This window comes from Malaya genurostris, chromosome 1 (assembly GCF_030247185.1).
Source record: "Malaya genurostris strain Urasoe2022 chromosome 1, Malgen_1.1, whole genome shotgun sequence".
In the NCBI taxonomy this organism is placed as follows: Eukaryota; Metazoa; Arthropoda; class Insecta; order Diptera; family Culicidae; genus Malaya; species Malaya genurostris.
The window spans coordinates 117,175,136-117,319,314 of NC_080570.1; the positions used below are offsets into that span (position 1 = coordinate 117,175,136).

The 144,179-nt window shown below is 37.7% G+C and overlaps 2 protein-coding genes across 3 annotated transcripts; one reads left to right on the forward strand and one right to left on the reverse strand.

Moving 5' to 3' along the window:
* Positions 1–1,308: 1,308 nt before the first annotated feature.
* On the reverse strand, positions 1,309–72,178 carry LOC131425573 (obg-like ATPase 1). 2 transcript variants are annotated; one of them, XM_058587564.1, is made up of 6 exons: positions 72,018–72,178; positions 66,689–66,874; positions 65,607–65,663; positions 17,799–17,926; positions 16,855–17,030; positions 1,309–2,219 (listed from the first exon to the last, which is right to left on the reverse strand). In XM_058587564.1, the coding sequence occupies exons 2-6, from the start codon at positions 66,871–66,873 to the stop codon at positions 1,569–1,571; spliced, it is 1,197 nt and encodes a 398-aa protein (XP_058443547.1). In that variant the 5' UTR covers position 66,874; positions 72,018–72,178; the 3' UTR covers positions 1,309–1,568. The 2 variants fall into 2 exon arrangements, with proteins under 2 accessions (XP_058443547.1, XP_058443546.1); XM_058587563.1 differs by having other exon boundaries at positions 66,689–66,878; positions 72,018–72,177.
* A 59,267-nt stretch (positions 72,179–131,445) lies between these two features.
* On the forward strand, positions 131,446–139,760 carry LOC131427912 (uncharacterized protein K02A2.6-like). Its single transcript, XM_058591498.1, has 2 exons — positions 131,446–132,433; positions 139,573–139,760. Exons 1-2 carry the CDS (start codon positions 131,446–131,448, stop codon positions 139,758–139,760), a joined length of 1,176 nt encoding a protein of 391 aa, XP_058447481.1.
* The last annotated feature ends 4,419 nt before the right edge of the window (positions 139,761–144,179 follow it).

Below are 144,179 nucleotides of genomic sequence, written 5' to 3' on the forward strand. Positions count from 1 at the left end.
TGCTGACTAAACCTGTGAAAATTCTAATATTAATACTTTAGTTGAAGTTATTTCCAGTGGAAAATAAACCCAAATAACTTTCCGTCCGTCAAATTTTGAAATGGGCCACAGTTTTAGTCAAATTTAACTACTCGACACCAAATAACCACTCAAGTGTCAGATTTTAACCAAAAGTTAAAATTAACCGTGAAATGGTTCACAGCCTAAGATAGGACTTTTTGGTTCATTTCTAGCGATTTCCAACAATTTATGGTGGTTATTTACTAATTCTGTATATCCGAAAAAATTGAAGATTTAAATTGAAATATATCAGTTATATAATATTTTTTTATTTAGAAACAAACTAAAAATCAGCGCGAAAACAAAAAAAAATGGGAGAGAATAAAAAGAAAACGAATTGACAATTCAGTCCGCACGTGGTCCGCATCTTCTCACTCAATTCCGACAGATTTCCGAATCAACCGGTTGTAGGCGAAATTCATTCGGAATCGGTTGTTGCACTGGAGGTGGAATTTATTCGGAATTCCAAATGATTTCCACATGGAATTTCGAATGAAAATTTCTCGTCGATTCGGATCTGGTTATGTGGGTTTTAATGGCGTGGCATTTAGAAGCTGTTCAATGCAAAAGAGTTGTTATTTAGAATAGTGGTTGAAGTCGCATGGAGATTTTCATATAAATCAATAGGATTCTTACCATGAAAAAATAAACATTTATTCCAGAAAAAACGGCATAGAAGTTCAATGTCTGAAAAACCGCCAGCAACGAAATTCTTTTTACTTTGTTGTAAAAAATTGTAATTAAATAAAATTTCTAGCAAATTTTCAAACAACTCGCACTTTAAGGACTGTTCGCCATTTTCAAAATCGATAAAATTGAAATAGCAGAGAAAATTCAAGGGCGCGAAGATTTTTTTTATTATCGATAAGCGAAATTTCTATTTTTGACATTTGTAGTCCAGTGGGTTCTCCTAAACTGATCGAAAATATTTGCTTCTACAGTAACTAGTAAAATTTCGAGTATTAGCATGCTTAAAAATCAACAATAGTCTTTCTTTACGAGTTTAAATTGGTCTCAGTACAAGAAAAGACATGGTAAAGTCATTCTCTAAGCATGAAAATGCTAAACCCCTCGTCTCAAAAGTTTTCACAACATATTTAAAAAGACAGTTCCTAGATCTTTCGTCATACTTTTCGGATATTGTTCCATCTGACTATCACGTGCTCTGACCGATGGTACACGCTTTATCTAATGAGCACTTCTGCTCGTAATTCTTGATGAATTTCGAAGAAAAATTTTCACCAATGCTATTGCACAAAACAAAGAATTTATTAGCATCATCCCTTGAATAATTCTCGATTACATGTTTTCTTTATCAATGGATAGTACAATTGTGTATGTCCTGTGTAATGGGCATTTTTGAAGTAGATGAATGCGTGTCTGTCCTGTCAACCGATCCTCGAAAATGCATCCACAGTTCTTCACTGGAGCTGCGGTAGAAACATTTGCGAGTAGAGTATCATGTTCAGATAGAGCAACACAAAGATGACCGTGGCAAATTGCTGATATCACTTTTTCTTGGGATCCTTCAGTCCAGCACCGGCGTTAAACTTGAAGAAAATGATGTCTCCGTCTTCGACCACGTAGTTACGGCCCTGCTGCCGATACTTGCCGGCAGCTTTGGCACCCGCTTCACTGCCCTCCTCCTTGAAGTCATTGTAGTGCATCACTTCGGCCATGATGAAACCCTTCTCGAAGTCGGTATGGATGCGACCAGCCGCCTGCGGAGCCTTGGTACCCTTCTGGATGGTCCAGGCTTTTACTTCATCCGGACCGGCCGTGAAAAAGTACTCCAGATGCAGTGCCTTGTAGCCGGTCGTGATGATTCGTTCCAGCATCGAGGTGCACTTGTGTTCCTCCTCGAACGCCCGCCGTTCCGCATCCGTCTCCATCTCGGCCAGCTTGTGCTCGAACAGACCGGAGAACGGAATCAACGATGCGCCCGGATCGTGTTTGTCGATCCACTCCTTGATCTTCGGCAACCATTTGTTCTTCTTGCGGATGAAGTCCTTCTCGGAGAGATTCGCAAGGTAAATGCACGGTTTCGACGTCAGGAAGAGATATTTGTTCAGCACTTCGATGTCGTGTGCGCTCCAGTCGGCAAATCGAATGTGCTTCTTTTCGTCCACCAGCACCTCCTTGACTTTGACCAGCGTGTCCTGTTGGATGTGATAGAAATGAATTAGAAAGTGTTTATAAATTTGTTTTTCTATTTGTAATGATGACCAAAGAAAATAATAAAAAAACGGTAGGTCAGAGTTCACATTTTCAATCGGTTTAAAAGAGAGTGATTAACGATCTCCGGGATCGATTCAATTTAATGATTTTATTTTCTTGTTCCTGTTTCGTCATCACAACCCACGACAACTGACTGAAAAAAAGTCGCCGGACAATAAATCACCGATCGATGGAATCGATCGATGATCGTTGATAGTGGCCCAACCCGAAGTCGCGTTCGTACGCGCTCAGCATGAATGAATGGATGAATGAACCACGCGCTAGGTTTAACACGTTTTCGATTGGTGTGACGGAACAACGCCGTAGGTTTTCAACCACCGACTCATGGCTCATAATCAGCCTATTGTGTTGTCGTTTTTTTTCGCGTCCGCGTCCGACGCGGTGCCACACCAAAGAATCGAAGCACACGTCACGTCAATATACGATATATCATGCACCAGGGACAAGTATTTATAAACGATACAGATAGGTATCTTTCGAACCTACCGGCACAACCCCCCCGGCTTGCCAATGATTAGCCGGGAATGACTCTCGGGAACCGGCCGGGGTGGGTGGTCTAATTCAATAATCACCTCTAATCAAAAACTAAATATCTGCTGATTGAAACTCAATTGTGAAAGGTGCCGTCTCATTTTCAATTTTCATGACAATCCCGGCAATCTCTTGACCCCCCGCCTGTAGGAACTCTGTAACCATAAAATAAGCCAGAACCGATGGAGGTGGCGTAGGTTGGTATCGTTCCAGGTGTCGAGTCGTCCATTATTATGTATGCATGATTAATGGGTTAAACTACCATCAGGTTCACTTCGCTTTCTTTCCCAAAAAAAAAACGATGACGGAACCGAATTGAGCCATTCAAATCGTTTTACAGTGATTTGAAATTTGAATAAATCATATTTGTTAGCATGTTTTACAAAATATCGATTTTTTTCTGAGCAATAACATGCTTTGAGAATCCTTGGTTGATCTAGTAGTCAGTGTGAATTATTACTGTATGATACCTGTCAAATAACATTGATGTTCCATTTTGTGGCATTGAAATTGACTTACAGCTTAAAGTTAGTAGAACACTGTGTTTTTCTAGTGATTTTGAATATAACTGAAGTGAATCGGACGAAAAACTATTTTTCACATAGTCACTCGGAAGGAATAATGAAAAAAAACTATTACTCGACTGCAGGTTTCCGAGTGCTCAATATATTTGATTGACAATAGCGTTTTAAATGTCGTAAACTTATCGCTTTCATTGTAAACTCTATACAATTTCAGCTAGAGAAACGAATGATGCATAAAAGGTAAGTCTTTTTCGACTGATTTCATTGGAAAACTGACAGCAATTCAAATTGAATTCAAGAATAGAATGGTCGTTACTAGTTGCACACAATAAATCTATAGGAAAGTTTCCATTGTCTTGGGCCATTGTCAGAGCGAAAGCGAGAAGCTGAACCGAGCTGAAGACTAACTGACATTACAATGTGATGCGCGAGAAATGAACTTACAGCAAATCAGGGCAGAGTGGATAAGATTTTTCGCTTCCTTTCTGACATGACCCTTTAGATTTGATGCAGATAGGTTTCTCGCGTTTCACATAATAATGTCAGTTACCAGCTCGGCTCAGCATCTTTGCTCTGCTATTGGAATGTCAGAACATGAAAATTATTCAGGCTTCAATATGACGATTCCCGAATTGTGTATAGGAACCGTTCATTAATGTGTAGAAACCGTAGATCGAAATTTGGCACTTTTGAATTCCATTCCAATCAGTATTATCATCAATAGAAGCAGCAAGGGCTGTGATTTAAAATATTTATATTGATAATAAAAACATTTATAAAAACCTCTTTTAATCCACCTAGTGGTGCAATCATTCCATTTTCATATTACTAATACCATCTGTTTACGCCAAAGTGTAAGTCTCAGGAGACAGTTTAAGTGAGCTATACTGTATACACAACAGAAACCGATTAGTGATAGGATTCGAGCAGTTATACAAGCAGCAGACAGTATTAAAGATTACGATACATACTTTCCGGTACATCTTACGATATGTGCTTTCCGGTAGAGACAAATTGTGTTCCTATAATAATGTACGCAGACTATAAAAGCGTAATGCAGATCAGATCAGGCGCGATCGTGCGATCGTACGAGAGAACGATAGTACGATTAAACGTTAATTCATATATGTTAGTCAGTCCAAGTCTTATAGTGATCGTTGTAATAAATACAGTTAGTGTTAAATAGTATCCGCGAGTTTTCACTTCGTCGCGAGAATCCGAACACTTGTCCGACAAAACCACAAACGTTAATGTGCGCAAACATTTTGGTCCTTCGAACCGGATCGTCGGAATAAGTAACGGAAATCTATCGCGCCGGTCGAATTGCGGAATCAGAAAAACATTGTCAGTGCCAACATGAAACGAACCATCAGTACCATCCGTGTTCGTTATACTTTCTGTGAACATCAAATCGATTGTTAGAAATCATGCGCGATCACGTTTAAAATGAAGAACCTTACGGTCACTGTACGGCAAAGGCAGAAATGTTAAAGTGAAATCGCCATTGCAATCCTCACAACGACCTTCATTGTCGTTACATACAGTTGGTTAAATGTTGTCTGAACTGGTAGCAACTCGTATCAGTCTGTGTTTTGTATGTGTCTTACTGTCCGTCAGAAATGCGGCGAAATTAATTATGCTCGATAAAAACGGCAATTCTAAAACACTCAAATCTGTGTAAAAAGTGTTATGTTACATATGAAACATCGAAAAAATAATGTGTGACATGTGATCAAGCAGAACAGTAATGGCGGCACAACCATTTTGCTGTAAAAATAACTGAGTGAACCGACATCCAAGTGCAGATACAGTAAAACTGATGAGGCTCCATTAAGAAAAATCTAATCTAATTTCGGATCACATTCTTAAACATCAAATGTGTACACCTCTACTTAACCGTCTTGGGTGAAGTACAGATTCCATCTCCGCCCGAAGTCAGTGTGGCGCGAGCGAAAGAAGAAACGTCATTTTGTTGAGTCGATCCTCATTCATTTCGGTAAAGTGCCAAACACGTGGTCAGTGTCGAGCGAGAAAAAATCAGTTTTCGGAAAGTAATGTCGGTCGAGCTGAGATTTGAGCACCATCGATTTATTGATGGCATCACACAATACTGCCTGTCTCTTGGCAGCGATGGTCAACTGAGTGAAACGGAAGAGAGGTTCATGCGGGCCACCTTCGAACATCTACAGGAGAGATATCGGGAGTTTGAGAAGCACCTCATCCAAGAAGGAGTGTCACGTTGGGATCGCACTAATTTGCTTGCTCCCATCGAAGAAGCTGAGCTCAAGGTACTACAGCATCTGCGTCGTAAAAGAACAACAGGTCAAACATCGAAAACGATTGAACCGACTCAATCAAAGCAGCGAGATGAAGGTAAGACCATTATGCCACCTTTGTGTCACCTGAGCAAGGAACGGCATTTTCTCTACTATTGCAATACTTTTACGAAATGGAATCCTAGCAAGAGATTGGAGTTCGTGAAGCAAATTAAGGTGTGCTTCAACTGCTTTAGTGGACGGCATGACACAGTCAAGTGTCCGAAACCAGCCAGATGTATGAAGTGTCACCACCATCACACACAACTTCACGCAGCAGTTACTCTTCAGAAATAACACCAGTAAGTCAGTACAGTTCCCGCGTGCGTTGAATTTAGAGATCGTTCGGCATGAAGCCATGTTTGTTTACAAAATCAATTGAAAAATAAATCGATCTGAGTTAGGTGTGCTTTATCATTGTCATACTGAGCCCTGGGTTTGCGAAACCTTTCGTGTGGTTGATCAGCGCAGTGCGCCCTTTGTATTGCGAGTCCAAGCAAACCGAACCTCGAATTGGTCCAGCAACTCAGTCGTTAGATTTGAGTTCGGAGAAAACGATGGGATTTAATGGCAGTGCGTACCAATAAGTTTACAGTTACGTCATACAATTTCCTCTGATCATTCATGAATGTCTTCTTGATTACACCACTGAAAGCGAAGACTGTTCATGTGGCACCTCAGTCTGCACACTGCAGATGAGGAAACAATTTATTTCATCGGCTACGCTGAAACACGGCGTACAATCTCATCATGAAGTATTAGATGAGAGACTAGCAGCAGCTAGTAAGTGAAATCCACTACGGTCAGAGAAGACAAACTTATTCGGCTAAAAGTACTACAGCGGTGATGGTATTCGTCCTCACCAATCTCAGGTGCATTCACTTCGGGTTGAATTGAGCGCCATTCAACCAGGTTCAACAGTGAACCATCAGGGCTGACAAAGCCACTACAGTCTGTTGCTTACAGGAAGCAGCAGAGCTGGATTGAGATTCAGTAATTTCGCGAATGCACCTCCATAACATCATCGTATTCATCGGATCAACAACCAAGTTGTTGATAATTCCAACATTGAGGAAACGTTGGAATTCCAGTCCGTGGGTCTGAGCCCAGCGGAACCTTTCGGAAGGCAACACAGCAGCATTCCAGTAATTGGAACCTTCACGAAATTCATCGTAGTACCAACAGCGCGAATAGGAATTTCGTCACCAGTCAACAGTTCATCATTACGTCGAATTAGTTATTCGAATTCTGAGAGACAGCCTTGTCTCATATCATCGGGAGTATCTGTATGTCCAAGGTACTCAAAACTTCGTCCTATCGAAATTGAGAGCTATTCATCCAAGTTCGGCAGTCAACCATCAGGGCTTGCAGAGCCACAACAGTCTGTTGCTTACGTGAAGCAGCAGAGCTGGATTGAGATCCAGTAATTTCGCGAATGCTAATTACAGCATTGAGGAAATGTTGCAATTCCAGTCCGTGGGTCTGAGCCCAGCGGAGCTTTTCGGAAGGCAAAACAGCAGCAGTACAGAAATTGGAACCATCAGGAAAATTCCAGTGGTACCAACAGTTCTATTAGGAAATTCGTCGTCAATCAACACAGATTACTATTACGTCAACGCATTGAAATTCTGAGAGACACTGTTGTATCATATCATCGGGAGTATCCAAGATACTCGAAACTTCAACGGTCCAGTAATAGTCGGAGCAATTACGTTAGCGTCAACCATCATACTTTAGAGAAAGCGATCCTGTCAGCGTTACAACACAAGCAGTTGCGACGATTATCAACTTCATCGATCATCAGATATACGTCGCCGGTTGTGAATCCGGTCCTTACTCGGGAGAAAGAGTCGCCAGACGAGTTCCTGGCCCAAGCTCGGGGGAATCGAGCAGTTCCTGTAGCATCTGTAAAGAGCACAAGCCTCGTCGGTGGGTTCGTAGAACCCCCGGCTGGGACTTGACAGTAGTTAAGTACCCATTTTGTTTCATTTCAATCGCCAACGTGCTCGTACAGATTCTTACGTTTCAGCTACTTCACATAATAACCATCAGCACGGTTCAAGGACATCGGGACACAATGGTTGAGGTTCCCAGATCGTCATTAACGTCAAACAGGATGTTCCCAAGCACATCGAAAAGCGTGTCAACATCATCGGAGCATTTTTTGGCTAATCGACAGCCAAGAAGAGAGGATATTTTCGGAAGCATTTGTCATCTGACATCAAACAGCTTGTCGCCAGTCAATGATTCATGATCGTTGTATATTTCCAAGTTTTCATCTACCTCACCAGTCCAGCAGCATAAAATCATCCTCGGTCTAGGAAGCAATTCAGCAACAACAGTGAAGTTACAGTTAATGGAGTGCACATCGCCACTCTACCTCTTCACCTCCTGCAGTGAGTCTACGATGCATTCTTCTGCCAGTTCGATCTACAGCAGTCAATTCAGCGATTGATAACCACATAACAGAAGTGGTTTCGAGGTCCCAGCAACGAAGCAATCAGGGATGGCCCAGTTTTGGTCAAGGTGATCGGAACTACCATCCCAACAATAACTCAAGTTAAGTACGCTTTATAGTTGGAAAATGCAGATATTTATCCGGTTCCCGTTCTAGTGCAGGTGCTATGTGTGGCACCATTAAAACTTTGCTGAGTGACGTAGCTCTGCGTCATGATACGGATTGTGGCATCAAGTCTACGAAGGGTGGAGGAGGTCAAAGGAACGAATACAGAACATGAACGTTCGGCAATTTAAGTAGTTTCGTGGAGGAGGTCCACGGAGGAAATCCAGCCAACAAATTCTCAACAATCCAAATAGTACAGCATAGGACTTCAGTCAACGAGATCATCAGTTCATTCATCGTTCAGAAACAACATGTCTTCGTCTGAAGCAAGGCATGCTCAGTTCTTCAGGACATCTCGTCAGAAACAACATCTCGTTCATCAGTCTTGTTTCGGTTAGCGGAGTCTTCGTCATGTGTTCACGGCGGAAGATTCAGCATCGGTCTTGTTACATCGTTTATTCAAGGTCAACGTTTTGAGTCACTCTGACTCGGTCAACAGTCAACAGCAATTGTACCAGCATTACCAGAGATGGAACCAGCGGAGTCGCTCGGGTCTTGTTTTATCGACGCCGGCTGCATAGCAGTTGACGGAGTCGACTTCAAGTTTCCCGTCCTCGACGCCCATGGTTCATCAAAGGATCATCGAGCACCAGTAAGCAGCACACCAAAGTTATTGTGAATAGAAATTACAGAGAATTTGCAATGTATAGGATAGTCAGGCAAATAGAACTCGTGAAATAATTCTGGATATATGATAACAGCAGCCAGGTCAATAATGGCTAACAGCAGTACACACTCTCAATTGTAACAGGAACAGAGCAGTTTGCTTAGTATCTCAAATCAGATTAGTTTGTTGAAAGCATAGTCTTTCAAGGCGGGCGGTATGTTTACGCCAAAGTGTAAGTCTCAGGAGACAGTTTAAGTGAGCTATACTGTATACACAACAGAAACCGATTAGTGATAGGATTCGAGCAGTTATACAAGCAGCAGACAGTATTAAAGATTACGATACATACTTTCCGGTACATCTTACGATATGTGCTTTCCGGTAGAGACAAATTGTGTTCCTATAATAATGTACGCAGACTATAAAAGCGTAATGCAGATCAGATCAGGCGCGATCGTGCGATCGTACGAGAGAACGATAGTACGATTAAACGTTAATTCATATATGTTAGTCAGTCCAAGTCTTATAGTGATCGTTGTAATAAATACAGTTAGTGTTAAATAGTATCCGCGAGTTTTCACTTCGTCGCGAGAATCCGAACACTTGTCCGACAAAACCACAAACGTTAATGTGCGCAAACACCATCATAAATATTACTATTGAGTTCTATCTTCATCTTGAGTTCTAAAAACATCTCTTCATTAAAAAGAAACAGGAAAGATTGTTCGAACGTAATCTAGCGAAATCTACGAACCAAAACACCCTCTAGTTCCGGAACTGAAAGTACTAACCACAACGAATTTAGGGATTCTGTATGAAATCGTAAGCCTTCTATAAGTTTGTGAAAATTGATTCGTCCATCTAGAAAAAAAAGTAAGGTAGATCCTTTTTGCAGCTTTTGACCACTATACTATACTACTCCAATACTTCCGAAACCTAATTTCGAAAACCGGAATAGCCGTTTGTGACACCAGCAACAAATAAGGCCTACAAATTGGGACAGACCTCTTTTGCTTCGTCGCTTTAGGAACCGGAAGTAGGATTCAGATGAAATTTTTGCACATTTTCCCCGTTACTACCGAACCGGAAGTTTGATTTGGATAAAATTCAATACCAAACCTATGGGACCAAGAGACCTTCTATTTGAATCTAAGTTTGTGAAAATCGGTCCAGTCATCTTCGGGAAAATCGAGTGCACATATTTTTTTACATACACACAGACATTTGCTTAGTTCGTCGAGCTGAGTCGAATGGGCCTCGGTTCAGAAATCGGTTTTCACAGTGATGACATAGCCTTTCTATATAAGTAAGACAAACACAATCACAAAGCATGTTATGCAGCTGATCGAAAAAAATATTATCCAATTTCCAGTTACTTCTACAAATAAAATTCATGCTAAATAGCATTTTATTTAATTTAAACTAAACAGTGCAGTGTAATAAACCAAAAGGGCGATAAGCTAGACTGCTGCAATTACCGCGCAATCACATTGCTGAACGCCGCCTACAAGGTACTCTCCCAAATCCTTTGCCGTCGTCTATCACCAATAGCTAAGGAATTCGTAGGGCCGTACCAAGCGGGATTTACTGGAGCCCGCACCACTACGGATCACATATTCGCGATAAGACAAGTACTCCAGAAGTGTCGTGAATACAACGTACCCACGCATCACCTATTCATTGACTTCAAAGCGGCATTTGACACAATCGATCGAGAACAGCTATGGCAGATAATGCACGAATACGGTTTCCCGGATAAACTGACGCGATTGGTCAAAGCAACGATGGATAGAGTGATGTGCTACGTCCGAGTATCTGGGACGCTCTCGAGTCCCTTCGCATCTCGGAGAGGGCTACGTCAAGGTGATGAACTTTCTTGTATCTTTTTCAATATTGCCCTGGAAGTTGTGATTCGAAGAGCGAGGATCGACACGAGTGGCACGATCTTCCGAAAATCCGTATAACTTTTTGGCTTCGCTGACGATGTTGATATTGTGACACGTAACCTTGAGAAGATGACGGAAACCTAGCTGAAGCTAGGCGTATTGGACTGGCCATAAAGGCGTCAAAAACAAAATAAAGGGTGATTTTTTAAGAGCTTGAGAACTTTTTTAAACAATAAAACGCATAAAATTTGCAAAATCTCATCGGTTCTTTCTTTTAAACGTTAGATTGGTACATGACATTTACTTTTTGAAGATAATTTCATTTAAATGTTGATCGCGGCTGCGTCTTAGGTGGTCCATTCGGAAAATCCGCTTTTTTATCGACAAATTTTGTTCAGCGATGAGGCTCATTTCTGGTTGAATGGCTACGTAAATAAGCAAAATTGCCGCATTTGGAGTGAAGAGCAACCAGAAGCCGTTCAAGAACTGCCCATGCATCCCGAAAAATGCACTGTTTGGTGTGGTTTGTACGCTGGTGGAATCATTGGACCGTATTTTTTCAAAGATGCTGTTGGACGCAACGTTACAGTGAATGGCGATCGCTATCGTTCGATGCTAACAAACTTTTTGTTGCCAAAAATGGAAGAACTGAACTTGGTTGACATGTGGTTTCAACAAGATGGCGCTACATGCCACACAGCTCGCGATTCTATGGCCATTTTGAGGGAAAACTTCGGAGAACAATTCATCTCAAGAAATGGACCGGTAAGTTGGCCACCAAGATCATGCGATTTGACGCCTTTAGACTATTTTTTGTGGGGCTACGTCAAGTCTAAAGTCTACAGAAATAAGCCAGTAACTATTCCAGCTTTGGAAGACAACATTTCCGAAGAAATTCGGGCTATTCCGGCCGAAATGCTCGAAAAAGTTGCCCAAAATTGGACTTTCCGAATGGACCACCTAAGACGCAGCCGCGGTCAACATTTAAATGAAATTATCTTCAAAAAGTAAATGTCATGTACCAATCTAACGTTTAAAATAAAGAACCGATGAGATTTTGCAAATTTTATGCGTTTTATTGTTTAAAAAAGTTCTCAAGCTCTTAAAAAATCACCCTTTACATGAGAGGAAAAGGCTCTAGAGAAGAAACACTACGTCTCCCACCACGAATATTGATAGACGGTGACGATATCGAGGTGGTTGACGAGTTCGTGTATTTGGGCTCACTGGTGACCGCCGATAATGACACCAGCAGAGAAATTCATAGACGTATTTTGGCAGGGAATCGTGCGTACTTTGGACTCAGAAAAACCCTTCGATCGAGAAAATTACGCCAACGCTCGAAATTGACCATCTACAAAACACTCATTAGACCGGTGGATCGATCAAGTGGAGGGTAGCAAGGTGGATCGATCAAGTGGAGGGTAATCTACGAAGCATCCGTGCCTTGAGTGCCTGGCGACGAGCAGCCATGGACCGAGTTATGTGGAGACGTATGCTTGATACAGCAAAGGACACCCCAGGCCTATAGCTGTTAGGTAAGGTAAGTAAGTGCAGTGTAATCAGCCAACTGGAATTAAAAAACCCTTTTGTCGCTACAATCCCTATTTGGAATGTGGACAAAATATAGATGTTCATTTTGACCACCCTACATGCATCGAAAATATTGCAGTCATTATTTCTCAGTTGCGGATTTAATCAGCAGAGATCTTTTCTATTGATGGAAATATAATAATTAATTCTTGCAAGAATTACTTCGGTGTCGAACTGAAGCGTAGTAAACAATTCTGCACCGAAATATCATCGGAAACTCCTCTCCATCTCGATTATCGCTTTAGCGATATTTCTGTGGGTGAAAATTCGTCATCAAACACCTCTATTCGAGATGTGGCTAAAAAGTTGCATGAGCAAGACTATTCTGCACGATACTCAAAACTCGACCTGGAATACGAATATGATATATGATTGCAAAAAGTCGTAATCGAAGTTGTATGACTGAGAAATCGCACCGCTGCGTTAAGGATGACGAGACATATGTGAAGGAGGAGCTCAACCGGATTCCAGAAAACCTGTATGATGCTCCCTGAGATCCTCAGAAGATGTCGAAATTCGCCAAAAGGTGCTGAGTTTGGCAAACGATTTGTACTTGCGAAAAGCAGAGTACACATTTCGTTTCCGCAAATCATCATGAAAGGACGAGTGTATTTGGAAGTATCTCCAAAGGCGACTTCTCTCTGTCTGCGTAATCGTGCGTCCAACGACCGGAAAAAGACTTCGGAACTGTGTTCAATAGAAAAATACTGGGGCATTATGAAGAAGAACATTCTAAAACAGTCTAAATTTGCGAAAAATGTAGTTCAGTAATTCCCAAACTGGTGCCTAGTGGGCATTAGCTCATTTTCAATGGGTAGCAAACTTAAGATGGTTAACAGGTGGGCAATGAGTCGCAAATAGTGAACTTCGATACTAAAAAAAATCTGAGAAAGGCCCTGAGTACAATGTATTCATGACAAGTTTATATAGACATGTGGGTTATATATCATTGCGAAAAACAATTCCATTCCAATCTATCAGTTGCATAAATAATGTGATTAGTGTATCATTCAATTTTTGTGAGATGTGTGAGAAAGAAAACGAAAGTGAGAAGATAAAAATTTAACTGCTGTTACGACCAAGAATTGATCAAATAAGAATGAGTATAAATAGTTTCAATGTGTCACTAGAAATTCATATCATGTCTAGATTCCAAATTCAATTCATACATAATACAGAAAAAAGTGCAGGTCCAGGTTTAGAATCCAGATAATCAGAATGATTTTGAGAATTCCAGTCCAAAATCTTGTTCAGAATCCTGAGGTCGGACCCAGGATTCAGATTCATGTTGGGAATTCAGGTTCAGGATCCTGCTTCCCGGTTCAGATCCAAAATTACTGTCAGGAATTCAGACCTAGAATCCTAGGTCTGGGATCAGAACTCACGTTAAAAACACACGAAAACCTATATATTTCTGTCAGGTTTTCAGGTCTATAACCCAGGTCCAAAATGCAGGCCTAGAAAACGGATCCCGATTTTCGCCCAAGGTACATGTTCTGAAACCAGGTCCACAATTCAAGTTCGGAATTCAGGTGAAGAGTCAAGGTTCAGGATCTAGTTTCAGGTTCAAAAACTCTGTCTGGAGCTGATCATGGGTCAGAATTCTGGCCCAGAACCAAAGTCCAAGTCCATGTGAAAAAATAAATTCCAAAATCCAGGAGTAGAATTCAGGTTTAGCTAAAAAATCTCTTTCAAGAATTTTGGTCCAGCATCTGAGTCCAATTTCAGAATTCATATTCATATATCCAGAATTGAGGTCCAACATCCCGTTCCAGAATTCAGATCCAGAGTCAAGACTGAGAATTCCGCTCCAGAATCGAAGTCCTGAATTTAGGTTCAAAATTCAGATTCTTCACTCAGATCACAAATTCATGTTCAGAGGTTAGGCCAAGTTAATCAATTCAGGTCCAGGTTCTGAGTTCCAATTATAATACACAATCCTGGTCTGGAATTCAGATCTTGGCTTAGAATCACCCCCCTGCTATGGAACCTGGTTCCTGAAACCGACGCATTTTGTATTGGTGGCGTTGTTGTCAACAATATTTCAAGCTACGTTCATACCATACAATCAAACCACACTGGTGTCAAAAGTTAATTTATTCAAACCCAATATAAATATAACTCTTGTCTAGTATTCTCTGCAAAACAAGTAATTTGACCTCTTTTTGAATAAGAAAAAAAAAGTGGTTTGTTATGGTTTGATTCTATTTCATCGAAATCATTTCCTTATGTTGGTGTAACCGCATGAAGAAAGATGTGAACACTGCTTAAACACAGCATTTGACAGCGAACTAGAACCAAAAGAACCAAAAATTTCGGGTTCAAGCCAATTGTATGCAGATGACAATCGCACAACCGGGGTGCTTAGAATCCATGTACAGAATCCAGGTCCAGATCCAGAATCTAAATAAAGAATACAGAATCAGGATCCAGTGTCAGAATGCAGGTCCAGAACTCAGATCCAAAGACCAGGTCCTTAATCATGATTTAAAATTTTAGCCCAGAATTCAAATCCAGAGTTGTGTTTCTGAATCCAGCTGCAGGTTCAGAGTAAAGATGTAGATTTCAGAAACTCTGTCAGAATTCTGGTACAAAAACTGTATATAGTATAACCGAATGTAAGTACTGAATTCTTCTTCAAGCTCAGAATCCATATTCGGATAAAGAATCTCTTCCAAGAATCCAGGTTCAGATTCAGTATTCTGATCCAGAAACCTTGTTCGATAGTGTTCTGATCCAGAAACCTTGATCCAGAGTTCAGGGCCAGAATCCAGATCTAGATATCACTTAGCTATTACTGGCTAAAAGGACCTGTGAGTTTTTCTCATCTCATTCTCATGCACATCTTTATCACAAAAACTTAATTTTGGTCATAATTTCCTCTGTGGAAAGTCGCAAATAAACTGTTTGACTTAAAATGTTTTCGTTTTTGTCGCTCACACAAGAAGTAAAACCAGAATTAGAAACGACTCGAAAATTAATAATACGGAAAAGAACTTGGTATTTGCTCTGACTGTGCACGGTCGGTTAAGTTGACATTTTAGTTGATACCCTGTGATCCAATTTCGCACTCGAAAATGTTGATTGTCGCAGAATTGAAATTTTTTTTCTGCTTAGGGGGCAGTAGAACGAATAATATATTTAAAATGGGCATTCGACCAAACAACTTTGGGAACCACTGATGTAGATGAAATGAAGGAAGCATGGGTTAATATGCAAAAAAATCTGTCGATTCTGGGGTAGTACCGAACCCTATGGCGAGGGTTAAGACTAGGGTTAAATGAATGATGTCACAAATAACTCTCTGTCTCTCTTTACTCCCTTAAAATTCGGTGATAGTCAGATAATACCTTGAATTTTAAGCATGAATTTGGGGTATGCGGATTTGAAACGGTACACCCCCTATGCATTAGTTTTGATTTGAGCTCGACAGATGGCGTCATACTCGCAAAAAATCATGCCACGCAATAATTTGTTTGTAGAATCTGAGAGTCTAGAGTATATTTTCAGTATTTCATTGTATTGCATTGTTCTGAAACGACTCGGAGGCAATTCGTGATTTTTTTAGCTAACGTGTTAGTTATTGAAACTGCTGTTATTATGTAGTGTTAGTGACAGTTGCATAGCACCAATTCTTCTAATTTGGACCACATAAAACATAAATTGTTAACGAGAATTTCGTTTCCAACGATAACTGCTTTTGTGTACATTCAACTTGAACGGTTAGGAAGTCAAAAATTTCATCTCCACTTGAGCGAAATCATCAAAAGTGTTTCACTCTTTCCATCCGAGATCCATCAGTGCCAAACACAAAACACTATCTTTTTCGACCTGCTGTTTCCGTGAAACTGTTATAATCTATTGAATCAATCAATCAGCAAATGGAGCGGTTTTCACGGCAGAGGATCACCCGCTGCTGGGTTCGATTATTCCGAGCTTATTGCAATCATCACTTCCACGGGCAAGCAAAAAAGCACGGTGATCAACTGGTGCTGCACTTTACCCTTTTTTTCTAGTGATAATAATAATAATAATATTAATAACGCCCCTTCTGACTGAGTGGCATCAATTTTGCCAGACACTGCAATCGATTGCCGGAGGAGCAAGCAAGACAAGAACTGGCAGACTGCGTCCGGTAAATGTCACCCTCCAGGTGTTAACAAAGTGTGCTATTTGAACCCGCATCCGCAGTCTTTTTTTTTGCCCCGATTAGGATCTCGCGCATTTTCTCCATTGTTTAATGCGATGATGATGATGCTGGTTGTATCTGGGTTCCACCGTTGCACAAGCGATTCATAAACGGAGATATAAAATTATTCGACTCTATCATTACCGACCGACGTCGTGACTGACAAATAGACGGTAGAACAATTTCCTAGTTGAACAAAATTGATTCTTTTCGTCGGTCGATCTTAGAATTAGATAAACGAAAACCCATTAAATGAATTAGAATCCTGGAACCCTACGCGCTACTCACATATTCCGGCTTGCTTTTCTTGTCCCCACCGCGGATCACCAGCTTTTCCAGTTTGTCCAAATTGATCATCAACCGTTCTTCGTCCTTGAGCCGTAGTTCTTCGGCGATGATCGATAGATCGCGTACCGGATCCACTTCACCCTCGACGTGGGTCACATCCGGATCGTCGAAAGCGCCTGAAAAAATGACAAGGTAAAAATTAAAACAAATGGAATCCAACTAGGGTAACAGAGGTATTTTGGCCACTTCATATATTTTGGCCCACCTAACAAACTTAATCGATTTTATCGGATTTAATTGATGTTAAGTAACTCATGTTACATAAATTTGAAGGGAAACACATTAAATTACCTATTGCGGAAGGGTTTTTCAAAGATATTACAACATTTGGTGGATATTTATTCAAAGTGGGCCAAAATAAAATCAATCCTAAAGTGGGCCAAAATACCTCTGTTACCCTACAACTGTTACTGTTTGTTGCATGCGATTCAAATTTAAATAAAAGCGAAAGAGCTCATTGCGAAGGAAGATCAAAGACCAAAGCCGGGTTCGCTGGCCGACCACAAAAAAAAAAAGAAACCGGGAAAAACGGCACGCTTTTTCTCCGCCTTGATCTCGAGAGCGATAAAGATGTAATCAATTTGAAACGATGTAACGTAACGAAGAAGATTCCGCGCGGAAATCTCCATTACTTTGCGGTCGAAGCTGGAGGGCCTATCGCTAGCTAGGTCGGAGGCGAACTAATGAAATAAAACAACGAAAACCACCGGGGGAAATTCCGCAGGTTTTGCAGGTCAACCGGAACCGATAATGGCTGTGAGAGAAACGTGCTACGGTTTTCTACGTGTTTATTTCAGGCTTGGTCCGTAAAAGAACAGCAAATTCGCAGTTCTCCGCGGTTCGAGCTGGAATTTGAACAACAAAAATGAAATTATTCTACTTACGACACAGGTGAAAGATGGCATCACAAGCGTTGATGTGCGACAGGAATGCGTTGCCCAAGCCTTGTCCTTCGGCGGCACCCTTCACCAGACCGGCAATGTCCACCACGTTCAGAAAGGCCGGGACTTTGCTGGAGGGAAGATAAAGAAGAAGAAGGAGTTATTATGCGGTCGTAACTTCGCACCGATCGACGTCTATTCAATAATACACCGCCAGGAAATGGGATATCATTATCCGCGTGATTATTATTTAGGTTCGAATTTATTTTTTATCGAATGACAAAGGCAATGTATTGACTTTTTTTTTGTTTTGTTTTAATTTCGTAGTTCGTTGACTGCTGCTTATCATGAAAATGATCCGAAACCGAGGCAAGTCGTGCCGAGCACTTGATTGATGGACATTTGCATATGTCCCGACCGGATCCCGGTCGGTCGGTCCAGGCAAAGGTGAGAGAAAATAATTGCCTTCCACGAAACAAATCTGGCCAATTTACCAATTATAATAATTATTCACTACCCTCTCTCAATGCCGGGACAACAACATCTTCATAATTTTAGCCGGTAGCCGAACCGGTTTTTGCGAAACCTACAACACAAAGTGTACACATATTATGGTGTGTTTGGTGAAAACCTGGTACGCACGCATTGTATATTGTTTCAAATTGAAGTCCGACTCCGTTCAATGTGCCACTAATGGGCGTGGTCAGCGGGTGCCTGTTTTCGCGAACTGGCGAACTTCTTACTTCAGTTTTTTTATCGTTTGATTCGCCTGCCTCGGACTTCGTCGTTTCGTGACTAATTGCGGTGCCATTATGATGAACATTTCGATTCGTTTCTTTCGTTGGCCATCGACGTCCACAAATGCATAATGGCTTTGAGTTGCATGGTGGAAACAAATGCAAAGACAGAATTCAACAGATATTAAAAGTTCATTTTGAAATTTCTTCGAGTTCTTCTACGGAGATAGCAACTAACAATTGGCATCAAACTGATTTGATTTAAGCAAGGCCCGGTTGTCGGTTCAATGCATAGGGCACTGGTCTTACAAATCAGTTGCCGTATGTTCGAGCCCCGGCCTGGAAGGATTCGTAGTGTCAGTAGAATCGTAGCACCAGCCATGCAATGGCTCTGTACACTCTGAATCGGCTGCGAAGTCTGTTGAAACAAAAGGTCAAATTCCACTACAGGAATGTAATACCAAGGCTTTGCTTTGCTAAGGCCCGGTTTCTCTTTCGATTATTGTGCCGCGATTAAAAAGATTTTCATGGGATTTCCAATACCGATCAAAAATCTCTGGTTTCGGTTGAGTGGTTAACGTGGAAACCGGTCACGTACCCAGAGGGTGGGGTTGGAGTTGATTTATTTATTTATTATTGTAATATCCTTCGGATACGAAATCTACATGGATATGAATGGAGAAAAACCCTTTTGAGTTGAACATAATATTTGTCATTCTCAAACGGGCGCAAAAACCACCATCTTTTTTAAATAATAAATTTAAATAACAACACAAAATAGCTTTAGCAATACATCTAATAGTCACATGACATTATTAAAAACAAAATACAAAGACTAGAAAAATATCAAAACACAGCAGATCGTTTGACTTTACTAGCGAAGCGGCTGGACGATTTTCCAAATTAAAAACGATCTTCTACAGTAGTGAATGATCGAATGGCAGCGGTTATCGGTTCATTACATCCAAAACTAGTTCTATGAAATCTTTGATGAAGTAGAGTTCCATTCCGCAAGTTCTGTTCGGTGCTCGAAAATTAATTTCGGATCGCAATTCCGGTGCATCAATTTCTCCGTAGATCAGTTTTTCAATAACTACTGCCTGTTGTATTTTACGGCGACGTAAAAGCGATTCAATTCCGATTATTTGCCATCTATCCGGATATGGTGGCAGATTCGAGGGATCTCTTCACGGTAAGTTCCGTAATGCTCAACGAACAAACCGCTTTTGAACTCGTTCAATTCCAAACTGATGAAGCGTTCTCAAGAATATGTGAGCAATACAATGTCTTCAAGCAATGAGGATCTTTAAAATCCTTAGAGATTTTTGAAATAAATCCCAACTGACGTGATGCTTTTGAAATGATCAGAGATCGATATGAATCAAAGGTTAGTTTTTCATCCAACAATACTGTAATTAAATTTCACAGGATTCAAAATACGGTGGAACGTAATCACCTGACATTTTGCCACGTTAATGATTAGTTTGTTTCTGTGACACCAATCAACGAACAATTCTAGTAGATATTGTAACCGCTCTACGGTACGAACTACGAGGTACAATTTTAAATCGTCTGCATAGATCAATTTGCAGTCATATTACAAAGCAAATGAGACATCGTTGAAAAACAGTACGAAAAGTCCCAAATTACTGCCTTGAGATAAATTGAGATGATGTGCTGGGTAACTGCCTCGTAACCTCACTCGTAGTACAGTATCAGTCAGATACGATCTTAACCAGGACACGAGCTGCGCAGAGAAGCCGAGATGATATAATTTACAAAGAAGTATTTTGTGGTCGCTGCTTTTAGATCAGTGTAGACAACATTCATTTGAGTTTTTTCCTCCATGCTAGCGATACACTTAGACGTGAATGTTAACAGATTCGTTGAAATTGATCTTCCTGGTATTAATCCATGTTTAATAAATGGAACGTAATTCATCACTCGATCTAATATGGTAATCCCACGGTAATTAGCAACATTTCGCCGATCGCCATCTTTAAATATGGGACAAATGCACGGGAATTTTGCCTGCTCAAAAGAGCGACTAAAAATTGTGCTCAATGGTCCAGCCAATGCACCAATACATCGATTTAAAACAACTGCTGGTAAATCTCAGAGGTAACGGGTTGATGGTCAAGGATCCCTGGCCCCTTCCGAAATCGGGCACGTTCTTCGATTGGTTTGTCAACTTACATACATATTATAAAGCTATATATATAAAAAAAATTTCTTTCGTTTAATACCATTTTTGAGAGGCAACAGACGCATAAACATGATGGGGCTAGTGCTCCTTCCAATTACACCGTGGAATATTGATTTCGAGAGTTTTCTGGTGATCGAAACTCCACTACCAATAGAGCGGCAGGCTTTCCGATGCGGCTACAAAGGGCAACGTCAAAACTAAATGAAATTGTGCTGGAAGACTGGAAAGCGAAGATGCACGATACCATAGTTCAAGCAAGATTCGACATACGAAAACGATATCTTGCTGTTGGGCACCGCATATGCATACTGAGGACTAAAACGACGAACGCGAGCACAATTCGGAAGCATTTTTGGTTATGCTGATTCAGTCCAGATTGGACTTTAAGGTGAAATGTAGCGTCATAAAATGCGCGCAAAATTTTATCCGCTTCAGTTGAACGAACCGTCGCACAAAGCATACCAAGAAAAACGGACACATAGAAACAAGAACTTTTTTCAATGATTGAGCGCAGTGGGTTTACCTCTCGTTATATTGGCTTGTAAAAAAGACTGGACGTAATGGATTTTTGAATCCTTCACACTTTGAATGTATGCTAATTTAATCATTATTGTTAGTGATTACTCTTACACTAGAGCTATAAATCATGAGTAATTATGAATGACTAACATGAGGTTATATGTATATGTAGTGACCAACTTGCTAACCATGTATATGCCTAAGTTTAGTAGCAAGCATGGATTCTTCTTCAAAAGAACGATTGAAGACGAGATAACATTCAAGTATTTTCGATATCTTTGCCAGTCGTTCACCAGGCCCTTCCCGCCGATGAGATAGAATTTACGTAGAAGTATTTACTTGACTCGCATGATAGAGCGCGGTCGAATTTACTTATCGAATACATTCAATGCCAATATATTCCATTCTAATTGACTTTCATTATCATCTTCGAATAAGTAAAAAGTATTATTTCTGTTGTGTCAATAGGATCGTAGCACTAGCCATGTAATCGAAGCTATGCTATGAGTCGGCTGGGAAGTCTGTTGAAGCAGAAAGGCCAAATTTCTCAAAAGGAATGTAATTCCGAGACATTCACACCCAGACATTTTCCGGGTGTGGATTCAGTATTCTCCCAATACGGTTCCACCACTCCTTGTCTGCAAAGTCTGTTGAAACAAATGGTCATATTCAACAATAAATGTAATACCAAGACCTTGCAATGCATTGAACTCAACAGAATTGGACATTTTTAGCATTATAAATGACAGTTACTTAGAAAATAAACGATTTCTCACAATACCCATTTTATTGTATTCAACTAGTTTTTATTTCAACACAAAACCCAATGCTGCATAAAATGCGTCATCATTTCATATGTAATTTTTGCTCACGATATAATGCCACCGTGCCCACCGTGCATTTCTCACACCACTTCAATATGAAACAGCAGCGCGCAAGCAATAAAAAAAAATGCAGAAAAGTTTATGTAAACTTTTTCAATTTTCGGTTGTTTTCGCTAAAATTTTATAATTTTGAGTTGCATTTTCAGATTCTTTGTGAAATTCTGCTACAAACACTACTTTTCAGTTCTAAAATCATCCCCGTGGAACGGAACAGTAACCGTTTATACATTTCAAAAACCAATTACGGCTCGGCAAAGCAAAATTTCAAAATTCTAAGAATACTTAGTTATGATAAATTTGATTTCGAAAACTTAAGTGTTTTTGGTTTTTCGAAAATCGGTCTAGTTTTTGAATAATTGATCAAAAACGCAATTTTCGCATTCCGCTACATTTCACCTTAAGTGTTGGTTGGTTACTGTTAACGAAATATGGATCCATTACTATAAACCAGAGAACATAATGATTACCCGACAATGGACAAAAGTCGGAACGAGTGCTCGTAAGCAACCCAAGGTGGCTAAATGGAGTGGGAAGGCCATTAAGTTAGTTTTCTGGAATTGTCAGTATTGGTGTGCTTTGTTGAAGCGATTGATGACCGAAAAAAATCTCTTTTGTAGACAATGAGCATCAACAAGCGCGTGATTGGGTGCTAATCAGTTATAGGATGTGCGTATTGAAGATCAAGGGTCGTTTCTTCAATTACAGCATCATCATATTGATGATGCTGTAATTGAAGAAACACATGCACTGCCCACATGAGACAAGACCCGATGGCGAGAAGGAAGCATTTTACGCGCAGCTGGAACGAACCTACGACAGCTGTCCACGGCGGAATGTAAAACTTGTCATCGGCGACATGAATGCCTCAGGCAGGCCGGGAGGCAATGCACAGGCCTGTGATCGGGCTGGAGAGCCTAAACGAGGTAACAAACGACAACGCCCAACGATGCGTGAACTTTGCAGCCTCCCGAGGAAGTTCGAAGCACCTTCTTCCCCCGCAAAGATATCCACAAAGCCACCTGGAGATCACCTGATCAACATACGGGAAATCAAATCGACCACGTTATCGGTTATCGCTGAAACTGAGGTCTATTTTAGGGCAAAAAATAAATCGTTCTACAAAAATGGTATTGAAATTAATAATTAGGCAATATTAATGCTCTCTAATGATATTTTCAGTTGAATTCACTTAAAGTCACTTATTAAAATACACTCGTGAAATTGAAGGTTTTCACATTCATCACTCTGTAATTCCGAAATCGGAGGTCGAAGAGAAAGATAACACGTTTTACTTCAAACCCTCGTAATCCCATCCAAAATATGTGACTATTCACTTAAATTGCAATTTGTAAATGCAAATTCATAAATTCTATTTCATAGATTCGTACTTTTGAATCTGTTCTCGCGTTTTCAAGAACTATTTGTTTCGTTTATTAAAGTCCGGCTTTAGCCTAATTGAAATCGTTGTTTTATTGTCATCTGTGGGCCCCTCTCGAAACGAAATCCTGAGTACCGTGAAGAATTTCGCGCAAACTCTATTTGTTGTTCCGAAAAGTCACTTTGCATCCTTTTTTCAAAATTTATTCTGACTGTCTTTTGTAAAGGACTAAACATTGTATTACCATTTTATTTTAACGGGTTATTGTCGAAAATGATAAATCCTACAAAAACGTGTAGTACTGGTGATTTTCACAAAATCAGTCAAATTTTTTTTCAATAAAAATACTGAAAAAAAATCCAACACTGAATAAAAAAGGATTTCAAAGATTCAAAATCGATTTACAAAACCAAGATAGATAGTGTTTAAGTTCCCTACCAACCAGTCATACATTGCACGATGGGCACATTCCAGGTTTTCAAACATAAACTAATTTTTGTCCGAACTAATTTTTTTATCCAGTGTCTTTTTATTTAAATCTAAACTGAACTGAATGTCATAATCATCCAAGATTCCAATGAATCTTAATTTGTGAGAAAATTTTACCAAATACCTATTGGTAGTTGCTCGATATTTACAGAAAGTATCAGTGCTGGATAAGAAAAACCGTTAGTTGTAAAAAAAGGGCGTTCAGGAAGAAGTTGTAGGGAATCGATTGGGTACGCTACGCTGAAAAAAAATCTCAATAATTTCAAATGAATCAAAAAAATTAAATTAAAAAAAAATCAGGGTTTCGATTTTTTTTGATAATTTTTATTTTAAAGCTCTTATTAAAACCTACACATTGATGGCTATCCCATCCGTGTCTTTTGAAAAATTAAGAAGTTACAGCTAAAACAATTTAACAGATCGACTGAAAAGTTCGTATCGTTTCTATGAGAGGGCGCCACTAGAATTAAATCCATACCATTTTCAGTTAGTACCAACCTTCAAAAGATACGTGTATAAATTTGACAGCTGTCTGCTTATTAGTTTGTGAGATATTGCATTTTGAGTGAAGCTACTTTTGTTATTGTGAAAAAAATGGAAAAAAAGGAATTTCGTGTGTTGATGAAACACTACTTTTTGATGAAAAAAAGTGCCGCCGATACCAAAAAATGGCTTGATGAGTGTTATCCAGACTCTGCACCGGGCGAAGCAACAATTCGTAGGTGGTTTGCAAAATTTCGTACTGGTCATATGAGCACCGAAGACGATGAACGCAGTGGACGTCCAAAAGAGGCTGTTACCGATGAAAACGTGAAAAAAATCCACAAAATGATTTTCAATGACCGTAAAGTGAAGTTGATCGAGATAGCTGACACCCTAAAGATATCAAAGGAACGTGTTGGACATATTATTCACGAATATTTGGATATGAGAAAGCTTTGTGCAAAATGGGTGCCGCGTGAGCTCACAATCGATCAAAAACAACAACGAATTGATTATTCTGAGCAGTGTTTGGAGCTGTTATATAGAAATAAAACCGATTTTTTTCGTCGATATATAACAATGGACGAAACATGGCTCCATCACTTCACTCCGGAGTCCAATCGACAGTCAGCTGAGTGGACTGCACGCGATGAACCGAACCCAAAGCGTGGAAAGACTCAACAATTGGCCGGTAAGGTTATGGCGTCTTTATTTTGTGATTCGCATGGTATAATTTTCATCGACTACCTTGAAAAGGGAAAAACCATCAACAGTGACTATTACTAAGCGTTATTAGAGCGTTTGAAGGACGAAATTTCAAAAAAACGGCCTCATTTGAAGAAGAAAAAAGTTTTGTTTTATCAAGACAATGCACCGTGTCACAAGTCGATGAAAACCATGCTGAAGTTAAACGAATTGGGCTTCGAATTGCTCCCTCATCCACCGTATTCTCCAGATTTGCCCCCCAGTGACTTCTTCCTGTTCTCAGACCTCAAGAGAATGCTCGCTGGTAAAAAATTTAGAAGCAATGAAGTGTTAATCGCTGAAACTGAGGCCTATTTTGAGGCAAAGGACAAATCGTACTACAAAAATGGTATCGAAAAGTTGGAAGATCGCTATAATCGCTGTATCGCCTCTGATGGCAATTATGTTGAATAATAAAAACGAATTTCGGCAAAAAATGTGTGTTTCTATTAAACGATACGAACTTTTCAGCCGAACTGTTACAGATATATTCGAAATGCCAAGTTCTCGTTGAAAAATCAATCGATTCCCTACAACTTCTTCCTGAACGCCATTATTGTACAATTGTAGGTTTCCGAGTTACAACGATTTGAAAAAGGCAATTTTTGTGAAATGCAAAAATACATACGCCCTTTCTAAAAATCAGTTGTGAGTCGAATTGACCTCTCCATCGGTTCACAACTTTTGGTTTGCCATACTGAAGCCATGTGCAAAGTTTCATCCAAATCGGAGAAGGTCGATTCTGATTTTGTCACTTTTTCGTCTACTCATTCCTGGCATTGGAGTTAATATTTTTAGGATCGTTTTTTTTCAGTGTGAAGTTCGATTAGTATTTTTTTCAGTATTTTCATTCGATAGTTAGACTTATTTTGAGAAAATCAACAACACAACAATTTTTTTTCATGATTTGTCATTTTTCTACTTTAATTTTTGGCAAAATTTGGAACAAATGACTAGTTCTTTTCAAAAGAGAGTCTAGATTAAGTTTGGAAAATGAGTGAGCAAAGTCGCTTTTTGTGATAAAGTCTGTATGCTGCCGAATACGATTTTTCGCGAAATACGTCTATTCGAATCCTAAACTGAATGAATGAACTGAAAATTTCACACTTAACACTACGCACGTAATTGATTACTTCCTGCCATGATTTGCTGTTTGAAGTAAATGAAGATTGAAGCACTTGTTTTGTTTAATTGAATTGCTTACACGTTCATGCTAGCTCGATATACATTTTACAAAAGATAGCTCATTTTGGACTGTAATGATTGAACAAATGCGAAAAAGGTGTCTCCATGATATACTAAAATGGAACGGGCTGTGCTTTGTAAAAGTGTAAACATTTTGCTGACTAATGATTTCGAAGTCCGTAGAGACCATATTTACTTCGGCTTTGGCTTTTACTTATGAAAAGTGATCGGAGCCAATCCTTTTCCAGGTAAATTTTGATGAACGATAAAAATCGAATAGCGTAACCATCATCAGCAAAATCGTGATGTTTGTTGCTTGTTAGAAGATGCTGCTGTGTTTCGAAGCCTACGTCTTATCTTTCGCACACGAAGCACGATTTCCGAAGCCACGGGAAATTTTGCATATCAGAATTCAGCTAATTACGATCCTCAAACTAATAGTCGATGTAAAAAAAGCAGAGTTTCTGATTTCGTCTGGGTCTGGCCCGACCGGCAATGGTTGGTGGGAAAGATCTTCCATATCACGTAGCAGGTCTTTTGCACCGACCCTCTGCTCTGACTGTTGGTTATTGTCCTTTTTACGCACGAGGTGGCGGCCACTACCACAATCCTCAATCCTCTCATCCTTATCGCCATCGCCGCCGTCGTCGTCGTCGTCGCCGTTTTTTTGCAGACATTTTCAACGAAAAAATTTGAAGCAATTTGACGTAATTTTGACCAATTTTCTATAATTATGCTCCCCCATTTTCCCAACCGGTGGTTCACCCATGAGGAGTCACCACCGTACATCACGTACCTACAATGCGCTGTGGCAAACGATTTCCACTTCGGATGCCGTGAGAGAAAGGGAGAGAGAGAGATAGAGAGAAAGAGAGGAAGGGGAGTAGAGGGCGGTTCATTTCGCTGATTTCGATTTTCGACGCAGTACAGAACAACAGGCAAAAAAAGTATGCGCTAGTGCTGATTGCAGGTTACAATCACCATTTTTTGGTGAAATAAAAATTTTTAAGCGTACACAAAAAAAAAGAAATAAACGGAAGACATGCGCTGACGAAGAAAAAGGATAACAATCGGGCAGCAATTTTCTTAGAAATTTTGCGATTTGAATAAAAATACCATCGAGACAGCCGCGAGCTCTGTGTCAGGAATACAAAACAGGCAACAGCCTCTGCCCAATCGGGGAGTGTGAGAGGCCGGGCGCAATTTTTTCGACAGTGTTTTTGATCTGGTTCGCCGCACCGTGTAAAGTCGGAGTTGGATTTGCATACAAATGAAATGCAGCAAGAACTGCACCGGAAGGTAAACTTCAAAGGTTTCCAATGCTCAAGTGCATGGTCGAGTTCTACCGGGGTTTTAGTGGGATTGAGCAAATAAAAAACAAACTTAGCAAGCCATTTTTTACTCATTTGGGTATTTTTTACATTTGAGTAATAAGCATTTGGCGTAGACAGTTACAGCACATTCATTTTTTCTTTCATGAGAGCGGTATTCATTTCCAGATTATTAAATCATGATGAGTTACCAATCCTTCATATTAACCCATGTTAGCGTGTTTTGTCAGTCACCACGGGCAAAAAACATGGTTAAGATTTGTTATCACGTTGCTGCAAAAGTTACTCTTCCAATCGATCCTCGTGTGAGCCGCAGTACGAGATGCAATCCACTTCTCCTTTTTTGCCTTCATCAATAAACACGCCATCTTTTGCACATGTCGGAAAGTAACTCACGAAGTGCCTGCACCTTTTTTTCTCGACCACTTTTAGCCGGCAGCAATTTGGCCCAGCAAACCTGGCGAGGTGCGGTTGGAAATAAAATAAAGTAGCGAAAAAACACCAACAGCAACAAGGAAACTAACATAAGCACAAACAGCAGAACGGCACATTAATTTATGTATAAACGATTGAATAAAACAAGCAAAGGCAAAAGAAAAAAAACACACGAACGCTACTACACAGAGGAACTCCGCTGCTGCCGGGCTACCACCATTCATTATCGGCCCTTATTCGGCCCGGTTTTGTTTTTTTTTGCAGCGGCTACTGCGACTGCCAAATGCAAAATACAAAGATGGACGACATGCGAAGAAAGATGGCGTACGTCCAGCAGCGATAATTCACGTGCTAGCACTGTATCGGGTTGATGGTTTGGTTTTGTCACTGCCGGTCAGTGTGACCGATCTAACGGGACACCATTCTAACGGGAAATTGTTGGTATTTTGAATCTGATAAATTGTCTTTCTCTAGAGAAAGGCTATAGAATTGTTGGACAATTGGAGTTGATCGGAGCTCAGAAGAGCTTTAGTGTTATAAATTTTTATGATATTAACATTTTGTGGAGTGTTAAGAGCAAAGTGGTACTATTTGGCTCAAATGACAAGCGCCAATTTGTTAGAGAGCCGTCAAACACTCAATTTATACCACAATACACAAGGATATCGGATAAAAACTAAAATCGTGATATATGGAGTGTTTCTTTTTCAGCGGAGTAGGGCTCATTCTACATATCTCGGGCATCATTAGAAAGGAATTTTTGATGTTATGTCGACAAATAAAGGATGATTTTTTAAGAGGTATAGGATTTGATTTGTAAAAAAAAACAAAAATTGAGAAAATTGATGAAATCTTTATAGGAATCGATAGAACGACCAATATAATTTAAAGCAGAGGTGGAAATAAGCCCATTTTGCGCACGAAAATGTGAATCAAGATTTCCGATTGTGAATCAGAAAACCGACCACCGTGAATTTAAAAAACTTAGTAACAAATCTAAAATTGGTATTAGTTTTTATATTGTGTGAACTGTATAATACACAGAGTAGCAGCAGACCTTATCCATACGCGCTCTGTTTATTGCGAGAGAAATTTGTTCTCATTCTCAGAAGACAACCATGCGAAGAGCATTAGCTGCTTTCACAAACACTCGTTCAATTCCCTTTGAGCATCGTATTTCTCTTGTACTCTCTCGTATATGAGCAAACTGTACCGGGTTGCCAGCATACATTTTATTATTTTGATGAGATGTTTTATCACATAAATCTATCGTATGGGTTGGACATTACATGGATTCCAATGAACCATGAAAAAATATTCAGTGTCAGTGTGACCGACCTAACGGGACACCATTCTAACGGGAATTTGTTGGTATTTTGAATCTGATAAATTGTCTTTCTCTATAGAAAGGCTATAGAACTGTTGGACAATCGGAGTTGAACAATGAAAAAGCTCAGGAGCTGTATAGTTTACATTTGATTCAAACTGTTTGAAAATCAGGATAGACAACTTTGAGAAATCGTAGTGCGAATTAATTTTTTGGGTACCTTCCGAATCAAAAACTGAAATTAGGTTATTTTGGTTATGAACTATCCAAATCTGCAAACCCGATAAGCCTGATTAATTTATGTGAAATAGACATTTTTATACTAATCATGAGTTACACAATTTTTAATTTTGTTTCACATATCATCCTGTAGTTCCGGAACCAGAAATCGGATGCAAACATCATTCAGGTACCCTGTTTAGGAGCATACGACTTTTCATTTGAATCTGAGTTTGTAGAGCACGGTTGAGTCATCTCCGAGAAAAATGAGTTAAATTATTTGTCACACACAAAGATCACTACTGATCTAATCTTTTTAAGATCAGTTGATCAGTGATCTTTGAATCACATCGATCAAAATCAATTCTGATCGGTGGTGATTTTGACCTACTATTATCACCGATTACTGTAAGATCAAATCACTGGACGATTCGATCAGCTGTGAGCATTGTGGAAGAAAATCACATATGAGCAAGATCAGCATGATTTACATCTAAAATCGTTGATCCCAATGAGGAGCGCGAAAATTAGTGACAACAATAATTCTACAGTAATTTTTAACTAATGATAACGCGTGGCAATGAGACAATGAGTCATAGGAAATAAGGAAAATTAAAGGAGTTTGTACATCAATGATTTTTGTCAATCATATGCATGAGGGTGCTCAGATTGGGGAAAATTGTCAATTTGTAACTTTCAGGAATGCTCCTTTAACAGTTGGGAAGAAAACAGGCTTCGTTACGGCACGGTTTACGAAGTTTCAACACATCTTCTCCTTTGATACAAACCGTATTCGATTTTGCAACCTGTTGTATAATTCGTAATAAAATGAATACTAGATGAAAGGAAACAAATACTAGATTATGGTTTTATGAAAATAATCAGATTGAATCGTAATCCCATTGATAATGTGAATTCTACAGTTTTCGTTGCGCAATATCAAAACGCAATGCAAAATTAGTAAAACAAATAGTGATTATAGCGACAAAAGACATTGTTTTACTTCCAGCTGGTTGATGGTAATGATGATGTTCATGCTCTATTTAGAATAAACCCAATGAACCGCTATTTGACATGAGATTGATTGAAAGAAGTAACAGAATCGCAGTCTTTGGCTCAGCGTTTGAATTGACGTAGTCAAATTCTGCACTCCTGTTACATCTGTGTATGATATTCAAGCTAGTTAGGGTAATATTAATCAACTCCACAGCACGCATGTTTTTCTTATAGTTATAATTATTATTCATCGCATCGCATGTTTGTTAATATCTGATTTTATTATTGTTTTTATTGATGATAATACTCGATCACGACGGTATTTACTGAATAAATTTCAAATACATCATGAAGCATGGAATTTCGATGCGACCGACCGTTTAATGAACACAGTAGCATTAAAACGAGCCGAACTTTGTTGAAATATTGATTCCGAATCATACAGTAATACTGATAACGATGAAGAGATTTATAAATTCTAAGTAAAACCAAAATTTGTCTTATCAAAAATCATTCGTTGCAAAATTTATTATAATATTCACAACAAATATGTGATATGAAAAGATAATACTAACTATTTTTATTTACTGTGAATCAAAAACTTTTCTTATTTCTACCCCTGATTTAAAGTTTGAATATGATTTCATGCAAATGTTGGCCGCTGCTCCGCTTTAGATGGTCTATGCGCAAAGTCCAAACTCTCTCCAACATATCGGCCGGTATTTCACGAATAATGCCATCGGCCCCTAATCTACACCAAACAGTGACTTTTTTGTGGCGCTCCAGATGCAAAAATTTTGCTCGTTGACGTATCCATTTAACCAGAAATAAGCTTCGTCGCTGAACACAATTTTCCGATTAAAAAGTGAAGCTTCCTCCAACTTTGCCAGTGCCCATTCTCCAAATGTTAGAAGTTGTAAGTCGATGCATGATTAAATTACAGACCAAACTGAACAAGTTTGACAATGATACAAGACACAATTTTCGCGTGATCTGTCAAAAACAGTGTTGCCAAAACATATCAGCAAAAAATCACCCTTTACGAATCAAGTATGGGTCGTAATTTTCCGTCCCTAGTATGAAATAATGATACCACAAAACGTCAGTTCAGTTATAACACATCACTCACTAAATCGTGTGAATAACTAAGAAAAAATACATATTTTTTTCTTGTCAAAAACTGATCTTTTTCATCAATGTATTCTCCTTTAATGATATGCTAAATCCAATGCTTTTTGATGGCGTGCTTTTAGAAGGATTTGTCTTTTGCCTCAAAATAGAACAGAATGCTATTACATTCAGCAATTGATTCTGCAGGCGAGCATTACTTTTTTTTAGATCAGTGAATAGCCAGTAGTCACTGGGACCCAGATCTGGACTATACAGTGGATGAGGAAGCAATTCGAAGTCCTAGTCGTTCAATTTAACCATCGTTGACAACGACTTGTGAATCAGTGCATTGTGTTGGTGAAACAGTGAATTTTTCTTCGACATATGAAGTCGTTTTTCCTTGATTTTTTGATTCAAATAGTCTAACAACGCTATGTCGCTGTTGATTGTTTTTCCTTTCTTAGGATAGTCGATTAGAACGCTTCGGACGTGGTTTGCCGGCTGCAGTCCACTCTGCTGATGATCGTTTTGATACTAAAGTGAAGTGCTGGATCCTTGTTTCATCCATTGTGACATATCGATACAAAAAATCTGGTTTATTACTTGTTTTTAGCCAAACACTGCTCTAAATCATATTTTTTGTCGTCAACCAGTACGAACGCGGTTTTACCTTACTCCAAGTGCCGCGGTGCTTGAATTTATTTAATTAACATTTTCATCAAAACAGTTACCCTTATTGCCGTTATAACTAAACGATGAAAACCAAGTGAAGTGATTTCGACTTTTATTATTGGTTTCAATTCATGGCGAAAACACGGCGTTGGTCTTTATTACAGAAATCACGAGAGTGAAGCAATTACTAGGATGAGCTTAATGTAATTATGAGCATCTTGTCATCAACATTTTATTGGAAAAAATATATTTTTCTTTACAGTGAACAGTGGTTCAAAAGTGCAATTTTACGCTCTCAACACATGGGCTGAAAAGTCCCGGGCCGAACACATAGATGGCACTAGTTTTATTGCAGTCACCTTTTTTCAGATATTACTAACCTTTAAAAGACAGTTGTTAAAATTTCATGATATTCTATTCATGTAAGTTATTGTGCTAAGAGTGACGCTACTTTGTTATTTTCAGAACAATGGATCAAGAACAATTTCGTGTTATAATTTTACACTACTTCTTGATGGGAAAAAATACCGTTCAAGCGAAGCAATGGCTTGAAAAGTGTTATGGAGACTCCGCTCCATCAGAAACAACAATAAAACGTTGGTTGGCTGACTTCAAACGTGGTCGTAGTTCAAATGAGGCGATAACACCAGAAAACTTAAAAAATATCCACAAAATCGTTTTGAATGATCGAAAAGTGAAGTTGCGTGAGTTAGCTGACATCGTAAAGATATCAAAAGAACGTGTTGGCTTTATATTGCATGAACATTTGATTATGAGAAAGCTCAAAGTGGGTGCCGCGTTTGCTCACTGTTGGCCAAAAACGAGAACGTGTTTATCATTCTGAGCAGTGTTTGGCCATGTTTAAACGTAACAAACCGGAATTGCTTCACTTCACTCCGGAATTAAAACGATCGTCATCTTAGTGGACAGCAACTGGAGAACCTCGTCCAAAGCGTCCGAAAGCCCAACTATCGGCTGGAATATCTATGATCTCGGTATTTTGGGATGTGCTTGGTGTAATATGTAAGGTGTAATCACCCCGGGTTGGCGGTTCAATGCATAGGAAGCTGGTCTTACAAGTCGGACCGTTTGAATGCTAACCCACCGTATTCGCCAGATTTGGCTCCCAGTGACTACTGGCTGTTCGCTGACCTGAAAAAAAAATGCTCGCCGGTAAGAAATTACACACGAATGAAGAGTTTATCGCTGAAAATGAAGCCTATTTTGTTAGGGTAGGAACTTATCAGCCCATGTGTTAAGTCACAAGAATAGAGAAAAAAGTATACCAGTTTATATGGAGGATAATGCAATAGAAGTGCGTATACATGATCTTCCCTCGATACATATAAAAATAAGAAAGTCGTGTTTGTTTACCAATATAAGTAATATTACAGAAAGTTTATCCAGCTTTATCATCTGATGATAGAGGAACGTGATCAATCGGTTCTTCCGGCCGACTAATTTCACTGGGTTAAATTATTGCAGGTTTTCAAGTAATTTATACTGAAATTGTTAATTAAATTTGTAATGTATACTGAAATTGTGTCAGATTTTTTCTACGATAAATACGAGAAAAACTTACAGAAAAATTTCATTTATGATAGTACAATAATAATAATAAGGAGTGCATCGAAAATAAGCTATCAACAAATTTTTCTTTCAAATTATGATCAAAAACGACATTTTATTCAAACTGAAAAGTTGATCCTTTATTGTACGAGGTTAAACTTGAGCATAATGAAAACCGGATGAAATTTAAGTTATTCCTTGATGAATTTTCGAACTTTTGATCGAACGCTCTTTATCAAGTTCCGGACAAGTGTTGCATCGCATTTTTTGGACGCTTGAGCCCAAACTTTTTCGAACTCCTGCATGCTCTCAGCTGCTTTACCAGTCTTCTTGAAGACCCTCTTCACGATTGCTCAGTAACGTTCGATGGATCGAAGTTGAAGGCAATTTGGTAGATTGATGTTTTTCTCAACGAAATTTATACCCTTTTCCGCAAGCCAATTGAGAGTGGATTTGACGTAGTGAGCCAACGCTAAATCCGGCCAAAACAGTGGAGGTGTACTATGCTTCTTATATAAAGGCAGCAAACTCTTCTGGAGACACTCAGATCGATAGATATCTTCATTTATAGTTCAGGTAGTGTAAAAAATGGTTGACTTCAAACCACAGGAACATATTGCTTGCTATACCAGTACCTTTAGACTGAATTTCTCCACTTGAATTGACCTGTCCGCAACGCTTACATCCTCCCCAACGACGACAGTAAAGTTTTGTGGACCTGGAAGGGTTTTTGAATCCATCAAAACCCATGCATCCGGACACTGCAAAACACGCGAATACAATTTCCGGGCCCTTGTTGCTGCTCGCTTCTTCTGTTCTATACTTTGTTTAGGGGCTTTCTGCTTCTTGTAGGTCTTCAGGTGATTTCGTCTCTTTATACGTTGGATCATTCCGACACTCGTTCCTGCTCTTGTGGCCAAATCGCGTATTGTTATAGATTTGTTTTTCATGATTAGAGATACCACTTTCTGGTCCAATTTAGGGTTAGAAGAACCGGGTTTTCTGCCTCTTCCTGGTAGCTCATCCAAAGAATAGTGTTCCCCAAAACTGGCATGATGAATTCCAAACTGCTTCGACAATTTTCGCATAGTAATACCATTCTCACTTAGCCATGTGTAAGAATCTTAATTTTCACTTCCTTTTCAATACGCGACATTTTGAAAACGCAGAATTTTAACCGCACAAACAAGTAAACAAACGTAAGCTGACAGCCAAATGCACAGCATGCTGTGATCTGAACATAAAAAAACCCTTCTTAATCCGCCTAGTGGTGTGATAATGCCTTTCTCTTTTTTCATAACAGTCGCATGAAAATATATTTCACACTTTTATTAAATAATTTCGTAATAATATTTGTATGAGAAGAGTGATGCTAATCTAAAAAAAAACCTTCTTAGTCTACTTAGTGGAATTTTCATAGATCTTGAAAAATCACCATAGGGGGGAGTACATGAAATTTCTGAAATAGAAAAAAAATTTTGATGCCAAAAGTCTTAGAATTGCATGAAACGTCGAGATTTAGTGTCATCTCGAAAAAATTTTTTTTTTCAAAAAATCGACTTTTTGGGACTTTTTTTTTAAGTCTCGAAAAGTCGTTTTTACTGAAAAAAATTTTTTTTGAAATAACACTAAATCTGGACGTTAGATTTTTGGCATCAACAAGAATTTTCGATTTCGGAAATTTCATGTACTCCTCCCCCCTATGGTGCTTTTTAAAGATCGAAAATTTTCAAACTTTAACCACTGGGCAGCACCCCTTACTCATGTCCGATTTAGCTCAAATTTTGCATGAGGACTTCTTTTGAGGTGCTTAAACTTTTAAACAATAGCGCTTTACGAAATTAGAAGGAATCCCAAAATATTGGCACCCTTGTATACATTAGAGCGGTAAAAACAACGCGTTTTGTCGGTTACGTCACTTATACCATTATATCTCCGGAACCGAAGTTCACATCTTCGAACTTGATCAATGGCCCGACAGTACCTTTCAAACGAGCATAGTTTTCTTAAGTTTACGTTTCGTCTTCGACTCATCAGTGCGTCAGCAGACTATGCTGACGCAAACCCCCGGATCAACATAATCCGCTGAGCAGACGTAAAGTTAATGCTATTTGCAAGACACTTTTTTATTACACAAGAAGTGTAACGTCTAAACTGACGTCTCGAACGAAACAAGTTTTACTTACTTACTGGAGCATAGTTTTGTTAAAATCGGTATATAACACTATGGGTCTCCGAGGCTCCGTTCAAAAGTCAATTTTTCCAGCAATTCTAATACCTTTCTATAGAGAAAGGTAAAACATCATAAATACACGCGTACAACACAAATGTACGAGGTCTGTTCAAAAAGTACCCGGAATTCTCATTTTTCTAAAAAAATATTTATTTATTCGTCTACATCTATATGGTCCCCTTCAAAGTAATCCCCCCTAGATATAATACACTTACGCCAGCGTTTTTTCCAGTCTTCGAAACACCCCTGATAGTCACTTTTTGTAATGCTCTGTAGCACTCTCAGCGATTCTGCCTTTATCTCTTCAATCGATGAAAAACGCTGTCCTTTCATGGGTCTCTTCAACTCTGGGAACAGGAAAAAATCACACCGAGCGATATCTGGTGAATAAGGAGGTTGGGACATGATTAAAGTCTTGTTTTTAGCCAAAAAATCACGAATAAGCAACGATGTTCAACGTCTTTGCGGCCATCTTGGAAACGCTTATACCACTCGTAAACACTTGTTTTTTTCATAGCAGACTCACCGTAGGCTCTCCGTAACATTTCGCACGATTGGTTACACTTTATTTCATTTTTCACGCAAAATTTAATACAAATTCTTTGACTCTTCAATTCTTCCATTGTTTAAACTAACAAAAATCGCCGAGCTCAAAAAAACACGTCTACACCAGCCGCTACAAGACAGAATGTAAACAATGAATACGGCTGAAAATTTCACCATACATTAGGGACATATGTACCAACACAATAAAAAAAAATTTTGACCGCCGGACTCTCCAGACGCTCGCAATTAAAAAAATTCCGGGAACTTTTTGAACAGACCTCGTATGTGAATAGCTTATTTTAGATACACTCTTTAATCCTAGAAAAAAAGAAATTTACGCTTGACGTAAATTCAAGCATGCCGTAGTTTTTCAGTAGTGACAAAATATACCAGCTATTAACATGTAAACATAATTTTTGTATCTGTATTGATGTAAACTTCAGCTAAATTAACTGTGAAGCTGAATTACGACGCTTCTTTTATGTGCATCTATAAAGACGTAAATTTACACGATCTTTCTTAATTGTGTATTTTATACTTTCTTTCATCGATCGTGATGTTTTCTCCTGGATGTAATCAAGCGCTTCAGTGAGTGCAATAAAACCAAAGATAATTTATTCTGGATAAAACTACAATTTTCGTATGAAATAATCAAATTTCCTTTAAACACCTAAAAATCGCCATTACATAAATTACGCAATAACTGATGTAAAAAACATGTAATCAATGTAAAATAAGTTATATAGGATTTATGCTGATTTTTTTCCTCATCTAACCAGGATCTGAGGAATGATGAAATCAGTGAGCAATCCACCGAAACACTGCGGATCGCAATTTATACAGTATTACTTCTGCAGTTGTCGGAATAGCAGAGTAAATCTACCGACTGAAGAAAAGGGGCTATTGAATGAAAAAAAAATTTTTTTTGTTGCATTACATTACATGGTTCAATACATAGAGCGCTGGTCTTACAAGCCAGTTGTTATATGTTCGAGCTCCGATCTGGAATGATTCATAGTATTAGTAGGGTCGTAGTACTAGCCCAGAATCGGCTGCGAAGTCTGCTGAAACATAAAGGTAAAATTCCACAAAAGAAATCTAATGCCAAGACTTTGCTTTTTTTACACGTATACATTTTGCGATCTCTACTAAATAACATTGAATCGAATGGTATATGACACGTGATTGGAAAATTGTATGAAAATAGAATGGCGAATATATTAAAATATTTGATTTACTCATACTCATTTGAAATTTGATCTAAGATTGAAAATAATTACAAAACAGTTGAGAATAAATATGTGCGTGAGAACGAGGAAAAATTACTTGATTAGTCCTTCCTGTCTCTTGCTCTCGACATTATGTAAAATATCTTGCTAAGCAAAATGAAGCATTCTGCGATTGTCAGCCATTTGTGTGTGTGTGTGTGCGCGCTGCCATCGAAAGAGCAACAATTAGTGCACGTTCCGGGCTACCGTGTTTGGTGCGCACATCCAAAGCTCGCAAATCACTAGGCGCTGTTGGCCGATGCTGCCGTGGATCATGATCATCATCACGTTCCCTGGTATCCATGCTGGTCCATGCCACCATGCTGCTTCTGCCACTATTCCGATCGAAGGTGTATACTTTAAAGGTAGCCTCGATACGCCCTGCAATTGCATCATGATGCACTTGATGCACCTCTTCTTTCTGTACCTGGGTACCTCTCTACTTTCTGCCTCGGCACTGATGAGGCCGCAGTGCACGGATCGATGATGATAATGATCGTCATTCGGCAGGATCACGCAGAATGTATTAAAACGTTAAGCGAACGGGGAGACGAGCCGAGCCGAGCCGAGCAAAAAGAGTGCGACCGATGGGATGGAATTCAGCGACCCCAGGAATCCCGGCTCCCTGCAATGCAGACTATCATTATCATTATTGGGAATTATGACGATAATCAAAGTTATTAAGTATTTAAATTCACCATCAATAGCTGGTCTATTAACAGGCCCAGCCAGGGAACGATTTGCGGATTCTTCCGAGAGGAGTCTTCATTTTTTATTTTGCTTCGTAACGAGTGTTTTTTTTTTGTTTTGTAAATCTACACCGACTGCTTTTCAAGGATTGGCTGCCCCGGAGAACCACCACGGAAGGTTCGGTACGGCGGTTAAATCGTTTACTTAGAAGAGCGGAAAAAAAATTCACCATCGTTTGCGGTTTTTTGTTCGTCCTGGGATGCAGATATATGCAAATTCAGGCTCACCGCTGCTGTGCAACACGGGAGGGGGGGAAACAACTTTTACGAAATAATGGCCCTGTTATTACCGATAAAAATGGGTTCGATGAGCGGTGATACTGGAAAAGTGGAAAAATTGCAAAGCATTTTTTTCTAGCGTGGTTTTTGATTTTCCTTGACACTCACTTTTTTAAATAAAGATTCAATTGAATAGAGGTCTGTGATAGTGTTTCTGGATGATTGAATATTAAACACTTTCTTCAATGAAAGATGTTTAAGTTGGAAGATAGTCTGTTGCTATGGTTGCACTTTTCTACAAAAACCGCATAGGCTTTAGTCTACGTAAAAAAATCATAATAAATCCCATACAAGCTTTTATTAGTTTAAATCCGGCGTGAAAGGTTCGCCTCTAATCAGGAATCGGAGGTATTTTGGCAAAGCAGGATTATAGCACCAGCCATTTGAAGATTCTTTCTTTACAATCGGCTGTGAAGTCTGTTGAAACAGAAGGTTAAGCAGGTGTCGACAAGATCGACAATATTTGAAGCAGTCCTCTGTATCAATTGTATATCATTTACAAAAGACTCATTTTGCGTAACACAAGAAGCCATTGTTATGCGTCCAAATGTTTTGGGATTCATCTGAATGTTTTTAAACTGCATTCACGTGGTTTATTCGTTTGAAATGTCATATGAACCACATATGAGACAAGACAAGATCGTAATTTTTCATCACGAATCATTTAACATTTTTGCCAGGAATAAGTTTTGAGTTTTTAAGACAATGAGAAAAAGTTTATCGCTTCAACCGAAATCGCAGAATGTTAGTACCATAAGGGACAACAAATCGCTATGTTACACATTCACAAAAGATACTTGACGCTATACAAATAACTGCATGCATACAAAACTTTGATTTCAATTCTCTGAAACGGCTCGACTGATTTTCACAAACTAAGATTCAAATGAAAGGTCTTATAGTTTCCTAAATATTTGCAGAACATTTAATCCGGATCCGACTTCCGGTGGCGGACTAAAGCGTGATAAGTGGAAAATGTCCAATTTCATTCGTATTTTTTCACAAACGATGGTCAAAAACAGGTACAAATCCACCGAAAGTAGTGAAGAAAAACTCCAAACATACAATTCACTTGGATTTCTCTTCGATGCTTGAAACGTTTTTTACAAATCTTGATTAGAATTAAAGGTCATTTTATCTTTAAAGCTACTGTGAAATTTCACCCGGTTTCGCTGTTACAGGGCGATGAGTGTCAAAGTTTTCAAATCGCCATGTAGAATGACAATATATACAACTCCAGTACGCTATAAAGAAAACGAAACGGTACGGATGTCTGCTACTAGTTTGCGATATTGGTAAAAGACGGTAAAGATTAAAAACGGCAAAAAGGATGTCACTCACTTTTTTTCAAGATGGCCAAATCGATTTTCACAAACTTATAGGTTGAAAGAAAAAGTCTTACAGTTTCACACGGAATTCCTACATTTGATGTGGATACTACTTCCGGTTCCGGAACTACAGGGTAATCAGGATTTTAGAGTTTGTTAGGATAAGTCCGAACAAACTTTCCTATTTCAATTCAATATGTTTCTTCATAAAAAAGGATTTGTATTATGGACTTCCGTTGAACGTTTTGATGCCTTGGAGGGGAAACTTAAGGTTCTACAAACAATCTCAGAAAATAGCCATTGTTGAGAAACGCAAAAGCAGTTTTCTCCACTATTGGTTGATGAATCTTCAAGAAAAAACATCAGTTTATTTAGAAAAATGTGCCAAACAAACCGATTTTTCTCTTTTGAATTTCCACTAAAAGACAGTTAAGATAACTGCTTTTGCGTTTTTTAACAATGGTCGTTTCCCTGAGATTGCTGGGCAAATTGCCCCTTAAGTATCGAAATCCGTTACACTAGTAAGCACATGGATAAGAAGTGTATCGAAAATAAGCTATTCACATACATTTGTGTTGTACGCATGTATTTGTGATGGTTGTGAGTACACCTCCACTGTTTTTGGCCGGATTTAGCGTTGGCTCACTACGTCAAATCCACTCTCAATTGGCTTGCGGAAAAGGGTATAAATTTCATCAATCTACCAAATTTTCTTCAACTTCGACCCATCGAACGTTACTGGGCAATCGTGAAGAGGGTCTCCAAGAAGACTGGTAAGACAGCTGAGAACATGCAAAAGTTTGAAAAAGTTTGGGCTCAAGCGTCCAAAAAATGCGATGCAACACTTGTCCGGAATTTGATGAAGAGCGTTCGATCAAAAGTTCGAAATTCGTGACGAAAAACTTGAATTTCATCCGGTTTCCATTATGCTCAAGTTCAACCTCGTACAATAAAGGATCAATTTTTAGTTTGAATAAAATGTCGTTTTTTATCATAATTTGAATGAAAAATTTGTGGATAGCTTATTTTCGATACACTCCTTATAATTGCATATATTTGGGCAATTGATATAATTTCGCCGGATATAAGACAAATACAAATCAAGGCAAACAGAGTCTGTGTTTTAAGTGTTCGCGTGTTCGATGTTGATTCCTAATATAGATCAATCTAAGGAGACTCTTGCGCATTCAAAAGTATGACGATTGATTGAATTGTTTGAATGCAAATATCGATCATTAGAAATTTTGGTTGGCTTGTTCCACACCGATAGCTCGGACTACCCCATGGGGCTGATCATTGTAGTTTTTTTTGCGAATTGCGAATTTGTGAAGTTATGCAATCGTTAATAAGACGTGAATAATATAGATATGACTCTGTTTTGTTAGCAAATTTCAAATAGAATATAATTAAGATAAATAATCTCCTTTCTATGTAGTTTTGTGAATATATTTGATTTTGCAAGTTAAAATTAGACTAAAATTCTGAAAACTTATCACTAGTGACATTATAAATGATTTAAAATATTAAAAAAAACACCGCAGGTCATCGCGATAGATTTAAAGTTTCTCAACAATGATTGTCATACATAGGTCTTTTTACAGTACTTGCTCCGACATTTTCAGTTCGACCAAATTGACCAATTTCCATCGTCTAACAGAAGGCCTCCAAACCCTTGGTGGGACAAAGAGTGCTCAGATGCTAAGCACGCGAAACAAAATGCTTTCAAGACGTTTTTAAAGTATAAGAGCATACTTCGGGCCAAGAAATGTAGCTATTGGAGACATTTTGTCGAAGGTTTGTCAAGAGAAACCTCAATGAGCACTCTTTGGAATACGGTCAGACGAATGAGGAATCGTAACGTAGGAAATAAGAGTGAGGAATACTCGAACCGATGGAAATTTGATTTTGCGAGGAAAGTTTGTCCAGATTCTGTTCCTACGCATAGCATTATTAGGGAATCTTTTCCAAATAATGGTTCCATTGATAGCCCCTTTTCAATGATGGAATTTTCCATAGCACTCATGTCTTGTAACAATAACGCTCCTGGGTTGGACAGAATTAAATTCAACTTGGTGAAGAATCTGCCCGACCTCGCAAAAAGACGTTTGTTGGAATTGTTCAACTAGTTTCTTGAGCAAAATATTGTTACACCTGACTGGAGGCAAGTGAAAGTTATCGCCATTCAAAAGCCGGGGAAACCAGCTTCCAATCACAACTCATATAGACTCATTGCAATGTTGTCCTGCATCAGAAAATTGTTCGAAAAAATTATTCTACGACGTCTCGACACTTGGGTCGAGACGAACGGTATGTTGTCAGATACTCAGTTTGGCTTCCGTAGAAATAAAGGGACGAATGATTTCCTTGCATTACTTTCGTCTGACATCCAAATTGCCTTCGCTCAAAAACAACAAATGGCCTCTGTATTTTTAGACATTAAAGGAGCATTTGATTCAGTTTCCATTGATGTTCTTTCAGACAAGCTCCACCAACATGGACTTCCAGGGGTTATAAATAATTATTTGCACAACCTTTTGTCAGAGAAGTGCATGTATTTTTCACATGGCGATTTGGCAACAATCAGAATTAGCTACATGGGTCTCCCGCAAGGCTCATGCCTAAGTCCGCTCCTGTATAATTTCTATGTAAACGACATTGACAGCTGTCTCGTAACCCCATGTACACTAAGGCAATTGGCAGATGATGGCGTGGTTTCAGTTACTGGACCCAAAGCTATTGATCTGCAAAAACCATTGCAAGATACCTTAGATAACTTGTCCGTTTGGGCTGTTCATCTGGATATCGAATTCTCTGCGGAGAAAACAGAGCTGGTCGCAGCTTAAGCTTCATATGATGGGAAGAATGATCCAACAGGTTTTGACTTTCAAATACCTTGGGGTGTGGTTTGATTCCAAATGCACGTGGGGAAAACACATTAGGTTTCTGATAACAAAATGCCAACAAAGAGTAAATTTTCTTCGAACAATAACAGGATCTTGGTGGGGTGCTCACCCGGAAGATCTAATAAAATTGTATCAGACAACGATACTTTCAGTGATGGAATATGGATGCGTTTGCTTTCGTTCCGCTACAAACTCTCATATTATCAAATTAGAGCGAATTCAATATCGTTGTTTGCGAATTGCTTTAGGCTGCATGCATTCGACACATACAATGAGTCTTGAAGTTCTGGCGGGAATTCTTCCATTGAAAGATCGTTTTTGGGAGCTTTCATCGCGACTGCTAATAAGATGTGAGGTACTGAATCCCCTGGTTAGTAATAACTTCGAAAGGCTAGTTGAGCTTCAATCTCAAACAAGATTCATGACAGTATATTTTAACCATATGTCACAGGAAATCAACCCTTCAAGATATATTCCTATCTATGTCAGCCTCCTAAATGTCCCTGACTCAACTTTAATTTTCGACACATCCATGCAGCGCGAAGTGCGTGGAATCCCGGAACACCTACACTCGATGGGAATCTCAAAAATATTTACAAGTAAGTTCAGGCATATTGAATCTGAGAATCACGAATTGAAGAGGCTACTGGGTTTGGTATATTCAACAATAATGTTTCGGTCTCATTTAGGCTTCAAGAACCTGCATCTGTTTATATAGCAGAGTTAGCAGCAGTTCATTATAGTTTGAGTGTAATCGTCACATTATCTTCAAACCATTATTTTCTTTTCACAAATAGTCTGAGTGCAACTGAAGCCATTCGCTCAAACGCTGCTGGCAAAAATGAACCTTTTTTCTTGGGCAAAATAAAACAGTGCCTGAACGACATATTGAATAATAATTAACAAATCACAATAGTTTCGATACCGGCTCATTGCTCCATTCCAGGCAATGAAAGAGCCGATATTTTAGCCAAACGTGGTGCTATTGAAGGTGAAATTTATGAGAAACCGATTGCTTGCAACGAATTCTATAGCGCGTCTCGCCAAAGAACACTTGCCAGCTGGCGAGCTGCTTGGGATAGAGATGATCTGGGTCGGTGGATGCACTCAATTATTCCTAAAATATCGACAAAGGCATGGTTCAGGGGACTGGATGTGAGTAGAGATTTCATTCGTGTGATGTCCAGACTCATGTCCAATCACTACACGTTAGATGCACATCTCCTTCGAATTGGACTTTCCGAAACTAATCATTGTGCTTGTGGCGAAGGTTACCGCGATGTTGACCATGTTGTTTGGTCATGCGTGGAGTATCTTGATGTCAGATTTCAACTAGTAAATTCCTTGCGTACCCAAGGTAGATTATCCAATGTCCCAGATCGCGACATTCTTGCTTGTCGTGACGTTTCTTACATGAAACTTCTTTATTATTTCATTAAGTCCATTGGAGTTCCAATTTAAATTTCATTTTATGTTAGACTGTTCTCTCTTCCATGAGTTCAACCAATAGCCAGCTATCTTATATTAAATAAAAGTGATGAACTGATACAAATAAACCTGAAATAGTTATAAGATCATGTACAAAATAAATGTATTTCATTTAATGTAATTTATAATAGCAACTCGCTTGATAAAAACAGTGTTTAGATTAACTAATGAATGCCAACATACTAATACGATATTCGAAATGTATTAGGTTTAAAGTACTATGTATTGTGGATGCCACGGCGAAGAAAAATTTATGTATATTGCCTATGAAATAAACGTACTTATGGAAAAAAATTGACCAGTGCTTCAATCTAAGTCAGTACTAATTTTACATTAATCTAGACATTCAAAAAAAATCCATCGATACAAAAATTAGCCAAATCGGTTCAATATTACCGAAGATACAGCAATTCAAAAAAGCCGTTTCGACTGGTCTGCCATCCCCTATAGAAATAGTGTTATATAACATTAGAATCAGCTCGACGAGATCGTCTGTGTGTGTATGTCTGTGCACTTATCAAAGATATTTTTACCGCTCAATTTTCTCAGAGATAGCTCAGAGAGACCGATTTTAACAAGGTTTGGACCTGTTAAAATTACTGTTTACTATTGCTATTGAACTAATTCGAAGATCAAATGGCTGTCACTTTCGGTTTTGGAGAGATAATGGTATAAGTGACGTAACTGACAAAACGTGTTTTGCCTTTCTCGTATAGAAGTTCGTTGAGTACGCAAAATGTCTGTGTGTGTATTAATGTTTTTTTTGCACTAACTTTTTTTGGCGAAGGCTGGAACGGGTTTTACAAACTTAGGTCTTGTGGATCAATAATTCCTGAATATTATCCGGATCCGACTTATGGTGTAAAATGTGCAAAAAAATGTGAAAATAAGTGCACCAACTTTTTTCAGAAATGGCTTAATCGATTTAAACAAACTTAAATTCAAATGAAAGCTCTCTAGGTCCCATATTAAATTCCTGAATTGTGTTCGAATCCGACTTCCGGTTCCGGAGTTATGGGGTAAAACATGCAAAAAATGAAAATATGTGTACTAACTTTTCTCAGAGATGGCGTGACCGAATTCCACAAACTTGGATAGAACTGAATGGTCTTATGGTCCTTTACGAAACTGTTGAATTTCATCTAAATCCGATTTCCGGTTCCGGAATTACAGGGTAATTAGTGTGCAAATTGAAATTTTAAAGTATTTACTAACTTTTCTCAGAGATGTTAGACCAATTTTTACAAACTTAAGTTCAAATTAATGGACTTATGGTCCGTTGCAAAACTTCTGAATTTCATCTGGATCCGACTTCCGATTCCGGAATTATTCGGAAAAGTATGTCAAAAATGGTATACCGTCACTTAGAGCGGTGTAACAAAATACGAAAAAAAAAATCTAAACTAGCCTCAAGACTACTTCAATCGGTAGTCATTATCAGTAGATGGCCAAACAAACCGATTCCGGCTATTCTGGTACCCGGTTTTCGATTTCGGAGGCACCGGAAATAGTGATCATGTTTTTCCCAAATGGATCTCACTTACTTTTTTTAGCGATGGTTTGACCGATTTTTACAAACTTAGGTTCAAATGAAAGGTCCTGTGCTCCCATACGGAATTCCTGAGTTTCGTCCAGATCCGATTTCCGGAACCGGAAATATAGGGTTGTGTGTTGAACCATCACTTAAAAGGGCGAAAAAGTGAAAAAGATTCTGAATCGGCCTCAAAACTACTCCAATTGATAGTTTTCATCAGTAGACAGTCAAACAAACCGATTTCGGTTATTCTTTCAACAATGGAAGAAAAATGTTTTAAAATATTCGAAATCGGAAAAAAAATTTGATGCCAAAAGTCTTAGAATTGCATGAAACGTTGAGATTTAGTGTCACCTCTGAAATTTTTTTTTTGAAAACATCGACTTTCTGGGACTCAGAAAATATATCAAATTTTTTCCCAGAAAGTCGATTTAAAAAAAAAAAAATTTTTTTTTGAGATGACACTAAATCCAACGTTTCATGCAATTTTAAAACTTTTGGCATCAACAGAAATGTTCAATTTCGGAAATTTCATGTACTCTCCCCTATGGTGCTTTTTCAAGATCGAAAATTTTCTAAACTTAACCACCGCCGGCAGCACCCCTTACCTGTCCGATTTAACTCAAATTTTGCATGATGACTTTTTTCGAGGTGCTCAAACTTTTGAGCACTAGCGCTTTACGACATTAGAGGTGATCCCAAAACATTGGCACCCTTATATAAGCGCGGTAAAAATCAGCCTTTTTTGTCGGTTACGTCACTAATACCATCATATCTCCGGACTTGGAAGTCAGCCATTTGATCGTCGAACTTGATTATTGACCTGAAAATAGACCTAGTCATCTCCGAGAAACTTGCGCGGTAAAAAAAACGACGCGTTTTGTCGGTTACGTCACTTATACAATCATATCTCCGGAACCAAAAGTCACAGCCATTTGATCTTCGAACTTGATCAATGGCTTTCAAACGAGCCTAAGTTTGTTAAAATCGATTCAGCCATCTCTGAGAAAATTAAGCGGTAAAAATATCTTCGAAAAGTGCGCACACAGACATTTTCCGATCTCGTCGAGCTGAGTCGATTGATATATAACACTAAGGGTCTCCGAGGCTCCATTCTAAAGTCGGTTTTTAGAGCAATTCTAATACCTTTCTACAGAGAAAGGCAATAAGAAATGTCGGAATTTGCATCGAAGTATCTCATTTGGCAGGCTGTTCGAGTCTAGAAAGCGAAGTTAAATTTGGTTAAATCCCAAATTTGTCGACTTGAATCTACCGAACTGCACTGAACTGCCATCCAATTGAAAACTATTGGACAATGAAGAGACAGGAATTCAGAAACACTAAGGAGGAAGTAAAAAATGCAAATGAGTTGAGAAACACTGATTGATCGAAGGAAAAATTGACAGGTATCATTCCCGCGGCTTGTTCAACACAGAGAATTCAATATTTACATGATAACCAGGATTGACTTGATGATGATAGAACGCTTGAATGCTTCGCCGTCTAATCAAACAGCAAACGTCGATAAACACACGCCTCCGTTAAGCCCAATTGAACTGTGACGAGCCGGGTGAACTCCACGGCGCATCCAACTTTGGCCGTAAACTGAATATTCCCACAAACTCATCCTTTGGAGAAGTACAACCGCAGTCAATCAAGTGGCGTATTCAAAATCAAGAAAAAAAAATACGGAAAATTACTATCCGCGAACCAGTGGACAATCAAGTCCAGAAGCTGCAGCAAATTTCACGCTTTACAATTATACCACCGCGGTAGCGGTAGCGAAGAGAGCGAGAATGAATCGACCATTGAAAAAGAAAAAAAGCAAGCTCGATTGACTGTGCAGCAGCGCAGCAGGGTTGTTGCGGTTTCTGTTGTTTTTTTTTTGTTTTTGTTGCTATGGTTGCGGAGCATCGCTTCTCGGAAGCTTTCCGCAAATGTGTCCTGCTGTGCAGACCGCGACCGCACAGCAAACTACCAATTGACCCACCAACGAGAGACACGAACCAGTGCGAACCGTAATTGAATCCATATTATATAGAATTACAGTTTTCGCTTATTTATACGATCCATGATAATGATAATAATAAATTTGCAACTCGACATTCCATTGCCGTACTGGCGCAGTTGGCGTCCTTGTGCTAAGCAAAAAAAAACGATGAAACGCAAACTTTTAATTTGCTTAATTTGATGTTTCCCCCCCTTCGATGATCATTGGGTGCAATATGAGCCAGTGGATGAAAACATCGCGCTTTCTTCGCCATCTTTGAATGATGATTTAATGTAGGGAGGCAATTGGCTGCTCAGATTTGTTGGTTCGTCCACTACAAATAGCCAAGCGTCTCCATCGAATTTGACGTGTTTCCTAAACTATAAAAACGAGTTCTGTCATTCCCTGTGACCTTTTTCTTTAAGCCTCTAAGCAGTTCTTCGACTGATCGACTGATAAGAATCTTCGATCCTCCCTTCTGTGACGTGTATCATTTTAGCGAACTAATGAACCTTCCGCTCAGCAAAGAAACACTAGCCGAGGATGGTTACCCTGTTCTGCCCTCCGGATCATGGCCGATGACATACGTAATGAAAGCTAATCACACACTGTGAAGGAATGGTCGTTCCGCGGGCATTTTCTTCCGCAGTGCGTTAAAGAACCTGCAAGCTATTACAGTAGGCTGGTGAATCATCTAGCCGATGTCGAACTTGTATCAATCACGAGTAATCCTGAGGTCTAAATTAGAACTTGAATAGTTGACTGATATATTTGTTATTCCTGTAATTCGCGCTTTTTTGTGATCAACAAACCTATCTGTTAACCTTCACTTCAATGAGGAATTCCGGTTGACCCGACACTCGAAATAGTAATGATAATAAAAGGAAAATGAATATTTTACCTTTCGTCTGATGTTAGAATAAATACTTACTCATTGGGATTCTGGTTGCGTAGTAACAGGATAAAATGTGCAAAAAATGGTAAAAATAGCGCACTATATTTCTTTGAAGATCAGAGCTGCAATTTGTCAGTCATGTCAAATGACCTTGACAGACGGACTAAAATCATCGTCAGCTGTAATCGGTACGGTGAAAGTGACTGTCAAATAAGATACTATTATTCTTCCCACTTGAGATGACACCGATTGATGGCACAGCAACTTAGCTATATTGCCAGTTAATTTTCGTTTATAGTCCAATTGCCTTTCTTTGCACTGGACTACAAGTGAAAACCTCGCTGCGTGACAACGTGGAGTCGCCAAAGTACGGATGAAAATTCTTTCTTTTTCGCAAAATACTACAATTTCTTCCGCACTAACACGATACAACGTGTTCACTCGTTGAGGGTTTCACTGGAAGTCTGAAATGAGCTAGGGTAACGGCTCCCTATTTCATCTGAGCTCCTATTTCCATCTCATCCCGTCACCTCATTATTTTGAACATGAATATTATTTTACAACCTACCTGAACCACACTGTGAATTGTTTTAAAATGATTATAAAAGCTATTGTCACACTTTCCCATTGAAAGAAATGGTTTTAAATTCTTCGATGATCGTTTTTTATATAAAATAAAATCACTTTTCAATCTAGGACACATTTTCGTCTCAAGATCTACAGTTCGTCATGTTTCTGATTATCTACTAATCGATTCGTCTCAAAACATGATCACTTTTTCGCACAATTACACTACCATTGAATGCTGGATGACTTCATAATTAGTAATGTTCAGTTGCTACTTGTTCAATTAACGATCTAATACTTCAAAAACTACTCAACAAACAATAAAAGTCTTTAAAAATATGAGATGAAAGTTTTTCACTTAATTCACTTGATTGCGCTTTGTTTTCATCTCATTTGGTTTCGCAAAGTTGCCATATTATCTCATAATGTTACAAAACAAAACATTAGTTTAATTATATTATTGATATTAATATTTCAATAAAACTGTTTTGGCTTCGAATATTACCAGGAAGAGCATGTAAAATACTATTGAAATAACCATTGTGGCAAATCTAGTAGCACTGGTTTCATTCCGCTATACGTCAACATAACGCTGTGAAGTGTGTGTGTTTCATCGGCTGTGCACAGAGATGCCAGATATTTTCATAGAAAATATGTATTACTTTGCATAGAAAGTCTAAATCTGCTCTATCTGTTTTCACTAATAAAATGGTGGTAATCATAATCATCTGCATAAAAGATTTCCATTTTAACATGTGATTTGTCCGTTGATTATTAAACGGGGAAAGAATCACTGCAATCAAATACTAATAGATACTCAGAGAGAAAAGTGTAATTATTTACTTCTCACTTTTTATGAACCTGTACAAATATGTATTAAATTTAGGAAATCTGTATAAAATCTCTACATTGATTTAAATCAGTATGCGAACGCCAAAATCTATACAATACAGATAAATCTGTATAAATGGCATCTCTGACTCTGCATTTTGTTTTAAGAAGGGCTAATGCCTAAATCAGGGTGGCAAGTGAATTGCCGATTTCAATTTCCCGATTTTTTCCCGGTTTTCCCGGTGCGCGAGACAATAAATTCCCGGTTTTTAGAACAGGTTCCAATCGCCTATGTTCAGTTTTTTTAAATATTTCTAAAAATCCCATATCCAAAAGAACATCGAGAGTTGAAAAATAAAGTATTTTTTGAGTATCTCGATTTAGAAATAGGAAATATTCATAATGCCAAGTGCACATAACAATGGGAAGAAGTCGTTCTTGGTTTTCTCATATAGATAAGTTATACAATCACTGCGACAACCGATTTTAGAACCAAGGCCCAGAGGGCTAAGTGTCATATTCCATTCGAATCAGTTCGTAAAGATAAGAAATTGTGTATGTTTGTTTATGTATGTAACGTTTTTGAGCGATCAATTTTCTCAGAGATAGCTGAACCGATTTTCTTGTGGTCCCATACGAATTTCATCCGGATCCGACTTCCGGTTGTGAAAAGGGTGAACAGGTGGAGATCAGCAGAGTGAAAATATAAGCTCTAATCTTGATTAGAAACTGTTTCTTCGGTTCGACAGCCTCCTTGTATTGATTATATGATTTCGAGTGCTGTTTTGTTAATTACGCTCCCAGCATTCAATATAACATTATCAACGAAACGCTGAGCCACAAGACTTTTCGAAATGTTTTTTGTTTAAGTATGAGAATTTGCTTATTAAAAGATTTATGATTTGAAAAATCCTTGGAACGACGTTTAAAAACCTCATCTACAATTTGTCCAAATATTCATCTTTAGAACCAACAGTACCACCCAGCTCAATGTATTCCATCTTTATTTCGTCTGTTACTTTGCTACTAATGTTTTTAGTATGTACTGTCTCTTCAAGATAAAAGCTCAATCTTTTTGACTATTTCAAATTAATTCGAGGTAACAGTAGGATTAAAACATGAAACATAGCTGGCCAGCGGATATGATAAAAGAAATAATTCTTGCATTTCACGAAGGAATACAGCATTAAAATTCTTGCCATTTTGTCTAAAAATCAACACATTTTATTCAGACTTCATGCTCTCTTCAATAATTCTCTTATGTGCAGCTTTTACCCCAAAAACGATTATTGTTAGTGTTTTCTGGGTAGCCAGAAATACCATCAGTCGTTTGAAAGCCAAATAATAAAGAATAAAATTTAAAGCTTTATAATTAAAATTGAAATTGTTATTATCCGAACTATTCAGTCTTTTGTAAGACTACCACTAAATAAGTCTTGTTAAGGCTTTCTGCAAAATCAGTAGTTCTTAAGACTCTTAGGATTCAAACTAGGAGTGTATTCTAGAGATGGGCAAAACCGTTCATTACAAAGAATCGCTCAAAATTTAATAGTTCTACCGAAAGAATTAGTTCTATTGAGCCGTTCTTTCGTTCTTCATTTTTATATATCATTTATTTCATCCCGGTTTTAACCATTTTGGTTTCGTTCTTCTGAAACTTTGTATGTTTCTTCGAAAATAATATGAGAGCTACAGAATTCAAATTCAATAATAGTGAGTAGTTTTTGCATGTATTTCTACCAACAATCATTCTTTTTTATACGTAATCAAAGGTCACGAATGTGTGTAACTTCTACCCCATTCCTCAAACCAGCAAACATTCCGAAAAACGCAACTAACTTGTATACATCCTCTAAGAATTCGATTTTTTTTTCATTTCTATATAGAGAACTATTATTCTTAAATAAAGAACTAAAATTCGCTCATTCTTCGAGAAGAAATAACTCGTTGAACTGTTCGTGAACGGATTGCCCATCTCTAGTGTGTTCCAATACTATATTAGCCTAGTATAGTCTAAAAAATGTATACCTAAAGTTAAAAATAAACAAGAAACAATTTTCCTCCCGATTCCATCTAACAACATATACGATATTCTTTCAAAATTGAATTTTGGCGAAACAGATCAAAATCCTTTTCAATTCTTAAAATGGACTCTTGTCGCTCTGGAAAACAAAAACAATCTATGCTTCTAGTGACTGAGATGATCTAAGTTTGATTCTTCGTCGACATCAACACCCGCATTCTTGTGAATCCTACTATGAAATCCATAGGTAATGATGTTTAATATAAATTAAACATAAAACATTCACTTAACAAATCAAACCATCTTCTAAATCTTTCTAAGGTTTTTCACAAACTCTCTAGCTCTCAAAGAAGGAATACAAATCCTCATTGCAAACGGTGGACAAGGTCCAAGTCGACAGCTTTTTAAATTTTATGAATCCTATTTAAATCAGTACCAAGATTACAACACAAGTATTGTCTCAAGATGACATTACTAAGACAAATTATGATGAAATTCGGACAATCATTAACCCACTCAAAAACACGAAGGCTCCTAAGAATTTTTCATATTTTTTTTAAACATGTTACCTGATTTTTCTTTTCCAATTATACTATGCAAACTTTTTCTGAAAATTAACAGAAATCCAGCAAATGCATCCGTTGGATGTGCTGTTGTTGATAACAACTAAGAAATGTTTTCTGATCCATTAAAAATTGCTGCCAAACCCTTACAATTGTTGAACGAAACATGGGATGTTGGTCCCATCTCCAATGGATTTTGTACCATAAAATCTGTGTGGAACAATACGATATTTCAAAACTTTTACTGAACTTCGCACTTAAACACAAAATGAAATATATGGCTTCAACTTTTCATTTGTTTAATCAGGAAAATGATGATTTACTACGATCAGGGCTAGTAATTTTTTTCCAGGATTTGTGCTAAAATTTCCGACTTTTTCCCGGTTTTTCCCGGTGAAACGAAATTCCCGACTTTTTCCCGGTTTTCCCGGTCACTTGCCACCCTGCTAAATAGTAACAATTCCGTGTTCGGTTTCATATAGAGGTCACCAAATTAACTTCGCAATAAAATTTTAAATTTAAAGTGACAGGTAACGGAAACGACTGAAAATTTTTTAAACGTTGAATTGAATTTAAACTGGTTCTAAAAATATCGTGTGTTGTCTCATAGTTGGCATAAGGCCGTTTTTAAGAAGAATTCTGACATTTTGAACCTGAGAGTGTAATAGTGGAACGATAGGATGGATAAAAATCCATTGAGATGAAATTAGGAGCAGAGTAGTGAACACATCATAAGTATTTTTAGCTGTTTCATGAATATTAGTAAAATTTTCAAGAAATGAGAATCAATTCTCAACGTGGAGCAAGGCGAATGAAGCAGTAATATGAAAAAGTTATAGTGATTTTAGTGGCTAAATCGGGGTTTTGAGGCGACGTTCTTACAAATGAGATGAAATAGGGAGCCCTTACCCTAGTCGATAGATTCTATGACCAAGTAGAACTATCCTCAGTCAAAGACAGGCTACTTTTTTGTTTTCTCGCTCATTCTCCTATTCCCTGTGGAAGTAAAAAAATGAGAGTACTCACATAAACAAAAAATTGGTTCAATTCAATTCAATGTATGCTGTTCGATTATTATTCAGTCACATCGTAATCAAGCAGTGACAGGAGAAATGAACATAATATCAATCGCATCAATCAATGAGTGTCCTGCTGGTGAGTGTAATACAAAAGTCAGTAAATCCGAAAAAAAAAACGCTAAACTGACTTGACGAGCAAAAAAAAAAAACGTCGCGTCAATTTGAAAAGTCTGCAAATTTTGAAGAAAGTTTTCGAAAAACTCGATTTTTGAAGGTTTGCGAAAAAAGTCTGCTGCACCTGGCATCTCTGGAGTAATATCAAAAGAATTTAAGTTCTGACAGATCGAATCCTGGTTGGCAGCCAGAGGTTTCCTCGCTCAGAAAGTATAATCTCCACCTACAGGTTCGACACTAACATCCGCCCGATTCTCTCGATCCCCGTCCCTGTCCACCATCTTCATTGGAACTAACAAGATCTTTTTTGGTCACTAATTTTTTCGTTCCTCCTTCCCTGTCTCTTCACCATCTCGATGGCAACTATTTAGATCTCTGTCGTTTTCAGACATTTTGTTCCCACATCCTCTTTTAACCCCGTTTCCACAATATTTACTTTTTTTCATTCTCTTCCGTAATATCGTCATCACCGCTCACGGAAGACCGCTCCAGTCGATGACCAGCATGTGGGCCACCCGCCGGGCCTTCGTAGCCTGGGGGTATTTCCCGCGGACCCACACAGACCGAAGAATGCGGTTAGCATAGATAATTACCAACGCCATCTGGAAGACTTTCATGCTAAATTCAATTCACCGGCCACTGCCGATCGCCAGCTGAAAGCTGGATTCTCGAGAATCCGCGACCCCTATACTACATTCCATAATGATACTATTCTAGTTTTAAGTTAGATAATAATTAAGATTAGAAAATACCCTTGGCATCTTAGAGCTTAAGCAGTGTGCCTTAATATTATATTATATTACTAGCGGACCCCTGCACACTTCGTAGCGCAATAATATTAGATCAGATTTAAATAAATCAAAAACTTTCAATCAATTTTAATGCTTATTGTCAAAAAGACGGAGTCACAGGTTGCGAATAACTGTTCTGCGATAAAAAACATTTCTTGTTTCTCCATTTATGGTAAACAACAATTTTCAATGTAAAAACTCAAACTTCATTGTATTTATTGTTATACTTTCTGAACCTGTTCCTGTACTTTCTGCTCTTGATTCTGAATTGTATGTATCAGTTTCTGCACCTGTTCCAGTACTCTGTGTTTGTTCCTGTCCTCTCTGCACTTGTTCTGGTATTTTCAATATTTGTTTCTTTTATCTCTGTACGCGTTCCTGTACTTTCTGCACCTGTTCCTGTACCTTACACATTTGTTTTTATGCGTTTACACTTGTTCCCCTTATTTCAGCATCTACAACTGTTTAGGAGAACTCACTAAACTCACAAAATTAAAATAATCAAACGACCTATGTGAAAGATGGTTTCAGAAGAATGTGGTCATGATTGTTCGTGATCAATGAAGTTGAATGATAAAATGTTGCAATGCAATTGTTATTAATTCGATCGCAGAAACTTTTCAGTTTGTGAGAAAGTTGATGAATCGTTTCAAAGAGGAAAAAAATGTCAACTTGATGATTCTCAAATCCCGTTAGATGATGTCCGTAAAAGCGACAGAAGTGTTGGTTAGAGTATGCTGTGCGGAACTGTTTATAGCCACATAATAAATTGAAGTTTCGAAGTACTCTGCAAAAACCACTGTTTAGAGAAAAATAGGCCCAAAGACGTCTCGAACGGGTTGATATAATTTGGATCGTATCTGGGTCAAATGAAGACGTTTGGGCTCAAATGAATAACCGTACTTGAAATTTGAAACAATCTCTAAAATATGGAGGTCATTTTGAGAAAAATACGCACAAAATCTCCAAAGGTATCAAGTATCTATTATTGACGCTGAAGGTGAATGGATTTGCAATAAATGTATTTGCCTGAACGTACTCGATCCAATGAAGCGATATTTGAAATGAGTTTCGCACACTTGTAACTGCGATTATGATCTTAAACCTTTTGTACAAATAGTCTTCTCAATAATAGAGCCGCCATATTATTTTACCTATTGCTCGACTTTCATTGAATCAACGAATTGTGGTAAAATCGGATACAACACCTTTGTTTCGATTCTAAGAAGCAATACCACAGACAGAATAGTTCGAAAATTGTCCAACACTACTATTATAGCGACGTGAAAACTCGAAGCGAATGCACATATTTTCAACTTACCCTTTAAGTCCATCTATCGAACAGAGATATCGGATCTCACTCTGCCAATTAGTTTTTGCATATTGAGATGAACAGGGTTGCCGTTACTCTACCAAATTATATTCCCATTTAACTTCAAATTTATTTCATTTATCAATCGAATGTACTTTTTGTAACTGTTGTGTTTGGATTCATCTAATGAAATTCAAGAAGTATGACTATAACTGACCCCAACTTGTGATGCAAAATTTTACTTTTCGGGCAGTGGTAATGCTTATGTAAAATTTAGGCTAAAAACAAACCAAAAAAACATCCTTCGAATTTAAACTGAATTACTCCATTAAACACTTCAAGTTCAGCGCATTGTGGTAGCAATAATTACATCCATCGTAAAGATAGAGATTCACATTTTTGAAATTTAAAGAAAACAACGAATCATAAAATAACGTGCTCTCGTCAATGAATTTATTTTCTTACAGTCGTTCTTCAATTTCAAATTCGTGACCATACTTAATTGAACATGTGGTTCGAAATAAAGAAATACGTGAATCAAGCATGCTCAGTAACATTTGAATACAAACCAGCTAGTTTGGCGCCAAACGATTTTATACACAATCTAGTATTCATATTTTGCTCTCCAGCGGGCAGCAACATTGCATAACTCGATACGCGCCAAACAATCATCGGAGATCTAGCATGCATTGAGTGGAAAGTTTCCAATTCTAAACGAATCAATTTTCTAGTTTTCTCTACTTTCCTGAAGGATTTTCCTTATGTACTATAGCCTAAAACCTTCGCATAAACGTCACCTTTCGAACAAAAAAAATCATTTGAAGATCGGCCCACGCATACCAGAGAACATTGGCAACACACACTTTTTTCGTTATTATTTTATATATATAGATTGAATAAAAAAAACCTTGGAAATTTCAAAAAACTGTTTCAATAAACTCCATAGTACCAATTCCACTAGCCGCCATCGAGCCCCGCATCATTACGCTTCCTCCGCCATGCTTAACGGTAGGACACAAATTTTAAGATTCCAGCTCCGATTTTGGCTTATCCATAACATTTGTCTCCCATTCTATCCAAACAGGTTGATTTTCGTTCAGTCGGTGTTGAACAGTCGTTCGCACCGCACGCGTATAGCTCTTGGCTCCTGGAATTTTTTTCTGGCTACCTAGAGTTTCATTGATTCAAGGCTTCAGTCTTTTTCAAGGCTACCTGAATCACTAACCAAGTGACTAAGTGATACAAAGAGTGATATTAGAGTGACTAAGTGATACAAAGAGTGATATTAGAGTGACTAAGAAATTAATCAGCCTTTTTTAAGGCTAGCTAGGAGTCTAATCGAAGACTAATTTAGCCTAGTTAATTTAATTTAAAATTTCATTAATTTAAAAAATGCCTGCGTCCAACCGGAAAGGCAACAAGCCTAAGGCTAAAAATAATTCAATACGGAATAAATCACAATCCGTTATTCAACATTTTTCTAATAACATTCACGATCTTATAGAATCTGAATGTAAAAATAAAAGACAACGGACGGATTTCCCTTCCATTGATCCTATGCCGTCTAACAATATTTACGAGATTCTTCCTGAATCCGATTGTAGCGACATAGAAGAAAATTCTTCAAAAATTCCCAAAATGGACGCTTGTCGTTCTGGGAAGAAACATCAATCTATGCCACCAGTGACGGTGATGATTTCCGACTTCAAAGCATTCCGTACTGAGCTTTCTACTTTTCTCCCGGAAGTAAAAGTCTCATTTCAAATCGGACGAAGAGGAGAATGTCGAGTCTTGGTGGATGGATTGGAAGATTACGAACGTCTTATTCGATATTTGTCCGAGAAACTTCATAAATTTTATTCATATGATATAAAATCAGACAGACCCTTCAAGGCTGTCTTGAAAGGATTATCAAATGATCAAAGTATTGATGAAATTAAAAATGAACTAAAAGAATTGCTTGGTTTTGCCCCTTCCCAAGTAATACTTATGAAAAAAAGAGCGAATGGTACTTCTAAACCACGCTCTGGAATTTCCCATGAACTTTACCTAATACACTTCAATCGAAGTGATGTAAACAATTTGAAAACTTTAGAAAAAGTACGTTTCATTTCCCACATTAAAATTCATTGGGAACATTATAAACGGCATAATCGTATTGCAAACTTAACGCAATGTCGTCGTTGCCAAGGCTTCGGTCATGGAACCAAAAATTGTCATATGGATATACGGTGTTTGAATTGTGGTAAATCGCATTCGAAAGACGTTTGTCCAATGAATGAAACCACTGATAAATTTTCATGTTCAAATTGCAATGGAAATCATAAATCCAATTATTTGAAATGTCCTGTCAGGGAAAAAATTTTAAACGCTCGTTCGCTTCGACAACAAGTCAAATCAACGACCTTAAATTTACAGAACATACCTGAAAATACAGGTACGCCTGCCAATTCATCTTCTAACGAAAACAATTTATTGACAGGTAGATCGACCTCGTCATCATCTTCTTCTAATGTCAGTTATGCTGGTATATTAGGTAGAAATCTATCACCTATTTCTTCTAATGTAAATAATCAAAACACAGGACCGCCTTGCAGTTCTTCTTCTAACGAAAACAATTTATTAATAGGTAGACCGGCCAAATCATCTTCTTCTAATGGCAGTCTACCTACAAATATTCCTTCAATGCCATTCGCTTCTTTAAATGAAGTCGATTTAGGCGATATAACTGAAAATAAAATGATCTACCTACAAGATCAACTTTTTCAAATGATCATCCAAATGAATTCGACTTCATCACTTTTTGAAGCATTTCAAATCGGATGGAAATTTGCAAATAATATTATAATGAATTTAAAATTTAACAGTGATGTTAAATAATTATTTGAATATTTTAAATTGGAATGCTCGATCTTTGAAATCGAGTGAAGATGAATTTTATAATTTTCTCAAAGTTCACAAAATCCATATTGCCATTGTGACAGAAACTTTTCTTAAACCAAATGTCAAATTGAAAAGTAATCCACATTATGTGGTTCATCGATTTGACAGGTTTACTGGAATGGGTGGTGGAGTTGCCATTTTTGTCCAACGGCAAATTAAACATCGAATTTTACCTTCTTTCAATACTAAAGTTATTGAAAGCTTGGGAATCGAAGTTGAAACCATTCATGGAATTTATTTCATCGCTGGAGCATATTTGCCATTCCAATGCACCGGCGAACAAATAAATTTCTTTAAAGGCGATTTGCAAAAACTTACAAGATATCGATCGAAATTTTTCGTAATAGGGGACTTAAATGCTAAGCATGTCCAGTGGAATTGTAGGCAAAATAACAGTAATGGTAAAATACTTCATAATCAACTCTCAGCTGGTTACTTCACAGTTCTTCATCCCAGTAATCCTACTTGTTTCTCTTCCGTGAAAAACCCGTCTACAATTGATCTGGTTCTAACAGATCAAAGTCACATTTGTAGTGAACCGATTACTCATGCTGACTTTGACTCAGATCATCTTCCTGTAACATTCAGACTTTCCAACGAAGCTATAATTAATCCAATTAGTTCTATTTTCAACTATCATAGAGCTAATTGGTTGGATTACAGATCTCACATTGAAAATCATGTGGATCATGAAACTATTTTAGAAAATTCTGCGGACATTGACACAGCAATTGATAATTTGAATCATTATATTATCGAAGCTAGAAATCTTTCAGTTCCCAAAGCTCAAACTAAATTAAATTCTCCTATCATCGATGACAATCTTCAACTGCTCATTCGGTTGAAGAATGTTCGTCGACGACAATATCAACGTTCTCGTGATCCTGCTATGAAAAACATAGTTAAGGATTTACAAAAAGAAATTAAACATAGATTTACTCTTTTGCGAAATGAAAATTTCGCTAAAGAAGTTGAACAAATTAAACCATATTCTAAACCTTTCTGGAAACTTTCTAAGGTTCTTAAGAAACCTCAGAAACCAATTCCTGCTCTCAAGGAAGGAAATCAAATACTTCTTACAAATGGTGAAAAAGCTCAAAAACTTGCTCAGCAGTTCGAGAGTGTCCACAATTTTAATTTAAACGTTGTGAGTCCTATTGAAAATGAAGTCTCACTGAAATATGATCATATTTCAACCCAAGTGTTATCACACGATGACATTATTGAGACGAATTTTGATGAAATTAAATCAATTATTAGGAAACTCAAAAACATGAAGGCTCCTGGTAATGATGGAATTTTTAATATTCTTATTAAAAATCTTCCCGATGTTGCCTTGAGACTCCTGGTTAAAATTTTCAACAAGTGTTTTTCATTAGCTTACTTCCCAAAAAGATGGAAAAACGCTAAAGTAATTCCTATCCTAAAACCTGATAAAAACCCAGCAGAAACATCAAGTTATCGCCCAATTAGCTTACTTTCTTCTATCAGTAAACTTTTTGAAAAAATTATCTTGTTGAGAATGATGACTCATATAAATGAGAATTCAATTTTTTTACCAGAGCAGTTTGGATTTCGTCATGAACATTCAACTACTCATCAACTTGTCAGAGTAACGAACATGATAAAATCAAATAAATCTTCTGGGTTATCCACTGGAGTTGCTCTTCTAGACATAGAAAAAGCATTCGACAGTGTTTGGCACAAAGGTTTAATAGCAAAAATGTCTAATTTCCAGTTTCCTATTTATTTGATCAAAATGATTCAAAATTATTTAACTGATCGTACTCTTCAGGTTAGCTATCAGAATTGTAAATCTGAATTGCTACCCGTACGAGCCGGTGTTCCGCAGGGTTCGAGTGTAGCTCCAATCTTGTATAATATTTTCACTTCTGATCTTCCAAATCTACCCGTTGGTTGTCAGAAATCGCTATTCTGTGACGACACAAGTCTGTTAGCCACAGGTAGAAATCTAAGAGTGATCTGCAGTCGCCTACAAAGAAGTTTAAATATTTTCAGTGATTATCTGTCAAAATGGAAAATTAAACCAAATGCAGCAAAAACGCAATTAATTATCTTTCCTCACAAGCCAAGAGCTTCTTTTCTAAAACCAAACAATAATCACATTCTCAAATTGAATGGCTTGGAATTGACATGGTCTGATCAAGCTAAATACTTAGGTTTAACGTATGACAAAAAACTCACTTTCAAGGATCACATTGAAGGAATCCAGGCAAAGTGTAATAAATATATTAAATGTTTATATCCTCTTATAAACAGAAATTCTAAGCTCTGTCTAAAAAACAAATTGTTAATTTATAAACAAATTTTCAGACCAGCCATGCTTTATGCGGTACCAATTTGGTCAAGCTGTTGTTCCACCAGGAAGAAAACGCTTCAAAGGATTCAGAATAAAATTCTGAAAATGATTCTGAAGCGTCCTCCCTGGTTTAGTACAAATGAGTTACACAGACTCACAAATATAGAACCATTCACATGTAATGTCACATAATATTATAAGCAAATTCCGACAAAAATCGATGCAATCTTCAATTGAATCGATTCGCTCTCTGTATTAGTTAGTAAGTTAGTATATAAGTTCCTTTTCCCCATTAGACAATACAAGTAGGTTTAGAATTTTCCCTACACACAAATCTCAGAATTGCGGAAGCAAATGATGTCTTCATGGTAATAACCAAATCATATATATAATAGGGCTGAAAAGTCACCACTTGTGGCTGAACACCCAATTTAAATCTTAATAATTTAATTTTAACTCATATTCCAATTAATAGTTATTTAAAAAAAATAAAAAAAAAAAAAAAAAAGGTTGATTTTCGTTTCGTCAGTGAAATGTTCTTTGACAAATTCCAGCAGCTTTTTGATATTGGCTTTGGAGAGTAGCGATTTTTTCCGAGCTATGGCCATGTAAGTTATGCCTATGCGCTACGCGTTTGATGGTATCGGCACTAACAGACCTTTGAAGATTGTCAGCAACTTCCACAGCCAACTCCGGAATACTTGTTTTAGGATGTTTTCGTAATGTTCGTACGATCTGCCGCTCATCTCCAGGTGTTATAATACGTTTTTGCCCTCTACCAGCTAGTTTTTTCAAAGTCCTTTCGAATTTCCACTTTTTATGATCTTGAATACTGTCGAATGTGAAAAAAACTTATTACCTGAGTTTGCGTGCTAATATCCGTTTCTTTTTTTCATAGCCATTTCGATTAAAACACAGTTTAAATGCAGTTAACTATGAATTTGATCACTGACCTAGCAGCTGACAGATGTTAATATATGACACTGATATAAAACACCTCGAAATTCTTCGATTAACATATGTATAGAATAGAATATGTAGACGAACACATAACTGTTGACTCAATTTTGCTTCATTGAAAACGGCTCATTTATCATATTTTCGATTTTTTTAAAATACTTAGAAACATTTGGCATACTTTGTGTGCATACATCTCAAGCTGACAAATATATTTATTGTACTCCATCACACAAATTTCCATTCACTGTGATATTTGTCTTGGAAATGCTAGAAAATATGTGAACTAACAGGTGTGTGCACTAAATTTTGCGATAGACTGTAAGCTCTGCAATCTTCTAGTTGATAGTGACGTATACCAGCTCTGCTGAAGATGGTTGAACAAATTTTCAAGAAATTAAGTTGAAATGAAAAGCCTTTTCCATTTATTTAATTTACACGACTCACGATTCTTAGAGAATAGAGAAATCTCAAACATCTTATACACCACCGTGGATCATTGTGACGAATCCCATACAATTCGAAAAATCTGTTTCAATCCACCAAGTGGTGCAATGATGTCTTTCTCATATCAATCATATTCTATACTGTGGTATTCTATTCAAAATGTTTCTCTACAATTCTTGAATGAAACCAAAGACATTGTTTTTTGCATTAACTAGTATAACCTACATAATGAAACAGTTTTCTGATCGGTTAGGCCATTTAGGAGAAAACGAAGTGAGTTCCACCATTGTAGGTACTTCCGGCACTGGAACCCGAGATCCGGTATAATCGATGTCGGTTTGTATTATCATCAACTAACATGACGTACAAGCTCCGCCAGTTTTTACTCAGATTTTAAAGATTTTATACGATTTCGACATCGTACTCTAAACGACGGTGTAAATTTTTGTTGAATCCGAAAGTATGCAGTAATTTTTGGTACGACCATAAGATCTATCATTTGATTGGGAATATCGGTTCTGCAATCTCTGAAAAAAGTTAGTAAGATCTATTTTTGGGCATATGACTATTACCTCCCGTAGTTAATCAGAAACCGGGAACCAGGATAGCCGAAATCGGGTTGTTTAGCTGACTACTGATAATGCCAATAGTGTCTTTCTTAAATCATTCATTTTCTCCTTTATATCTCAGAAGAAATTAATTTTAATACTACAATTTTAGAAAGTTTTGAAGATTACTGTTGCATAATACTACTACATTGCAAATGCAGTATGAATTTTGGTTAGTGAAAATCTATTCAATCATATGTGAGAAAGTGAAGTGAGCTTCGTTTTAATTACTATTGTCGGTACTTCTGGAACCGAAAACTGGATATCGACATAGTGACATTCGGTTCATTCAACCATAAACTAATATGAGAAAAATTTTCAAAAAGAAGTTTATGTTTCGTTTATGTCTTTTTCTCCAATACAACATCGTATTTATACCTGCCAATATAGAAAAGACAACCGCGACTGAAATTTTTTTCCATAATAGTGTGCCATCTAGTGGCTAGTAGTCATTACGGTGTTAATATTTTCTCGGTGACCGAGCGCCATATAGCTGCAAATTGCAGAAGCCAATTCAACCAATCATATTGGTTGAAAACAACGCTTTATTTCTCTAATTCAACTAAAAAATTAGTTGAATAGAAATGACGCGTGCCTTAGCTAAGAAATGACAGCACGTTTAATTGGTGAATTCAACTAAAAAATAGCCATTTCAACAAATATTTTATTATTATTAAGGGAATTAGAATTAAAAAATCTAAATTGGCAAAAGTAGGATTTTTTTAGTTGATTTTTCTATATGATAAAGGCAAAAAAGCGAGTGGGTCATGTCAGAGGCATAATCTGATGCCAAAAAATTAGAATATTAGAAGCGATTGCTCAAGTTCCTTGATGTTAAACACTGTTGAATACAAGTACCTCGCATGAAAATGAGTAGTTGGACCTAGACTCTAGTCCTTATCGCCTTCCCTCATGCTGTCTACCGTTCAACTCGTGGGGAAGCCATTTTCCCACCCATGGATCTTCACCATCGACTCTTTAGACCATCAGAATTAGATTGATGACTAACGTTGAACCCTTATCGCCGTTTGTTTTTGATTGTGGGTTCTGTCTTCATTCAACCAATCCTTACGACTCGGGATCTTTTTCTGCTTGTGCGTTATTTGTCTTTCACACTGAACTCTCTACGCTCCACAATCGATTACACCAACATTCACCAGTCGCAACATATCGTCAGCTTGCTCTCCGTAAGCTCCAATGAAAATTCGATGGAATTCAGCAGCACTTTTCTTCCAAAACAAAGTAATGAATCAACACTTCTTTCAAATGATCTTTACTTCAACAGGTTCACTACACGAAATGCATATAACACTAATTTGCCATCGACATAGCAGAAATACTTTTTTGGAATGTGACGTTACCATAGAAAAAAGAACAGTGAACTAATCTCTGTTTGCACTAGGTAAAAATTGGAAAAGTCTGTAAACTCAAAAAAAAGTCTGCGAACTCAAGTCCTCTCGGTTTGAAAAAAATCTGTAAATTTTGACTAATGTTTGCGAAAAACTTTGGTCTGGTTTTGCAGAGACATCTCCTGAAAATAACTAGAATTTGGACAAGTTTGCTGCATAGATTCTTCTATTGCTGATACTATTAGAAAGTGACGGACGACGCCTTAAAACTTCACTAGTTTTCGAAGAAACATAGAATTCTGGTCCGTTATAACTCCAACACAAATGCTCTCATCCAATTTGAAACAAGGGCTAAATATGCCAAAATTGAACTGTGAACACGTGAAAACAAGCTCGATATTGACACTTACCTCAAGGGCTTGTGGTACTCGCACAGGTAATCGAAACGAGCATCGGGAACTGGAACTCTGGAAATGAGAAGAACAACAGAAAACATCTGAGATAATGTTTCAAGTTTAAAATTCGTCAGGTTAAATTAAAATTATACATCATTAAAACGAAGCAGCCCGGGCTTAAAAACTCGCAATGATACTAAAAAGTGAAGACGACACTGTAAAAAAAAAAATAACTGGAGGCCATCATTTGCTTCGAGGGCATTGATGAAACAAAAAAAAAACGAATAAAAATACAATGCTCTCATTATTTTTCCACTTTTCGGAGGCACTACTTTCGACTGGGCTGAATTTTAAATTTTGATAAATGCGAACCCACCCGGGGGAGCTGGCACGACCTGCGAAACGATGGCTGACTACTTATTTGCGTATTTCGGTAGCCTGTTTTCTTTGGGTTCGCGATGCAGAAACAATGTGAAAAGGCAAAATCGCATGGCGTGGCATCGTTAAGTTGGCCATTCCGCTAGTAATTGGGCATCAACAAACATGTTGGGTTCTCCGTTTTTTTTTGTTCCTCCGATAGCAGGAGGGACGTCCCTACGGCCTTTCGTCGCCATTTTGTTGTTGTTATTCAAACAAGAATGTAAAATTTTTAATTTCAACTTATTCGATACGGTTCCAACTTCGAAATAACCCCCCTCTTCCGGAAAAAAATGTCACTGTGATGATGGGGAACCGTACTTGTCTATTTGCTGCCAAGAGCCAGAACCAATTTGCGGATCCGTTTTTCGTCTAATTAGTGCCAATTCGCGTTGTCATCCGTTGCCACCATTCGACCATTCCAAGAGGCCTTTAATTAAAGTGTACCCCCGTTTCATTTTCGCCAACTCTCGATCAAAGCAACTTTCACCTCGCATGGCCGTTTCCGAAGCATTAAACGTTCGCATTTTCACCTTTGATATGCAAATGAGTCTCGCCGAAAACGTCCAATTGCCGTTTCCAATTCATTCGCCTAATTAAAAACTGCGAGACCCCTGAATAACGGGAGAGTGAGAGCGAGAGAGAGAGAAGGAGAAAGATACGAAACAGTTACCACTTACCTGTTCTCGTTGGGATCGATGGTACAGAAGGGGAAATTTTCCGCCGGTGCTGCACTTTTGGTTAGCACGTTGAAAAACGTCGATTTGCCGACGTTCGGCACACCGACAATGCCGATGCGCAGATTGGTCCCGATTCGCCCGATCAGTGGTTTCACTTCCGGTTCGTGGATCTTTTTCGGAGGCATGCTAGCTGGATGAAGAAAAAAAAACCAAAAGTTTTGATGAAAACAAAATAATTGAAAATATTTTTTTTGCCTAAACACGAAAGAAAATTCTTGGCTAAAAAAAAATCGAAATTGTTTTAACTCTATCATTAGGTTTATTTGTTGTCATATTTCTGTTGACAGTGTATTTGTTTATGTTCGCTTTCAAGTGGTGCATCAGAACATTGAATATGTCAATGATTACGAGTTTTCAGTTTGCCAAGGTAGGATTTCGTTTGTTCACAGTTCTCCCCCTCTTTTTCTTCCGGGTTTTCCCAGAACACGATTTTGATGCGTTTTTGCTCTCAGATGAGCTTACAACAGTTTAGTAGTAGTGCAATGCAGAGCAATTACACGCTCCGGTCGTGAAGACGTTCCGTGACGGTGACGGAGACTGAAAGAATATCGACAACTATCGTGGCATTACCTTACTTAGTGCAATTCCCAAGTTGTTCTGGATCCCACTTTTAATTACTGTAAACAGTACATCGTAGAAACTCAGCACGGACTCATGCCGAAACACTCCACCGCTACAAATCTATTAGGCTGTATGACGTTCATAATCGACGGACGTTTTATATACGAACCTCTCCTCTGCTGTTGATAATATAAGTCATGCCAAATTGGATTTTCTTCAGTGGCTTCCTATCCTGTATTCTTCAGTGGACGGAATTGTATCTCTACAATCGACTGTTGGCGGTTAATATCGATGATAATATATCTAATGAATTTTTGCTTGTTCTGATATTCCACAAGGCAGTCATCTCGGGCCACTGATTTTCCTCCTGTATTTTAAACACGCGAACTTTTTACTGGGAGTTCGATTATCGTTTGCCGACGACCTCAAGTTATTTCAAATTAGTAAGACAACTGAGGATGCCATTTTCCTCCAGAGTCAACTTTTTTCGGAGTGGTGCGAGATTAATCGAGTTACATCAAATATCAGCAAATGCTCGATTATCACGTTCACATGGAAAAGAACACCTATACGTTTCGATTATTCTCTCCGAGGATCTACGATAGATAGAGTCACATGTGCCAAGGATCTTGGGGTTTTTCTTGACGAACAATTGAACTTCAAGCAGCATATATTGTTGCATCGTATATTGTTGCCTGGGATTTGTAATGAAAATTGTTAGGCACTTCACAGATATCTTCTGTTTGAAGTCCCTCTACTGCTCGCTTGTACGTTCAACGCCCGAATATTGTTCGGTGGTATGGATCCCGCTTTACCATAATGGAAATCTCAGAATCGAATCAATACAGCGCAGATTTGTTCGTTTCGCTCTTCGCCAGTTACCATGGAATATCCCTCATAAGCTGCCGTGTTATGCTGATCGTCGACGTTTTGTTAAACAATATTGATTGATCAGCACTTCTTAGTCAAACAAACATAAATATATTCGCGCTCGAACTCTTTGCAACAACCTCCTTAGAATGCCTCTGAATCGCACTATTTATGGAATCAACGGCGCCATTATTGAATTGCAACGTTCTTCCAATGTAGTTTCCACGGGATTCGATTTCCATGTCCAGCGCAGCTGAATTAAAACTAGTTTTTTTTTTAAATATATATAGAAATCATCATTAGGAATATGTAGATTATGTATATTAGATAAATAAATAAAATATAAATTTCGTCAATTCCTGACGATTCGTGGCCTTGGACGGAATGATATGCTTGGAGTAGTGTTAACAACGTACAGTGAGGTATGCGGTAATTGTACCCTTGGTCAAATTGTTCTCTCGAAGTGATCAGTACACAAAGAATTTTCGAACAGGTTTCAGAACGTCATTTGTACTCGAACCAAGGTATTTGCTGTTATACAGGGTGATTTTTTAAGAGCTTGAGAACTTTTTTAAACAATAAAACGCATAAAATTTGCAAAATCTCATCGGTTCTTTATTTTAAACGTTAGATTGGTACATGACATTTACTTTTTGAAGATAATTTCATTTAAATGTTGACCGCGGCTGCGTCTTAGGTGGTCCATTCGGAAAGTCCAATTTTGGGCAACTTTTTCGAGCATTTCGGCCGGAATAGCCCGAATTTCTTCGGAAATGTTGTCTTCCAAAGCTGGAATAGTTACTGGCTTATTTCTGTAGACTTTAGACTTGACGTAGCCCCACAAAAAATAGTCTAAAGGCGTCAAATCGCATGATCTTGGTGGCCAACTTACCGGTCCATTTCTTGAGATGAATTGTTCTCCGAAGTTTTCCCTCAAAATGGCCATAGAATCGCGAGCTGTGTGGCATGTAGCGCCATCTTGTTGAAACCACATGTCAACCAAGTTCAGTTCTTCCATTTTTGGCAACAAAAAGTTTGTTAGCATCGAACGATAGCGATCGCCATTCACTGTAACGTTGCGTCCAACAGCATCTTTGAAAAAATACGGTCCAATGATTCCACCAGCGTACAAACCACACCAAACAGTGCATTTTTCGGGATGCATGGGCAGTTCTTGAACGGCTTCTGGTTGCTCTTCACTCCAAATGCGGCAATTTTGCTTATTTACGTAGCCATTCAACCAGAAATGAGCCTCATCGCTGAACAAAATTTGTCGATAAAAAAGCGGATTTTCTGCCAACTTTTCTAGGGCCCATTCACTGATTTGCAAGCGTTGCTCGTTAGTAAGTCTATTCATGATGAAATGTCAGAGCATACTGAGCAAATAATAATGCATGAAAATCCTAACCTCAAAAAAATCACCTTTTATTTCGGAAGTACCGTGCTATGTTTGTTACTAACAAGGATCTGAAATATGATTTTTTTTAAAATATGCTATTGATGTTAATTCTTGTTTTGCCTTAAATCCAACTTTAACTGTCTTGCATATTAATAGAATTGAATCTGTGTTATCTTCACTTATGGTACGAATACACACATGACAATTCAAGCCAATTTGTATCACTTTCCGTAATTCAAATGATTCTATCGTGATGAACAAATTTATCAAATCGTCGGTCATGAAAATCAGCCGAGTAGTTGCATCTCTTGGGTGATACTGCAATAGTTGATTGCTCTATTCGTTATCGTAGACGACTCCTCTATGTTCAGAGAGCTTGTTCTATTCAGCAAAGTGCAGTGCACCTTCATTCGAACAAATCACGTCATTGTTTTTTATCAGCCGTTTGTATCTTGTTTTCAACTGAGCCACATTTGGGTTGTTTTTTGAACCACCTTTAGCTCGTCGGGCACCAAAAAATGTTTCGATGTGATCTTGACTGAACCTGTAGGTATAAATATTCGCCATTACTTGCTCATCGATTCAGTATGTTTTGAATATCTCAGAGAAATTACATTACATTAGGTATCACAAGCCGATTGTCACAAGCCGGCCGAAGCCGAATACGAAGTCTACCCATCAACTCCTATGTAACACTTGTGTCATCTTTCTAACACACTTCCATCCACTCTTGCTTCCAATCCTTCTCGTTTTTGAAGACCTTTCCTGTTTTCCGAAGCTTGCTCTTCATAGTCGCCTTCGGCACTGAAACAATATCGTAGATTCCGTGGAACTCCGTCACCGGTTTTGCTTAATGACTCGATGCCAAATGTCACCTTCGTGGGATCGGAATAAGCGAAACAAGCGTTGCTCAAGGTATTCTCTATACATTTGTGCCGGTCGTTAAGTACGGCTGATTTTGCCGCACTTACAGACCGCCTGCCAAACACAGTGCCACAGAGAACAGACATCCATGAAGAGATATCAGTTTTGATTTCGAGCTTTCATATAATGGTAATTCATGCGTGCAAAGTCGTGCGCAACGGAGACTTTCAACGGATTTTTACTTGTATGCTTTATACAGATTTTTTGAAAAAGTTTGTACTAGCTTGGATGTCTGTTCTCTGTGAAAGTACTGCTTGACAAATTGGTCAATCTTTATCTTCCAGACGATAAAATTGACCTTCTTGGGCATGTCCAGAATCGAAAGGTTATGACAACGCTTAAGGGGGTGTGTAGGGTCCAACACTTTTGAAGAATCATTTTTTATTTTCTTCATAGTAAAACATTTCAAGCAGTTTCTGTAAAATTATCAAGCCTATTGGAACGAAACTTTGGAAGTTATGGATTTTTATCTATGCCTATCTCATTCTGCGAAGAAGCAAAAGCATGGCGCACAGGCCCAAGATTTCTACTTCGATTGACTTCAAAACTTGACAAAACATTCTGGAAATTTCATTATATCAAATTATAAAAGAAAAAATGATTTCTTGAAAATGTTAGACCCTACGGGCTCCCTGGAGCAATTAATTGTTTCCATTGATTTTATAGACAAAAAACATTAAACGCGTTTTTCTCGAAAGCAGGTTTGGAAAGTCCGTGTCCAGCGTCATTCAAAAACTATTGAACGAATTTTTTTTTCAAATTTTGCACAAACTTTCTACATATAAAAAACAAGACCCCAACGTTCTCCTTTTCGTTGTTTGTTACTTTGGGGAGGTTTAACAGCTACAAAATGGCTGGTTTTTTCGTGAAAAATCGTTGTTTTCACTTTGAACAACCACCAATAATTAAAAAAAAAATCAAGCAGAAACGTTGGGGTCTAGAAAAACTTCTTCTCTAACTATGCTGCGTTCATTTGTTCACTTCTGATTAGTCTGCGCTGAGATACAGTGGAGACCGCAAATCATGATTTTTAAGAAACCTTTACTACCTTATACCTCATCAATATAATTCACTTCTATAATAAAGAATATATGAATGCGAAGATATTTGTTAAAATATCAGAGCACAAAATTAAGGAAATTACAAATCAAACTATAAATTGAAAAAAAAAATCCGGTACTACAATCTCGTGGTATTGTGTAATTCTAATCATTCCACTTTGTGTTATCTCTGTTTGTCTGTGACGCTATATGGAATGTTTTCAATTTTGCTATTCATATTAAAAATCAAATTAACAATCAGTATTGCACTAATTTGACTCCGATTTTTTAAAGTGAAAGAATGTTTACATTATCAGGACACGTTTAAACCGACACCATAAACTTAATTTCATATATTCAATGCAATTAAGAAATCAAAACAAACTCCACTCGGTGTATCAATTTCCTTTCCGTCGAGAAAATCACCCGAAAAATGGTTCCCCGACAACCGGGTCCGACCTTTAATCACACTCACCTGCAAAACGAATTGATTTCCACCGCAAAAAATCACCGAAACTAGCGAAACTTTCAATTTTCAAGCAACCGGTTAACACTTTTCGCACGAATTTCACACGCCGCTAGGAAAAGGAAACAAACGTGGACGGTCTATTTTTGAGCACCGACTTGCCTGCTTCAGTTTGACGTTTCCTTTTGCCGCTTTGTTTCGCACCATATGTTACTTGCCTGGCCGTTACTGTGCGGCGTGGATCGGGTGTTCATTCTTGACAACAAACGGTCGGTAACTCACGGCTGCGAAAAAATGAGAATCCAAGAAACGACGAGAGAAAAAGGGTGTCGTACGGGGGGTGACCGGATGTAAATTGGAATAAGTTTCCTATAGGAATTTTTCACATATAATTTCAATGGCTTGCATTTTGTTTGGTTAGTGAGATGTCACAGAGAACAGACGCTTCATTCGGACAATAGTTTAAAATTGAAGACGGTACGTTAAATAAATCGATTAACACGAGAAATGCACGGGTAGAAAGCTGAACAAAATGTTTTTCCTTGTTTTATTGTTAGGTTGAAAGTTTCGGATTAAATTAGAAGGATAATTTACTGCACATTTTTCATTTTTCCATACATGACATATTTTGTGTATGAGGATTTTGGAACAAATTTTCTGTTTTTTTAACAGAAGAGTACTTGTAACGAACAGAAAGTTTATTGACAACTCATTCACATCAAAATGTAATCATTCGCACTCTAACTTTACACTTGATTCCACCCATTAAGTTCTGCACAGTGTCTGCAAGGCTTTTCCCACTTTTCAGCAAAAGTGGCCCTCAAAAGTCGTTCTTTGAATCCAGACAAGCTCTTGACCATTTCGTTTTCGAAGAAAATAGAGTCATTTCAACTATGATAGTTTCTGGAAGGATCCATTCTAGGTAGAGCTAGAATGAGAGGCGTTAAGAAACTCGGTTTTCTTCTCTATGAATAACTCAAATTCTAGCAGCCGATCAGTTTTACTGTAACTAAAGCTTTTTGTAGTTTACGATTCGTAATAAGGCTACTCTCTTAGACAAAATAAAACTTACATCTGACGTAAATTTAATGGGTGATGATAGAGTATTACATCTTTTAACATGTAACAATAAATATTGTGTCTGTTTCGATGTCAACTTCAGTTAAATAAGCAGTGAACTTAATGATATAATAAATTTTTACTCGCTTTGAAATGTAAATTTAAGTGAATTGCGACGCTCTTTTTATGTGCATCTATAGAAAAGTAAAGTTACACGATGCTTTTCTTAGCGTGTAAGAATTATACAGCTTCAAAAAGATCTGGAAATTCATATAAAACAGAAATTTACGCAATACATACACACTTAGAAAATATCGCAGTATTCGGTACTTTTTTTGAATTGATTACCGATCGTTGGGTTATTGCTGAATTGTCAAACAACTACCGTAAACTGTAAACCAAATGGATCTAACGAATGGTTCGGTAATTTTTTTGTGTTTGTTTACTTCTGGTTAAAATTCTGAATTTGAATAGACTTTCGGATCTAATAAAACACTGACACTCACTGAAATTTTTAATAACTGTTTGACAGTTAGTTTTCACGACAATCAATATTTACAGAAGTTTGGTTATTGGAAGATTATTTTACTATACGGACGGTATGGTTTTGACCGTAGTCGAAGACTATTTAGATTTATCGTATAAATTGAACATCTATTTATAGAATTCTGTAATGAGAACTTGCGTAAAACTGATCGTCCGGTAAAAATTTGAATAATTGTTGTAAAATGACGTTCGTGTACCGAAATATCGGTAATTTCTGTTGATTACCGAAAGTTTTCGTCAAAAAAATTACCGAACAACGGAATCGAATCTTAAAGTGTACCACTGTGCTTTAAATTTACATGGAAGATTCTGATCCGTAGTAAATTTACATTTGTTGAGAAAACTCGAGCGTGTAAAAGCAAAACAGCTGGAAATGTTTGATAAAATTTTCGGATCATAAAAAAAGTATTTTGAATTTTACACATATAAGTTTATTCATGTTTAATGGGAGATTTCGAAATCAACATCAGATAAAAATTAATTTATTTTAGGCTGATTCTGATAATGCAATCACTTTTCTGAATGTTTCGTTGCTTGTGACTTGAATCCTTTATCAGAAAATATTTTTAGGAAATATTCCTGAGCAAGCTTCATGAACCTTGCTAAACTTCTGATGTAAAGAAAGTTTTGCAAATCAACGCTAAACGTTGTGCATAACAACGCTGAAAACGAAGTAAAACATACATACATACATACCGATTCCAATCAGGACCGGGCCAGCTGAATCATTTAGAATCTCTTCAATGCGGGTCGATGCACGATTTTAAAAATTTAAAAATATCTCTTACTTGAATTGTTATGGCTACGGAAACTTTCGAAGGAAACGTCAAGTTTTGAAGGAAGCGTCGAAAGAAAATTGCGTTACGAGCATGCAAATCTCATTCGGTCAAACCGTAAAATACAGTTGACAGCCAGAAAAACCTATTTTACTCAGCTGTTTTTTCAAAGCAAGCGAATCTAACATTGACAGCAAATGAAGAAAAACGTCGATAAATGTTTCGACTTTGGTTTCAAATCCTATTTAGAAATTATCGCATATTCTCAAACAAATTTTTTATTAGTCGATAAATTGTTGGTTTAACTTCAAAAGGCATGATAATTTTACCACTTTTCTTCTATATCCACTCAATAAATCAACATAAAAAGTGTTTCGCCCTTTTTTTCGATTTTTTTACTTTTGTGCTTCCTGTGTGAATTATGAAGTTACGCCCTTGGGCATTTTTCGTGATATTGGCTGATTTCCGCGACTAAGACAAATCTGCGGGTAATTTTATCGTTTCGTTTACAATTTCTAGTAGTAAAAGGTTCGGAAACCATCTTAAATAAAGAAAATAAATAGTTTAGCCCTTCCTCACTAGCAATTGAAGTATCGCTCTGTTTGTGGGAAAGAAACACTGAAGGTGAAACTTACGTAAACAAATGGAATGACAGTTTCGCCCTTTATAGTTCTTTGTATTACTAAGGTTGAGATTTTTGTAGAATCCGAGTTTTTAGGCAAAATTGTAAGATTTTCAAGCATTTATTGGTAGAAGAGAGAAACACGATGTGTTTACTTTTGTAAGATTTGTCCTTCTTTGAAAAAAGCTGATTTCAAAGTTAACGCTACACGGCAAATTTATTGTAAATGAACTCAAGAAGCAAGACTCTTTGCAAGCGTATGAGTAATGTCAACAATGTGTGCGTAAAAACAAATTCCGGCACCTCTTTTCCTGATTTGAATCAATAAATCTTCCATATGGTTGAAAAATAAACCAATCAGTTCATTCTGTTTAAAATTGCAATTCAAGAAAAGCGAAAATCTTAGGCTAAAACTCTTCTGTTTTCCTTAAAACTGCTCAAGAAAAATTACTTCTGTTTCAGTTTACTTCCTCTAACACATTTGATTAGCAACACACACACACACACACACGCGCGCGCGCGTTCTGCAGTGCTAATCTGGCAGCAAACATGAATTGGAAAGTGAGCGAGGAATACACTCATAGCGATCACCAAGCGATACACTATCGCATCGGCCAACGAATCCCAGTGGCGACACGGAGAAGCATTACCGATGGGCGAAAGTGGAAGACGAAAACTTTTAACAAGGACCTCTTTATTGAGGCACTTCGACCGGACGGCGGCGTCGATAAAATCGATGCGACCGAACTGAAAAGAAGAATGGTGATGGCTTGCGACACCACGTTGAAAACCGCGGTTCTGGCGTATCCAGACATGTTCCGAACTGTGTTACAGAAGTGCTTGAACGAAGGCAACTTCCCAGACATGTGGAAGATCCAGAAGCTGGTGTTGCTGCCGAAGCCAGGTAAACCACCGGGTAATCCTGCCTCGTATAGGCCTATTTGCCTGCTGGACACACTTGGGAAACTCCTGGAAAGAATTATTCTCAACAGGTTGATGAAATGCACAGAAGGCGAACGAGGATTGTCGAACATGCAGTTCGGTTTTCGTCAAGGAGTGTCGACGATTGATGCAATCCGGACAGTGCTTGAGAGCGCTGAGAAGGCGTCCAAACGGTGACCGATACTGCGCCGTGGTTACAGTGGACGTGAAGAATGCTTTCAACAGTGCCAGTTGGGAGGCCATCGCCACAGCACTACACCGAATGCGGGTCCCAGATTATGTTTGCCGAATCCTAAAGAGCTATTTCCACAATAGAATCCTGGTGTACGATACGAACGAAGGACAGAGGTCAGTGCGAGTGACGGCGGGCGTCCCTCAGGGATCCATTCTCGGTTCGACTCTCTGGAACACTATGTACAATGGGGTCTTGACACAGCAACTTCCCAGGAAAGTGAAAATCGTGGGCTTCGCAGACGACATATCGTTAACGGTGATGGGCGAGTCTCTCGAAGAAGTAGAGGCCTCGGTGACAGAGACGATAAGCACGATTGAGGGCTGGATGAACGGAGTCAAGCTACAAATAGCTCACCACAAAACGGAAGTGTTGTTGGTGAGCAACTGCAAGTCGATCCAGCGTATCGAGATAGATGTAGGGGGACATGGGACATCTGTCGCCGTGGATGAATAGACAACACGGAGAGGTAAACTTCTACCTAACGCAGTTTCTATCTGGCCATGGTTGTTTTTGGAAGTATCTGCATCGGTGTGGTCACGCCGCGTCTCCATTTTGTCCGGAGTGTGAGTATGTTGAAGAAACGCCTGAACGTATGTACGTAGGGAAATGCCTGCTCTAAGGGTGGATAATATATCTGAGGAAATGTGTCGTGAAGAAGGCACGTGGAATGCAGTAAACAAAGTGGTAACACAGATACTCTCGGAGTTGCAGCGAATATGGAGAAGGGATCAGCGAGTAAGCGTCGGATCGAGAGAACTTCCTTCGTCGGTGTAGTCTTGATCCGTCGTCGGGGACAAGATGAGCAGACCACGTCATAGCATCGTAAGGATATGAGTATCGAAAACGTCGGTTTCGAGAGAACTCCCAGCGTCGGGGAACTCTCTGTCATGGTAGGCTAGATCCTTCGGCGGGGACTAGTCGAGTAGCCACCACAACACCGACTTGTGTCGTCGGGGCGCCAGCAAACCAGAAGCTATGCTCCAACTGGAATCGCCGGACCGACCTCGGCACTCTCTCGTGTGTCCCGTGTGGTGTAACAGGGGACTCGGTGTCGGGAGAGCCTTTTTCGCCGGGGAACTCTCCGTCGGTGTAGTCTAGATCTTTCATCGGGGATTAGACGAGTAGATCGTGGCGTAGCACCGTTAAGATAGTCATCGACCCAGGCATCCTTACGGTCGGGCCGTGGACGGGTATCGAAAACGTCGGTTTCGGGAGAACTTCCATCGTCGGGGAACTCTCTGTCGGTGTAGGCTAGATCCATCACCGGGGACTAGTCGAGTAGCCGCCACAACACCGATTCGAGTCGTCGGGGCATCAGCGAACCGGAAGCCATGCTCCAAACCGGAATCGCGGAGCCGACGTCGGCACTCCTTTGGGTGTCCCGCGTGGCGTAAAAGGGGAAACTCTCCGTCAGTGTAGGCTAGATTTATCGTCGGGGTTCAGGCGAGTAGTGTGGCGCGACGTAGCGGCATTGGGTCGTCGAGGCGCCAAAGGTGGATCGAGATGGATAAAGAGAGAAACGCAGGAGCTAATTTTCTCTCAAACGAAGTGCATGAGCACAGCCGAGATGAATAAAGAGAGAAACGCAGGAGCTTATTTTCTCCCAAACGAAGAAGTGCATGAGCACAGCCGAGATGAATAAAGAGAGAAACGCAGGAGCTTATTTTCTCCCAAACGAAGAAGTGCATGAGCACAGCCTCCCCCGAAGTATTGAGCTTAGCTTAGTTCCGGGGGGATCAAGGCAAGATGTCCAAGGTGTTTTAGTGGGTAAGGTTCAGCCAGTCCCACTCGCTGGTTCACAATAGCGGTAGCTTGACAACTACTAAGCACGTGAGCTGGGAAAGTACATAAGGTATTTCACCTTGTAAAAAAAAAACACACACACACATTCCTATATGGATTTTCTCTTGGAGAAATTATTACGATATAAAGATTTACGCCGTACCTTCTGTAAGTAAACTCGCAAAATAGAAACCTTTAATTTAACATGCGAAAGGCAATGGTTATAAAATGTTGTTTTAAAACTATTTATTTTTCCGGGAAACTGCTTTTGTAACAGGAAATATTCAGTGTTGTTTATTTTGTGCAGCGCAATCTAATACAAATGCATTGAAGAAGTGTTGCTAATTGTTTTATTAGGGAATCAAAATCTACATTCATAAAATGAAAGCAATTTTCCATCAAAGGTTGGTGAAAAATTGATCAAAACTGATAGCTCATCCAAAAAGTCAGGCTTAACATTCATTTGAGAATAAATTATTGTTGAAAAAGATTGTTTGAAACTCAATCGCGCAAGCCACTTTGATAAACTGGTTGCACTACATATATGAATATATAGATCTACTAGCTGACCCGTCGAACTTCGATTCGCCCAACAATTATTTGTTCGAATTTATGTTTTCGGACATCAGAGTCAAAATGGTTAACGTTTCTCTCCATTATTTTTCTGATTAACCTACAATCAATGGAACTCAACACACATTCGCTTTAGTCCGAAAAAGAAATATCACCAAAAATTAGTGTGAAAATGTGAAATACTTCTGTTAAGCAAAAAATGAGCAAATGTATAGATTATCATCTCATCCTTTGAGTCAAAATAGAGATCCCTCTCTAACGGCTTCGACATTAAGGATATAAGGTGCCACGTTTTCTCTTCCAGATGGGATTCTTGTGTTCGGTAATCGATAAAGAAGCTCACTAACCAGACTTTTGTATTGATAGTTGTTCATTCGGTAGAGTAGAATATGTTTACAGTTCGTATTTAGCCCAAGTATCAAAAAGTTCGTAAAAAAAAGTTTTCTGAAGAGCATTCTGAAAAGCGTTCTGAACAATCCGTTTTTAAGGAATTACTCATACTTGAATGTTCGCCCGACGGAATAATACAAACTTTGAAGCTTTTACAGCTTTTAAGTAGTGAGAAAGTGTTTTCAGAACATGTTCTGTACGTTAAAGTTGTCAAAAAGTGTCACGCGTATTTTAGAGCTCTAATAAAGTGGATATTTTTGAGGTACTGTGGAACTTCTGTTTGTTTGGAGAGACGACGCTTAAATTTTAATTTGATATTCATCTTACCAATTTGAATATTATTCACAGAATATGAAATATGAAATGACGGTCTCGTTCCATTATGGTAATCATCTTGAACATTGATCTAAATGCAACTTATTATGTGCGCTTAGTGTAATCTAAATCATTAGAAAGCATAATGCAGTGAAAATCACTTAGGTTGACCTTAGCGCTTCTACGGCACACTCTTTTAATTGATTCACACAAAAATATTCTGATTAGTTGAACTCGCGCTCGCGATGACCAATACTATTCATCTGACTCTATTGAACACAATTCATAAACTGGTAATAATATCAGATTTTTTCTTCTGACTGAGCATTCCGTCATTGAGTCATTTGGCAAGCAATAATTTCGATACCCAATTAAGCACGTGGCTCGAAAAGAAGAACCACATAAATCGTGAATCGTTGCGCGCCAAACAATTTTTTCAACGATCTAGTATTCTTTTCTTCGACGGCCCAACACTTATGGAACTCGTTATGCGCCAAACACCTATCGATGATCTAGCAATCATTGGCGACTTTTTCAGTGGAAAATTCCATTGTCCATACAAAATAACTTTATTGGTTTTTCCCATTTTTCCGGTAAGTTTTCCTAATTTTTTTGATGTACGAACCCGGTGGGGATAAAAACTGATCAAACAAAAAAAAAGCATCTCAATCCGTCCATCCGTTCTTACGTGATGCGATTACAAAGAATGATCTCTGCATTATATATATATATATATATATATATATATATATATATATATATATATATATATATATATATATATATATATATATATATATATATATATATATATATATATATATATATATATATATATATATATATATATATATATATATATATGACATATGTACCAAATAAAATATAGGTACGTAATACATAAATTACCAACACACTCTTGATCCTTGACATTGATGTATAAACGAATTTTAAGGAATTTTATTGCAATGAATAAAAAATTCTATCTGAAACCGGTTTCCATCTTTGACACTAAAGTCAATTTGGAAATTTCGTTTTAATTAATTTTCTAAAATTTTTGTTGTTTCACTGGCGGTCATCAAAGATTGCGATGCGACAAGATAGGGACAAAGTGACGCAAAGATAGCGAAACTGTCATTCGCATCGATTAAACCCCTTCGAGACCACAAACCAGAAAAATATTTTATTTTAATTGGCGGTTAAATGACATTGTTTTTATAACCAGAATAATTCAACAATGATGCTTAGTATTAATCGACGTTTTTGTCTTCAAACCCTTGTGCTTCACTTAAAACATTGTCAATATTCTTTACTTAAAACATTGTCAAAATTCTGTACACTTCAGTACCACGGACAGCGAATACTCTGCATACTAGAAATCCACCAAAGAAGTGTTAAATTTTATAAGTATGACGAGTAAAAACAAATAAGTAACCCATCGCAGTTTTGAAATTGACGATTGTATATGAAAATTTAAAAAACCTGTAAAAAGTCTGCAAAATTGCAGAATCTGCTTACAATAGAAGTCGGAAAATTTACATGCAAATCTGCAACTTGGCACCTGTGATTCTGACGCTCATTATTTCGCTATTCTGCGGTGATTCCGTCGCATTTTATGCCCCGCTGAAAACCACTATACACGTGAATCTGTTAAGAACTTGAAAATACAGAACAAGTTCCGCGTGGTAGAAGTAGGCATTTGACTAAACAACCCGATAAAATTCTGTCTACTATGTTACCTCACATTCAATGACACATCTTTTGTCGGAAAGAGACGACTGAGATTCATATTCAACTAGAACACACAGAAAGAAATAATGAAATCTACACGAGATGTAAATCAATAGTGAAATGGAATAGGAACGTGTTGAATCGAAATTTTGATTGAAAACCTTAATCGATGCAAAACTAAATTGAATAGCATTGAATTTTCAATGAATAAAACTGTATCTTTCAATGAACACTTATTTTGCGATTAAATTGTATGGAAACGTACAGAATTGTAAAGTAATTTTATGTTTAATTACCTGCTCCAAATATGTGCATGAAACTAGATGTAAATTCACAAAATATTTTTATCTGTGCATGATCGTACATACACTGATAAAAAATTGCACGATCGATTCATATGTAAACACCACTTCAATTTAATATGCTTTTTCATTTCAATGCATAACCAAAGCGATTTGTTTCAAGATTTCATGTGCAAATTCACTAAGATACGAGATTGGAATATTTTTCCCTTAGCTTCGAAGTGTTTTTCCTTTGGATGTGATGTGTTTTGCTATTGAATCGAACTACATGTGTTAAACACTTCATTTTCTAGTGGGAATGAGTACAGCACAAATGTATGTGCAAAACACTTGAATCGGTCAACTCTGTCTCAATTGAAATCTATGTGGAAAACTATGTGGCATTCACATGAAATGCATATAGAATCTAGAGGTAACGATATATCTGATCGTTTTTAAGTGCATTTCATATTCATAATTCACGAATTGGAGAAAACTCTAAAAATATTGTCCGAAATATATTGCACAGCTCCCACCAAATCGAACTGCAACTGCTTTGTACTGAACTACTGACAGAACTCTGACGTCTATAAACGACAACACAATCATATGGTTAGGTTTTTTTATTGGTATCTTTTCTGCTCGTTGTCAATTTCTTAAGCAGGGTTATCAGTTATGTAGATATTCAAGAAAGCTCCATAGAAAACTTTTTTTCCTTTTCTCAACTTTTATCCGGCAACCATGTTTTGTGTGTTTAAAAAAACTATGTCAAAAGTAGGGTAACAGAGGTATTTTGGCCCGCTTTAGGATCGATTTTATTTTGGCCCACTTTGTAAAAATATCCACCAAATGTTTTAATATCTTTGAAAAATCCTTCCGCAATAGGTAATTTAATGTGATTAGCTTCAAACTGATCGATTGAATCCATATAGTTTGTTAGGTGGGCCAAAATATATGAAGTGGCCAAAATACCTCTGTTACCCTACAGCTCTCACATTGTCATATGTCATTCTCCTCAATTTGATTCTTGTTGGATGTCGACAAAAACGAAAAACTAGATCGATGACGTCGAAAAACATGCAGAATTAGGCGCTGAGTCTCTGAATTGAGAGATCTGTTTTATGAATGATTGGCACAGTCCCAAAATCTCGTTGGCATCTGTTAGGCAACGTGTCAATCTATTAGTCCAGTGAAAACCTATATAGACTCAACGTAGGATCGCACAGTACCCGGCTAGAAAAACAACTCGACAAGCTGAAACCGTGAAACCATATAATTAAGTGACAGATGCATTAATATTTGTAACAAAGTTTTACCAACGCGCTCCTCTTGATGCATGTCCAATATTAGAGAGAGGGTGCCAATCCAAGAATAGACCAGAGCACTGAATACGAAAGCAAAAAAAACCTCGCACTTTTGGGAGGGGCAGCCGAGCCTGCCCACCACAACTGAAAATAGAGAGAAAGAAAAAAAAACAGAAACTGCTAGGAATTCATTGGCAGACACGAGTCTTTGCAGCGGGCGCGCGCGTTGGGAGTAATTATTTACGATCATTACTGTTGTCAAAAAGATTAACTAATTTATGGATTTCCATTCTATATTTCGTTTCCGAGTAAACTTTTCCCAAATTGTATTATTATTCTCGGTATTGAAACGGTGGCTGTTTTGGCCCGGGAATCATTCAAAAGTGGCAAGGATAATGCATTTTTTCCGCTACTTCCTTCTGAACCTGGTTATGTTGCAGTATGGACCCAAAATGTTGAATGATGCTGACGGTGAGTAGTTTTTACTCGTTCCCGTACAATACATGGCCTCGGGTGTTTCGTTTTCCAGAATGAAAATGTTCCTGCCTCATCTGCTTTCATTGTCGGCTGGTAAGAGGGCGTTTTGGGTGGGTGGAATGAAGTGTGCAAGGAAACACAATAGGCCGGAACCGTACGGTTGGTTAACATGAGCTGCAGTAGAAAGGTGAGATTTCGATCTATCGTAGAATATTGAACCCGTATTTATCCTTCCCGGACCTATTTGTAACGCTTGAGCTGGTGCAGCATCAACCATTTCCGTATTTAATCATGAATTAATAATTCGTAGATTCTTCTAGACCTAACTCCCCTCACACGGGCGTGACGGGCGAGTTAATTCACATGGCGTTTTGGACCGATTCAATGACGACCGTCAATGTCAAAATGAGTTAAGCGACCCTTACACGAGACAATATTATTGTTAATCTAAAGTATTGTCAATACTGTCAGTCCAATTGACTTGGTCATTTGTGTCTGCATTTTTCCAAAAATAATGCGTTTGGGGCTTTTGATATTACAATAACTGAACATTGAAACAATAAGAGAAGAGTTCAATGCGCATATTAAACAGTTTCCTCTCTGAAGAGAAAGTAAAGCAGTTTTGATTTTTTTGACAATGTTTTCATCAATCTTATGAAGTTACACACTACACAATCAAAAGTATTGTCAATATTTCTTGTAAAGACAAAAATATTGTCTCGTGTACGGGCTGCTTTAAAATATTCTCCTGTTTTCTAATTACCCGCGCATTTACACCGACTGTTTTCACTACCAACGATATAAATGAAAATGTACGGAGATGTAAACTGGATGTCGTCAATACGAATCAAACTGACACGATTTCTTTATACTTTCGAATTCGAATTGATAGCTGATCGATTGTGTGAATTGTGAAACTTTTGACGTCGATTATCTCATTTCGGATTTGCATATTTCATTGAAAGAATCTATCAAGATGCTGTACAGGATTCATTTCTACCTTTTGGAAGGACCAAATTGTGGATTTCTCTACGATATTTAGCACAGTTCGGTACATTTTTCTCCAACGATTTGCAAATAATAGTTCTTTAGATAACATTTAGAGCCATTAGAATGGCTGATTTTATATAATGTTGTCCACTTTTCGTTTCTTGATTTCTTTCTCTCCAATGCAAACCACCACCAGCTGATGCAATCATACTTGCTTCAATTGCTTTGCGTACAAACCGACACATCCGCTCGCAGTGCCAAATGATGCGAAACTGGTTTAATGCGTCTTCTCGCCTTGACGACCGGAAGGCACATGAGAACTACGACCTGAGCGTTTGAGGTTTTCAGCCACGCAGAAGGTGCGCTCTCCGATGCCGCTGTTTGAATGCGTCTTTTCGCCACGACGTCTGCTTCTATCCAACGCACAAGAAGAAATGATCGATTTTCGACCACGGTTCCCCTTTTATAATGTTCAGTTGAAGATATGTGCCTGACTACCTCAAAATCGTCGTCCTTGCGCGAAAAACCCAAGCGAAAGTAAAGTGTTTTCCGCGTTGTTTTAAAATTTTCAGAAAACTCAATTTTTGAGTTGTTTGTGGTTATCTCACACTGTTCAAAATACTATCCTAAATCCCTGATCATATTTTTAATGAAATAGTGAAAGAATTATGTTGCTGCCGTTAATACAAGTCGGGATATTCACGATTAAGTTCTGCCCAGTCTTCCATATGGATAATTTTAAGTCATGCAATTTGACATGCAATTTTGGTAACTTTGGCTGCCAGCAGTATGAGAAATGGTTGGCAACCATGTCTTCTTCAGAACCTTGATTTTTGGGTCGATTCTCTCATAATAACTTGTAGGTTTACCTAAAATACGGTAGATAGTGTTTTGGGACATCAAGTGGAAGTGGATTCGGCGAAATTAACCTGACCCAAAATGAGAATCTTAATAAGCATAAGTCATTTCCACAACTGGCCGGTGTGCTGCCCGCCCGCTTGTGAGAAAATCTGGTAACCGTCAAACGGCTGGCTGCATTCCGGTTGCTGTCAAAACTGTCCAGGCGAAATTGCGTCATTGTCTCGCCGTACCTGTCTTGATTATTTCTCTCTTCCTTCTTTTTTATTTCTTTTTTATTCGACTTCATTTGATATTCGTCAATCCCGCATGTATATACAAAAAACGAATCTTGAGACGAGGTAAATGAGATTGGAATATGAATATGATTGGTGTTAGAATTCCATATTTAGTATATATGAAAGGCATAACTTATTGCCTTTCATATGTACCTCTTAAAAAAACTCTTTTTTAATCAACAGACAAACTAAAGTCCTAATGATTATTTCTAAGAATATTCAAAAAATTCGCTTTTATTCTGCTACGAGGAAAATGGGAATCGAATCCCATAGATACGCCATTGAAGGTTCGCTGCAATCCAATAACGGCACCGTTGATTCCGTAGTTAGTACGACGTAGAGGCATTCTGAGGAGGTTGTTGTTGCGAAGAGCTCTAGAACGAACGTTGATGTTGATTTGACTAAATAGTGCAGGGCAATCAATATTGTGCGTCAAAATATCGGCAATCAGCATTGCACGGAACAGATCTCGGCGTACTTGTAGAGTATCGAGTCCGATGAGCATCCCACGGCTTTCATAACTAGGTAGCTGGTGAGGGTTTTTCCAGAGCAAACGATGGAGAGCGAAACGAACGAATCTGCGCTGTATTGATTCAAGTCTTAAAGCTCCATTATGAAAGTGAGACTGACGAACAATATTCGAGTGTTGACCGTACAAGCGAGCAGTAGAGTGATTTCAAACAATATATATCTGTGAAATGCTTGGCGGTTCTCATGACAAATCCTAGACAACGAGAAGCCTTTGCCACGATGTACGAAATATGCTGCTTGTAATTCAATTGTTCGTCGAGAAGAACGCCAAGATCTTTGACACAATTGACTCTATCAATCACTGATCCTCGAAGACAATAATTGAAACGAATAGGTGTTTTTTTTCGTGTGAAGGTGATAATGGAGCATTTGCTGATATTTAGCGTCATTTTATTAATTTCACACCACTCGGAGAAAATTTCAAGCTCCGAACAAATAAAACCAAGACGCTAAAAATGTAAAACCGATTCATATCAATTCTGCCAATCTTGTATGGCAAGAATCCGACAGAAACAGAACCGTTAATAACCGCTAGGCGAAATGCTCTGCCAGAAACGGTTGTTGCATTGTTGCCAGCCTCATGCACGGAACGACCGAAATTAGCTCTGCTCCAAATTCGTATTACTGTTTTTTGAATTAGTTGATTTTAACAACAAAATTTCCAAAATAAGTACTAAATTAGTTGAAATTCAGAATTTACTTTGCTGAAAAAAAAATTTCAATCCAACACGAGTTTCTCATTGGCAGCTAATTTTGTGATTAAAATCAAAAGATTTGACTCTATCTTTTTTCACCATCACTGTTGAAAGACAGCACACAGAAATCAAAAATAAAATTGGTTTTATTAACAAAAATTCATGAGAAGTGTCAAATCAAAACAATCCATTTAAAAGTTAATAAGGATAGTTTTTCGTATGTGTTACGATATATCCATATTTGAATTTCTAAACCGATATGTAAAAATGCCGTAAACTCTTAGTGGTAAGTGTATTTATTCAGAACTGAAGTGAGTTTCAAATTTTGCATTTTAATTGTACATGTCAAACGATCTTCCAACCTATATTGCAACTGGGTTTAGTTTTTTTTCAACTAAAGGCTATATTGAAACAAAAAGAAAATTAGGTTTATATATGTTCAAAACACCAGAACTAATGGGCTCAAGTGGCACGTTCCCTTAGTTATTCGATTTCGCTAAGTCGAATAAAGAAAACAGTGATTAAGAAGAAAAATTGTACAAAAAAACAAATTTATGTCTTTTTACGAAAATACAACACGGAAAGTCGCTATCGTATTTATACCTGCCAATATGGAAAAGACAACCGCGACGGTAAAACTCTTTTCGGTAGTGGCGTGCCATCTAGTGGCTAGTAGTCATTACAGTGTTAACGTTTTTTCGGTGACACTGCGCCATGTAGCTGCAGATTGCAGAAACCTGTTCAACCATTCATGTTGATTGGAAACAACTTTTTATTTTTCTAATTCATCTAAAAAAAAGTTGAATGGAAATGGAGTGTGCTTTGGCTAAGAAATGACAGTACGTTTAATTGGTAAATCCAACTAAAAAAAATAGCTATTTCAATTAATATTTTATCAATATTAAGGGGTTACACCACTGTAGAAAAAAAGAGTAGTACTTTTTTGGGGAATTATTTTGGGATCCAAAAAATGGAGTAACCCGAATTTTGTATAAAGCACTTTTTAACATGTATATTTAAGTGCAAAAAAATTATCAGTTTTAAAATTAGAAAAGCACAATGTCGGCTTGGCGGCATTTGCGCGAAAGTGCTCCATTTTGACGGCCGGAAACATAAATCAAGTAAATATTGACCAATTTTAGTGATTATTATCGATAATTATCTCCACAGAGGTACGTAGAGGGTTTTTAATTAATTTGTTTTCTGTGAAATGGCAGCCCTTTGAAAATAAAACCGCAGTTTTTCATCACAAAATAGTTAATAAAAAAAACATTCACAATTTCCAAAAACCCCTACGTATCTCTGTGGAGAAAACTATCGAGAATATTCTGTAAAATTTTTGAATCGATTGGTCAAGATTTACTTGACCATTTTTTGGATCCCATAATAATTCTCCACAACTTCTTTTTTTTTTTTCTACAGTGGTGTAACCCCTTAAGGAAAAGAGAATTAGCAAAAGTGTAATTTGTTTAGTTGTCTCAAAAAAATACCTAATGAAATCAGAAAATCAACTAATTTTTCTCTCGAAAATGCTGATTTCGGTCTTTTCGTGTTGCTGTGTTGATGTCCGCAGAATTTTCTAAAATGTACTTGAATTGTTGCGTAGAGATATTGCCAACCAGGTGTAATGATATCGCAAATCTGTCCACTAATGGCCGAGCTGTACCTGATCAAAAACTGACCACTGTTTGAACGGGTTCATTTTATATAATTTATTTTGAAAACATAGACGTAGTCTTACGCCGAAGAGAAAAGTGTCCAATATTCGCAATGGAATGGAAACCGGTTGAGGTTAGGGTTGAGGTTCGTGGTGAAAAAAAGTGTTTTGAAGCGGTTTTGCATTTATTGTTGAAATGAGCTGTCAGAGCTGTAATGTTGTCAGAATAACGGCAAAAGTAATAGCTAGCGAAAGCAGTATTCAAAATGATTGCAAGTTTATCTGACAAAATACAAAGGAAACCCAATTTACACTTGTTAAATCATGTAAAGACTGTACCAGAAAGTATTGACGCACTTTGATTTCGCTGTAAATAATTCACAAGTGTTAGATATTCAAATTTTATTCGATATACTGATAATCAGTGCAGTAAAACTTCATTCGTTTCAATTGAAACTGAATGTGGAACACATTGACGATCTCTCTAATGCAGTACACTTCACTCTCTGACACACACAATGTTTGCTGACGGCCCGAACGAGCAGCATTCAGTTCATCACTCGTTTCTCTTCAATCGAGGCTCAGTTTAATTACCGTCAGTTGATCTCTTGAAGTAACAAAATATCTCTTTCAATAGTGTGAGAGCGGCCTTCAAATGAGGTTCATGTAAACATTCGAATTGGTTCAAGATAATAGATGAAAGACAAACCAGATAGCTGAAATATCAATCACAGAATACACATAAATTAATTGTTTCCATTTATAATTCTATTCGTTCGAACTTGCTTACTACCAAGAGCGAAGGCAATGAAGGAGCTACACTTCTTGGCACTCGAAATCTTACCGCAGCTACAAATTGCTTGCCAGACCATAGCTTTCTTACCAAATTTTTCGACTTCAATCGATGTCTCGGACTGGTTTAACACTTGCCCTTCTCGCACCGTATAATATTGTGGTTCCGGCAAGAATTTGTAATCGAGTTTCACGTAGGTTTCGTCGTCCATGATTATGCAGTTCAAATTTCCAGCAAGAATCGTATTGTACAGCTTTCGAACCCTCGGCCTGATCGATGCTTCTTGTTTCGGACTACGTTTTGGTTGTTTCTGCTTCTTATAGGTTCGAAGATTCAAACACATCCCGAACTGAAACCTCCTTCATTTGCTCGAACGCCTTCAGTATACATTTATCCAACTGAGGGTTAGCAGGACCTTTTTTTTCAACCCGTTTTCGGGTTATCCTCAAAGGTGTTATCCTAACCGAACTTCCTAATTGCATTTCGCACGGCTTTTTCACTTACTCCTTCCATTTTTGCTATCTTTCTCAGAGACAGTTCTGTGCACCATTTGTACACAATATTTCGACGTTGTTCTGCTGAAAGTCCACGCATTTCGAAACAAACTAATGAAAACGAATAAACAACTGCACAAGTGGTTAGAAAAGAGTGTAAACAAAAGGACGCAACCATAAATTGACAGATTCTGAACCATTGCGAAATGGCAGCGGTTTTTGGTTGCGTCCATACTTTCTGGGACGGTCTTTATTACTTGTTACAACGTCATTTGTTCGAACGAATAGTCAATTTTAGTGTGAGCAAAATTATTATCCATTAATTATTATTATTATTATTATTATTATTATTGCAGCACCCAAGATTCTGTTTTAAACGATGAAAATTTTCAGTTTCATTTTTAGCATGGGCGAAAATGTTATGTTGATCATTTTCAAATGATTTTATTCGTCGCGTACATTATGAAATGTTACTTGAAAGACCGTGCAGATGCGCAAACCGAACCAAATATGCAATAATATGGTGAGAAATAGTGTTTTACCACCTTTTAATTTATTCCTCTAGCGTTCATAATAACCTCAAACGAACCGACACAAATTTCAGATCTCGATATTTGTTTACATATCATCTTATAAAATCAAAAATTATTACACGAAATAAAAGAAAGTAACAGATTCAAATAATGAAACTTAGATGGCGCGTCAGGTAAAATTAGTTTTGCGTTAGATTGCCAATAACAAGAAGCGAAATTTTTCGAAATTTTCGAAAAGAACAACAGTGGAAGTAAAGTTGAAGAACTAATAGGAATATGCCCGGAGATTTTTACATCTCTTTTGTGAACAATAAAAGATTCATAATGTTCATACGAAGTTTATAATAAAGTATTTCTGCTTAACATCAATAGTTATAAAAGCTTTTCAATTAAATTAAAAGATGTTTTTTCAAAGTTAGCTAGTGAGAAGTGCTTTATTATTAGTGGCAGAAAATATATATGATTTGTTTTTCTGTGGTCATAATTTATTTTCGTCACAGAAAGCGAAAGCATTCAGACGGCGTTTTTTCTATAGATCAAATGTTATCCAAGATTCACGGGGAGTCATGAGATAGGATCTTCTCAGCAATAAGTTCTCCCATCTTTTGACGGTAGGTTCCAAATTATAACCATTTAAAATAAAAATGAAATCTTTTCAATGATTCAGCAATCATCAGCGAACAGTATAGGTGTTAAGTTACACATTCCTCGTTAAACACGCTTCCTCGATGCATATGCCTTCTGGTCTTTGTTGTTAAATTACTTGAAAATAACCCGGGGGTGGAAGCGATGGGTGTTGCCAAACGAAAATCCCTTTTCAAGATGTATAACGAATACGCGTGCATCGTACACTGATCGATCTACTGGTACTGGCACATGGGCCACGCAACCAACCGAAGCCTGAGCTCGTGATGATCGCAAGCGTGATTAGATTTCCTCGAAGGCTCATTAAAAATAGTATTTTTGTTGCTCTTTCTCTCTCTCTCTTTCTTCCTATTGCTGACCAAGCAAACTACCGCCTGCCATCATGAATGGCTAATGAGACGGAGGGACCTTGCCGCCAGCCACAGACCGGCCTGCAGTCAACCCCCGATAGATCAAGCCCGCCAGCCTCATTTGAGTGCAATGTTTTTTTTGCCGTGCCGGCGTAATCACCGGATGATAAGCGGGTACAACTCCGACCAATCGCGACCCTTAGCCAGTAATCGACGGCGAATCACGATTTGTTAGTCTTTAATTTGGTGAGTTGAAACGAACGTTGCGCAAAACTACCAACAGACCATGCGTTTTGTGTTTCGATAGTACTGAAGCTAAGGAGCTTTTTTGTTGTGTAACAGGCGCATTATAATTCGACTTACGAGACGAGTACTGCATAGCTGAGTAATGTTTATGAAGATGCATTTTGTTTAAAATTATAATAACCACTGCGGAGCAGATTGTATACTTCTTTGGACAAGAGTCATGAATGATTATGGTGTTTCCTGGTCTGAGTTAGTTCATCATTTATTCAACTACAACTACGGTAGCAGATCAAAATGTTGCAAGAAATGTGAAGCCGAAATTATCGTCCCAAGTATTGTTCGTTTCCTTTTATAATAAATTGATTTGAAACATGTTAAAATAATTAACTTCAAGAAAAATGTGTATTGAAAGTTTGAAGAGCAACCGTTTCCTTGGAAGGATTTCACTTTGCGGTTCAAAATGTCACTCTGAGATCCAACTACAAAAGTGGAATAGTAGATTCGAAATTATGTTCTTTTTTTCGTTCATTCTTTTTCGGCTTTCTGGAAAGATGATCGTATTCTGTGCAGTATCGATGTTCAAACGAAACTTCGAGAATTGATAATGTCAGAAAATGATACTCAATATTTTTTTCCTCGTATCTAGAGTAGTTTAGGTTTCCACAGAAATTCTAGAATGTAATAGCTTTAATTTGTCATATCTTAGACTCTCATTATAGCCAAACTTTCAACAGATTTTCATTGTTTTGAAGAAAGGGTGAGAATTGAAATTCGACAGTTGTTCAATGCAAATGATATTTCGGTTTCGTTTTATTCTAGGGGGACGAGTGACGTTGGCATTGCTACTTTCTTTTTTAGAATTGAAAGACGAAAGTGCTTCGTTTTTTTTTTTCAAAAAAGCTATGTAAAACATACAAGTGAAAATCCGTTTAAAATCGTCGTTGCGTACGACTTTGCACGCATTAATTACCATTGTATGGAAGCTCGAACGCAAGAGCCCATAAGCGACTGCCGGGCTGATCGAAGCGCCTCTACAGGAGAATTATTACATGGTGATTATTTATTAAAACAACAGTCATATTACTTACACACATTGAAATCTCTACTTGGATGTCTGTTCTCTGTGTTATAACTCAGGCTCCCGTGTGGAGTGATACATTTGTCGATTGCTTAACTGCTAGCATGAGAAATTAAAACAAAACGACTTAGCGAAAAACAGTAATCGTTTAGTTGTACCAAATTTTGGTCAATGAAGTTTTGAACAAAATAATTTATATTTAAGTTATTTATTGATTGTTGGGGTTTCCGTGGTAAGGTAGAAACGGATCAGGGCCATTTCGCCGAAAACCGTTTCGCCGAAAGTTATTTCGCCGATTCCTGCAATTGTCCTAATATTGTAATTGGAATTGATTTAAAATAAACACAAATAAATGATAATACGTTAACGTCCGTTTTTTGACCTACAATGATAATTATTTTTTTCTCAATGAATTAGTTCATTCCAAATCAATATTTTGATAAAAATAACAACTCTCGTTTGATTTTTTAAAATGCCGTAAGAGCAAGTGACAGTTTCTCTTTATTTACTTTCTCTTCTTCCAAGTACTATCAGTGCTTAGCTGTCGCATACCTATATTTCTACTTCCTACTTTTAGACCACTTATCTCATTTTCTATACACGACTTCCGATGATTTTTAGACAAATTGCTACTGCAACTTAACAACATGCTCATTCGGCGTTTATCAAAGTCTCTGCTTTTGACAAGAACGTGATCCACATGTAGCATTTACTACTGAAACTCCAGTTTGCTACGTTTTATTCATACGGCCCATTATTTCTAACGTCGAATTTGTCCAAAAATGTAATACATCTAAAGTTCTTGGATTTTCCACCACTTTAACAGTGATTATTTCAACACGTTTGGGTTTCTAACTGGTATAAGTATACTTCACAAAATTTTACTCGATAGTTCTTCATTATGATATTTATTATCAACATGAAAAATACTCGAAAATGTTCATTTGTGGTTTTGTTTGTAATATTTCGATATGTCTTTTTGTTTACAAGTTCCATAAAATTGGAGGGGGGGTGCGGGAAGAGTACAAAAAATTATTACTACAGATCATTGAACTTTGCAATATACAGGGTGATTTTTTAAGAACTTGAGAACTTTTTTAAACAATAAAACGCATAAAATTTGCAAAATCTCATCGGTTCTTTATTTTAAACGTTAGATTGGTACATGACATTTACTTTTTGAAGATAATTTCATTTAAATGTTGACCGCGGCTGCGTCTTAGGTGGTCCATTCGGAAAATCCGCTTTTTTATCGACAAATTTTGTTCAGCGATGAGGCTCATTTCTGATTGAATGGCTACGTAAATAAGCAAAATTGCCGCATTTGGAGTGAAGAGCAACCAGAAGCCGTTCAAGAACTGCCAATGCATCCCGAAAAATGCACTGTTTGGTGTAGTTTGTACGCTGGTGGAATCATTGGACCGTATTTTTTCAAAGATGCTGTTGGACGCAACGTTACAGTGAATGGCGATCGCTATCGTTCGATGCTAACAAACTTTTTGTTGCCAAAAATGGAAGAACTGAACTTGGTTGACATGTGGTTTCAACAAAATGGCGCTACATGCCACACAGCTCGCGATTCTATGGCCATTTTGAGGGAAAACTTCGGAGAACAATTCATCTCAAGAAATGGACCGGTAAGTTGGCCACCAAGATCATGCGATTTGACGCCTTTAGACTATTTTTTGTGGGGCTACGTCAAGTCTAAAGTCTACAGAAATAAGCCAGTAACTATTCCAGCTTTGGAAGACAACATTTCCGAAGAAATTCGGGCTATTCCGGCCGAAATGCTCGAAAAAGTTGCCCAAAATTGGACTTTCCGAATGGACCACCTAAGACGCAGCCGCGGTCAACATTTAAATGAAATTATCTTCAAAAAGTAAATGTCATGTACCAATCTAACGTTTAAAATAAAGAACCGATGAGATTTTGCAAATTTTATGCGTTTTATTGTTTAAAAAAGTTCTCAAGCTCTTAAAAAATCACCCTATATAAAGCACTTTTATAAAGGAAACGGAGAGGTTAGAGCAAATAAAAAGCAACCAAGTAAAAATCACAAACATTTTCCCTACTATTCCAGTAATAACCAATATTTGAAAGTGATAAAGTATTTCACATTTTTTCACATTTCACATTGTTGTAAATTAGTTGAAAATTTTTAGTAACTTAGTTAAGAAATATGAAGGATTACAGAGACGAACTATGGGGATAACAGAAAAAATTGCTAAATCATAGGATATCTCTAGCAAATTTTCTAATATTTATTCCAGTTGCCAAATATTGGGGGGCATGGTACTCCAATAAATCTTGAAAGGGGGGGGGGGGCAAAAGGTGCTTTAGCCCTCCCCCCCCTAGTTGCCGACTCTGTAAACAAACGCAACGGCAACTACGAACAATCGTGTTAAAAAACGACCAGCTTTGTTTGGGAAGATTATAATATTACTGCGATCAATTTTCAGTAGTGCGTATCATGTAGAAGTATTTATTTTAAGGTTAAGAAAATTGTTCGACTTACGTTTAGTTTCCTTGTTAGTCTTACAGTCTTTTAACTTCACCGAACAATTGCTTTGAAACACTGCACATGAGCGTTCGAATTGTAGTATAGATTCCTGAATTTAACTATTCACATGTAGCAATTAGCACTAGCCCACCTATTCATAAATACATTTTAGCTACAATCTATCATTCACGAAAACTATGAAATTACTTTGGATATAATTCTTACTTGTATAATCAAATCGAGCAAAACATATCAGTAATGAAAAAATTCACGCATTTGTTTTAGAACGGCCAATAAGCAATCCATCAACATTCACTGTGAAGAGTAATTTCGAATTACTCGGCACTCGCTGAGAGTAAGTCATAATAGTAAACGGCAGAGAAAAGTTTTCTCTTTCGTCTGGTGTTAAAAGGTTGACAGGTGGCTTATTGGTCGTTTTCAGAAAAAAAAAACGCGTGAATTAAGCTTAAGGATCAAGAGTAAACTAAGTTAACTTGTGTTGGTAATTTGTGTATTACGTACATTTTATTTGGTACGTATGCCATATATCTGCGTTTTCTTACATGCAGTGCACCGAGTTTATCAAATTGGATTGCACGATTGAGATTCAAACAATCTTTTTTCACAATAATTTATTCTCAAATGAATGTTAAGCCTGACATCTGGAATGAAATGTCAGTTGTGATCAATTTTTCCCCAACGTTTGATGGAAAATTGTTTACATTTTATGAATGTAGATTTTAATTCCCTAATAAAAAAGTTAGCAACACTGCTTCAATGCATTTGTATTAGATTGCGCTACACAAAATAAACAAAACTAAATATTTTCTGTTACAAAAGCAGTTTGCCGGAAAAATAAATAGTTTTTTTCAAGGTTCCTTTTTTGCCGCATTACTTAAAGAAGGTACGTAATTCTTTATATCGCAATAATTTCTGCAAGAGGAAATCCATATAGGAATGTTTGTTGCTATTCAAATGTGTCAGTGGAAGTAAGCTGAAACTAAAATAATTTTCCTCGACCAGTTTTAAAGAAAATGGAAGAGTTTTAGACTAAGATTTTCGCTTTTCTTCAATTGCAATTTTAAGCAGTATGAACCGATTGGCTTATTTTTCAACCATTTGGAAAATTTATTGAGCAAAATCAGGAAATCAGTTGGCATTACTCATACGCTTGCAAAAAGTCTTGCTCCTCAAAGGTCTGTGCTGTTTATTGTCATAGGAAATTAATGAGTCATTTTCTACTTCATACACTTTTTTCACAACCGTGTTTCCCGATGACCATGCTGTGCGATGGTAAGGTGGGCACTTTTCGGATAGGTCCGGTAACGGACAGTGTGACCAGAGATGTTTTGAAAAAAAAAATTAACTATACGCTATCGTTTTAATTGAGTTTTGACTTATTATTAGGGATGTCCGATACCGAGTCGATACTTTGAGGTATCGATATTTTTTTTTCAAGAATCGAGTATTTTTGATATCGATATCGCATCAGAGCGATACTGTTAGTATCGATACTATTGGTCTCGATACTTACAGTATCGCAACAGATTGAAGTCAATTCCAATTACGACGGAACATTTTTGTTGTTTGAATTATAGAGGTCTTAACCTTAAGGTCATCTCTTCGGGCCATATAAACTTTCTAATGTGTGGGGTTGGGAATCGAAACCAGGTGGGATGCTTGAAAGGCATCACTCTATACCCGTCCCAGAATGGAACATCTTTATTTCTTTGGCTTCGACGAAGCGCCAAGCTCGCGCAGGTATTGTTATGACGTGGACTAGCCGCCTTTGAAATTCGTTCCCGAATTTCGGCTCGCCTCGTCCCACAGGTGAACTGAAAGAGAGTGCAATGAGAGAAAACCAACAACAAAACACGCACATAAAGGTCATACTCTCAGAGGATTCAATCATTTCAATTTCTCACACTCATTGTACTCTCTTTCAGTGCGCCTAATAGTGATGGAATAATAGCAACAGGAATTGGCTTTTAGTGTAGTATTCGTGTATCGACATGAAAATTGAAAATTGTCAAGAAAATAAGTGAAATGTGAAATCAACTCAAAGCGACATGCGGAAATTCTTTGGCGTGGACCAAAAGTCGCGAAAGGCGAAGTTCAATCTATGTGGCAAGGAATATGCGTATACTGGTGGTAAAACAAATTTATGCACAGCAAAAAAATAATTGTAACAATCTCGATATGATTATCAATTGATGCGAAAAAAATTTAGACGTACTGAACATCAAATGCAATAATTTTCTGTTTTCAAGAAATATTGCAGATAAATCACACGTTATTACATCGAAACAACGTATTGATTAGATTGCATCAGCTTGACTTAATACTGTATATGAATCTGATAACAAATTATGCATTTTTTAATGTATTATTACAACCTTTGAAACGATACCAAGATTGTTGTGCTATTATATCGTAATCGTTGCTCATCAGCAGTGAGTAGTGATGTGCAGCAATTTTGATGTAATATCACGAATGTGTTGGTGTCGTTCTAAAGGTTGTAATATCACTCGAAAAGATGCATAATTTCCTATTAGAATCGTCTAAGTATTCAATCAAGCTGATGTTATCTATTCAATACGTTGCTTCATTGTAATAACGTGGAATTTATCTAGAATATTTCTTGAAAACAGAAAATTAATATTATCAATAATCGATTAATAATCACATTGAGATTGTTTCATTTTTTTGCGGTGTGGAGACACCTTTCTGTATATCATAAAAAACGCCATAGCCGACAATTTTAATTTATTATGAAATGATTGCTGCGCAAGTATCAATTGATACTTACAGGTATCGATACTTTATTGCCTTTTGATACCTTGTATCGATACCCAAAATTTCGGTATCCCGATACCCTAGGTATCGATACTTTGCCTTCCGAGTACCATCCCTACTTATTATAGATACTACCAAAATCAATCAATAAAAACACCCTTTATTCTTCACAATTATAAAATTAATTTATTCGAAAGAATTCAAAAGTGAATTTTTCAAAAATTTTCTCTCAAACAAACTTTTTTACTCCAAGATATTCGTAATTCTGTTTCATTACGTTTCGTTATTAAGGAAACTAACAGTAAATAAACTTTTCAAGTATTTCAATCTTGTCACTTGCTGGCTGGAAATAGTTTCTCTAAGTTTACTTGAAGAACATCTTCCACTGCTCTACGATCAACATTAACGTCATCGACATTCTGTTAGACTTTGATTTGCGCACTCTCTTTTCAACTGTTTTTAATCTTAGAATACTGTGTTGTACAATAAGTTAAAGTAAGGAGACTTTGATTGTGAATTGCTTCCCATACAAAAATTTAAACGTGATGCTAATACTGTTCACATAGGTGAAATTCTGAATGACGTGTGAAAATATCCATCATATGGAACGAAAGGGTACTCGACGAAAACCAATCTCGCTGAGAGAATTTTCGAAACCCCATTCACGGATGTCAGTTCCATTCACAATAACGGATCGACAATAGCAACAGCAAAAAAATAAATCCAAAATCGGTTCCGTTTATACACAATTTCGATGAATGAATGGCGCCCAACCTTTCAGCAGATTCGTTGATACCACCAACACCGGCCGGCCGAACCTGAGTAACAGGTAGGTTTCATCGGTACCCAAATCCGGTGTCCCAGCTTCTTTACCCATTGCGCGCCATCACAAAAGGAACCAAGTCCGTGAGGGTTGGGCGCACCCAGTCAAATGGTTTATTTGAAGTTGGATCAAATTACTCCTCCCCGGGGATTGTAGTGAAGTGCCGCTCGGCTCAGCCGGCCGCATTGGGACAAAGCGCTTTCGCAAGCACCCTGAAGAATCCGATAAAAAAATAATAAATAATCTTTTAGTGGGAAAAATTTATTATTAAGACTATTTTTTTTCCTTCCTCTGTTCCTCCTCGGCTGGAAGTTGTGAATGAACCTGGCCGGTTCGGAACTTTGTCGTTCGCATTACGCTCTTTGTTTGGCTGGCTGGAAAGATTCAAAATGAGCCCATTATAATTATCCTAATTGGAAAAATATTGAAATTTATTGAGACCGACTGGTCGCGCCCATATCGGAACCATTTCGGCGGTCAATTCGGGACGGTCATTATTTGTGCAATTATCTGACCTTACCCCACCCAAAATCGGGCCCCTAGGAATGGTTTATGACTTCCGCGAGGAAATACTCGCAGTAAGGCGGGACGCTAGAAAAAAAAATTAGGGAAAAATGCAGTTTTTCGTTTTCAAGGTACTGATTTTTTTTAAATGAGTATGTTAGACATGATGGAATTATGACACACTGGTATAAACAGAATCGATATAATTATAGTCCAAAATTGACAATTTTGGTAAGTCTTCACATAGGCATAAAGTCGAGTAAGAATTTTTTGATGGCTAATGCACAAGGTCCAATTTCGACACACTCTCTCCAACATATCGGCCGGTATTAATGCCACCGGCCCACAATCCACACCAAACAGAGACTTTTTGGGGATACATTGGTAGCTCTTGTGAAGCTTCTGGCTGGTTTTCACTCCAGATGCGGAATTCAACCAGAAATGAGCTTCGTCGCTAAACACAATTTTTCGATAAAAAATTGATCTTCCTCCAATTTGTCCAGCGCCCATTCATGATAAAATTATTGACCAAACGACGAATCATGATTAAATTATATACCAAATTGAGCATGTTTGACAATGGCACAAGACACGATTCACGCATGATCTGTCAAAAGCAGTGTTGTCGAAAAAATGCCAGCAAAAATCATCCTTTATTAACTAAATAATTGAATTTATTTAGTGAACCTAAGAACCATTTTTAATGTCATTGTGCTTCGCCGTATGTTGTATACAACTTTTAATTTTTTCCCATCCATGAAAGCAATTCCTTTGTGGCTGTTTGATGAATAAAAAGCTGCACTTCGAGGAAATTATTTCCACTTTTACAGCCTAAAATTTTTAATTTTATAGCTTAAAATTGTATATGCTTGTACTTTTAACAGTTCGGCTGAAAAGTTCGTATCGTTTAATAGAAACACACATTTTTTTGCCAAAATTCGTTTTTATTATTCAACATAATTGCCATCAGAGGCGATACAGCGATTATAGCGATCTTCCAACTTTTCGATACCATTTTTGTAGTACGATTTGTCCTTTGCCTCAAAATAGGCCTCAGTTTCAGCGATTACCTCTTCATTGCTTCTAAATTTTTTACCAGCGAGCATTCTCTTGAGGTCTGAGAACAGGAAAAAGTCACTGGGGGCCTAATCTGGAGAATACGGTGGTTGAGGGAGCAATTCGAAGCCCAACTCGTTCAATTTCAGCATGGTTTTTCGTTGTTGTTTTTGATCGATTGTGAGCTCAAGCGGCACCCATTTTGCACAAAGCTTTTTCATATCCAAATATTCGTGAATAATATGTCCAACACGTTCCTTTGATATCTTTAGGGTGTCAGCTATCTCGATCAACTTCACTTTACGGTCATTGAAAATCATTTTGTGGATTTTTTTCACGTTTTCATCGGTAACAGCCTTTTTGGATGTCCACTGCGTTCATCGGCTTCGGTGCTCATATGACCAGTACGAAATTTTGCAAACCACTTACGAATTGTTGCTTCGCCCGGTGCAGAGTCTGGATAACACTCATCAAGCCATTTTTTGGTATCGGCGGCACTTTTTTTCATGAAAAAGTGGTGTTTCATCAACACACGAAATTCCTTTTTTTTTTTCCATTTTTTCACAATAACAAAAGTAGCTTCACTCAAAATGCAATATCTCACAAACTAATAATCAGACAGCTGTCAAATTTATACACGTATCTTTTGAAGGTTGGTACTAACTGAAAATGGTATGGATTTAATTCTAGTGGCGCCCTCTCATAGAAACGATACGAACTTTTCAGCCGATCTGTTATATTGGCACTTTATAATCATATCAAGCTAAGTTCTTTCACTTTTAAATTTCAAATATAAGGCTTGAACATAATGTTAAAGTTATAATACGACATTTATGTCGTGTTATAATTGATTCCATGCCAGTTCAGTGCTATCGCTTATTGCTTATGGTTACGTGGGTATGAGTCCAGATGAAGACCGGATAGAATTCATCACATTGAACCATGTTGGGATCCACTCAGACTAAATGATGCGTGTTTCCTCGTATCCTCCTTCCGAACCACGTCACAGCACAGTGGTTCAGAAGCCCAATTTTACGCTTTTTATTGATAACACGTTAAAAACGTTACTCCGAATGATAGGTGCATAATTTGAAAATTTTACTTATGTGATTAATCCTCCTAAAAGTGAGGTAAAAGTATTCTTCTAGTGTCAATATAGGGGCTAAGTACCTTCTGCAAAGTTTGTAAACAAATTTACAAAAGGTACTATTCCAGTAACTTAAATATAATTTATGATATGAAGTATTTTATGAAAAGGGTCTTCTAAAACTATTTTTTGTAAGAAAACTTATATATTTTTAATTTCTATCAATTTTTCTTGTTATATAAAATTATTCATCATCTGAAACGACATAGCTTTCTCGAAAATACTATGCCTCTATCATTTCAGTTTAATGATAGAGAGCAAGTTTCATGTTTTTAACATAATTCTAACTTGTTTATCACCAAATGACGTAGAAAGGTTCAGATGAGATCATTTACATATAAAACTACTTCAAAAGAGCTTTCATACTTTTCTGGTTTATTCACGCGGGAAAAAATTGCTCTGGTTTATAAGAAATAAAACTAATACGGTTCATTCAAACAGTAAACTCAATCATAGATCAATAGTTAGAAATCATCATAAATCAAATTTATTCTACATTTTTCTTTATATTTTAAAAATAAAACGATGCTTAGCTATCGTTTCAGTTACATTTTTATTTTCCGAAAATTTAGATTTCAATTCACATTTGGAGTCGAAATTAGAAAAAAAATCTGAAAATCGGCAACACATTTGTTTGTTTTCTCGCCGGCGTTTCGGAGCACTTCAAAAATTCGATTTGTCACCGAGTCTGACCAGAGATGCCAGGTAAAAATTTCAAACATCTTCTTATTTCTCTATAGAATATGACACACAAGACTGGCTTGGCAAGCAAATAAAAAAGCGCGGCCGCAATTGAAAAGTCTGAAAATTTTGACGAAAGTTTGCGAAAAACTCGTTTTTAAAAAGTCTGCCCCAAAAAAAGTCTGTAGCTCTTCATAAGAAATCTACAAATTTAAAAACTTGGCATCTTTGAATCGGACAGTTTTTGTCGTGAATACGACTTACTTTACTATGAGGCGCCTTTTCAAAATTTACCCTCTGAGAGAGTGATAAGTTTTTGATCGTGAATATCTCTTGTTGTATCTAACGAATCAACATAATTTTTGCTACATGCCATCGGAAATATGATCACAGTTTTATGATAAAGTTTTCAGTTGTGTGACATAATCTCAAATAATTCAAAATTAAACTTTTCTGGAATGTTTGGTATAAACGAGTATCAAATAGAATAATTCATAAGGCGCGTTTGCCTTTCTCGTATTCTGAAGGCTCATAGCTCAGTGATCTGTGAAAAGATTTATATAATCTAACTACCAATAGAATCGAAATTTTTCAACCTAAACGTGAATATCAACAGCATTGAAGTATTTCAATAGTACACTATTGAAAAACCTGTCTCATTTGGTTCTGAGGAAGAGAACAAAATATATACTGCTGTACAACAAATCGTTCGAGAAAAATGTTCCGAACAGTGTTTAATATCGTAGTGAGCTCCACAATTTGGTCCTTCTGAAAGGCAGAAATGAATCTATACAGCATTTTGATAGTTTCTTTCAATGAATTATGCAAATTCGAAATGAAATAATCGACATTAAAATTCTGTATGCGGCTATTTTTATGGCCGTTAGGACCACCCAGTAGTGAAAAAGCTACAAACGAAATCACCTAAAAAGAAACCTCTTAACAAAAATTGGATCAGTGTGGATTCTATCGCCAATGCGAGCAGATGTATTGTGTCTCGTTTGCAAAGCTAGTTTCGCTTCCGACAAAAGCGATTACGTCACAGCTGCTAGTCGTTTGCATTGGTGAAAAAACAACGAAAAGTGGAAGAAGAACGTACGGCTTCACTTCCTCAGAACGACTAATATGAGACATTTAAGCGATCCTTTTCCTTGAACAACTGTATTATTCATCTTGCTTCCTCTGTCGATCGAGTAAAATTACTCATAGAAATAGAAATAGCACTATTGAAGCAACTTGCTCCTTGTAAGTTTTTCAGTCGAAATCTTCTAAAATCATTTGAAAACTGAGAAAATTTTATGAAAACTCGATTTTTTACGTACCTTGGCTAAACAACAGGGTACTCTATTTAAACGACAATGTTTTGCAGTAAAGGCTTGCTATGATGCATTCTCTAGTCGATTTTTTTTTCTAAAGTTATCAGTTACTCATAAAATCGTGCCCTTTATTTTTGCTACTGCCGAGCTCCGATCGATGTATCAAATGTTTATCATGCGGTAATAATGAAGATTCCCCCTTTCTAAAGGTGGGTATCGTTGCCGGGTGTGACCAGTCATATTTGTAGGCAACAAAAATCACTAAATAGTCTATGCTTGTGACTATGACTTAAACAAGAAGGGCGAGACACATATCAATATGGTTGCAATACCCGTCAAAATGGGTCGGAAGTGTATCCTTCGATTTTACTCATCATAATGATTATGATTACGGCAGTGCGCTTACCGTTCGGGGATATGTCATTCGCAATTCTGGAAAACCAGGAGGGAAGACTAGCCTTCCTCGTTAGGGTGAACCGGCACCCCATTATTGTACCGAAAGCACCCGATAATCCCTTCTTGTTTTCGGCTAAACCTTTTTTTTTATTGAAGAGAAGTTTCCCTATAAAAAGCAAAATAGGTGTGCATCATCGCACATTGCCTACGACTAAAAATCCATATTGACGGCTGTTACTTTCAGCGTTTGGTCTGTGAATGTATAGTCGATTATTATTACTGTAGATTTACTTTACCTTTGAAAACCTGAACCCGAATGTCGTGCACCAATGTAATTCCAACTGTAGGAAACCAAAAAAAATCGTCACTCGTAAGGACAGAAATGGGCGTTACCACGGAGTTGTTAATCATTCTTTTTTTCTACAGTTTAAGCAAATAAGCGAAGCATATGGCGATGTTTCGAAAAAAATGTAAATTGAAATAGGTTCTATGAAACACGCAAAACTTTGGAAACAAACTGTTGTTCCAGCCGGGTATGTTCATTATCAAATTTTTAACTTGTTTAATGTTCGGTAATACTACAGTAGAGGATGAACTTTGTTGTCATTTAAATTTTTAAGTAGTAATCAAATTAAAGTGATGAGAATTTTATCCACAATTTGAACTATAAAACGACAGTTAATGGATACCGAACATTCTTTCTATGTCTGATTTCCGTACTTCGGTATGACTTTGATGAATCTGTTAATTCTAAATCCATTTACGAGCTATGAAATTAGTATGCAAATTTCGACCATTTTTGACAACCGAACGTCAGGCAAAGTGGTTGCCGCTCGAGCTGCTCTCGGCTAAAGATCGGCAGATTGAAAAGTGCCGATAGCAGGCCGCGGCAGCCCACAGCAGTTGCGAAGTAGCGAATTATAGGGGGCGGAGTCAGGCTCATTCCACTGCGCAAAGTGGTAGCAGCAGCGTGCTCTTGAGAGCGAAACAACAAAAGAAAAAAAATACATAAAAGAAACAAGTCCTCAGTAGCGACCATTGTGCTTGGCAGCCTATCGGAAATTATTTCCTTCGTTCGAAGCTACCTATCGAACGAACGGCTTTGTATAGGTGAGTTGGCGTGGTTGGGGAGGTGTGGGAATGCCAAAACAAAACAGAACCTAAACGCGAAGTGCGGTGCTCCAGTCCCAAGACTTGTCATCTTGGCGATCACAACACCGTTGCCGGTTGCAACTGTGGAACTAAAAGGGGGAGATTTTCGTTGTTTTTAGTATTTATTTTTAGTTTTCACCGTTTCAAAATGTATTCGGTGATGGCGCACTGCGAATGCCCGCCAGCACCGTCGCGAGAGCCTCTTCTCCGAGCTGGGCTCGCATTCAGGTAGCCGAAAAGAAACGATCAAACATCATGAGTGGGGCCCACCTCCCGCCACCGTACGCGGATTGGTGCAGCAACTGGTGCAACGGCAACGTGTTGATTTGGGCTTGAATGCAATAGGCGTCCGGTTTTTTTTCCTGCTAATTAGGTGGGGAGCCGTTCTGCACTGAAATTGGATGGGATCAGTTCCAAGTTTGCAGTATGGCTCTGGTTCAATGTGATGGTGAAAATGGTGTTTCAATCAGCTTTAGAAAAGTTTGTCTTTGGTATAATAAGATTTTTTTTTTCAGCATGACGTTGAGAGAATAAACTGATTTGTCCGTGTTTTGAAAGTTCACCATTACTGTATTCAACACATATACTCAAACTAGACATACTTAAGAAGAATTTAAATGAGCATCAATAGAACACTTCCTCTCCCAAACCTTATATACCGAATCTAATTATTTTACAATAATAAAGAATATTCTCTTCTACACTCGATTACTGATGACTCGACAATTCGTAATTCAATCCAGAATGGTTTTGTTGAGCTAACGGCTAAATTATTGCTGATAAGATCGGTAATAATTGACAGTTATTCAATGTTTGGATTGCTGAGATTCTCCGTAATTAAACATTTTTACCGAGACGATTACCGAGCATTCGGTAATATTTTCGCCGAGATTCAGCTATAAAATTGAAGCATGTACGCTTGAGTGAGCTCTGCTGTCTCTGATAGATAAAAATAGGTGCATTCGCTTCAAATTTTTGCGTTACTATAACAGCAGTTTATAACGGGTGTTTTGACGTAGGACTACGCCTTTCTTTACTAGGTCGTCAGGGTAAATTTTTAAAAGTTCACAACACGAAAGTGTAACGAAATTACTCCAAATTTGTTTTCTTGAAGGGGTCTAACCGACGACACGACCAGGCACTCTGAAGAAAAATCGGAATAACAATTATTCGTGAGCGATTTACCGTCAATTACCAAAAATATAGCGACCCCTTGATAATGATAAAAAAAATTTCTTCAGCAACACTGTTTGAGTTGTTATGAACTAGTTACCAAGGAGCACCATAATAAATAAACAAACCATTGTAGGAAATTTTCGACACTTTTCTATAGATTCAAATTTGTGCCAACTCTCAATTTAATCAAAAATCAAGATTTATTCTGAGACAAAATACAAAATTTGAAGACAAAAATGTGCTTTGGCAGACAGAGAAAGAAATTCTGGTATTGTAAAAACGAAATCACTAAATCGTGGCGCCGCAAGCCGTCCGTAGAGGGCTGGGTACCCTGGCGACGTTCAACTTGAATTGTCGTGGTCGTTTGAAGATATAGATTTAAAAACTTACAACCAACGAATATAACGTCCGGCCTTCATTCAAAATTATCGTCTATATACACAGATGTTTGGAACTTTTGAAGGAAATGATATTATGAAATAACATATGAGGAAGTTAGATGTTTTAACATGTATGCTGATTGGCAACGAGGGAAAAAATCCGAAGCGGAGAATATATAAAGATTAGGCTAACAAATGAAATAGATTTATTTCATAAAGTCATTAGAAAGGAACATATAAGAATTCTGTATATAAGTGTATCCGTGCTTTCATATAAAAAACGATTCTGAACTGGAATAAAAAGTAAAGTTCAAATTTTTAAGTATCTTTGATTTGCTGGTTGAATAAAGCTGATATACCAGTTTGACAGTGAAGTTTCGCTCTGACGGATTTTATGACTGCAAACTTCACCACCTTTTAAAAACTCATTTACGTAGCAGATAGTCGTCATAGATCTAAGTTACGTTAAACTATTTAACAAGTTTCGACGGATATTTCAACGATACGTGATACCGACAACGAATTAAAAGTACTCAATACAAAAGATGTGGAAATATGGAGCCTCTATCTAATAGTCTAATCGATTCATCGCTCTGGCATGTGATGATGCTGGAGAACTTTCAACTTACTGCGAAATGAGGATCTTCCATTCGAGGCAGTTCGTTTTGTTTACATTTTTGTCTTTAATATGCAGTAACCAAGGTTATGGTAATTGTTATTCAAAATCAATAATTCATCAACTTCTGTGGCCAGCAGTGCTGTCAACTGTTTTTTTTCCAAAAATCTGGATTTGGCGGAAAAATATGTCTGTACAATATCTTTCTCGAAAAATCAACCATCGATTTAGTGCGGAAACTGATTTTGCGACAAAAAAAAGGTCGCTGTACCCGCTTTACCCCTATGGAATCCAACACAAAAACTGGAAATCGGCATTTATCTGTATGAAAATTGAAATATCGGTATTTTGAGAGAGCATACCTGTATTCCTGTATCGAGTCCAAAAATCGGTATAAATACCGAGAAATCGGTATAGTTAGCAGCGCTGGTGCCCAGTTTCAATAGTTTTCCAGCCGATTTCGTTTTGACATTTCCAGTTACTGAGGGGTAGTTAAATTTGCGATACAGTTTCGATAGACGAGTGGCAGGTCGTGTCGTCGGTCTAACACTTTTGAAAAATTTTAGAAAACTTTGTATTTTGTTATAGTAAAACATTTTAAGAATATTCTGTGAAATTTCCAAGCCTATCGGTACAGAACTGGGTAAGTTATGGACCTCTATCGTCGTTTATTTAACTTGACAAAACATTCTTGAAATGTTTCATTATAACAAATTATTAAAGAAAAAATATGATTTTTTGAAAATATTAGACACTACAGGTTCCCTTGAGTAGTAAATTGTTTCTATTGATTTTATAGACAAAACACTTTAAACGCGTTTTTCTCGAAAGCAGGTTTTGAAAGTCCGTGTCCATCGTCATTCAAAAACTACTGCACCAATTTTGTTCAGTTCAGTGTCCAGACCCCAACGTTTTCCTTTTCGTTGTTTGTTACTTTGGGGAGATTTTACAGTTACAAAATGGCGGATTTTTTCGTGTAAAATCGTAGTGTTCACTTTGAACAACCACCAAAAATTCAAAAACTTAAAACAAAATCAAACAGAAATGTTGGGGTCTAGAAAAACTTCTACTCTAACTATGATGCCTTAATTTGTTCACTTTTGATTAGTCTGCGCTGAGATACAGTGGACACCGCAACTTTCCCTGTTTGAATATTTTCTCTAATTCTTTCACGGAACGAATGGAAGAATGTGTAAAATTGTTGTTAATACTATGTTTATTACGTAAATATTGTTTAAATATTGAAAATATAGAAATAAACACGTAACATCAAAATCTACCGAATCTACAAGACCCTGTTGCACATTTGCTAGATTAAGTCTAGGATAATCCATGAACGGAGACACACCGAGTGCGCAGGCTGCCATCTACGCCAAGACAGTGAAACTATACCCGGCATTATTCAACTGGTGCTTCAGTTAATGGTGAATATGAGGCTTCGATCCTCAAGCCTAACACAGAACAACAACAACTAGTTCTTCTGTGTGAATAACTGCTGTTGGACATTCGCTTCAAACAAAAGCGATTGCGTCATCCGGCGGGTGGTCGTTTCCGTTGGAGAAAAGGAATACGAAGAGTGGACAACGATGGGGAACATTAATCAAAATAAGTCGTTCTAATGGTTCTATATGTTATCAAAAGAATACTAAGATTACTTTTTTTGCAAATCGAAAGTAAAAATCATCAGTTTAGTGCAGATCTAGAATAATTTGATTAGCTTTGTGCGCTGTGCAAAATTCGCACCAAACGAGCGCAAATAAAGTTAGCATTTTACTGCATCGCGTTCGAGAAAAATGTTCCGAATAATGTTTAACACCGTAGAGAATATCACAATTTGGTCCTTTTGATAGCCAGAAATGAATTCCGTACAGCATTTTGATAGTACCTGTCACTGAAATATTGAGATAAATGAAATATTGTAATGTGCGACTTGTGTTATGGTTATATTTATGTAATGATTTCTTCTAGGACAACCGACTTTCACTGGCGCTATTCTTCCTGATATATCATCCGTAACCAAATAGTGCTTTCCAGTACTCCAAAATTAACGTGAAGAAATTATTTAGCAAACTGTCTTAAACTGCCGAATACAAACGTAGTTTTCCGAAACCGATTGGTCTTTTTTAGTACTACAAAATCTGCAACGGTCAAACGGTATCAAATCAGTTAACAAATCTATAAACATTTCGAATGCAGTCCTACGTCAATCTCGCGGCTATGTCTTTGACATTACCTACTCCAGGTTATTTTTTACAAGGTTTGTTTTTTCAATAGGGACTATTCAATTGACTGAAAGTTGTTTTGACAGTGTAAAGTGACGTCTCTACTCAGTATTGTTTGGCCAATCACGTCATGAACAGGTTAACTTCAGAGCAACGCTTCCAAATCGTGTAAATTTATATAATCCACACGCCGGTCAAGAACTACCGATGCATCCCGATAAATGAACTGTTTGGTACGGTCTATGGGCTGGTGAAATCATCGGTCCTTATTTCTTTTAAAAATTAAGGAAGAACGATGCGTTTTCGTGAATGGAAATCGATACAGAACCATGATCAATGAATTTTTGTTACTAAATCTTCAATAGGTGAATGTGGACGAAATGTGGTTTCAACAGGATGGTTCCACTTGTCATACTGCGGCCGAAACTATCAACTTATTGAAAGAACATTTCAACGACAATATTATTTCGAACAATGAACCGATGAATTGGCCTCCACGCTCGTGTGATTAGACACCACTCGATAATATTTTTGCGGAGATACGTGAAACCATTGGTTTATGTGGATAAACCAGTAAGGATTGATGCTTTGGAAACTAATATTCAACTTTTTATTGCTGAAATACGCCCTCAAAGTCTTAAAAAAGTGTTCGAAAATTGGACCTCCAGAATGACTTTCCCATATTTAAATGATGAATGCCAAGAAATTATCTACCAAATAAAAAAAAATTGGGTCATTTCATAATTTGGCGTGTTTTTTTTTAAATTTCAAATCACCAAGCTTTTAAAAAACACCCTTTACATGCAATTAACTTCGAATCGAATTTCAATGACTCATTCCTTTTATGTACTGAGCAAATCGTGTTCCGAGGTTTCATCGTCTAGCCCCGCCTAAATGCAATGCTTGCATCAAATGGATTCAAACATTACAAAAAGGCTTTCGTTTGCCCTGTTTTGCCTTTCTCATATAGAAAGGCTATACAATCACTATGAAAACCGACTTTTGAAACGAGGCCCGGAGTTCGACGAACTGAGCAAATGGCTGTATGTGACAAATAATTTTATCCCGATCCGTTAGAAAAGAATCTCATTTTGATCTCATCACGCCATCTTGATGAGATCAAAATCGCAATGATTTTAATTGTTGAAAACGGAAGCACCAGTTGTTGAAAAAAGTTTATGTAGCAAGTGTTCTTTGGGATGCCTGAACCAATTTACAAATTTTTTTGGAAAGGTTGTATTTATGTGAAGGTTTTATCCGGGAAAGTGGAGAACAAAAGACTTTTGTGTGGAATTAACAATTTTCCACTCAATGCATGCTAAATCTTCGAAAAATGTTTGGTGCGTAATGTGTTTTGTGAGGAATTTTTGCTGAGCTACTTGATCCATGTGCTTTACTATTTCGAACCACATGTTCAATTAAGTGTGTGCGCTAAATGAACAGGGCAGGTTATTTTATGAATCGAGGTTTTCGTAAAATTCCACAAATGTGAAATCTGTATGATGGATGCAATAGTTGGTGTCACAATGCGCTGAAATTTCATTAAGAGATAACAGGATTGAGATGGGCAAATTATTGCCGTTAACTCAAACATCAAATCTGTTTAACTTTCAATTTTTTGAAGCAATTTGAAAACCGATTTTTGAACCGAAGTCCGGAGAGCCGAGTTACATCTACCATTCGACTCAGTTCGTCGAAATTTAAAAAAAAAAATAGATGGTTGAACTGATTTTCACAAACATAGATTCAAATGAAATGTCTCTTGATTCCATTGCCTGCAATTCAGTTTCATTCGGATCGAACTTCTGGTTCGGGAGTTGCGTGGTAAGATGTAAAAAAGGCGGATGAGTAATATCACAGACATAACTGGAGGACGTGAATATGAATAAAAATGATAATCGTTCGTATTAGTTAATTGTACGAATTCCGCAACTTTTTCTGTTTCGCTTTAAGAATTGTAACGTTGCATTCATACTAAAGATTGACTGATTTGCGACAAATATTTTCTTACACACAATTAAATCGATAGTCCCACGACAAAAGGGCCTAACTGCAAATGAGAGCCTCTCTTTGTTTACTTTCTCTTTTAATTATTACGAAGCCATTACTGCAAATTCTCTAAGGTTTCCAATATAAAACGAAAGCTTGTAGTTTTACCATGAAAGTTTTGCGAAGAGTAAAGCGTTAAATATAAAATCTGTTCGGTAAATCGTAAAAGAAAAAGTAAACAAAGAGAAACTGTCATTTGCAGTTAGGCCCTTTTGTCGTGGGACGGTCGAAATAACACAGAAAAATGGGAGTATAAAATAGCAACATGCAGAATTTTGATGTTAATTTTTCCATTTCGAATTTGCATATTTCAGTGGACGAAACTATCGAAATGCTGTGCGGATTAAATTTCTTGCATGCAGAAGGGACAAATTGTGGAATTCTCTACGATGTTAAACACTGCTCGAATTTTCTCGAATGCGAAGCAACAAAACTCTATTCGCACTCGTTTGGTGCGAATTTCGCATTCGTTTGGTGCGAAAAATGCACAAAGCTATTCAAATTATTCTAGATTTTCACCAAACTATCTTCGATTTGCAAAGAATCAATATGTATACATTTGGAGCCATTAGAAGGACTGATTTTGCATAATATTCCTTATCGCTATCCACTATTCGATGTAATTTGCTCCAATGCAAACGACCAGCAGCAGGATGACGCAATCGATCTTCTATTTGAAGAGAAACTGGCTCTGAGAACGTACTGAACTGAATTCTTAATACTGTAACTGGAACTGAGTTCTGGACCTGAACCAACCGGAATGATGCATTTGCTTTACTTCCTGCGCAGCCTTGAACGAAAGAAATTTATCAAGTGTTAACCTTTTATACATACCCAGGTACGAGAAAGGCGTCATAAGTTTTTTTTCTGGTACTCGTTGATACTAAACATTTCAGAAAACATTAATTTTGAATTATTTGTTAAAATGCTATCTCGAATTGATGATCATATTTCCGATGACAGAGAGCAAAAATTATGTTGATACGTCATATACAACCAGAGATATTTATGATAAAAAATTTATCACTTTCTCAGAGGATAAATTTTGAAAAGGCTTATTAACGACAAAAGAAAAAAAAAGTGTACTCGATTTTCTCGCAGATGATTGAACTGAACTTCATAGCCTCTTATTCTGTTCTGAATTTTATCCGGATCCGACTTTCGGTTCCGGAGCTATGGGGGAAACAGTGCTACACAAATTAAAATAGTGAACTCGAGCGTGTTTTTTTTTACATAACACGGAAAATCGAACAGGTTGTTCGAACTTGTAGTACATGACAGATATACCTTTGCATGATAATCAGTACCTGTATAAATGTGGGTGGGTAATGCCAGAGACATAACTGGATGTCGTGAATACGAAAACAACTGACATGTTCCTTAACACTTCCGAATATCAATTAGTTGATTAATTGTATGAATTATGCAAGCATTCCCCTTTTCCACATTTTCGCAAAAACAAAGAAGGCTTCACTTGATCTAGATTACTGTGAATTTCACACAGCGAAAAGTGCAAAAATCTAACTAAACTGAACATTTAGGGGTTTTTTGTTTTGTGCAAAAAAGCACATATTTAGTTTCAACTTTCTTTGCGTTTCGCCTTCGGCTCGTCAGTGCTTAAAGCAGTTCAAATTGAACTGTCATCTCGTGCCTAGCAGTTCAACTTAAACCGCTAAGCAGACGCAAAGTCCACACTACTTATGTGACCCTTTAAGGATATAACACTAGGTGCCATATCCTATCTGACGTCTCGGGCGTAAACGAATGACGACTGGCTACTGGTCGCCGCAGAGTTTGAACATTTAGAGGTTTTTTGTTTTGTGCAAAAAAGCACATATTTAGTTTCAACTAACTAAACTGTTCTAGATTTGCACTAAACTGAGGATATTTCCTTGCGATTTCCTAATAGTTCTTCAGAAAACTTTTAGAGCCATTAGAACGGCTGATTTGGTGTAATGTTCTCCACCGTTGCTTCTTCATCCATGCAAATGACTGGCAGCTGTGACGTAATCGCTCTTGTCGGAAGCGAAACTAGCTTTGCAAACGGCACAAAATACATCTGCGCGCATTGGCGATAGAATCCAAACTGATCCAATTTTTGTTAAGAGGTTTCTTTTTAGGTGATTTCGTTTGTAGCTTTTTCACTAATGAGCGGTCCTAACGGCTATAAAAATAGCCGCATACAGAATTTTAATGTCGATTATTTCATTTCGGATTTGCATAATTTATTGAAAGAAACTATCAATATGATGTAGGGATTCGTTTCTAGCATTCAGAAGGACCAAATTGAGGAACTCATTACGATATTCACCACTTTTTGGAACATTTTTTCGAACGATTTGTTGTACAGCAGCAGATATTTTGTTCTCTTCCTCAGAACGCGTTCTGATTGGCTGGTGTTGACATGGGTCAAATGAGACAGGTTTTTCAATAGTGTACTATTGAAATACTTCAATGCTTTTGCTATACACGTTCAAGTTGAAAAATTTCGATTCTATTGGTAGTTAGATTATATAAATCCTTCCACAGATCACTGAGCTATGAGCTTTCAAAATACGAGAAAGGCAAACGTGCCTTATGAATTATCCTCTTTGACACTCGTTTGTACCAAACATTTCAGAAAAGTTTAATTTTGAACTATTTGAGATTATGTCACACAACTGAAAATTTTATCATAAAATTGTGATCATATTTCCGATGGCATGTAGCAAAAATTATGTTGATTCGTTAGATACAACAAGAGATATTCAGGATCAAAAACTTATCACTCTCTCAGAGGGTAAATTTTGAAAAGGCACCCCATAGTAAAGTAAGTCGTATTCACGACAAAAAATCTCCGATACTAATGGTTCTGGAAATATTCTGGAAGAAATTACTGGAAGATATATATATTACAGCTGTAATTTCCATACGGAATTCCATTTGAAATTCATACGGGATTCCAATCGATTCCGAATAAACTTGTCAACCGATAAGTTCGGAAACATGTCGGAATTGAGTGATAAAAAAGTGTACTGAATTGACGAGGGCGAAAATTCAATGACATTTTCGAGATGAAGCCACCCACTTTGTAATACAGATGCAATGGGCCATTAAAGGAATGGATAAAGCAAACCAAGTTACATTTTTTTAGATTTTCAGAAAACATTTCACTTTTTATGTTAGATAGTTTATATGTTTATGTTTTATGTCAAATGACTTTGACAGACTGACTAAAATCATCGTCAACTGTAATCGGTACGTTCGAAGTGTCTGTCAAATGAGATACTCGATATAGTTCTATGACCAAGTAGAAGTATACTCAGTCAAAGTCAGGCGACTTTTTTGTTACTCTTTCTCATTCTCCTATTCCCTGTTGAAGTAAAAAATTGAATGAGAGTACTAACATAAACATAAATTGATAAAGTTCAATGTTCTTTTCAAAACATCATAGGACTTTGGAGTTTATTGGTGTAAATGGATATAATTCAATGTTTATGCTGTTTGATTAATATTCAGTCACATCGTAATCAAGCAGTGACAGGAGAAATGAAGATGATACCAATCGCATCGGCAATCGATGAGCGTCCCGGTGAGTGTAATATCAAGAGAATTTAAGTTCTGACAGATCGGCTCACAGACACAGATTTCAGATATTTAGCAACAGGAGACACGCAAAAACCATAGCATTTTGTTACAGACTTGGGCCTGTCTACCAGATTGTTCACGAGATATGTCATGTAATTACCGAAATATTAATCGACGATGCATTGCCGAAACCAACAGAAGATATGTGGAAGAAGATTGCTAACGATTTTTGTGGAAATTCCCGCTGTGTCTTGGACAGAACTGCTAAATGTCACTATCAACGAGCAACTTTGCACAACGAAGATTGGAAAGTATATGTCACTGGACTGCTGCCAACCAGGCTTTACCAATCATCATATATTGAGTGTCTGAGAGCCGATCTGTCATAACTTAAATTCTCTTGATATTAGACCAGCCCGGTCGCAAGGATAGGGCACTCCATCAAGTGCTATCGTAGCCAACATCTGGGGCATTTGGTGGGCAATCAGAGCGCTCAGAGTATGGTAAACAAACATTCGAGCATTTCTAATCGAGTAAAATTTTAATTTCCTTATCGTAGTGATGATATTCTGATCGATAATTTGTGGGGAAGTTTGGTAAAGGGTACTGAATAAAAAAGTACTTTGTAATATCCAATTTTTTATCAGCCATTCTTCTTCATTGTTTTGGTTTTTGCAGAATGATGCTGGCCACAGTTTCATGACGTCATAGCAGGGGGCTGTATTAGACTCACCAGAACGCTCATTGATTGCCGATGCGATTGATATTATCTACATTTCTCCTGTCACTGCTTGATTACGATGTGACTAAATATTAATCAAGCAGCATAAACATTGAATTAAATTCATGTACACCAATAAACTCCGAAATCCAATGACTTTTTACAAAGAACAATGAACTTTATCAATTGAAATGTCATGAAATTTTTTTACTTCAACAGGGAATAGGAGAATGAGAGAGAGAACAAAATGCGTCAACTGTCTTTGACTGAGTATACTTCTACTTAGTGATGGGCAATACGGCTCATTTCAATGAGCGGCTCTGAACCGAACGCTCTTTCGTAAGAGCTGGTTCAATTGAACGGCTCATTGGCTCTTTTTCAATAAACGTCGATGTGGAGAAGCGGTTCGAGAGAGTGAGTGTGAGAGCCACGGAAATGCATGAGCGGTATGGGCGATCTAAAATTGTGTTTCACAAGAGGTGTCCGTGTGCGAGGAAGCGGGATATTAAAAAAAATGAGTTGAAATTCCATTAGGAAAAAAATCTATTTTTCTTCTATTACGACAGAATTCTTTGAAAATTCACTGAATAAATGTTCCTATGTATTTTTGACAGCTTCATTAGAAAACATCATCGTTTAACCAACAACGCAATCAAATTTGGGCGTACACAGGCACACAGATTTTCCAAGTTGAAACGCAGATTTTCAAAAGGCAACTCTCTCTTAAGAGCCGCGGTTCAATTTTGAAGAGCCGTGGTTCGTTCGCTCATTGCAACGAGTCGGTTCAAATGAACGGCTCGTGAGCGCTCGCCCATCACTACTATCGAGTATCTCATTGAACTATCGAGTATCTCATTGGACAGACACTTTGACCGTACCGATTACAGTTGACGATGATTTTGGTCAGTCTGTCATGGTCATTTGACATGACTGACAATTTGCAGATCTGGTTTTGGAGCCATGAACGGAAAGCATGTTAAGATTCAAGTATCTGCCAATAGCAGCTTTGAGTCAACGCATGCTTGGACCGTGCTTCGGACGTGTGTCGATACAGAATATTCACATGGAGCTGCATTAAACAAATTTGAAGCGTAACCTGGACGGGATTCGTTCCAGTCCCGTTCCAGATACGTCACGGCCTAGTGTGTATAGCGCTTAACACTATCATGAGTTTATTGCCCTGGCAAGCCGACTACCGAAAATTCGGTAAAACTTTATAGTTTTTTTTTGTGTTAATCTATACTTTCTTTGAAAATTAATTATTTTCCAAACTCGTAATACTCTGCACAGACGGCTGCCGAGAGTGACACCATCCATCAATGCATTTAATCTTTCAGTAAGTGGAAATGCGCGGGTGACTAGAAAACTATAACGACTGAAAAATCTGATTAGCCTAAAAATGACTCTTCTAGAGAAGCTTATTATGGTATATATTATCTCATTCCTTATATTTAATAAGGCGGCTTTTATTGATCACTTATAATCAGGCCGTAAATTCCTGCTAAACTATTTTCATCTGACCAAAAACCATTATCCTTTCTAACGGAACCTAATTCGATCGGAAACGACAAAATCAATAACGGTAAAGCAGCACTATCGATTCCGGGAACAAACAAATTTAGCCAAATTAGCTCAGGTGTAGGCGCCAGCGAAATCAGTTCGGTGTCTGCAGTCAAAATCAAGGAAAATTTTTTCGACCCCGCCGACCGACTTAGTAATCAATCCGAGTAACTTTCCCCACATGAACCGAGTCGGGTGGCCGGCGACCAACCTGATCAATTTAATTCTAATATGCCATCCGAGTCCGAGTTCGAAGCACCATCATTTCTGGGGCCTCGCTCGGAGAAAAAATCAAGCAACTTCCAAAGCAATAATAGCTCAGGGCCAACCGCTTTCGGGAGAACCAGTAATCCTAACGGTAAAACTTTCCTTCCTTTGCATTTCGATCGATATAAGACGGCTGATTGGTAATGATGTGCGTCAATAAGTCAATTATTGCTATATTTTGCCCTTATTATAGCGTTGCGTCGCCGCCGACACCGCCATCAGAGTAGATCGGCATAGACGTGAGTTGGATACAAAAGCGCACCCAAAATCTAGCCAAAAGTTTGGTGAAAGGGATGGTCGGGAAGAAGCTTGGAGCCTCATGAAATTATAGCTGATGATGATAGTGCAGATCTCCGAAAGCAGCTACTCTTCGTGTCCGGGTCTATCTCGGTGCGATCGCCGAAGCTGCCGTCCGGAATGGACGACGATGAGTCAACTGAAAATTTGTGATAGTGCCTGTGCCCGTTATCTGTTTTCACCGATCGATCGATCGATTGATCGAATTCGTGAAAGAGATGCCCAAAAGACAACGCATTGCATTACGAAACCGGCGCCTAGACCCGGAAAGCTAAGATGATCTAAGTAGTCGGGGGCTTTTAGCGTGTACGCTTTGCAAATTATTATGCTGTGGAAAGATTATTCTAGTAAAACTGAGTTTAGGTGTTCATACATATTGATTCCCTGCAACTTTAACTTTGTTCTACTAGAATTTGAAGTAAGGTTCTACTTACAATCTTATGGCGTTTTGCATTGAAAAACACTGGTGGCGTGGATTGTTCTGGTTTTGCACATTCGAGCAGAAATGGAAATGGAACACCGTCGAAAAATTGCACTTCTGCTCGAAGGTGCAAAACCAGAACAATCCACGCCACCAGTGTTTTCCAATGAAAAACGCCATTAGAACAGCCATTGGTTAAAAATACAAAAGCGATTTTCTCCTGCTAGATGAAGCTTCAATTAGAAAAATGTGCTAAAAACTTGGAGTAGGTAATCCCAGAGGCATAACCGCGAGATTGACGTAGGACTGCATTCTAGATGTGTATAGATAGCAATTGATTTGATACCGTTTAACCGACGAGACGATCTGTCACTCGTCTATTAAAACTGTATCACAAATTTAACTATCCCTCAGTAAATATGTACTATATTTAACTGGCCACCAAGACTAAACAACTGTTGTTTTCAAATAACAGTTACCTTTACCTTGGCTACCCGTTTCTATAATAAAAATTAGAGGGTTGTATTCAAGACACGACCGAGCACAATAACATTAAAAATGAAACGTTTCTAGGGTTTTCATAATAAATACAAAAATAAAGATGATAATGATAATGATGATGATACACTAAACTTCATTACACTTCAAAGTTACTAAAAAGCTCAATTTTAGATACAAACAACCTAAAGATTTAAACCTGAACAAATGAAATTATTTTATTTTATGATGAAAATTTCCGAGAAACGTACAAACTTTTTAATTTGATCTGATTTATATCGTTTATTTACCCCAGTTTTAACCTAATAATGGTCGTTCACTGGGTGGATCTATTAATTTTATAAATAGTTAATCGATCCAAGAGAATGTTGTACCAGTAATCTCAGTAATGGTGAAATTTTATTAATCCTTCAAAATCGTCGATAATCTTCGGAAAGTGTCGGTAAATAATATGGGCAACAATACGAGGAAGAAAACATGTGAAACAGTCCGCATAAAATATTTAGTTACTTACATTGACTTTCGCTTTGGCATATTAGGAATGTACGGAATGGATACGCAACAGAATTCCGAAATTTTGTTCATATTGTAACTTGATGCCATTAACACATGAATGAACATTGTCATAGTTACAACGCGTGTAGCCATCAAACGCTTATTGTTTTGAAGCAAATAATAATTGAACTGAAACTGGCGGTTAACCAAATTCTACGAGGGTTCCTATTCAAACGATACATGTAAAATAGCAGGTAAACTTACCTTGAGTTTATCTTTGATACTATATGATATTGCATCTAATTGTACTGTATATGTGAGCCTGTGGAACTCATTTATACTACTAAACCGAAGAGACCGCTTTTAGATAGGTTTCAGAATTTAATTTTGAATGTTTTGAAGTGTTTAATTCCTGGCGGGACAACAACTTGTTCAGTCACATTGTCACGTTTTGTTCGTATGAGAATGAAGATTTAAGTATGCAAAACGATCGGTTGACAAATTAAAACATTTTTATTAAGCTTACAATATTGAAGCTTTGGAATCATTTGATTTAGGAAAATCCATTAACAAATCATCGAGGAACAAGCGCTGCAAATTAGAACCGAAAAATCTATCGCCGATAATTCTAAATTGACCTGATAGTTACCAGATAACCGAAATAAAATACTCAATTCAAACCAATTTTTCAATGGTATGCAATTGAAATATTCAAATGACGTTGTCTCATAAGTTTAGGTTAAATGTTTACGAATCGATTGTTTGTTGAATTATATAAATCCATCAACAACTGACTGAGTTATAAACGTTCAAAATTATGACAGAAAAATGTTACGCGATTAGTTTTGCATGTTTTAAATTGACACCCAGCCTCGGGAAGCGAAGTGTAAGGCATTTTTAATGGCAAAATCGACCAAAAATTTGCTAAATACATGGGATATTTCAAAAGAATCGGTAACCACGCTGATTTGGTTCTTCAATAACTAGATGATATATGGAAAGATGGGGTAAAACGCACCCCCGAGGCATAATGGACCTTTTGCTTTTCTCAAAAGTTACCAATTTTTTCACTGAAATTTTAATGAAACTGAAAGTCCGCCATAACAACAGATTACTTTAAAATTTTGGTAGCCATGGTTCAATCATATCTGGAAAACTTTCGAAAAATCAATTATGTCTCTGTTATAAGTAGTTTTTGATGTTCGTTCTATAGTGATTTTCTAGGGTGAGGAAGACGATTTTAATTTTGTAACCAGTGAACTTCTTTGCCAGTCATTCGGGTTTCTAAATTTAGTTCTAATACAGACGATATATTTGCAATTTTATAGAAAAATCGTCAAATTTATCGTCTCATATTTTTGGGGGCAAAACGACCCGAATTGTGTGAGGCAAAATGCTCATGAATTCGCTAACAACAATTATCCATAAGTTATCAATTTAATGAATGATAGTGAACAATCTTCCACCTGGCAAATATTTCATCATCGAAAAGGTTAAAGCTTTCTTTAAATAAGAAGAAGAAGCTTTTTGAGGATGCATATTGCCCCGTGGTTGTCATGAGCTTTAATCCGTTGTTTTGATGGATGTTTACCCGTTGTTTAAGATCATCCTGCCTCTATGTTCAGATAATCATCACTTCGCGTAATTTAGAATGTATATTTTTCATGTTTTCCACAATCGGGCGTCATGCCCCGCATATATTTCAATAGACAATTTTTAAGGGTTTTAGAAAATAAGATATTTCATGTATTTTTCAATGTATTCAGCAAGTAACAACAAGTTACGGAAGATAGTCGTGCATGAAACTCTTCCGTGTTATTCTCTATAGTTAAGGTATAGCTACATTTCCTTAGGGGGTGCATTTTACCTCATCTACCCCTATGAGATACTCAAGCAAACACGGTGTTGCACAGATAACAGGAAATTTCACCAACACATAATGCAAAAGCGACAATCCAGCAAGTGAACGCATATACAATCCAGTCATCAGCTCACTGGACAAGCTACTTGTTTCATTCACAGTCAAACATCAACTAGGCAAAGAAATTCTTTTTGCATAAATATCTGTTTATTAATCTTATTTTTGTGTATTACATCAACATTTTACAGTACAAGTGTTTTGACCCTTTGGCCTTTCATCTTTGTTGTTCATACGATTCGTTATTAATATTAGGTGTTTTAGTTACTCTTGTTTTACATACTAATGTTTAATCATAATATTTATTTTAATTATTTATAAAATGTCTACCTACTTATAACTATCCCTAACCTAATACGTACAAATTTTGAATTATTTGTATTTCAGAGATTGAGCACCTCTCTTCAAATTTCGTGCAGTATTGTTCGAATTTTTGTTCTAGTATATCCAGGGAAGCCATCTCATGTACTTCACTAGTCCTTGTCCAAGGGGGTAGATTTAGAATCATCTTTAAGATCTTACTTTGAATGCGTTGAAGCCTAAGTTTGTGTGTTCGTGCACAACCCCGCCAAACAGGGACTGCGTATTCAATTGCGGGGTAGATGATTTGTTTATAGACAGCCATCTGATTCTTCAGGCATAGTTTAGATGTTCTACAAATCAGCGGATACAGAGACCTAATGAGTATGCTGCATTTTTGAACGATTTTGTCAACATGTGACCTGAATATCAGATGTCTGTCAAAGGTGAGTCCTAGATAGATAACTTCATCGGACCATTGAATGACCTCATCACCGAATCGTATTCTGCATTCGTCTGATGGAACAAGTTTTGGAGATCTTGAATGTGGAAACAATGTTGGTTGGTATGTTGGTCGGCGATTTGTTGAAATTGGACCCAATCGGTGCGATAATAGTTCCTCCGTGGTTGAATAGGCACTGTTTCTGGTGATGATCCCAACGGCAATATTACTGGAAAGTGGTCAGAAGAGAGCTCGTAGAAGACAACCGGAGAGCTGTCTATGGCGATGTTGCTGATGAATATATCCAAAATGGAATGAACTCCCGATCTGGAAAGTCGCGTTGGATGATCCGGAGCGAAGATGTTGTATTGTCCAGCTTCGTAATCTTCGGCAAGTACGAATTCGTTTCGATTCTGTCTTCTGTTTCCCCACAGATCATGCCGTGCGTTCAGGTCCCCAGCAATGATGAATTTGTTTTGTCGTCGAGTGAGCATAGCCAGATCTCGCTTCAATGATGCACACGTACCATCTCGAAGATTGGTTTGTTTGGGGCAGTACGCTGCAATGATGATGATGGGTCCCATCGTCGTTGTAATCTCAATTCCGATGGCTTCTATGAGTTGCAATTTAAAGGCTGACAGAAGCCTGTGCTGAATGGATCGTTTAATGGCAATGGCAACTCCCCCTCCTCTGGTAGTTGCCCTGTCGAGCCTGTGAATCCTGTAATTGGAAATAAAAATAGAAATTTCAGGTTTAAGATGAGTTTCAGTTAAAATAGCAATATCGGCATTCTTCTCTTGAAGAAAGTTGGACAATTCAGCAGTTTTGCTCCTGAGTGAGCAAGCATTCCAATTTACTATAACCAACTCTTTCTTCTCTCTCACCTTTTAAAAAAGAGCACTATTACTGCCATCCAATGCTTGGTGTCATCAACTAGTTATAGGATTATAGATTAAGTTTTCATTGTTAGTTTTAATTGTTAGTTTTTATTGTTAGTTCTAATTGTTAGTGTTAAGTCCAAATGTATCTGTTGGATCATTGTAATCTGTTGATACTGATGAGGAGGTTTTATGCCTGCTGGAGAGAGAGATTGCTAAATTTCATCTCCATCGGGCTTTTCCCTGCTCCCAAATAAATAAATAAATAAATAAATAAATAAATAAATAAATAAATAAACTCATTATATTGCATATTCAATGATGAATTTGCCTAAGGCGTTGATTTGATCTAACCGCGTTCTGCAGTTTCGTAGTTTTGTTGTCATTGTTTCAAAAATGATGATCAGTTGTTCAGCAGAGAATAAGTCACCAGAGTCATCCTTTGCTTGTGGTTGATTATTGCCCCATCCAGGAGGGATTCTTGAGGAAGATTCTTTTTGAGATCCAGCGGCTGAAGTCTTTGGATTGCTGCGAGGAAGTGGCGGCAAATTCGGAATATCCCTCTTCGGTGGGAGCCGTGGGAAATTAATTTCATCCTTCTGTGGAACATTTTTGCGCGTTGATTGTTTACGGGATGCCTGTTGTCGAATTTTTGTGAACTCAGCACGTTTGGGACACGATTTGCTAGTAGATGGATGGTCGCCATCACAGTTCACACATTTTACAGCGATGTCATCTAGTAGGCAATCGAGGCAAAGAAATATTGTGCAGCCTATATTTATAGATTTCTCTTCATACTACGCATAACGATACGGTGTTTTTTATGCATGAAGCAAAGCCTCCTATGCCGAACAAGAAGTTGACGTTATTTTGTAAGACAAGGATTGGTGGATGAAAACATAGGTCGTTTCCAACCATTTTTTCAATAGTATGCTATTGAAATACTGAAAAGACGTCGTCATACATGTTTAAGTTAAAAGTATCCGAATCGATTGGTTGTTAAATTATAACAATCCATTAACAAATGACCGAGTTATTAACGTTCAAAATTATGACACAAAAAGGTTACGCGACTATTTTTGAAACTTTTAATTGACACCCGGCCCCATATAGTGAAGAGTGAGGCATTTTTAATGCCAAAAATAAAATTTGTAGAATACAATTTGTGAAATAAACACGGTTTTATCTGTGTCAACCGATAAAATGAAAAGATTGTGTAAAAATCGGTCTGCTCATAATTTTTCATGTAGCCTGTATTTTGATCGAATCAGAATCTTTCGAGTTCGACTTTTTCATACAAAAACAACATTCGATCGAAATATAGAATTGAACCTCACATTCTATCGAAACAATCATATTCGATTGAAATGCAGAATCGGAGTGAATGTAAAAAAAATTATCATATTATTAAAAAATAAATCCATATTGCGTGAAAAATAATTGACAGATCATTATTGTATGTCTGATAATCATCTAACGTTTATTAAAGAACCCTCCCACAAAATTTATTGTTAAGGAGTTTGTGTCCATATCTCAATTATTGCACATATTGTTGACTTTATCATGAACTAGTTTGTATGAAACATTTCTAATATTAACAGTAATAATAGTATCATATTTTTATTCAATATCTTAATTTTTATCATTAATTAAAGAGATTACGCAAAGTACATAATTTGGATTACTTTGAAATCCGAGATTTTATCAGAAGTTGCCTAGAAAGTTTTAAAAAGAAATAATACGTTTGAATAATGTGGATGTTTGAAACTTTTACCTACGGGTAATTGAAGTACCGGATTTGCTTTAGCATTTTGCAGTAATGGCTGTTTTCCTTACTCAATTCTGACCGATTCCCGAATCAATCGGCAGGAGGCGAAATTCGTTCGGAATCCGTAGCGAAATCTTCTGTCAAATCTGTCAAAAATGTTTGCATGTAGTCTGGCAACAATTTGTATTCAACAAAATAAAATAGAACTGTCCCACATTACCAGATCCGAATCAATCGGCGAGAAATTTTCATTCGGAATTCCATGTGGAAATCATAATGAATTCCGAATAAATTCCAACTCCAGTGCAGCACCCGATTCCGAATGAATTTCGCCTCCAACAGGTTGGCTCGGAAATCTTTCGGAATTGATTGAGAAGATGCGGAATGAATTGTCAATTCATTTTTTTCTTCTAATTCTGTACCGCAGGCGGTTCTATTTTGTTTGTCGTTGAGCGCTTGTTGAACGACATACTGCACGAAATATTCGTTCAGTTTGCTGGAACGGTTTTTTGTTGTTTTTTCTCTTGCAAAAATAGTGTAAAAATTAGGTGTTACCTTCATATCGAAAGAAAATTTGTTGTCATTCTACATGAAGTAAAAGTATTGTGCAGGTATGTAGTGTTAGTTTAAATAAATAAGTGGAAATAACTTCAGAGATTCTCCAGTAAAACTAGTCCAACGGGGCTCCAACTCCTCATATTAATTAATTAGTCTGCCGGGTTTGTTGAATGAAAAAAAAAATGGGATTCGGTTCAACGATCTGTTTCAAAATCGGCAAACGAAGGTCCCGTGGTGGCCTCCCGTTGATCGATTGATTGGACTTTCATTGGATCAATAATCCAACGTATTGGACCAACGAAGGACCACCGTTGAACTTTTTTTTCTAAGAGGGTATCGGCACGATCATAGTCCTGCGGTCGGGCCGTTTTCGAACAATTTCTGTACCATTACCAAATTAAAGGATCATTTATTGCAAATTAAAAAAAAGCAACATTGACCTTCCATTTATGGCATCAATCGATTCTTCATAAAGTATAATAGAATGGCTCAATCGTCAGTTTTACAGTAACACATAGACAAAGAGAGTTGAAATTCTGTGACATTTAGAACGTCAATGTCAATCGGATTATTCACGAACTCAGAAACAAACAGTCGAATATGAATTCAGTCTGCCTGAGAGTTATGGGTGTCTAACCTATTAATCGCTGTGAAGAAAAATTTTCATTGTGAATTTCATACGGAATTCAGTATGAATTCCGAATCAATTGGTACAACAACCAATTCCGGATAAATTTTGACTCCAACCGATTGGCTCGGAAATCTATCGGAACTGAATCAGAAAAAGGCGAACTGAATTGTCAATTCGCTTTCTTCTTCTTCTTTTTTTGATTTTACACGTTTTTGTGTTGGATTTTTAGTTCGAAATACCAACTGAATGTATAAATTGAAATCTTCAGGCTTTTTGGAATTATAGAACTAGTACATGATGAGTTCTTCCTAGAATCCCAGCACAAACTTTCGAAATTTGCAGAAACCCAACAAAAAGGCCTAGCTTGGTTAGCATCGTCGATTTTTCTAGCTGAAATGCAATAAAACGACATAAGTCGCCTGACTACTATATTGAAACATTCATTGTCAATCGGGTTGATTGTGTACTCAGAAACGAGCATTCTTGTAAGAATGCATCACTTAGTCCGTTTCTTGAGACAATGTGGATAAGAACTCTAACAAAATAAATCCATTTCTTAGGATTGTACGGTATCTAACTAATAGAAAACATTTGTGTATGAAAATATGACCATAATTCGTAATTAGAACCAAGAATAGTCAAACTATTTCGGAATCGGCTCGAAATTCAAATCGATACCTCATTGAATTCCCATTCAAATTGATTACAAATATAGTAGACTTTTCCGTAGTCAATTCTTCTCGAATCGGTTATTTCTTTTTGGTCTACACTTATCATCGCAATGCAGATGCATAAAACAAAAGATGTCACGTGTCATTAGGCTGTGTCCATTTAGAAACAATACGTTCAGGGAAGCCGGTGTGCAACCGCCCGAGCCCTAGATAATAGGAGACGACACTTCTCCTTCGCCTGATCTGTAAATTGAAAAATAACCATCCACTTGCAGAGTTATGAACAAAGTAAAACGCCATAGCATTACAACAATGAAGAGAACAAATATCATAATTAGAATTTAATTATGAACAGCTCTCCGCCTGTACCTTGATGTCTCCAGCCGGCAAACAAGCTGCCATCAACTGGGTAATTTTCCGCTACTGGGTCGAGACATGTCAGGTTGGCTGTCATCTCACCTTGTACAACATGTGGCCGTATCAACTTCTCGAAACCGGCGGTTAGCCATCTGGGCGGTAACGTTTGATGGAAAAAAGGGTTAATCTAATATATATATTTATCGTTTATGGTACAACAATAGACCGTGCATGGGTATTTGTCAAATGCACCGGGTAAAACATGTAATTGAGCCCGAGCATCGTCTCACAAGGCACACTCGACCTCACTAGCGAGGATGTGGTTGGCTCGGCTCGCTCGAGCAATTCTCCACGTCTGGTGGGATGTCATTCGTGTCATTCGTCGGACTAATGTCATACCAACAGTTGGTTGGCTGATTCGTAAGTCAAGTGTGTTTTCCCAGCAGTAGGCGCTTCTTTTCCATATGACGGATTTTCCAACATACCTTCTGAGAAAGGTTCGCTCTACAAGCGATCTATAAAGGACCCACATTGAATAATTTTGAAAAAACTTTTTAGGGCTTTTTGTTACTAACCAAGAGGAAATTGAAAAAAGTTTGCTTCTATAATCGACATAAAAAAAAAGAATATGAGATGACTACTTAAGCTGAGATTAATGGAGGTGCCGTTACCCATAAAAGGTAACATGACTTACTAAAAGATTAAGTGAAATATGCTTTAAATACATGTGGCTTTAAGCAATATTCAAAATAACAATCGTCTATGTAGTAGGTGAATGTGTTATTAACACCCACTACTTTTTTTATGAAACATGAGACTCTTACTGGAGTATACATTGAATTACTTCTAAAGGGTAGTTCATGAAAAACTACACAGCAAAAAAAGAATTGTAGCTCGATCTCGATGTGATTATCAATTGATGCGAAAAAATTTTAGACCTGCCGAATACCAAATGCAATAATATTTTGTTTGCGAGAAATTATTACATCGAAACAACGTATTGAGTACATTACATAACTTTAACTGAATCTTTTAAGGTGTAATATTACAACCTCTAGAACGACACCGAGATTGTTGTCGTAATCGCTGCACATCAGTGTAGAGTTCTGACAATAAATAAAACGATCATTTGTTTCAGTGTACGGCTGCTGAATTCAGCTGCAAAATATTAACTCGATAATGTGTATTCCTCGTTAGTAGTGTAATGACAATCGGATCATTCATGGATACGTGGCGGACGTGAGTAGACGTGTTTTGAGCGCGGATCGACCACGACTGGACTCGACAATTTGGCGCAGCCGGTAGAATGGTCAGTATCAATCAAAAGAATCTCTTTATAGGGCGGCGTCCGAGCAAATAAATTCAATTTGAAGAATAAAACTGCGCTGTGCAAAAGTTAATACTGGTGGCTGTAGTAACAATGAGAGAAAGGGTTTTTTTTTCTCAAGATGGCGGCTTCCAAAGTTCAACAAATTTAAATAAGCGAGTCCGGTGAGAAAATACCGTAGCGCTGGATGAAGCGAGTCCGATATGTATCGAAGCGCTGATGTGATCACAGTAAAAAAAAATCAGCCGTAATCAAAAGCGAGTCCGGTAAAGTAAAATCCGTAGCGCTGATCGAAGCGAGTCCGATTCAAATCGAAGCGCTGAAGTGATCACTGTAAATCGTAGCGCTACTCAAAAGCGAGTCCGATTAGAAAACCAAATGCTATGCAAATATAGCGAGTCCGGTAAAAAAAAAAAAAAACTACCGCAGCGCTGAGTGTGTAAATAACCAAGTGGCAAATCTTCTGCCAGCCGTAGTGTGGCGAAATTGAATGGTTGCATCTCCGTTAAGTAATGTGTTTTTTTTTCTTTTCTCTGTGCTGTTATATTTTAGATGAATGGTGATGAAACGTACCGAATGCCGTTAGGCACGTTCAATGACAAAGCTGATTCCCATGATTTGCGCCGAGAATGGGAAGAGTGGCACCGAGCCTTCGAACTTTACCTTGAAATGCGAAATATCGAAGCACAGCACGATAAGCTGGTAACTATGCTGGCAGTTGGAGGAAGAGGACTGCAGCGTATATTTTTCAATTTGCGTCCTGGGGCGGAGGAAATTACACCAGAACCCGTGAAGATCCCACTGATGCCACCGGAAATTCCAGAGTATGACAATGCCATTAAGCGTCTGGAGAAATTTTTCGTCGGCAAGAGAAACGAACGGGTGGAACTCGAGGTTTTTCGTTCGATTAGGCAGTCAAGCCAGGAGTCATTCAACAATTTCATTCTGCGATTGCGCTCTCAAGCCTCGAGATGTGAGTTTTCCAGCCGTGAAGAAACTGAGATCCTTCAACAGATCACAATGGGTGCCCGAGACGACAAAGTAAGGGACAAAGGACTTGAAAATGCAATGACCCTGGATGAGGTTATCAACTATGCTATAAATCGCGAAATTCTCGTGAACCAAAGGGAGAAGCTAAAACCATTCCGAGGAGAAACGGAACTAAACCACGTTAGTTCGGGACAAAATCGAAACAGAAATGCAAGTCTAAAACGGGATTCGAAAGGGTATCGTCAATTTGAAAGACAACCTTACGGTAGACAAGGTGAATCAAGGAAACAGCATGGCCGTTTCGGAGTTCAATGCGACCGCTGTGGATCAACAAGACATGCAAGGGATTCTCGTGAGTGTTTCGCTCGAGGTGCGACGTGTAATCGTTGTGGACATAGGGGACACTATGCCAGGAAATGCATCGCAAATAGTAGCAGCCAACGAGAGTCTCGCTATGCCAGACGTGCAAATGATGAAGATGTAACTAACTCTTTGGAAAGCTCAAAAGAAAAATGGGAAGAAAATGTACCTCACCGTCCGACTGCAGATGATGTGGCTAAGGTAGAGTAGGGTTCTTATTTTTATTATAGGTCCATTGAAGTATTGTACAAGGACCATTTTTTTTTAATTAACGGTTTTAAATAAAAAACTTGAGCAATAAACTTTATTTTACTAGGTGAATACGCAATCCCTGGATGTAAATAATGGGACCATACTCTGCCAGATCGATACGGTAGAGGTAGAATTTGTAATTGATTCGGGAGCTTCGATAAATACCGTTACAGAAAATGTTTGGAATGAATTACATACAAAAAATGCACGCATTTTTAAAACAAAATATAAATGTGATCGTCAGTTTCATGCTTACGCCAGCAATCAGCCCTTAGACGTGTTGGCCATGTTTGAAGCTTGGATATTTGTAAACTCATCGAAGCCCAGATCCTTCGCCGAGTTCTTTGTTGTTAAGAAAGCGCGTAGATGCCTGTTGAGTAAAAAAACATCTGAGGAACTACGAATTCTCAAAGTTGGTTTGGATGTTTTCCACGTCGATACGCATTTAAAACCTTTTCCAAAGTTCCCGGGAATCTTAGTGAAGTTGGCTATCGACCAAGCAGTACCGCCAAAAAAAGTGGCATACCTTCGGATTCCTGCAGCAATGGAAAAAAGGGTAGATGATAAGATTCAAGAGATGTTGCAAACTGATGTCATTGAGCGAGTAATCGAGTCTCCTGATTGGATATCTCCAATGGTGATAGTGCCAAAAGGGAAAGATGACATTAGGATATGCATCAACATGAAGCACCCGAACGAAGCAATTCAGCGCGAGCATTATCCGCTACCTGTTATCGACACCTTTTTGAACAGATTACGGGGAGCGAAATTTTACTCACGATTGGATATAACGTCAGCGTATCACCATGTCGAATTACATCCCGAGTCACGTGGCGTCACAACTTTTATGACTGGAAAAGGTCTGATGCGGTTCAAACGCTTGATGTTCGGGATAAATTGTGCGCCCGAGATTTTTCAAAGAATCATGGTAGAAATGCTGGCCGGTGCTGAAGGCGTAATTGTTTACATTGACGACATTGTCGTAGCGGGGCGGACGAAAGAGGAACACGATAAGCGATTAGTGCATGTGCTTGATATTTTAAAACGTAACAATGCAATGCTCAATGAGAGAAAATGTGTCATCGGAGTAAGAGAACTTCAGATATTGGGATTCAAGGTAATCGAACAAAATGTGTTATCGGAGTAAAATAATTATATATATATTGGTTTTCAAGGTAAACGAATATGGCATCAGCCCATCGGAAGAGAAGGTTTCTGCTATCAAAAATTTTCGTTTGCCTTCATCCAAAGAGGAGGTACGAAGTTTTCTTGGACTAGTTAATTTTGTAGGACAGTTTATTCTAAATCTGTCCACTAGAAGTGAACCTCTGCGAGCATTTATTCGTGGTGATGTCGAATCATTTGGCGAGGAACAGAGAACAGCTTTTGATGATTTGAGACTCGAGTTGGTTAACAATGTCCGTAAATTAGGTTTTTTCGATCCTAATGACACTACTGAGCTGTACGTTGATGCTTCGCCGGTGGGGTTGGGGGCTGTTTTGACGCAGCGAGATCTTAACGGTGTGCCGCGAATTATAAGCTTCGCTTCTAAAGGCCTCACATCAACCGAAAGGGTGTATCCGCAAACACAACGCGAAGCACTAGCGGTTGTATGGGCGGTCGAGAAATTTTACTTGATGCTTTTTGGCCTGCAGTTTTTACCGTTTTTACGGATCACAAATCTCTCGAATACATATATAGTGGCAAACACCAAAATGGAAAACGCGCTTGCTCCAGGGCAGAGGGTTGGGCACTTCGTTTGCAACCCTATACTTTCGAAATCAAGCATATTCCCGGGTCTGCAAATATTTCCGATGCACTCTCTCGACTAGTAACCAAATTTGATGAACCCTTCAATGACCACGCTGATCATTTTCTATTTGCCATAGAAAATGGGCTGAACGCAATCAATTTGAAGGAAATAAGGGAAGCAACTGCTAGTGACAAAACGCTCTTGTCAGTGATAAAATGCCTTGAGACTCGAGACTGGCCTATTGAACTATACCGTTATCAGGCTTTCGACAAGGAACTTGGGATTGTCGATGGAATAGTAGTTAGAAACGACAGAATTCTGCTTCCAGCTAAATTACGACAAAGAGCATTGGACATTGCCCACAGAGGTCACCCTGGAATTGTCGCAATGAAAAGGAACCTAAGAGATAAGATGTGGTGGCCATGTATGGATCGCGACGTAGCTAACACAGTGCAAGAATGTGCGGGATGCGCCGCTGTGAGTAGACAACATCCACCGGAGCCATTGACACGTAAAGAAATGCCAGAGAGAGCATGGCAGGAAATTGCTGTCGATTTTTTCTCTGCCAAGGAAATCGCTACATTCTTGGTGGTGGTCGACTACTTCAGTCGATTCCTGAAAGTGATCGAAATGACTGGTACAACTGCGACCAAAACAATTGACGCATTAGAAGGGATATTCCGTGAACAAACCTACCCTGAAACTATTAGAAGCGATAACGGCCCTCCATTTGCAAGTGAGGAGTTTTTGAGTTACTGCAATAGTAAAAATATCAGGTTGGTGCGCACTATTCCTTACTGGCCGCAAATGAATGGCCTCGTCGAAAGGCAAAATCAAGGAATACTCCGGGCATTGCGCATCGCCAAAGCAACCAACATTGATTGGAGGAAAGCAGTACAAGATTACGTTTATATGTATAACACGACACCACATTCTGTTACCGATAAAGCTCCAATGGAGTTATTAACCGGCCGGCCGGTGAAAGATCTACTACCATCTCTACGAACCGATCCTCACTGGCTCAGAGATGCTGATGTGCGTGAGAAGGATGCAATGCGGAAGATGAGAGCAAAACTCTATACAGATGACCGCAGACAGGCAAAGTCATCTGACATCAAGGAGGGTGATATGGTTATGCTTCGGAATTATGAGACTGGAAAGCTGGAACCAAAGTTCCGTCTTGAAAAGTTCAAAGTTGTCAAGAAAACTGGCAATGATACTATTGTCGCAAATGAAGAAGGCGTAATGTACCGGCGGTCCGTTACACATTTGCGGAAGTACCCCTCAACACGTGGTGAAAACCTAAATCCAGAATCCCAGCAGTTAGAATCACCCACGCGAGAGAAACATCCAATGAAGTTTGACAAAAATTGGAAAGTCGAAGAAGAGAAAGCAGCAAGTAATCAACATTCGGAACTAAAACGACCATCGAGAAATAAGAAGATTCCTTCACGATACATGAAGTGATTATTTTTGCAGAGTAATAAAACTTATCATTTGGATTTTTTTTTCTTTTCTTTCGATTCTTTCGTTGTTGTTTGTTTCGTTTCATTTTTTTTTAGAGAAGGAGAGGAATGTAGAGTTCTGACAATAAATAAAACGATCATTTGTTTCAGTGTACGGCTGCTGAATTCAGCTGCAAAATATTAACTCGATAATGTGTATTCCTCGTTAGTAGTGTAATGACAATCGGATCATTCATGGATACGTGGCGGACGTGAGTAGACGTGTTTTGAGCGCGGATCGACCACGACTGGACTCGACAATCAGTAGTGAGTAGTGATGTGCAGCAATTATGATGTAATATCACAAATGTGTTGGTGTCGTTCTAAAGATTGTAATATTGCACAAAAAGATGCATAAATTCCCATCAATATCGTATACAGTATTCAGTCAAGTTGATGTAATCTACTCAATCACCCTGCTATGGAAGCTGGTTCCTGAAACCGACGCATTTTGTTTTGGTGGCGTTGTTGTCAACAATATTTTAAGCTACGTTCATACCATACAATCAAACCACACTGGTGTCAAAAATTAATTTCTTCAAACCCAATATAAATATAACTCTCGTGTAGTATTCTCTGCAAAACAAGTAATTTGACCACTTTTTGAATAAGAAAAAAAAGTGGTTTGTTATAGTTTGATTATATTCCATCGAAATCATTTCCTTATGTTGGTGCAACCGCATGAAAAAAGATGTGAACACTGCTTAAACAAAGCATTTGACAGCGAACTAGAACCAAAAGAACCAAAAATTTCGGTTTCAAGCCAATTGTATGCAGACGACAATCGCACCACCGGGGTGTACTCAATACGTTGTTTCAGTTTAATAATGTGTGATTTATTTGCAATATTTTTCGAAAACATTGAATTATTGCATTTGATGTTTAGTACGTCTAAATTTTTTTTACCTCAATTGATAATCACATCGAGATTGTTACAATTCTATTTTTGCTGTGTACGTGAAAAGCAGGGTGGAATATATTCACAAAACTTTTCGCCTAACTATAATGTTGTAATTTTTTTTGAATGTAGCTTTACTTAAGTTATAAGTATGATTCAGACGATCCGTTACCTTCTAAATGAATTACAGACATTCACACATAACGCCACCGTCATGGAACGTGTGAACGTTCTGGTAAAGAAAGTATCAAACTAATTTTGACGGAGTCTGACGCTCCGGTGACGGTGACGGAAGATGACGGATCGTCTAAATCGTACAATAATTAGCAATGTCATAGAAAATTTTAGAGAAAATAAGTAATACTTCTTGTAACGGAGGAATGACAGGAACGTGATTCACATGTAGAATTTCTTACACGCCGCCAAAAATATAACCATATTTTTAAGTACTTTCCATCCAAAAGGGAAGTATTAAAAAGCAAGTTGGTTCTACCCAAAGACATCTTATTAACAAGATATCCAGCTCTCACGTTTCCCGAACAAATCACTGGCAACATACTTTTTGGCGAGCATGTCGCCCTCAGGCGAGTCCGCATCGAATCTCATACATAGAAGTAAGGGAGAAAATGTCAAATTCGTGCGCGCCAAAATAGCAGGGCTGCGCACCCATACAATTGACATGATATGTTGAATGTGATGCCGTGCGATGGCGTTGTTGAACTGAAAATTGATTTCGCTCCGAGCTGACAGGGTCTGTTCTACCCTAGGACAGGACCTGACAATTGTTAATCCACTTTTAGGACCAGTTTCGGACCAGCTCGTGATTGGTTGAAATTGACATAAGCAAGTACAAGTTGTTGAAATCAATATTACTGCAGGGTGGTAGAAAAAGTGTTGTCAGTATCGTCGTTTCGGGAGGGGCCCACAAATATGAAATAATGCGTCTAAGTGATGATTATTGTGCCTTTAGTATTTTTTGTTTAATTTTTCATTGAAGAAGGATCTTTATCTATCTATCTTTTATCTATGTGTCGAAGGGAAGGGATCGATTTTTACATTTCTTCTAGTCCTAGTCCCATTGTTCGGATTAGACTTCTAGTTCCGGGAAAGCTGAGTGATGAGTATTAAGACTTTCAATTTCAATGGTGTGTTCTTATAAGCCACGATATAAGAAGGAAAAAATATTTCGAAACTATTCAGTAAGCTCTTCTAGTTTTGCCAAATTTGCAGGTTTCTTCGAACAGATGGTCAAGCCGATTTTAACAAATTTATATTCAAATGAAGTGCCTTTTAATCCCACGTGATCCTATTTAATTTCATCAAGTCAACTTCCGTGCCTGGATCAGAGATGCCTGCAGATTTGTTTGTAAATCAGCAGCTTTATAAAATAAGCTGTAGACATGTTTCAGTTGCAGACTTTTGAAAACCACGTTTTTAGAAGACGTTTCGAAAAATTTACCGATTTTTTAAATTGCCGCGATTTTATTTTTGTTCGCTATACCAATTCCGTGCTTCATTCTTTGAAGAAAATTTGGAGTTCGCGGACTTTTTTTCGAGTTTAAATTTTTGAATATATTTGAAATTTTACAGGGTGATGAGTATAAAATTCAAAAATAAAGAAAAATTTTCTTAGTAGCATTCAAAAACTCCAAAACGGAACTCACATAAATTTCTCAGAGCCCACACCGATTTTCAATCGCTCCAATAATTCACACTTATACTTTTATTACCGAAATCGGTAATGTCCTGTTCTCTGGCGTATAATAATGGAGTAAGTCAACGGTAACCAACCGACACCATCATCATCAGCATAGACGAACATGCTTCTGAAGTGTGCTCACGTTCATCTTTTTTATCCTGAGTATGCAAATGCAACATCCAGCGGCAGGACATCTTTTTCATTCGCAGAATCTTGCTAAAACTATGATATGTTTGCTCAGTACTAGTCTTCATGGCACTTTCTGATCATCTAGTACCATTTCCTTTCATTTTGACATTGATTGTAATCACTGTGAAACCCGACTTTTGAGCCTCGAAAATAAATTCGATTGCAAAAAGAAGCAGGTTATTGAAAACTGGTTGGTAAGATCTTTTTAGTGGATAACCAAAAAACTCATTTCTGTTCCTGATTCCGGAAATAAAAGTTGAAAATCCCAAAATGAAAATTTCTTTACTTCGATTTCGGGAGGGGCCCGGGCCCCTTCGGCCCCCCCTCTGGGTACGTGCCTGTTGAGAATAGCACCGAATCTTTGAATACTTCTGTATGTTATTATTTTTCTCAAATAGAATATGTTGAATACTTTAGTTAATAAAGCTGCAAAAATTAATTACCCAAAATTGAGTGTTTTAGAAAAATTTTATTAAGCTGTTTCAACTAAACGTTTTCTTCAAAACAAACATTTGATCAAAATAAATCCAGAGCTATATTTTTGACCGATATAACATTTGTCTAAGTGTTTTCAAATGATAAATAATTGCATGTTATAAGGGGAGAAAATTTTCAGAATGAATAATTATCTCTACTGGCAACAGTGATCACGAGGCATTTATTATTTACAGCAGGGAGCAACCGGAATAAGAAGAGAAATATTTTTCTAGAAAAAGAAGCCAGTTGTCTGGTCCTGTCCTAGGTTCTACCACAGAAAACAGATATACAGGCTCACATATGAACTGTGTGTAAATTTGCTCATTCAGCGTGGCGAACACTTGCAGATGTCACCACGATCGACACGAGGGTGCCGCCACGATTTGGATGCCGTCTCCACATGAGCCACAATTTTGGGTGCAACATTCATTTCAAGTTAGATTTTTGTTTTGCTGTTGGATAAAACGACAAGTTTATTTTTGTTTCGTTCCGATCAAATTCTCGTGTGATTTATGTACTATGGAAATAAAGTTGTCTTTAACACTTAGGCAAATCGTGTGATAAGTGTTAAAATTGTTGTACCTAGTTGGAATATTTCTACAACAGGCAGGAGGATTTTGTTATCGTTCCGGAACGTAGTGGAACGTTTTGAAAGATCGCGGCGTAGGTAATAGGTGGTGTAGGTGGCAGTAATGCTTCCAACGCATAGCAAATTTACACAGGATTTTGAAAAAGAAAATGTTAGAGCCTGTATATTTGTTATCTGTGGTTCTACTCAAGGGTTGAGTTCTTTTTACTCAACTTGAGGTTGAATGTGGTTTACCTAATTTTAACTTGTTGGGTGGTTTTGCTCTTTGTTTCCTGACAATAATCGAGAGAGCGAATGAAAGGCGACATCTGCGTATTATTTTCTCTCCGTGTACCAAAACTCCTTGTACGCGGCGGCAGATTTTTTTTTTAAAGATTTGCCAAATAAAAGTCTAGTTGCGAAGAGTAAAGATGATTGTTTGAGATCTGTTCTTCGAATTTTTAAAGCTTGTTTGTAAACAGTACTGCTGTGTTGTTAAGAATAAATTCTTGTTCATTTGTGAAGCCACGATAAAAAATCCACGGTCCCATGACAAAACGGCCTAACTGTGAATGGAAGTTTCTTCTTGTTTACCTTTTCTTTCACGATTTACCGGACTGGTTTTATATTTCCCGCCTTACTCTTCGCAAAACATTCAAGGTAAAACCAAAGATAAACTCAAGATTGAGCGGTCCGCGATTTATCATTTAAATATGACCCCTTGATGAGTTTGGTTCACTGTCAGTTTCAGTCTTTTGAAACAAAACAACAAGCCATGTCATACCTAAGCGATCGACGTCTTGCCGTAAGAATCGGTGGTTGTGTATCTGATGAGTTTTGCGCTTCCTCCGGAATTCCACAAGGCAGTCATCTAGGACTACTGATATTCTTGCTGTACTTTAACGATGTGAATTTTGTCCTGGAAGGTCTGCGGCTTTCATTTGCTGATGATCTAAAACGTATAACATAATCCGGAAAATAGATGATGCTGTATTCCTGCAACGCCAACTGTTAATTTTTGCTGACTGGTGCGAGATCAATCGAATGATTCTAAATCCCCAGAAATGTTCGATCATAACATTCACACGAACGAAAAATCCTGTTCGTTTTGAATATTGCATTGGTGACACTTAAATTGAAAGGACGACATGTGTGAAAGATCTTGACACTTTCCTCGATGAGCAACTGACGTTTAAGCAACATGTTAGCTACATAGTTGCGAAAGCTTCCCGATGCTTGGGATTTGTAATACGGATAACCAAAAATTTCAATGATATTTACTGCTTGAAAGCTGTTTACTGTTCGCTGGTACGCTCCATTCTTGAATATTGCTTAGTGGTATGGAACCCTTACTATCTCAACGGTGTCAATCGGATCGAATCGATACAACGCAAATTTATTCGCTTTGCACTGCGCCGGTTGCCTTGGAATAATCCACAACAGCTCCCGAGTTATGAAAAACGAGCGATGTTAATTGGAATTGACACACTGCATGTTCGACGTGATTTATCACGAGCAATGACAATATCTGATATTTTAACTGATAGGATCGATTGCCCCGCACTTCTTAGCGAAATCAACTTAAACGTTCGATCACGTTTTCTTCGTAACAGTTTGTTCCTTCGCTTGCCATTTCGTCGCACTAATTATGGAATTAACGGTGCTGTTACAGGAATGCAGCGGTTCTTCAACAGAGTTTCATCGGGATTTTATTTTCATCTGCCACGCCGTGCCATACGATTTAATTTTTTAAATATACTAAGAAATTATCATTTGGACTTAATTATGTCTGTTGATTCAAATAAATAAAATAAAATAATTAGGCGTCTGACCGCTACATGGGTCGTAACCTATGCAATGTTTGTTTGTGTTTGAAAAATTACAGTACGAACTATATTGAGCGATTTTGCTACATATTCAGTGATTCTTAAAATAAAAAAGTTAAAATTACTTAGACTAATTGCTTAGAATTTATTTAGTTTGTTATTGTATCATTCCACTGAGCATTAAAGTCAATTGAAGCAAGAAATCATTATGTACTGAGGATAAACATATGTTTGCTTCTATTCTAACTTTTATTGTTTCCATGTCATTTTACCGGAGCTAATCGATGCTTATTAACGAAGTGTCAATAAAATTACTGGTTCACGATTACTGACCCAAAATTGTTCGTTGAGTCGTATGAGATATTTTAATCTTGAGTTTATCTTTACTAAAACCACAAGCTTTCGATTTATAATGGAAACTTTCAAAACCCGCTGTAATGCCTTCGTAATAGTCGAAAAAAGAGAAAGTAAACAAAGAGAGCATCTTATTTGCAGTTTTGTCGTAGGACTTTTCCATAATGGTTAATTCATTAGTATTCAACATGCACTTATTATAATAATTCGAAGCCGAAACTATGTAAATATCAATAACATAACTAAACTAATGTCACGGAGACAAAAAAGAAAAATACTTGATGGTAGTTTAAAGAAGCAAAAAATATCATGAGAAAACTTGACAACCTTGCGAGATACGGAATCAAATGAAAACAAAGCACATTGTCATATTGTATATTTGAAGATTTTTATTGGTCAGCGAGTAATTTTAGAAGTTTTCAATCGTTGATTAAACAAGTGAATAATAAACATTACGAAGTCATCTAACATTGAATAGAGGTGTAATTATGTGAATTAGTGATCATGTTTTGAGACGAATCAATTAGTAAATATTTAGAAACAAGATGAACTGTAAAACTTGAGACGAAAATGTTTGCAAATTGGAAGGATTTAAAAACATTTTTTTAACGGGAAAGTGTGATCAAAACAACGTTTTTAAACATTTCACAATTTAGTTTAGGCACATTGAAAAATATGATTCATGTTCAAAGTTATGAGATGGAAATAGGAGCTCAGATAAAATAGGGAGCCATTGGCTCAAAAATATTGGTATTATTGATGCTAATTCCCATTCGTTCCCAGTTGGGTCTAGCCGAAAGCGGTAATGTATCGATTCTATCGTCCAACAATGTAACCTAAGGGCGTCATCGAGCGTCACCTGCTAGACCGTAAAGTAGTGTAAAAAATTCCCGGCAATAGGGTAAGGGCGAGAAATTGGATGTAAAACCATGGCAATAGACAAATAAATCATAAACCGGTATTCGAGAGAGGAAACGAAACTCTAACCTATTTCTTTTTTTTTCTTCGTTCGATCGGAATAGGCAAAGCGACCGTCAATTGCAGGGAAAACAAAGGAAACGACACCGGATCGTCCATCATGCTGGCTACGATGACGGCGGCAGTGGCGGCGTTGGCAGGAAAGAAAACCAATCCCATTTGTGTGTGTCCGATCGCCGCCAACAATGGTGGTACGGACCTGCCAGGCGATTATTCGGTTCCGGTCAATTAAAATTAAGGCTCAATTTCCATTTGTTTTCGTATTTCGGTCACGTTCTTTTTTTTTGCCTCAATCAATCGTAAATCTATGTAGGATCGGGCCAACACGCGCTGGCGCCACTGTCCCATCTCGAATCCATGCAGCAGACTGATTTATTGGTTCTCGATGCGGACTTCGAAATCATCCTCCTTTACACGGTCGAACTCGTTTTCTAGTTGGATTGAGTGCCCAAAAGGACACCTTTTGCTTGCCCGGAAAGGGTCCGAAACAGTGACACCCATTTCGTGTTCTCGCATTGCTCGCTGCGTGATCTTTATTCTTTCCACCACCGATCGGGAACTCGATTCAGTGGGGGCACCCTTTGCTTACAGCCAGCAGCATCAGCGGGGCTACCAACATTCCAGCGGCGAAAATTATCATGATACGCACTTTGCAAACAGGCTCACAGCCAGGCCAGTGCCGATCGCAACAGGAAATCGGTAATCAAATTACCATTGCAGTCTCGGAGGAAAACTCGGAATCCCGTTGCGCATTTGCGAGCGCACGTGTGTCATTACCGGGCTTTGGGTGTGCGCGCGCTTGAAAGCGGCCATGCTGAGGCGATGTGGGATTTAGTTTTGCTGGTCCCGCCGCGGCTGATGCGATGCGACACCGCACATTGCGAGAGCGCCCTTTGGCACGTACCAAAAGAACATTTTTGCATTTACTGTATGAATGGGTCACAAAATCAAATTACCCCGGGTTTAATTATAGTTCGAACTGGGTGGAGTTTTCCCGTGACATTTGGCTCTGATTTTACCCGGCAGCGGAAGTGACCGTTAACAGCTCGTTTTGTTAACGGGTAACGGTTTTTTCTTCTTCTGACAAACACATGTGGTTCCTATGAAATGGTTCTGAGAAAATGTGGACTATCTGGAAAATATTAAATGTGCGATTATTGATTTCACAATTGTTGTATTGTGACGATGGCTTTGGTAGATTGCATGCTGGAATCATTATGGTTTATCCTGATTGATTAATAAGAGATGCTTAGGAAATTGTTGGGAAATAAAAACATTCCTCCTAAGATCTAACAACTCAGCGGGTTGGAAAAAATTGTTAATGCTTGACCCACTTAACGGAAGGACGACTCTTCCATAGGTGTCGCGGAGTTGGTGTTTCGGACAGGTTTGCAGTCTAAGCTAGCGATGCGACCCAGAAATAAGATGTGTTGTTTATCATATAATGTTTATTTGAGCGAGAGTGAAGATGTTGCAACAACCGATTCGGAAGGAATTTGCCTCCAAACGATTGGATTGGAAATCTGTCGTTTCCATTCCTCTAGCTGGAGTGAAATGGAATCGTAAAAGTCACCTGACTTTTACACTAACGCGTTCGTAAAGTGAGCGAAAATTCAATGATATTTATAATGTCCCTGCCAGTCGAGTAAGCATTAAGGCGACGACACGACCAGACACTCCGAAGAAAAATCGGAATAAAAAGTGTTCGTGAGCGATTTACCACCAGTTACCATAAATATAGCGACCCCTTGAAAATGACAAAAACTAACTATTCGAGCAACACTGTTTAAGTTGCTATGAGCTAGTTACCAAGGAGCACCCGAATAAATAAACAAATAGTTTGAAACAGTTGTGGAAAAATTCCACATTTCATGATTATTCAAAATCATTTACAGAAAACTGCAAAAAATAATAATTCATTCGAGGGCTGAATTGTATATAAAGTTTGTCAAACGCCGATGCTTGGTGAGTGGTTATCTTCGTATAAATGGATTTCTAAACGCTTTGTGTTTTTTAGTTCGATCTCAGAAAAAGAAATCATGATGGATTGGTTATTGTCATTACTAGTGAAGTTCTCTGGAGCGAGTTGTCAAAAAGTCTACATTCAATCGGCTGACTCCTAGCGAAGTTCGGACAATTCGATGCGTTTCACAGGTCATTCAGATCCCCAACGCAAAAATGTTCTAGTACAGATACATTTTTATTAAATCTTAAGGCTGGACTTCAAAATAGACTACATAAAAAGTTGAAACTTTGAACGAGGAATGTAAGTATTTCTGGGAACGTTATTAAAGTGATAAATGCTTAGTTAGATGAATATATTCCCTCTGAAGATAACACACGATAAGTTTTTTATTGCCTTAAACAACCGAAATCAATTTTTTGGTGGTGAATAATTTGCGTTGCCGGTACGGTACGCCACTACGAATTACATATTCGTTATGAGACAAGTACTCAAGAAGTGTCGCGCCATTGACTTCAAAGCGGCATACGACGCAATCACTATGGCAGAATTTATTCTGAAAGACCTACCAGCGGGCCAACTACACTCAACGGTTCCGTTTTAAGTGAGAATCTCTTGTTTATGTTTACATTCCATATGTGGTTTCCAAGGATACTGGTAACTGTTTTTCAAAATCAATAATTTACCAACTTGTGTTGCCAGTTTCAACATTTTTTCAAGCGATTCCGTTTTGACATCACCAGTTACTGAGGGGTAGTTAGATTTGCGATACAGTTTTGATAGTCGAGTGGCAGGTCGTGTCGTCGATTAAGGGCTAAGAACACTACCGACGACACGACCTGCCACTCGCTTTTAAAACTGTATCGTAAATTTAACTACCCCTCAGTAACTCGTAATGTCAAAATGAGATCCTACGAAATATATTTGGAATTGGCAACCCAGGTTGATAAGCTGTTGTTTTCAGAAAACGGTTACCATATCCTTGGTTACGTTTGTTGTTCAATTAAAAAGAGGTAAATAGAACAAAACGAATCAATATGTAATAAGTATTTCAGCACGGTTCCATCGTAGGTCGCGAAGGAAGAAGATGCGATTTCAAATATAATTGTATTATAGGTATAGTTGATATGGTTAGCTCAAATGACGTCTAACGATTTTTAGAGTTTTCAAAATTGTGTGCAGTTGGTGATCATCCTTATTCTACATAAAGACGTATTGGTTTAGGTTTTGCCCTTAAATGTTGATGAGAATGCGGCTGACTCCAATTCAAATGCTTAAGAATCTAAGTGAATGATGAAGCAGTGGACGGCCTTCAAGATAGTAAAAGCAACAAAAGGAGATGAACAATAAGTTAGTCCGACTAAAACAAAAAAAATCTTCTTTTAAAAAAAGACTAAGACCATAAATTCTGCATGTTAGAGTATCTCAATTCGTACCACTGGCAAATTCTGATCAAGTAATGCAAAATGTGGTTCGATTATACAAAAAAAAATGTAAATAAAAAAATGTTGAAGCCATCCGAAACCAGCCATTGAGATCACTAAACTCGAAGATGATGAATTTGATCAGTATCAAACGGAGAAAACAGATTTGAAAAATGACATGCGAATACGAATGATAAACCAAGGCTAAAACAAATCATCGAAATTGATACTATCGAATATGGTTAACGATTCGATAAAATATTTATAAAAACTCATACGAGAAAATAAAGAGGAAAAAAACGATTAAGGCGACTTAGGTAAACTTCACTAAGATAGATTCTTAGTGATGAAGTATTTGTCTTTCTCATATCATCTGTATATTCCTACAAATAATTTTCATACTCCTTCTTGTCTTCGTATAAAAGCTTCACAGCGGTCTAAAAGTTTCGCGAGACATACTTGAGATAATCCATCCGTATTTTAACAAATTTACATTCAGAGCATTCAGGAAAAGGATGTCAAGCGAAATGTCCTACCGATGGCGATTGCTGCAATAATTTTTTTTTTCATTGAGAAAGAAATGAAACGGCCATTTTGCCGCGGTCGCTTGTATCATGGTAGGATCGATAATTACCTTATGACAGATATAATTTTGGTCGTTCCACACTTTTTTCATTTCTCAGCAGGAAACAATTATCAAGTTGATAACTCCGTCAAGTATTCGAATAGATTAATAGTAAAACCAACTCTTGGACAATACAATTTGAAAAGCTTACCAAATTAAAGAACTTGCTGGCTCTTCGAAAACATATACTGTTACCCATCTTCTTGTTAAACTCAAATACGTTGGAATTGTTACAAACCATCCGGTTTCGTTCACGCTCGTAAAGAAATATGCTAGAAGCAGAGAACTAAAAGTCTGTTGCGAAAAATATCTAAGAAATCCTTCAAACTTCCCAGAAGCAATCTAGAGATATCCTAATTTGGACGAACTTTTTCAATTTGTTTGTTTATTTATATTGCTGGGGTACCTCGGTAACTATTTAGTAGCAACCAAAACAGTGTTGCTTAAGAATTTAATTTATATCATTAATAAGGGATCACTATATTTGTGGTAACTGGTGGTAAATCACTCACGGACACTTTTTATTCCGATTTTTGTTCGGAGTGCCTGGTCGTGTCGTCGACACTACCGTAAAGTGGTAGGTTTTTTGCTATTTTCCCGTTTCAAATTAAATTTTCTTGGAAACGGTGCAAAATATAG

Coding starts and splice junctions, on each gene's coding strand:
- LOC131425573 (XM_058587564.1), bottom strand. CDS start 66,873: ATGCCTCCGAAAAAGATCCACGAACCGGAAGTGAAACCACTGATCGGG. Junction 65,664..66,688: donor ATCGATCCCAACGAGAACAG/GTAAGTGGTAAC, acceptor TCTCATTTCCAG/AGTTCCAGTTCCCGATGCTC. Junction 17,927..65,606: donor GAGTACCACAAGCCCTTGAG/GTAAGTGTCAAT, acceptor TCTTCCCTCCAG/CAAAGTCCCGGCCTTTCTGA.
- LOC131427912 (XM_058591498.1), top strand. CDS start 131,446: ATGTGGTGGCCATGTATGGATCGCGACGTAGCTAACACAGTGCAAGAA. Junction 132,434..139,572: donor CGAAGAAGAGAAAGCAGCAA/GTAATCAACATT, acceptor CGATCGGAATAG/GCAAAGCGACCGTCAATTGC.